Source organism: Anguilla rostrata, chromosome 16 (assembly GCF_018555375.3).
Source record: "Anguilla rostrata isolate EN2019 chromosome 16, ASM1855537v3, whole genome shotgun sequence".
In the NCBI taxonomy this organism is placed as follows: Eukaryota; Metazoa; Chordata; class Actinopteri; order Anguilliformes; family Anguillidae; genus Anguilla; species Anguilla rostrata.
The window spans coordinates 909,785-1,013,019 of NC_057948.1; the positions used below are offsets into that span (position 1 = coordinate 909,785).

At 44.4% G+C, this 103,235-nt stretch overlaps 3 protein-coding genes and 1 long non-coding RNA gene across 9 annotated transcripts; 3 read left to right on the plus strand and 1 right to left on the minus strand.

The window, feature by feature from the left end:
• Positions 1–7,130: 7,130 nt before the first annotated feature.
• Positions 7,131–9,586, plus strand: harbi1 (harbinger transposase derived 1). Its single transcript, XM_064312812.1, has 2 exons — positions 7,131–8,537; positions 8,736–9,586. The coding sequence occupies exons 1-2, from the start codon at positions 7,868–7,870 to the stop codon at positions 9,110–9,112; spliced, it is 1,047 nt and encodes a 348-aa protein (XP_064168882.1). The 5' UTR covers positions 7,131–7,867; the 3' UTR covers positions 9,113–9,586.
• Positions 9,587–9,737: 151 nt separating this feature from the next.
• Positions 9,738–19,113, plus strand: zgc:110699 (uncharacterized protein LOC325371 homolog). Its single transcript, XM_064313756.1, is given in 6 exon segments — positions 9,738–10,759; positions 11,044–11,097; positions 11,258–11,350; positions 12,034–12,162; positions 15,786–15,879; positions 18,858–19,113. Coding segments are annotated over 6 exon segments (708 nt in total). The 5' UTR covers positions 9,738–10,677.
• Positions 19,114–28,379: 9,266 nt separating this feature from the next.
• LOC135241712 (PHD finger protein 21A-like) lies at positions 28,380–88,024 on the minus strand. 6 transcript variants are annotated; one of them, XM_064312319.1, is made up of 19 exons: positions 87,763–88,024; positions 82,429–82,519; positions 79,908–79,951; positions 77,329–77,380; positions 74,239–74,337; positions 71,925–71,957; positions 70,542–70,607; positions 52,743–52,901; positions 51,775–52,029; positions 46,849–47,085; positions 44,354–44,458; positions 43,374–43,425; positions 42,742–42,821; positions 42,305–42,365; positions 36,079–36,245; positions 34,279–34,434; positions 31,240–31,315; positions 30,919–31,022; positions 28,380–29,001 (listed from the first exon to the last, which is right to left on the minus strand). In XM_064312319.1, exons 4-19 carry the CDS (start codon positions 77,356–77,358, stop codon positions 28,642–28,644), a joined length of 2,040 nt encoding a protein of 679 aa, XP_064168389.1. In that variant the 5' UTR covers positions 77,359–77,380; positions 79,908–79,951; positions 82,429–82,519; positions 87,763–88,024; the 3' UTR covers positions 28,380–28,641. The 6 variants fall into 6 exon arrangements, with proteins under 6 accessions (XP_064168389.1, XP_064168388.1, XP_064168386.1 ...); XM_064312318.1 differs by lacking the exon at positions 87,763–88,024 and adding an exon at positions 82,557–85,208; XM_064312316.1 differs by lacking the exon at positions 82,429–82,519.
• Positions 88,025–88,267: 243 nt separating this feature from the next.
• On the plus strand, positions 88,268–93,588 carry LOC135241714 (uncharacterized). The gene is made up of 2 exons (XR_010326093.1): positions 88,268–88,446; positions 91,975–93,588. It is a non-coding gene; the product is annotated as an uncharacterized LOC135241714 (long non-coding RNA).
• Positions 93,589–103,235: the final 9,647 nt, after the last annotated feature.

Below are 103,235 nucleotides of genomic sequence, written 5' to 3' on the forward strand. Positions count from 1 at the left end.
TTCAGCATTGTAAAGAATGATTTGTCAAAGGAGTGTTTAAAATACAGCCAGGTACTGTATAATGAAAAGAATGAGCACGAAAATATCATCAGCAGACATGGTATCAGTAAGCTGTAAACAAAACAAAACATATTTGGCCTGTAACTGTATGATTGTACATTGTATCTGTGTATCTGTGCCCATTATTTGATTGATGTCACAGTCAATAGAGTTACACTTGTGGAACCAGAGCTCAGTGATCAGATTCAATGAGAAAGAATACAAGGAGAAGCCATTTATGGCCCTTAAATCTTCGTGGTATGAGGACTATGCAGTGTAAAAGACACACATTTACAGTGCACAGTGTAAAACATGCATACCTCCATACGGACCATGGGGGTATGCATTTACGGACCACTTTATTTGTCTTGTTATGATTTCTTGTATTCTGAATCTGATCACAGAAATCTAATTTAAATGACAAATATTGTGGTCACTGTGACCGTGTACTCCAGATGAAGAAAGAACTACTATTTCTGCCTACAGATGTTAAAAAGCCAACACTGGGACGGAGACAAGATGGTGGCGCCCTGCTGCTGAACAAAACTACAAACAACAAACTTTCTAAATCTACTCCGATTCCCTGCTGGAATATTACTTTACCTCCACAACGACCTGGAGGATCTGGAAAATTATATACATACGCCGTAATCCAACAAACGCCTCCCAACTCATCGACCGACACCGCGATCTCTCAGTAACAACACAGAGGTTAGTGACTTACTGTGCTCCATAAACTCCCGTCTATCTTCAGTCGATGCAAGATTATCTCTTATTGAAGTGCTCCATAAAGAGTTCCAAGGATTAAAAGAGAGCCTGGAATTCAGCCAGGAGCAAATCGCCTCTCTCACAAAGCAAAATCAGACACTTCAAAAGACTGTTAAAACTCTTGGGACACAAATAACAAAATAAAATAAGATGATGAAAGAAACCATTCTTGACCTCCAGTCTTGCAGCATGCAAGACAACCTTATTTTCTCCGGTTTACCAGAAAAGACTCCAGATGACCCTGAAAAAAATATACAAGATTTCACCCAGCTGAAGCTCGTACCCGAAACCATTCAATCAATCACATTCCACCGAGTTCATCGCCTGGGAGGAAAAAATAATATCTCCAAACGGCCTCGCCCCATTATTGCTCAATTTGAGCATTAAACATAAAGAACTTGTTAAGAGCAGGGGGAGGGAGTTGAAAGGAACACACTTCGGGCTTAATGACCAGTTTCCACCTGAGATACAGGAGAGACGGAAAAAACTGTATCCAGTCTGAAAAGAATTATTGCAAAAAGGAAAACACGCAGTGATAGCGGTAGACAAACTCTGCGTTGACGGAGTTCTATATCGTGACAAAGATATAACAGCCTGGCTTTATTGAATGTGCAACGTTTGGCATTTTAAACCTAGCTATTAATATAGCCTATGTGCCTTGATTTGCTCAGTATACTTTACTGTTATGTTTCCCTATGTGATGTAAATATCACTGTCTCTATGTTTTATTGTGTATGTCCACTTTCTCTGTCTTTGCGTTCTGTGTGTTCATGTTATTGCATTGGCTTGGGGAATGTTTATGTTAACATGGGAAAGACTAAGGTATTTTATTTAAAGAGTAAAATGAAATTATTTGATTGGGATTGTGATGATGAAGCCGCTTTACAATGTCATTGACAATGGATAACCACAGAAATAATGCAGATATGACTAACGTTAACCAACATCTCCCTCTTTCTCTCTTTTTCTCTCTCTCTTTACTTCTCATCATCTCTCCGCCATCACGCACACGCACACACGCACACACACACACACGCACACACACACGCAAGCACACACACGCACACACACGCGAGCACGCACACGCACACACACGCGAGCACACACACACACTATGTCATATTGGATTATATTTTTACCAAATAAAAAAAATGCTCCATGTTAAATTTGTAACATGGAATATCCGGGGGGCTAACTCACAGGCTAAAAAGACTAAAATCATAAATCATTTAATCAAATTACAAGCAGACATATGTCCATTACAAGAGACTCACTTACCTGAATCAGACCATCAGAAATTTAAATCCTCACAATTTAATCAAATATTCTCAGCAATTTACAACTCTAAGCAGAGAGGTGTGTCCATTCTAGTCAATAAGCGATTACCACTAATTCACAAAACCACAATTACCCACCCAGAAGGACGTTATATCATCATCATCTGCTCCATCTATAACTTAAACCTAACCATTGCAAGTATTTACTGACAATCCCTCATTTTGTTACTCTTTTTTTTCATCACTGGCTAATCTATCAAATTCAACAATCATAATTGGAGGTGACTTCAATACTGTTATTAATCCAACTCTGGACAGATCAAGCACCTCAGGCAATTTAAGAAATTGGCACTCCACCGACACACTAAAACAATATATGAGCGATTTTGGCCTTGGCAACAGTTGGCAGCTGAAAAACTGCTCAACAAAGAAATATACTTACTTTTCACAACTTCATAAATCATACTCTCGTATAGACTTTTTCCTCACCAGCAACTCAATCCTATCAGATATCTCTGATTCCAAAATTCACCCTATCATAATCAGTGACCACGCCCCTGTCTCCTTCACCTTAAATAGTAAACAACCCAAACAGTCTGCCCCCGGGTAGCGCTTCAACACATCTCTGCTTAAAGATGTTGATTTTGACTCATTCTTCAAAAGAGAGTGGACATCCTCCATTGGAGATAAACGATCCTCCAGAAATCTCACCCATATTACTATGGAAAACAAGCAAAGCAGTACTGAGGGGCGAAATCATATCCTACTCATCATAGAAGAAAAAAAAAGATAAAAAATTTGAAAACAATCTGGAACAAAAAATCCAAGAATTAAATGATGCATATGCTAATGACCCCAAAGAAGAAACACAGATTGTGCTCCATAAAGAGTCAGGTAGAAGCAAACTGCAAACATAGAATGCATATCAGGCCACTGCTATATGTACCACAATTAAACCATCAATGAAAGCCCAGGATATACTGGTATATTTATAAATCAATGACAATCTATGTTCTACAGCATATCCAACAATTTACCCACTCAGATATAATTTCTGATAAACAATGTTGTACATTTTAAGCTCTCATAAAACGCCAGTAGTACAGATTCTGATGTAGTCAGCTGAAAGGAACTTAGCTTACAAAGGAGATGGTACAGTAGAATGAGCACATCCCATTTGTTCAGGTGCAGGGCATAAACAATATGTAGAGTAAAAAAAAAAGTCTTATGTTTGAACAGACGAGGCAGAATTTGTGTCATTTCAAACAGATTGGAATGGATGTGTGTTATTCAACCAATCATTTAAACATAAACATTCACACTCTAGACATTTGACACGTAAACAGTAAAAATAACATATACAAATGCAACATTACAAACTTGCACCAGCAGGCCTTATCTGATAGAAGAAAAATAATCACATTATCAGAACAGACAGAACAGACATTGCCACAGGAATACCTAACACAAACGCAAGTTTACCCCATGTGGAATAAGCCGGCATTTTGGAAAAACAGAGTTGCGCGGTCTCTAATAAAAATGATTAGCATGGCTTACAGGCTCGTCACGGAACAGAAATAATATAAAATGACAGCAACGCAACAATTCTGTAAAGTAATTACTGTATCACTCTGTTTTGCAGTAAATTATTGACTTATCAATGTTCAGTCCAAAAGCTCTTATTAGATGACACTGCTGACATTTTTAAGTTTGGCCTTACAATCCTTCCAGCTTCTCCCATCGGTATGCCTGGATTTATGACATGGTCAATCACTGTGGCTCTAAATTCATTCAATACAGCAGCATTGCTTCTACCTGCTTGACCACAACCTCAGCCACAACCACGACCCGTCCATCAGTACCAACTGCATTGGGCTGCTCCATGTTGTCAGACACTGCTGAATGTAGTGCTGTAAAACAGCCTTTTATGTTGGGATTACCAATCGTGCTGCAATGCGACTCACCTGGGCAATGTTGCTGGAAGTGACGAGACAGGACTGCAAACATCTTGACTTCATTTCACAATCTGCATGTCTAGCAATAAGCATTAGAACATTGTACTAATATGAGACGACTGTATTGTGAAAACTGAGTGTGATTTAGAGTTGTTCACTTTGTTGGTAGGTACTGCAATTAGTGTTTTAGGGTAAGAATTTTGCCAGTCAGTTTGGCAAATTGAGTTTTCCACATTGAGCCAAAGCAATCATAACATACTGTAATGCATTTGTAATGTGTGACTGCAGATATTAGAAATGCATCTGAAAAAATGAAAAAAACTATAGGGTCTCAGGAACATCTCAGTGGCTGGATGTCATGCAAACCACACTTCTGCCCTGATTTTGGCTTAGTGGTCTAATCCATTCAACTGATGTGCAGCAGATCCAGGTTCAAACCTACAGGAAAACCATTTATTTGAGAGGTAACATAAACATACCAGCTCAGTAGACAAGCAGTGACTTTTTGTAATGTATTGAATTGTGGTTACACTACAGTAACAGAAGCAAGCATTCATCGGACACTACACAACTTTTCTTATAACGTATTTTATTTCCACTACTGTAGATGGATGTCATTGCTTCAACTGCAGATTTTAGACCTATGCTGATCTACTCATATTGAGCCCAAACATAATCCCATACAGAATATGAAATAAGTACTACTGTGTCACAGAAGTTCAGTATATCACACAATAATAAATCACAACAGCGAAACATTATATTTTTATAATTCAGGTTTAATCATTGCATAGTATTGTCTGAAAATACAGAAAATTAAAGCAAAAAAAACAAAAAAATAATCATAACATAATAAGGAAACTCAATCCATCATTGTTTACAGTAATGAAATGAAATAAGTACACTGCAGTGATCATTCTGCATTCTCCCTATCAGCTGCATTTGCCCACAGAAATTTGCACATTGGAACTCTTGTGAAAATGAATGAAAGCAACTGTAAAAACTAGTAAAATGCACATTTAAGTGGAGGAGTTTGCCACCGGCTTCTTTTAACAAAGATGCAGAATTATTACTTCAAAAACATTTTACCCTGCCATCTTTTGCCATTATTACTCTCAATGTTATATTCATGTTTTAATAATCAAAAGTACATAAACACACCATGAACATTCGCAATATAAATGTATTAAAATGTAAAACAAAATTATATCACATTTAGACAGCAAGTGCTTAACCTGAACCTGCTAAAAAATCATACTCTTATGTACAGGGGTTAAGCTGTACTGAGGTTAATATTGGGCACAGCTGAAATTGCACTGGTAAGGCATTGGTCAAGTAAGGAAGGTTGAAATGTGTCGACGTGTGTGTGTGTGTGTGTGAATGTGTGATTGGGTGAGATTGTGTTTGTGTGCGTGAATTTGTGAATGTGTGTGTATGCATGCGTACGTTTGTGGGAGTGACTGTGGATGTGAACATGTGTGTGTATGTGTGTGAGTGCATGAGTATGTGTATGCCCGGGTTGCGTGTGTGTATGAGTAAGAGATTGTGTGTGTGTGTGTGTGCGTGTGCACGCATGTATGAGTGTGTGCATGTGTGAGAGTATGATTGAGTGCATGAGTATGTGTGTGTGTGCACATGGGTGCGTGTGTGTATGGGTAAAATAATGTGTGTGTGTCTGCGTTTGTGTGAATGTGTGTGTGACTGTGTATTGAGTGTGTGCGTGCAAGAGAATGAGTGTATTTATGTGTATGTGTGCGTGTGTGTGAGAGTGCCTTTGTGAATGTGTGTGTGTATGTATATTTATAACCCTATATAAATGAATGGAACTTAACATAAATTTGCTAGCATACTGAATAAGTGTCCTGTCTTGCGTATTTGAGGTTAATATGAGAAAGGGTGGTCCCTAACAGCACGTCTAGGAATCTGTACATATTCACTGTTGTAACTCAAGTCGCAGGATGCACAATAGCCGTTGGGAAAGCAATTTGAAAGTATGAAGCAACATCTGCGCCATTGGCTTTAATGGGTCACGATGAGATAATTACGAGCGTGATGCTTGTCTTAAAGTTGATACAGTAAATAAGCCTGTATTAGTATTACTAAATGTGTATGTATGATGTTGGTTTATTTATTTATACAGTTTATTATGTGTATTTTTACAGGACTTAAATTTTAATAGGTAACGATGTGCAGTTATTTCTCAAAAATACGAAGTAACAATGGGCAAGCACCAGCTATAATAATCGCAGGGATTAACATAAACAACGTTAAATAAATAAATCTCTAGACCACAGATTAGTAAATATGAATAGCTTCTTACATGCTAAGAATTTGCATAAACTGGAAGATTTTCAATTTCATACTCCTACTCCCAGGAACAAAGTGTTTAACTTGATTCATAACACAGTAGACTCTACATTAGGCACCATCCAGATAAAGATTATGTATAACTTTCTTCCTAGAAGGAAAATGCTAAATCAGGGCTACCCAACCCTGTTTCTGGAGGTCTTCCTATAAGTTGTCATGCCAACCCTAACAAAGCATGCCTTCTCATTGAATAACTAGAACTTTGAACATTGCTGTTTGTCTGCTTTTATAGTATGCTGGATGTTGAAATTTTGCTGTGTCTGTAATCAACTGCTGCTTTCTTGGCCAGGTCTCTCTTGAAAAAGAGATCTCTAATCTCAATGAGACTAACCTGGTTAAATAAAGGTTAAATAAACTAGAGAAGTAGTTGAAATGCTAATTAATAGAATCAGGCGAGCCAAATTATGGTAGACATGAAAACATGAGGGTAGATCTCCAGGACAGTGGACAGATTCAAGTTTTTAGTTTTAGTCGGGTGTTAGTCAATTTTAAGTCATTAAATTCTCACAGGCAATACCATTTGACATACTACAAATACATAATGAAATGGTGTAGATGGGTATTAGAGACTTTTGTTGCCCAATAACAACTTGTGTATATTGAAATATATGTATGTTACATCAATCACATCATATTCACGGTTTTTTAACCGTGTTCTTTGGTCTTGAGTCCAATCTGTCAAATTTAGAACGTCTTGCGCTTTTATTTTGAATTTGTTGCTCATGGGTTACACAGGAAGGTGAACCTTTCCGAGCTTCACAGCACTGCGGGTTGCAAAGCTCGCTCGTTAGCATTTATAATTCCAATTTAGACTAAAGAAACTACTAGCTGTCGTTAGCTATCTTGTAAACAGTGGTAACAATAATGATAATAGACCACAAATTGTTAGGCAAATAAGTGTAATTAGAGAATGTATTATTTCATCACAGTGTTTTGATTGCCGTCTTGTTTCAGGGTAACGTTTGGCTAGGTATCTAGTGCTACTTTTTAAATGTCGAACGGACTCATTTATCATGCTCACTAGCTTGCCACCAAAGTAACTTTTCTGTATCGGTTGTTTTATAATCTAGTGCTTTGTTAACCGACAACTGGTTGGCTACATTATAAAGGTGGCTAACTTGTGTATAGTAACGTTAGATAGCAGTAACACACATAGCTAACGTTGGCTAAGCGACGTTATCATAGTCTGTTTTGATTGCAGCGAATTATATACGAATGGTAGTCTAAAGTCGATTTCAAATGAATTATTATTAGCTATCTAGCTTTCTTTCTACATTTTTTTCAGCTAGCGTGCTGATATTCGTAGTATGGCAATTTAGTGATCTCTCGTTGATATATCATAGTATAATGTTAGCTGCAAAAAGCAACAAACGTTGAATGTTTTAATTTATACTTCTCCCTAAATTAGGGTAACCTGCATCTCGTCCGCGTTTCACAGACTGACTTGCAATATTATTTAAAATGGCAATTCCTATAGCTATCCTGGATTGTGACCTCCTGTTGCACGGTCGTGGGCACAAGACCCTGGATAGGTTTGATATAGAAACTGTATCTGATGAGTTTTTATTGACAACATTTGGCTTCCCGCGGGAATTCATATACTACTTGGTGGAGCTGCTGGGTGACACGTTGTCACGGCGTACCCAAAGGTCTCGAGCAATCAGTCCCGACGTACAAATACTCGCTGCCTTAGGTTTTTACACATCGGGGTCTTTCCAGACGCGAATGGGAGATGCCATCGGAATCAGTCAAGCCTCCATGAGTCGCTGCGTTACGAACGTGACAAAAGCGCTGGTCGAAAAGGCTTCCGAGTTTATTGGATTCACACGGGACGATGCCACTAAACAGCAGTCAAAAGAAGAGTTTTACAGGGTAGCCGGAATGCCTAACGTTGTGGGAGTGATAGACTGTGCCCATATCGCGATAAAAGCGCCCAATGCCGAGGACCTCTCTTTCGTGAATAAGAAGGGATTTCACTCCATTAATTGCCAACTCGTGTGCGATTCAAGGGGACTGCTGCTTAGCGCAGAGACGCATTGGCCAGGCAGTTTACAGGATAATGTAATATTCCAGCAATCCTCCGTGAGTAGGTTCTTTGAAGACCAGGATAACCAGGAAGGCTGGCTATTGGGTAAGCACAAGCATCCCGTTTCACCGTCTACTCATGTTGTCCCTACGACTATATGTCCATTTGTCTTGTATTTGTGTTAATCCATTGTCTGCTCTGTGACCTGCCATGATTCTGATACTGTATTTATTATCAGGAAGATAGACTTGCTGTGGGCATGTCTTCAACCTATTTGAGGTGTAATTATGCTGGGTCCTGCAGGTGACAACCAGTACCCTCTGAGGAAGTGGTTGATGACGCCCCTACAGTGCCCAGAAACCCCTGCCGATTACCGCTACAACCTGGCTCACACGGCCACACACGAGATCGTGGACAGAACGTTCCGGGCCATTCAGACGCGCTTCCGGTGCCTGGACGGGTCCAAGGGCTACCTGCAGTACTCGCCGGAGAAGTGCGCGCGCATCATCCTGGCCTGCTGCGTGCTGCACAACGTTTCGCTGCAGTCCGGCCTGGACGCCTGGACCTTCGAGAGGACCGAGACCCCCGACCAGGCCGAGGAAGCCTGCGAGCAGATGGACTCCCTGGACTCTGAGGCCTTCCGCATCCGCCAGGAGCTCATACTCAACCACTTCAGCTAGGCCGGCGGGGCCAGCCCTGTTCCTGCAGATCTGCCGTCCTGTAGGTTTGCACTGTAAGCCCAACCAGGCTCATTCAACAGCAAGGGAGCTTTGATGCGCTGCTAATTAGCAGAGTCAGGTGTGCCAAATCAAGGTTTAAATGAAAACCTACAGGAGGGTAGATCTCCAGGAACAGGGTTTGTTGTCACTGAGCTAGGAATTTCATGCCCCATTCTGGATGGTGGCCAGTCATACTGATGTATTAGTGACTGAAAATGGACACAGGGAACATCCATGTGTATTGAATGCTCTGGGGTCAGCATGTGTGACAAACTTTTTCTCATAATACCTACCACACCCCCCCCCCAAAAAAAAAGAAACCTGGAAATTGTTTGAAATTTTTGTTTTGTTTTGAAGAGCACCATATTAACTAGGCATGCATTTGATTAATTACCTGCGTTTTTATTTTTTTTAATAAAGGTATGTCATTTTCTACGCTGCACAACGATGTAACTTAATTAACTCCGGGCTGAATGTGTAGAGAAGTGTATTGTTGGATGGAAACTTTGACCATCCAGGGGGCACTTAAAGGTCAATTTGTCTGTTGTAGTTCAGTTTCCTGATGAAAAAATATCTCAAACACACTCTGAGTAGGCCTGCCATAAATTAAGAGGGAATTGCTGCCATCTTTGGTTCTTTGATGGAGTAATTGTTTTCCAGTTCACAGCTTTTGAACACTTTTCTCATGACCGTGTTAGTGACCAGAGGACACTCACTGCGACCCAAGGCGAACATAAATGATTATGTTTAGAAATATTTTTCCCAACATGTTATTTATTAATATGTTACCCATTTTCCGACGAAAGCGTTTATGCTACTGTAGTTCAATGCAGACCGGGTTCACCGCACAGCAGAGAGCTGAGTAATGAGACCTGGAAAAAGGGGCTTCTGCAAAAGGAAATCTGAATGGGACCAATGGAAAGTGGCTGGGGAAGAAGTTAAAATAACGGAAATGAGCAAGCGCCGATTATCATTACCACGGCTGCCGTTATGTGTGGGAAATTCGGTACAGATGAATGGAGATGGCGACTTGAAATGTCTTATCGCTCGCGAATTCCACATCGACATTTAAGGATAAGGAACAAAATATAGTATCCGGCTACGAATCAAGTCCAGGATTATGCAGCAATGTTCACGCGATATAGTTTTTTTTTTTTTTTCTAAATTAGATGTGAGCAAATATAACATCCCCAACAACGTAAGAAGTAAATGTATTTGAGATTTTTTATCCAGTTTTTACTGCGAGTCCGTTATTTTTTCTTTATTTAAATCTAGTTAGTGATACTTAAGAAAACAACATGGTAATCCAGTTATGAATCTGTTTTCACATAATTTAACCTTTTATCGTCACCCGTGGATGTGCCACGCGCTTCAAAGAAAATGATACGGAACAAATCAAAATGCTGATGTGCATCTACAAATGTATTTGTGATCATAGCATTTTTTTTCATCCCGCAGAAATGGTGTAAAACATTTGTGTGAGAGAAACTATTTAAAAGCCAACGTTTCCTTAGTACTGCCAAGACATGACCGACTGTGGACCAACGAGGAAACTGGCCCGGGCTAAACTGGTGGTCCTCGGACGAAGGAACTGTGGGAAGACGGGCAGAGGAATGATGATAAATTAGGCGCATTTATTAAAATAAAAATTTGATATTTTCATTGGTACGAGAGAGAACTAGTTGTGCATAATGACACCATGACGGGGAAAATAAAGGGATCATAGTACCTGGGAAAAGAAGTTTGAAACCAAATTCCCGTCCCCAAACACTTTTAACAATTGAAGTAAAAAATATGTTATACCTTTGTTTTCCAAACCATACCTTTTACATTTAAAATGTAATGGGCCTCAATGCACTCCCCAAGACACATTCTGTTCGGTTTCATTCAGCCCTGTGTGTGATTCATCACCCAGCGTTTCATTGGCGAGTGTGACCACAGAAAGGGTAAAGAGAAATTGAACCACATTTTACTGTAGTTATGCCAGCACACAGCTTAGCCTTGTAAAACATATTAAGTGAACACAGTTTAGCTTTATAAGCAGATTGCCAAGACAACACTTAACCTTATAAAGATGGCTGCTATTTCTCTGTCTTTGTTGCATAGAAGTAATCTACAGGTGTCAGAAAATTGTGGACAAAGATGTGATTGATTTGGAGATACTGGACACATCTAACAAGGTAAATATTTTGTGTTTCAGTGGAATTAAATTATTGGTTCACAGTTGGGATTCTGGTTACTCTGTCATTTCTCAAGTTGCATTGGTCTTTCTTGTGGCCTGTTTCTCGTTTCATGCAAACCTTTGTATCGCTTGTTTCCTGTTACTTGAAGATGATACTCCGCGGTAAGAACACAGCTCGAGACCAGGCTGTATTTTACTATGCTTTGACGTCTGTTATGAACTGTGGATAGACTGGAAGCAGATGTAACAGATATGCTGTATGACATCAAAAGCTGGAGAACTTCTCCACTCATCAAAGCTGAGCAGGGCCTGCTCTAAACCCTGCAGTCAGAAAGCCTTTGTAATAGCACATCTCTCTCAGCTGAAATGAGAAACTGATCCTTTCTCACCAAAAGATAAGCCTTGCGTTCTCTGTCTGTCCGTCTGTCTGCCTGTCCGTCCGTCTGTCTGCCTGCCTGTCCGTTCGTCTGTCTGCCCGCCTGTCTGTCCGCCCATCTGTCTGTCTGCCCGTCTGTCTGTCTGTCTGTCTGCCCGTCTGTCTGCCTGTCCGTCCGTCTGTCTGCCTGTCCGTTCGTCTGTCTGCCCATCTGTCTGTCTGTCTGCCCATCTGTCTGTCTGTCTGCCCATCTGTCTGTCTGCCCGTCTGTCTGTCTGTCTGTCCGTCTGTCTGTCTGTGTTTGTTAGTGTGAGGGGCCTGCAGACAGTTCCGTTGAGAGCTCCATTAAATGGGGAGAGGGATTTCTCCTTGTGTACGCCATCACAGACCACTGCAGCTTTGAGTCTGCCTCGCGTCTGAAGAGGCAGTTCGACCTCGTCGAGCAGACTGTGGGTGAGGAGGCCAGTCTTTGCTCGTTCCTCTGCAGTCCTCCCCAGGAGGCCGGCAGCTGTGGTAGTGATGCTGATGGCTGCATTGGCGGCCATTTCATGTGGCCGAGTGCATAGTGGGTCTATGGGTCAAGGCTGGCTCTTGGATATTTGACTGTGTAGTGTCTGAGAGCACAAGGAAGCTCTGTGCCATACTAGACGACACATCCGTACCCTTGTAAGGAATTTTAACTGAAGTGCTTTCCATGCGGTGGTGGAAATGGCTTGGCAAGGTCCAGTAATGGCATTCCCTCACATGTAAATCAGTCCAGTTTTTAGCAGGGCTGCACGATACACCAAATCACATTTTTTTACTCGTCGAAGAACCGCCACATATTGGTGATCTTTCATCTTTTTTTTTTCTTTAATCATACCCAATGCAGTAGTAAAAGTCTGGGGCCATGTGAAATGCTTCTGAGATCAAAAAATAAAAAATAAAAAATCAATGATATCTACTGGGTGTTAAAAAGACAGCCAATCAGCATAAAGTTAGTAGAGCTTCTATGTGATCATGTGATTTGTTTTTGCAATCACAGGGAAGCTGCACAGCCTTGCTGCTGATTGGCTCTTGTCAGCACCCAGTAAATAACAGTGATGTTCTTGTTTTCCCCAGAAGATTTTTACATGGCCCCTGACATTTTGTTGTTTACTACCGCATCAGGTATGATTCAACTGTCAATCTGTAATTTTGTTACGTAAAAAAATAACATATTTGATACCTTCTTGTAATGGAATTTTTGTAGCAATATTGATTCAATGCATTTGCGTACTGCTCCTTCCACTGGTGGTGTCAGGTGCGATACTTCTGCCACGTATTCAGATTTGATGAGGCATGCACGGACCATTGCATGACGAATGCGGAAGAGCATGGGCATTAAAACCAGAAACCCTCCTCCAGATCTCTGCTGACGTCTAAAGAAGGCTGCGGAAGGGAAACACCGATGGTTGAAAGCGCTAGTTTTGGTTGCTTAGGCCTACAAATTTGAAATGGCTGAAAAATCAATGAAAAGAACACCTTCTTCAGATAATAACCCACCAGCTGAAGTGACCAAAAAAAGGAAACCCCGATGATCAGAAGGCACGCTTAGCCTAACAGTCTCGCATCGATACCTAACGTATTCTCTGCCCATTCTTACTTTTACAGAGATGCGGATAAAAATAGTGAAAGGGAGTGTATGTACTTACGTCATCTTGGTACCAAACGTTAGCCTTCCCATTTGTTGCGGTTATGTTTCTAACAGTAGGCCTAAAACTTATGTAAACACGTGTTGACATTTTGACATTAAGTTTGGTACGTTGCTCAATAACAAACTGTTGGGACAACCAGTGCCCCCAGTATGTCGCTAAATCCACCTGAAGTGAAAAATTACAGAGACACTTTAAAAATAAAAATGACAAGAAAATAGCCTATGTGGACCATGGCAACAGTTACTCTAATTACAATTTAAAAAACCATGCTTAAATATATCAGGATTGTCCAATCTTACTTGAAAATGGCCAGTGTGAATGCAAGTTTTTGTTTTAGCCTAGCTGTAAGACACCCAATTCTACTTAAGGTCATGATTGAAGACCATGATTAGTTAAATAGTTTAATCTGGTGTTGTAGTGCTGGCCTAAAACCAAAACCTGCACCCACATCGGCCATTTTTGGATAAGATTGTACACCCTTAAAAAATATGGAGGCAGAATAATGCATGCGGACGAGGATGGGAAAATAGCTGTGAGTGTGTGTGCTCTGTGAGTGTGTGCTGCTCTGTGAGTGTGTGAGCTCTGTGAGTGTGTGCTCTGTGAGTGTGAGCTGCTCTGTGAGTATGTGAGCTGCTCTGTGAGTATGTGAGCTCTGTGAGAGTTTGTGCTCTGTGAGTGTGAGCTGCTCTGTGAGTGTGTGCTGCTCTGTGAGTGTGTGCTGCTCTGTGAGTGTGTGCTCTGTGAGTGTGAGCTGCTCTGTGAGTGTGTGCTCTGTGAGTGTGAGCTGCTCTGTGAGTGTGTGAGCTCTGTGAGTGTGAGCTGCTCTGTGAGTGTGAGCTGCTCTGTGAGTGTGTGCTGCTCTGTGAGTGTGTGCTCTGTGAGTGTGTGAGCTCTGTGAGTGTGTGTGCTCTGTGAGTGTGAGCTGCTCTGTGAGTGTGTGCTCTGTGAGTGTGAGCTGCTCTGTGAGTGTGTGTGCTCTGTGAGTGTGTGCTGCTCTGTGAGTGTGTGAGCTGCTCTGTGAGTGTGTGCTGCTCTGTGAGTGTGTGAGCTTCTCTGTGAGTGTGTGCTCTGTGAGTGTGTGCTGCTCTGTGAGTGTGTGAGCTGCTCTGTGAGTGTGTGCTCTGTGAGTGTGAGCTGCTCTGTGAGTGTGTGAGCTCTGTGAGTGTGAGCTGCTCTGTGAGTGTGTGAGCTGCTCTGTGAATGTGTGCTGCTCTGTGAGTGTGTGCTGCTCTGTGAGTATGTGAGCTCTGTGAGTGTGTGAGCTGCTCTGTGAGTATGTGAGCTCTGTGAGTGTGAGCTGCTCTGTGAGTGTGTGCTCTGTGAGTGTGAGCTGCTCTGTGAGTGTGTGAGCTCTGTGAGTGTGTGCTGCTCTGTGAGTGTGTGAGCTCTGTGAGTGTGAGCTGCTCTGTGAGTGTGTGCTCTGTGAGTGTGTGCTGCTCTGTGAGTGTGAGCTCTGTGAGTGTGTGCTGCTCTGTGAGTGTGATGTCTGTGAGTGTGTGCTCTATGAGTGTGTGTGCTCTGTGAGTGTGTGTGCTCTATGAGTGTGAGCTGCTCTGTGAGTGTGTGAGCTCTGTGAGTGTGAGCTGCTCTGTGAGTGTGTGAGCTCTCTCAGTGTGTGTGCTCTGAGTGTGTGTGAGCTCTGTGAGTGTGTGTGCTCTATGAGTGTGAGCTGCTCTGTGAGTGTGTGAGCTCTGTGAGTGTGTGTGCCATGTGAGTGTGATGTCTGTGAGTGTGTCAGCTCTGTGAGTGTGTGCTGCTCTGTGAGTGTGTGAGCTCTGTGAGTGTGTGATGCTCTGTGAATGTGTGAGCTCTGTGAGTGTGTGCTCTGTGAGTGTGATCTCTGTGAGTGTAGGTGCCCTGTGATTGTGATGTCTGTGAGTGTGTGTGCTCTGTGATTGTGATCTCTGTGAGTGTGATCTCTGTGAGTGTGAGCTGCTCCATGAGTGTGTGTGTTCTGTGAGTGTGATGTCTGTAAGTGTGTGTTCTGTGAGTGTTGGCTGCTCCATGAGTGTGTGTGTGTGTGCTGTGTGAGTGTGTTAGCTCTGTAATTGTGTGCTTTGTAAGTGTGATGTCTGTGAGAGTTTGTGCTCTGTGAGTGTGTGTGCTCTGTGAGTGTGATGTCTGTGAGAGTTTGTGATCTGTGAGTATGTGTGCTCTGTGAGTGTGTGTGCTCTGTGAGTGTGATGTCTGAGTGTGTGTGTAGTCTGTGAGTGTTTGAGCTCTGTGAGTGTGATGTCTGAGTGTGTGTGTAGTCTGTGAGTGTTTGAGCTCTGTGAGTGTGATGTCTGAGTGTGTGTGTAGTCTGTGAGTGTTTAAGTTCTGTGAGTGTGATGTCTGTGAGTGTGTGAGCTCTGAGAGTGTTCTCTGTGGACCCTCAACAGCGCTTCTGCCTTTCACCAGGTGTCCAAACTGTAATCGTGGCCAACAAGAGCGATATCTAGAGCGGACGGGTTGTGGCGATGGAGGAGGGGCAGACTCTCGCCAACAGCCTGAGGTTAACATTTGACCTTTTGCATTACATCCGGAGAGCATTCATGAAAGGGCACCAAAACACTAATATTTTAAAGCAGCTAGCATCACCCAGGGTGGGAGGCGATTGAGCCAAGCATGGAATATGAATGGCCATTCCCAGCTGAGGGGGAAAAAGGCAACAGGACATCCAGCAGGAATGGCGACTGTCTGCGGTCAGTTACTGTTACCTCTGTGGCCAGTTACATACTTTAAATCAGGGCCGCCCAGCCCTATTCCTGGAGATCTGCCATCCTGCAGGTTTTCATTTCAACCCTAATTTGGCGTGCCCAAATCCAGAGGTGAGCAGCTCAAGGAGACCTCTAGCTTCGAATGAGATGTGCTTTGTTGGGCTTGGAGTGAAAACCTACAGGATAGTAGATATCTAGGAAGAGGGTTGGGCATCCTTGCTCTTGTTTCTGAATGAGGCGTTCGCTTTGTTAGAAAAACTACTGCAAGCGACAAAGCAGTTCTCGAGGTTGCACATGATTTTTCTGAGAAAACAAACTTATTAATTTTGGTTGTAACTATTTCCTGTGGGGCATGCAACCTGAACATCTGGCAATATATTAAAAAACTGATATTTATGTTTATAACGGTGACTAAATTCTGTGAAATTTATCTGTTCGTATGTAAAACCAATGAAAATATTACTGTACAAATGCTTTTTGAGCTACTTGGAAGTGAACAGTGAAAACAAATGTTTGTGTCATATTTTTTATGTTTGTTTGAATTAGCAGGTAGGTTGATATTTTTGCATCTATTGTAGACTGGCATCCATGCTGGTTTGTCGAGAATGTAATAAGGTGACATAGGCTTTCTGGTTGTGACAGGCTATGGTTATGATGTACATAGTATGAGATTCTTTGAATGCTTGTGATGTTTATTCTACCACAATATAAGTGTAAGTCCTGGTGTAAAATTTCTCACTATATTTGGAACACATAATTGTATTTGCAGGTCGAACTTATTAGACTTGTGAAAAACGCTGTCAGCTGCCGCCCCTTTTTTGAAGCACAGTCCCCCACTGAATCTCCCACAATGCCCCAGTAAATCTCCCACAGTGCCCCAGTGAATCTCCCACAATGCCCCAGTGAATCTCGTATATCCCACAATGCCCCAGTGAATCTCGCACAGTCCCCCAGTGAATCTCCCACAATGCCCCAGTGAATCTCGTATATCCCACAATGCCCCAGTGAATCTCGGACAATCCCCCAGTGAATCTTACACATTCCCCCAGTGAATCTCCCACAATGCCCCAGCGAATCTCACACAGTCCCCCAGTGAATCTCCAACAGTGCCCCAGTGAATCTCCCACAATGCCCCAGCGAATCTCACACAGTCCCCCAGTGAATCTCGTATATCCCACAATGCCCCAGTGAATCTCGGACAATCCCCCAGTGAATCTTACACATTCCCCCAGTGAATCTCCGACAATGCCCCAGCGAATCTCACACAGTCCCCCAGTGAATCTCACACAGTCCCCCAGTGAATATCCCACAATGCCCCAGTGAATATCCCACAATGCCCCAGCGAATCTCACACAGTCCCCCAGTGAATCTCGTATATCCCACAATGCCCCAGTGAATCTCGGACAATCCCCCAGTGAATCTTACACATTCCCCCAGTGAATCTCCGACAATGCCCCAGCGAATCTCACACAGTCCCCCAGTGAATCTCGTATATCCCACAATGCCCCAGTGAATCTCGGACAATCCCCCAGTGAATCTTACACATTCCCCCAGTGAATCTCCACATGCCCCAGCGAATCTCACAACAGTCCCAATGCCCAGTGAATCTCGCAGTCCCCCAATGAATCTCACACAGTCCCCCAGTGAATTTCCCACAGTGCCCCAGTGAATCTCACACAGTCCCCCAGTGAATCTCACACAGTCCCCCAGTGAATTTCCCACAGTGCCCCAGTGAATCTCACACAGTCCCCAAGTGAATATCCCACAATGCCCCAGTGAATATCCCACAATGCCCCAGTAAGTCTCGCAGTCCCCCAATGAATCTCACACAGTCCCCCAGTGAATTTCCCACAGTGCCCCAGTGAATCTCACAGTCCCCCAGTGAATATCCCACAATGCCCCAGTGAATATCCCACAATGCCCCAGTAAGTCTTGCAGTCCCCCAATGAATCTCACACAGTCCCCCAGTGAATTTCCCACAGTGCCCCAGTGAATCTCACACATTCCCCCAGTGAATCTTCCACAATGCCCCAGTGAATCTCGCACAATTCCCCAGTGAATCTCGCACAGTGCCTCAGTGAATCTCGTACATCCCACAATGCCCCAGTGAATCTCGAACAGTCCCCCAGTGAATCTCCCACAATGCCCCAGTGAATCTCGCACATTCCCCCAGTTAATCTTGCACATTCTCCCAGTGAATCTCCCACAATGCCCCAGTGAATCTCACACAGTCCCCCAGTGAATTTCCCACAATGCCCCAGTGAATCTCCCACAATGCCCCAGTGAATCTCCCACAATGCCCCAGTGAATCTCACACAGTGCCCCAGTGAATCTCGAGCAATGCCCCAGTGAATTTCCCACAATGCCCCAGTGAATCTCGAGCAATGCCCCAGTGAATCTCACACAGTCCCCCAGTGAATCTCCCACAATGCCCCAGTGAATCTCACACAGCGCCCCAGTGAATGTCCCACAATGCCCCAGTGAATCTCACAGTCCCCCAGTAAATCTCCCACAATGCCACATTGAATCTCACAGTCCCCCAGTAAATCTCCCACAATGCCCCAGTGAATCTCGCACAGTGCCCCAGTAAATTTCCCACAGCGCCCCAGTGTATCTCCCACAATGCCCCAGTGAATTTCCCACAGCGCCCCAGTGAATCTCGCAGTTGCGGATGGGACAGGAGGCTTCACGCGCACTTTGTGGGGGGAAAACAGGGGCGTGAGACTGACCCAAGTGTGAGGTTTACTTCTCAAACGGCGCGTTTCCTTGGCAGGTGTGGCCTCTCCGAGCTGTCGGTGGCAGCGGGCTGGGGGGTGGTGGAGACGGCAGTCTCCTTGCTGGTGAGGGAAATGAGGGCGGAGGCCTACAGGCACCTGCTGACCAGGGACAAGTGCTCGCGTGTCCTGCAGGTGAGCCAGACCCTGAGCCAGCTCACACGCATGGGGCCTGGCTGCGGTGGATCTCAAGGGCCCACAAACTCAGCCCTGGGGACTCACAGAGCCAGCTGGTTTCCAATCTACAACCTCTGAATTGTTTATTATTATTAATCAGACACTTTGAATGTTTGCTGTGGGATAGTTTACCTTCTTAAGGCCAAATTGTGTCAGAAATAGCTATGCACACCATGAAGAATCAATGTCCCATATTAGCATCCCAGGACATTTTTTTTCAGTCAGATTATTATTATCAGCAGATATTTCTGTAATGTGCTCAAGGGCAAATGATTCCTTCGGAAAGCAGGTACATTTTTTAATCACTGGGATCCTAAAGTGTGAACAGCTGGTCAGGTAAACTAAACCATTAATAGACAATGAATAGTTTATAGATAAAGAAAATGGCAATTAATCAAACCTGCATTGTATAAGAGCTTTCATCATCCTTCACTAATCCAGAGGACGACCAAAACACAAACCTGCTCACACAGCAGAGGATGACCAAAACACAAACCCACACGCACAGCAGAGGATGACCAAAACACAAACCCACACGCACATCTGAGGATGACCAAAATACAAACCTGCACACACAACAGAGGATGACCAAACCTCAAACCTGCACACAGGTAGAGGAAGACCAAAACATAAACCCACTCGCCCAGCAGAGGATGACCAAAACACAAACCCACAAACACAGCAGAGGGTGACTAAAACACAAACCCACACACACATCAGAGGATGACTAAAACACAAACCCACACACACAGGCAGACCTGGGACCTGCCGTGGGCAGCTGGAAACACAGTGTGCTGATGACCCAGGGGCTGCACTAGACAAACACATTTTCCACACAGCTATGCACACCTATTCTACCCCCTACTCACTCACAAAAATGGGAAGCACAAATCTTTTTCATTCTTACAGTTACAGTGGCATTCTGTGATATATGAAAATAAGTCTCTAAACAGTACCTGTTGCTATTCACTGTTGCTCACTCCCAATCATGCTCACACCCAATCATGCACATACCCAATCATACGTATACCCAATCATGCACATACCCAATCATGCTCACTCCCAATCATGCGCATATCCAATCATGCACATACCCAATCATGCACATACCCAATCATGCTCATACCCAATCATGCTCACACCCATTCATACGCATACCCAATCATGCACATACCCAATCATGCACATACCCAATCATGCACATACCCAATAATGCACACTCCCAATCATGCTCACACTTAATCATGCGCATATCCAATCATGCACATAGCCAATCATGCTCACTCCCAATAATGCTCACACCCAATCATGCACATACCCAATCATGCACATACCCAATCATGCGCATATCCAATCATGCACATACCCAATCATGCTCACACCCATTCATACGCATACCCAATCATGCACATACCCAATCATGCACATACCCAATCATGCACATACCCAATAATGCTCACTCCCAATCATGCTCACACTTAATCATGCGCATATCCAATCATGCACATAGCCAATCATGCTCACTCCCAATAATGCTCACACCCATTCATACGCATATCCAATCATGCACATACCCAATAATGCTCACTCCCAATCATGCTCACACTTAATCATACGCATATCCAATCATGCACATACCCAATCATGCTCACACCCATTCATACGCATATCCAATCATGCACATACCCAATCATACGCATACCCAATCATACGTATACCCAATCATGCACATACCCAATAATGCTCACTCCCAATCATGCTCACACTTAATCATACACATATCCAATCATGCACATACCCAATCATGCACATACCCAATAATGCTCACTCCCAATCATGCTCACACTTAATCATACACATATCCAATCATGCACATATCCAATCATGCACATACCCAATCATGCACATACCCAATCATGCTCACTCCCAATCATGCTCACTCCCAATCATGCTCACACCCAATCATGCGCATATCCAATCATGCACATAGCCAATCATGCTCACTCCCAATAATGCTCACACCCATTCATACGCATATCCAATCATGCACATACCCAATAATGCTCACTCCCAATCATGCTCACACTTAATCATACGCATATCCAATCATGCACATACCCAATCATGCTCACACCCATTCATACGCATATCCAATCATGCACATACCCAATCATACGCATACCCAATCATGCACATACCCAATCATGCTCACACCCAATCATACGCATATCCAACCATGCTCATGGCAAATCATGCTCAGTCAGCAATGCTCATCACAGAAATATTCCTGGCCAAGGTAAGATTTTTGACCATAAAAAAATGGAACCTGAAACTGATCTGAAAAATTCATACTGCAGGAAAAAGATTAATGTCTCAACATTATGACCATTGTGTGAAATGAAGAGGGGAGAGGTCCAAAGTTTTATTTTTTCTTATTTTATTTAGCAAAATGGTAAAATAAATAAATACAAATTGATCAAATGCTCCTAATTTCCACTTCTTTAAATGTTTTCTAAAGTATTTGCTAAACACTGCATACAAATAACTTACAGGAGAGGTAAGGAAACAGCGGTTCATCAACATCAGGCAAAAAATAAACACTCCTTTTTTAAATCATTGTGAAAAATACAATAACCAACTTCAGACAGTGTAATAAACAATTGTACACATATTTCAGCAAACCAGGTGTACCTGTATAGCTACAATGGATCTTTGTTTCGTGTTTAACAAAGTGGAAGATTTTTTTGTACTTTTTTCTTTCTTCTGAGCACACTTAAAAATAAAAGGGCTCATTGGAATTACATTAGATGAGGTAAAAAAAAAAAAAAAAAAGGAGGGGGCGTAACAGTGAGGTCACTAATAATATTGTGATGATGAGGGAACAACAGAAGGCCACAGTAGACTTGATATAATGTGACGTGATGTAGCAACAGCATATGGCGATATGCCAGTGAAATATGCACGAGTTTGGGATGGGAATGGGTGGAACCCCGTGGTGATTCCTCAGTAAAAATGCAGCTCGGTACACAAGCAGGCGTTAAGAGACTGCTGAGCTGAGAAAGCTGCAATTCAGCTGGTAGCACTTAACGCTCCACATGGACTGTTTACCAAACTTCTTTGCCAGTGACTACGGAGTTAAACGGAAAGACCCTTCCAGAACACAGAACATCAACAACATTTGAACCGACGGAAGGTCTTTCTCTGATGGACAAATCCCTGGTGATGCGAAGCAAGAAGCAGAAATGTACAGTCTTATTAACAAATGAACCGATATGTATTCAAAATGCATATAAAAGGCATATAAAAACAGAAAGCACAAACAGACTCTTTGGGTACATCAAAATCATGAATGCTTCAATTTGTACAATATGTGGCTTATATATATACAAAAAAGCGCTCCTGAATACTTAAAATTTGGAGTTGAATCCCTCAAAATGAGTCCCATAGCATTCCTTGTGATACAGTGGGCTCCAGAATTATTGGCACCCTTAATAAAAATTTAGAAAAAAGGCTGCATATAATACATGACAGATAATAATCTATATGTTATGTTCAAACATATGGGAAAACTATATACTTTTATTTCAATACATTTACTGTCATGCTTCAATGTTTTTTTATTAAGTTATCTAATTTTTTCTGAAAACCATAGGTGCCATAATTATTGGCACCCCTAACAATTATTGTGCGTAAAATCAAACAAAATGAAATTGGCAGTACAATTTTACTTAATTTAGTTCATCTCAGTCTAAAGGAACTATATTGTGTCATTCCATCACTTCCAGTTTCACTATAGAATAAAAAGTAGGTAACAAGCATACAAAATCCCTTGGATGGGAAAAGCCAAATAACTGTCAATTCAGAAGAGACCGATGGTAATTTACCGTCACAAGTCTGGTAAAGGTGTAAAACATATGGAATGGTTGCAGATTTGCCAGAAAGAGGAAGCAAGTGCACAGTGTCCCCACGGACGGTGAGAAAGATGGTGAAGGAGGCCATTAATAACCCAAGGATCACTGTTTAAGAATTGCAGAGATCGGTTTGTTTCTTGCAGTCAACAAGTCTAAAAAAAACATAAAATGGCACCTCCATACCAACTAACTCTTTGGAAGGGTGGCACGAAGACAGCCCTTACTGAGCACAATAAACAAAACCAAGAATCTGGAGCTTGCCAAACCTCATTGGAATTATGACTGGAAGAGAGTGCTATCGTCAGATGAGACCAAAATTGAACGTTTTGGCCATACACACCATCGACATGTTTGGTGGCAAAAGAGGAATGCATACAGGAGAAACACCTCAAACCTACTGTCAAATATGGAGGTGGGTCATTGATATTTTGGAGATGTTTTGCTGGCAGTGGTCCCGGGTCACTATTTTAGATCAACGGCACAATGAATTCAACAAAGTCCTAGGAATTTTTGGCAGAAAATTTGGTTGTCTCTGCTATGAAGCTAGGACTTGGTCATAGGTAGATTGTCCAGCAGGACAATGACTCCAAGCATTACAATTTAAACAAAAATGCTTAAGTGAAATCAACATCCATGTTTTCCAATGGCCATCTCAGCCTCCAGACTTAAATTCCATCAAAAACCTGTGGTCTGAACTGAAGGTCCATAAGCGCAATCCCAAAGATATCAATGATTCTGAAACGTTCTATATGGAGCAATGGTCAAAAATCCCTCCAAATGTGTTCTCTAACCTTATCACAAATGATAGAAAAAGATTCATGGCTGTCATCTTTGCCAGGGGTGTTTTCACAAAGTATTAAACCAGGGGTGCCAATAATAGTGGAACCTGTTTTTTGGGGAAATAGACTAAAATAAAAAGACTTTGGTTGATTCCAATGAATCATTAATCAAGCACACTAGTTTACACATGTTGGAAAATAAAGCTTATGTCAATAACTGTATTTTTAGTTCAGCTTTTTTATTTTTAAAGCATTTTTTTGCCTATTTATCAAGTTTATCAATAATTCTGGAGCCCACTGTACATCACCAAAGGCAGGGCTGAATCAGTGTCATTTACTCGTTCCAAAGGAAAGAAATAAGCAAATTCTCATTTTTGTTTGGATCCACTAGAAAGTCTGCACAGGTCACAGAGCAAGACGTGTTCCGGATTCTCCCTCGTATGAGACTCATTTTCGGTCCCTAGATGAGTCCTTTCGGTCCCTAGATGAGTCCTTTCGGTCCCTAGATGAGTCCTTTCGGTCCCTAGATGCGTCCTTTCGGTCCCTAGATGAGTCCTTTCGGTCCCTAGATGAGTCCTTTCGGTCCCTAGATGAGTCCTTTCGGTCCCTAGATGAGTCCTTTCGGTCCCTAGATGAGTCCTTTCGGTCCCTAGATGAGTCCTTTCGGTCCCTAGATGTGTCCTTTCCGTCCCTAGATGTGTTCTTTCATCATTTGTTCATCAGAAATATGGATTACTTTGCGTTAAAAAAAGATGAACTGCAATTTTGTGGAAAAAGTTTAAAAAATTTAAAAAAAACAATGCATATTTACAAAATATTAAACAAGTTGACAAAAATTATAAGGCATACATTTCATTGTACTGGTTGGTCAGCTGCAAGGATGAACTCAGAAGGCTTCCTGGTTCAAACACTCGCAGCACTTTAATCTTCAGGCCTCATTGTCACAGATGTAGTTCATAAATACTATACCAGCCAAATGGCTGAATACAGTGGTGAGTTGGAACATGCTAATAATGTCTGTACCACAAACTGCGGAAAACGATGTAATGGTCACTACTCCCCTGGTTAATCTGCTTACATACAAATCACTCCGACTGATCGTTTTGATAAGGAACCAAAGCTCAGTTCTGGAGTAGAAGATAACACAGAGATTCCCATTTGATTTCCTTTCATAGACATCTGTCCTTCTAATTACAATCTAAAAAAAAATAAAAAATAATACTAAGAACGTGTTAAATCATAAAGTGAATCACAACATCTGGAACTCAAACATTGTTACACGTTTGCAATCACATCTACTTAATTTGCATCTGAAAGTTCTTGTGCATTTCAACTTACAAAACCACGATCCTTTTTTAAAAGACCAAAACATAATTTTAGAACAGGTTCCAGTAAAACAACTTTCTAATGGCGGCAATTAAAATTCTCAGATGTCATATTAACAGTACCCAGAAAAACGTTCCCATCGAATTAGAGATGGATGGCAGGTCTCCCTTTACATTGAATTTCCCCAAATACTTTCAACATACAACTCGTTCATTACGACAATTAATATCTTAAGGCAGGGGTCCTTGATCTTATCCAAAAAGGGCCGGTGTGGGTGCAGGCTTTCATTCCATCCAAGCAATAATACACCTGGCTCTAACAGTCAACCACTAGTGTCTTTGCTAAGGACCCTGATTAGTAGAATCAGGTGTGTTGTAGAATCATCACTGCTTGGTTGGAACAAAAGCCTACACCCACACCGGCCCTTTCTGGATGAGACTGAGGAAGTGAACTTCTGTACAATGCTTTTTTTGACAGTCAACCTCAAAGGGTTGGAGGAAGAAGTGGGATGAATTAAAACTAGTAGCAGGATGGTGGATACACGATAGACTATGGTGTACTTACTGATATGTAAAAACAATGAAAAATTGAATTGAATAAAAAGCACACATCTGTGAAACTGCTTTGTGCTTTTGGTCTTTTTTTGCTTTCATGACTTTGAATTTGGTCAGTCGAGGGGAGCAGCAGAAAGGCTGATGATGTGAGTGCGGTCTGAAGACTCAAATACCCTGGGGCCACAGGCACTCTGCGAAAGGAGGAATGCTTCAGGGCTGAAAGAAGACTTCAGGGAGTCAGCAGTGAAACCGGGATGTGGCCACAGGGAAACAGACACAGAGATCTCTCCCGCGGACACCGCGTCCGAGTTTCCAGAAGATTCCAGGGCCTCGTGCGTTCACATGCGCGGTAGATCCTACGAAGCTGCAATGCCCTTTAAACCATGTCCACAGAAGCTCCATGGACTGCACTCTTAAACTGCCATAGACCTGACCAGACCTTTTCTGTGTATAACAAGCCTGAGAGCCAGTCTGATAGCATGTAAACATAATTCATCCTCTGTTATGAGCACGTTCTTTCACAAGCTTGCACCCTAGAATGGAGGGTGATTAGAAAATAAATACATTAAAAATAACCAATTTTGTGTTTTAATATGGCAGTATCAAGATCAAGCATCTACACATTTTACATCCTGGTCTTGTGGTTGTTATGGCAACAGTAGTACACATTTTACTTCCTGGTCTCGTGTTGCAAAAAATTTCACACGGGTAAGACTTCCTCTGAGACTGAGTGTCTCTTTCAAGCGTCCTCAGGTTGTTTCACAAAACTTGCGGCCTGATCAAGTCATAAAATCAGACGAGCATGAGCATCTTCAGGAGAAATTTTGTTCTGTGTGAAATTCTGAGTTTGAAGAGGAGACATATCTCCTTAAACAGCATATACATTTTTGGAAGCAGTCATTTAAGCTAACCTCCATTTTGATGTGGAGAATGTAGTTTGAGCACTCCCACCCCCCTCCCCCTCACTTACATCCTATCCTGTAAGAACACACATTTTACAAGCCCTACCGCTACATGTGTGAGCTGCCCACTCCAACATACTAGGGAAACCCCACAAATATTCTGCAAAATGTCTCACAAATTGCAAGAGGAAAATGTAAAAATGTAAATAAACTAAGATGATGTCTTTATCCTGGTCCACCCAGTTAACAAATTATGTATGAACAAACAAGCAAAAATCTCTGTTTTTTCCTGATCTTAAAAAAAGTTTTTTTTTTTTTTTAATGTAACAAGCTTGTGCTTTACATTCAAGGTTTGTTTTCACACAGCTGCTGTACTAGCCTTACAAAGCTTCAGATTTGCCCTTCTTAGAATGGAAACTTTTTGTGAAATTTCAGGCCTATTTTAGAGAAATAGTAAGTGTACAAATGGTACCATTTTTCGCCTTTTGTTTCATTCAGTTTTGCTAAAACAAAACATCCCTGCTGGATTTGGCTGCAATAGCATTTGGCAGTTCAGAATTTCACAGATAATTTCACCTGCACAAATCCTCTATAAAAAAAGAAAGATATTTACATAATCTATTCCAGTACTAACACCGTTTAATAGAAATAACTGTTTTGTAAAACAGAAAAGCAGTGGAAAAAGATTTTTCTTATTTTTCTGAAGCTGAGGAAGACCTGAATACCCTTTCCTTTAAAATAAACGCTGCTCAGAAATTATCTTTGTTTTCTGAGATTGTTCTTCACAACTTTGAGATCAGTACCTGGAAAGTTGATGCACTGACCCAAAAAAAAAAGGAATTTCACAAAATTGGTCTGGCACTGCGCCTATGATGCAACCATGCCTGGGGCACCTCTTGCAGTGCTAGACTGTGTAAGGCAGCTGCTACATCTGCGCAGCCAGAGCCTACATCTGCACAGCCAGAGCCTACATCTGCTCAGCCAGAGCCTACATCTGCCAGACTGTCCGAGCGTCTACATTCAGCCTAGCTACACCAAGCAGTACTACATCTGCGCAGCCAGAGTCTACATCTGCGCAGCCAGAGCCTACATCTGCGCAGCCAGAGCCTACATCTGCACAGCCAGAGCCTACATCTGCGCCACCAGAGCCTACATCTGCGCAGCCAGATCCTACATCTGCACAGCCAGTCTACATCTGCACAGCCAGAGCCTACATCTGCACAGCCAGAGTCTACATCTGCGCAGCCAGAGTCTACATCTGCACAGCCAGAGCTACATCTGCAGCCAGAGCCTACATCTGCGCCAGCCAGAGCCTACATCTGCACAGCCAGAGCCTACATCTGCGCGGCCAGAGCCTACATCTGCACAGCCAGAGTCTACATCTGCGCAGCCAGAGTCCACATCTGCACAGCCAGAGTCTACATCTGCTCAGCCAGAGCCTACATCTGCGCGGCCAGAGTCTACATCTGCGCGGCCAGAGTCTACATCTGTGCAGCCAGAGTCTACATCTGCGCAGCCATAGCCTACATCTGCGCAGCCAGAGCATACATCTGCACAGCCAGAACCTACATCTGCACAGCCAGAACCTACATCAGCCCGGGTGACCTCCCGCAATGTGGGCCCACACAGCTGTGGCTGTTGCAGCTGTGGATCTGGCTACTGTGATGATAGTCTGCTCCGATATACAATCAAACATTGTCTAATCCGCCACAATAGGGCGGGGCCGGGTGGGGTGGGGCAGGGCGGGGCTGGGAGGGGGCCCATGGCAAACACTTTTTGGGTGTCAGTTGGACACCGACTCCTCTGTATCTGTAAAAACTAGGACCCCCCAGGGCAAAATCCCCAGAAGAATGCTACAGGCACACATTGGTGTGATGTTTGAAATCATTATTATCATCTGCATTATTATTATTACTGTTATTATTATTATTAGTGAATTGGCATGAGATCAGTACAAAGCCCCACTTTCCCATTTGCCCAGACTGGCACTCTTATCCAGATCCAGCAATACGCACAAAAAGGTATATATATATATGCCATTTATCTATAAATATATGATTGGCGATGTGAAGCACCCCCAGGTGCAGTGCAGTCTCCCTCTCTCTCTGAGGTTGGGGTGGCCGCGGGGCAGGTGTTATTTCGCGCTCTCTGTGCTGCTGACGGGGGCTGGCTCGGTGCGCTGGCTGAGCTCTGAGGTTTTTCCGTTGTTGTCGTTTCCGCCACCCTCCTCTCCGCCTGCGAGCGGCCCTTCCGTGCCGTCCTCGGGCACGATGATTTTGGCGTTGTTCGCGGATTCGCTGTGGTCCCGGTTGCTAGCGTCAGTGCCAGGGTGGCCCATTGTGCCGTTGGCGATACCTGGCGGGGGGGCGGCTGGCTCCTCGGATTGGATGAGCTGGATGCCACGGATGAGGTGCACCAGGTCTTTGGCTTTCTCCAGCGAGGCCCGCATCTCCTCCTGCCGGGCCAGGATGCTGTTCTTCGTCTCCATGCATTTCTGTAACAATGCACCAGACCAGAGCAATCCATCACTCAGCAGACCAGAGCAATCCATCAGGCACCAGATCAGAGCAATACATCACCCACCAGACCACAGCAATCCATCAGGCACCAGACCAGAGCCACCAGACCACAGCAATCCATCAGGCACCAGACCAGAGCACTCCATCAGGCACCAGACCAGAGCAGCACATCACTCCCCAGACCAGAGCAATACATCACTCACCAGACTAGAGCAATCCATCACTCACTCTTACAGCACTTCTCAAGTCCCACAGCCAATGACTCATTCCTAGCCCCCAGCAGCACGCTCCTAGAGCATCATACGCTCTCTACAGGCCTGGCAAAAGCAGTGCAGTTCAGAGCCATAACCCCACCCACTTTTTGGGAGGTAAGCAAAGTACAGTGAGCTCCATAATGTTTGTGACAAAGATAAATCTTTTTTTTTCTTGATTTGGCTCTCTACTCCACAATTTTAGACTTGCAATCAAACAATTCACATGTGGTTAAAGTGCAGATTCTCTGCTTTTATTAAATGCAGCACTTTTGATAGATCTCCCATTTCAGGTCACCATAATGTTTGGGACAAATGGCTTCACAGGTGTTTCTGATCGGTGTGTTCAATTGCTTTTGTAGTGCAGGTATAAGAGAGCCCTCAGTATCTAGTCCAGATTCTAGCCTTTTGTTTGCCTTTGGAGAAGATGAATACTCACCATAATGAATAAAAAACCTTAAACAGCTCTCCTATAGATCAGAAGCACTCTTCATGAGGCAGGCTTGGATGTGTCAAGAGCAAAGTGCAAAGGCCAAAAGGAATCGCCCAAGATCCAAACCCCAAATCTGTGAAACATGGCGGGGGTGTTATGGTTTTGGCGTATATGGCCGCCACAGGTACTGGCCAACTTGTTTTCACTAATGATGTAACTGCTGAAAGTAGCAGCAGCAAAATTATTTCTGAAGTGCACAGAAGCGTCTTTATTTGCTCAAGTTAAATCAACTGTCTCCAAACTCACTGGACAGCGATTCATCCTACAGCAAGACAACAATCCCAAACATGTTGCTTAAGAAACAAAGGAGGTTCTAAAGCTAAAAACGGGAAACTTCTTGACCGGTAAAGTCAGCCACCCAATCCAACGTTTGCGTTTCATATGCTGAAGAGAAAACTTAAGGCAGCTAGCCCCCAAAACAAGCAGGAGCTGTAGATGGCTGCAGTACAGGCCTGGCAGAGCATTGCCAGAGAAGATACTCAGCACCTGGTGATGTCTAAGGGTCACAGACTTCAAGCAGTCATTACACGCAAATGAAATTCAACAAAGTACTGAATACGACTACTTTCATTTACATAACTTTATGTCCAAAACATTATGGTGCCATGAAATAGCACGGCTATGTATAACTTTCTGTAATTTTTACACAGTGCAACCAAAGTGTATGCAAATACCCCTAAATAAAAGCGGAGAACATGCACTTTAATGTGCACATTGGGCATTGGTTACAAATCTAAAATTGTAGAATACAGAGCTAAGTCAAGAAAAAAATATGTCTTTGTCCCAAACATTTAGAAGCTCACTGTACTTTCCAACCAATCAGAAGACGGGTCAGAGGTGAAGGGGATGATCCAAACCTCAGCACACAGAGCAATGGGTGGAACAACGCGAGGAGGGTGTGCATCAAACACGTCACACTTCCCCAAAAAAACCACCCCTCTGACAGCCTGGCCAGCGTCTGAACTGGAAGGTTCCGGGTGTGGCCTATCGTGTGGTGATTGGTGGATACTTTTGGTAGCTACACTTCCTGGTTCTCTTGAGGTGTTAGTCAGGAACTAGCCAGAAAATGTCTGTAACTGGTGGAGTTGCTCTCTGGTGTTTTGTTGCGTCTTCCCAGCAGCTGATTGGCCATGCTCCCTGTCACTCACCGTTATGGCGCCGCTGAGCTGTTTGACCTTCTGCTCCAGCTGCTCTCTCTCCTGCTTCAGCTCCGAGCTCCACTTCAGCAGCCTCTGCTTCTCCTCCACTTTAGCTGCGAGGGAAGAACAGCCGTAGCAGCGCGCCATTCAGATCGGGTTCCATTCGCATATCGCTTTTCACAAAGGACCAGCGACTCAGTGCCCTTTACAGACTGCAGGCCCAAGCCCCCATCGCCAAGCCAGGGGCAACAGTGGCAATGGAAAGCCCCCTGGAGGAACCAGGGAAAGCCCGCGGGACGATCCCACGCAATTCATGCTCGGTCCCCCTACCTGCTTTGTACGCGATGTACGAGTGAACGATAGCCAGAGTACCCGGCCAAGGCACGACCTCCTCTTTCTTCACAATCTGAAAGACGGAAAGACACAAAACAAGCATGCTGTCAGCGTTTGCTGTGTTCTAATGAGCCTCAGAATGAAGTGACGACCGCGGGTCCCAGGCCGAGCGCCAGGATGGACAGCCTAAACGATCAGACACGCGACAGACGCCATCTTACACCCGCAAAATAGCCAGAGAAGCAGAAAACACGTGGACATCTCGAAACCATGTGGAGACATGCAGAGAAACACTAGGGCTAGAGTGGGGGTAGAGGGGTAGCCGTAAACACTAGGGCTAGAGTGGGGGTAGAGGGGTAGCTGTAAAAACTAGGGCTAGAGTGGGGGTGGGGGGTAGCTGTAAACACTAGAGCTAGAGTGGGGGTAGAGGGGTAGCTGTAAACACTAGAGCTAAAGTGGGGTAGGGGGGTAGCTGTAAACACTAGAGCTAGAGTGGGGTAGAGGGGTAGCTGTAAACACTAGAGCTAGAGTGGGGATAGAGGGGTAGAGGGGTAGCTGTAAACACTAGGGCTAGAGTGGGGGTAGAGGGGTAACTGTAAACACTAGGGCTAGAGTGGGGGTAGAGGGGTAGCTGTAAACACTAGGGCTAGGGTGGGGTAGAGGGGTAGCTGTAAACACTAGGGCTAAAGTTGGGGTAGAGGGGTAGCTGTAAACACTAGGGCTAGAGTGGGGGTAGAGGGGTAGCTGTAAACACTAGGACTAGAGTGGGGGTAGAGGGGTAGCTGTAAACACTAGGGCTAGAGTGGGGGTAGAGGGGTAGCTGTAAACACTAGGACTAGAGTGGGGGTAGAGGGGTAGCTGTAAACACTAGGGCTAAAGCTGGGGTAGAGGGGTAGCTGTAAACATTAGGGCTAGAGTGGGGGTAGAGGGGTAACTGTAAACATTAGGGCTAAAGTTGGGGTAGAGGGGTAACTGTAAACACTAGGGCTAGAGTGGGGGTAGAGGGGTAGCTGTAAACACTAGGGCTAGGGTGTGGTAGAGGGGTAGCTGTAAACACTAGGCTAGAGTGGGGTAGAGGGGTAGCTGTAAACACTATGGCTAAAGTTGGGGTGGGGGGTAGCTGTAAACACTAGGACTAGAGTGGGGGTAGAGGAGTAGCTGTAAACACGAGGGCTAAAGCTGGGGTAGAGGGGTAGCTGTAAACACTAGGGCTAAAGTTGGAGTAGAGGGGTAGCTGTAAACACTAGGGCTAGAGTGGGGGTAGATGGGTAGCTGTAAACACTAGGGCTAAAGCTGGGGTAGAGGGGTAGCTGTAAACACTAGGGCTAGAGTGGGGGTAGAGGGGTAGCTGTAAACACTAGGGCTAGAGTGGGGGTAGAGGGGTAGCTGTAAACACTAGGACTAGAGTGGGGGTAGAGGGGTAGCTGTAAACACTAGGACTAGAGTGGGGGTAGAGGGGTAGCTGTAAACACTACGGCTAAAGTTGGGGTAGAGGGGTAGCTGTAAACACTAGGGCTAGAGTGGGGGTAGAGGGGTATCTGTAAACACTAGGGCTAAAGCTGGGGTAGAGGGGTAGCTGTAAACATTAGGGCTAGAGTGGGGTAGAGGGGTAACTGTAAACACTAGGGCTAAAGTGGGGGTAGAGGGGTAGCTGTAAACACTAGGGCTAGGGTGGGGTAGAGGGGTAGCTGTAAACACTAGGGCTAGAGTGGGGGTAGAGGGGTAGCTGTAAACACTAGGGCTAGAGTGGGGGTAGAGGGGTAGCTGTAAACACTAGGGCTAGAGTGGGGGTAGAGGGGTAGCTGTAAACATTAGGGCTAGAGTGGGGTAGAGGGGTAACTGTAAACACTAGGGCTAAAGTGGGGGTAGAGGGGTATCTGTAAACACTAGGGCTAAAGCTGGGGTAGAGGGGTAGCTGTAAACATTAGGGCTAGAGTGGGGTAGAGGGGTAACTGTAAACACTAGGGCTAAAGTGGGGGTAGAGGGGTAGCTGTAAACACTAGGGCTAGGGTGGGGTAGCGGGGTAGCTGTAAACACTAGGGCTAGAGTGGGGTAGAGGGGTAGCTGTAAACACTAGGGCTAGAGTGGGGGTAGAGGGGTAGCTGTAAACACTAGGACTGAGTGGGGGTAGAGGGGTAGCTGTAAACACTAGGGCTAGAGTGGGGGTAGAGGGGTAGCTGTAAACACTAGGACTAGAGTGGGGGTAGAGGGGTAGCTGTAAACACTAGGCTAGAGTGGGGGTAGAGGGGTAGCTGTAAACACTAGGGCTAGAGTGGGGGTAGAGGGTAGCTGTAAACACTAGGACTAGAGTGGGGGTAGAGGGGTAGCTGTAAACACTAGGGCTAGAGTGGGGGTAGAGGGGTAGCTGTAAACACTAGGGCTAGAGTGGGGGTAGAGGGTAGCTGTAAACACTAGGACTAGAGTGGGGGTAGAGGGGTAGTTGTAAACACTAGGGCTAGAGTGGGGGTGGGGTGGGGGGGTAGCTGTGAACACTCGGGCTAGAGTGGGGGTGGGGTGGGGGGGGGTAGCTGTGAACACTCGGGCTAGAGTCAACTGCCATGGAACGGCGGCGAAAGCCTTTGAGAACCAACCATCCTTCACACCAACTCTGCCTCAGCTTCCCAGCAGTGCTACAAATTTATCAATAACCACACACTGCAAAAGCACAGGCCTGGGCTTCTATTGGACGGACTCACACGGTAAGAGCACAGGCCTGGGCTTCTATTGGACGGCCGCACACGGTAAGAGCACAGCGCTGGGCTTCTATTGGACGGATTCACACAGTAAGAGCACAGGCCTGGGTTTCTATTGGACGGTCTCACACAGTAAGAGCACAGGCCTGGGCTTCTATTGGACAGCGTCACACAGTAAGAGCACAGGCCTGGGCTTCTATTGGACAGTGTCACACAGTAAGAGCACAGGCCTGGGCTTCTATTGGACAGTGTCACACAGTAAGAGCACAGGCCTGGGCTTCTATTGGACAGCAGGCTGCATGGCGAGTCTACGGGAGGGGGCAAAGTCCTTTGCATGCGTTACCTGGTCTTGACATTTGGGGCAGATCCACATGCCTTTGGGAATGGCTTTCAGTGGGGGATCCAAGCAGTCCAGGTGGTACACACATGAGCACGTGTCACACATAAGCAACTGTCCACTGCACCTGCACACCGCACAAAAGTCCTCATGGATGTCCCCCTGTCGGGAAGAACGACACTATCAGCACCCACCCTGGGGTGGAATAATGGCACTATCAGCCCCAGCACCCACCCTGGGGCAGTAGAATGGCACTATCAGCCCCAGCACCCACCCTGGGGCAGTAGAATGGCACTATCAGCCCCAGCACCCACTCTGGGGCAGTAGAATGGCACTATCAGCCCCAGCACCCACTCTGGGGCAGTAGAATGGCACTATCAGCCTCAGCACCCACTCTGGGGCAGTAGAATGGCACTATCAGCCCCAGCACCCACCCTGGGGCAGTAGAATGGCACTATCAGCCCCAGCACCCACCCTGGGGCAGTAGAATGGCACTATCAGCCCCAGCACCCACCCTGGGGCAGTAGAATGGCACTATCAGCCCCAGCACCCACCCTGGGCAGTAGAATGGCACTATCGCCCACCCCTGGCAGTAGAATGGTACTATCAGCCCCAGCACCCACCTGGGGCATAGAGCACTATCGCCAGCACACGGGCAGTAGATGCACTATCAGCCCCAGCACCCACTCTGGGGCAAAATAATGGCACTATCAGTTCCGTTACACACAGCAGGGCAGCCCACATGTGCTTGGACTTCTCATTTCAGTCCTGCTGTGGTTAGTGGGGACATTTTAATGACAATCCAGACAGCGTAAGGTTGTAAGAATGGACAGTGACACAGTGATTTTTCCGGGTATGTTTTTCTTTCTCTTGTCTTGCTATGTCAGTGTTATTATTATTATTCTTTTCTTTATTATTGATGAGGGAGAGGTATAAGCCCTTCTGAGTTTCTAGCCCCATCCTACGCTATGGTCATATTTATTTTATTGTAATTATAATTTTTTGCTTTGTGTTATGTCCTGTTTTTTTGTTAGTTGTTTTAACAGTGTTCAAGTAAACAAACAAACAAACAAACAAAAACGGGCCATTCAGCCCTTCTAGGCTCGTCATTACCCAAAAGTCGAGAACAGCCAGAGGGTCTTTACCTCGACTGCACGACCTGGTAACCTGCTCCACACATTCACAACTTTCTGTGTCAAAAAAACCCTGTTCATTAATCACTGGTAATTAATTTGGAAGGTCTGAATAGTTGCTTTCCTACTGATACACTTAATTTATTATTATTTTTTCACACCCAACGTTAAAATAACCAGATCAGATGTTTGCCTCACAATCCACAGCTCAGTTAGTGAAGGCGAGGGTAACACTGTTCACTTTGTAAGACTGTGGGGGAAAATTTTTAAAAGTAAAATAAAAAAGCACAATGGATGTAATGGAACATTAGCCACGGGAATAAACCAACGGCAAGATAGCCCGATGCTCAAGCTGCGTGGTGACCAGTTTCTTCCCCCGATTAATCAGGAAATGCTGATTTTCAGACTCGAAACGTGTTTGGGGCAACGAGCATTTTGGCTTTATGGGTGAAAATTGTGTGTGCGTGTGTAGGACAAAATTGTGCGAGTGTGTGCGTCTGTATGATATGCAGGTCCTGTCTGAGGTTGAGACATGGGTTTGATAATTAGCATTTCCTGAGTAATCAGGCTTCATTAATAATTAACTATCCAGCTGGCAGCAGAAGTAGGAGAACAAGACTGGTAGCCCCCTCCTGGCCTGGCTGACACATTACACCCTCTGGTAGCTACTTACTTCCCCAATGCGGGGGCTGGGTAGAGGGAGGGTGTGGGGGTAGGTGGGGCAGTTAGGGCCCCCACTTTCGAGTGCGGCAGGGGCGGGGGAATCGGGGCGGCTGCCTGTGGGCGGGGTCGGGGTATGGTGACCCAGCTCCGTACTGCTGCTGCATTTGGGAGGGCGACCTAAACAAAATGAGAGATGGAAAAAAAGGAAAAAGAAAAATGTTTTTTTTCTTCTTTTCTCTCACATACCTTGGACAAGGGGTCCTCATTGGCTAGCATGGAGATAGGAGGAGAAAGAGGGAGGGGCACAGAACACAGAATTAGTGCACTCGGGCAGAAAGGCAGCAAGCAAAAGGGAGGAGGAACTCTGCAGAGCTAATAGCCAATTACGGAGCAGGGCGTCTCAGAGACAGAAGCAAACAGCCACTACCAGGCCAGGGCATCTCAGACAGAGAAACAAACAGAGAGAGAAGTCAAAGGAAGAACAGGTTTTTAGTGACACAACCCATTTGGAGTTTTCTCTGAGCTATTCCAGTTTAGTAAAGCATACCTTGTCCTCCCAGGGAGCTCAGTGGACAGCAGTGTCACTTTAATTTCCTTCCTCAGTATTACACATCAATACCACCGCCTGGGTCCCCATTATAACTTTCTTCTCTCTCCAGCACTTCCTCCCTTTTATTCTTTTATTACCCTTTTGTCACAATACCCATCTAGCTGAGGGCACTTGACTCTCATTGAATATTAACTTTGGTACTTGATCCTGATCAGTACAATTGTTTTAATACTATTTTCTACATCTCAATCTAAAACATTCACGGATGGATTATGGGAAATGTAGTTTGATGGCATATTTCTGTTGTGTCCCCACCAGAGCACCCACAGCTTGCACTCTGAAGGCCAGCGCTATTAGAAATGCAAATTACCATGTGACACTTCAGCAGTGCTGCCCCTTTGGGCATTTAGCAGACACGCAACCCACAGCTGAAGCAGCCCAGGGGTACAACCACAGGCCCCATCGGGAAATCGACCAAGTACAGTTCCTGTGCTGACAATCTTTATAGTGCCTAACCTTATCTTCTGTTTCTTTTTCCCTGGGGCTCCTGCCCCTCCCTTGCCCTGAGTCCACGGGACCGCACCAGCCCTGTCCCTCGCTCCAGCCCTGTCCCTCGCTCTATGATCATGGACCGCTCCAGCCCTGTCCCTCGCCGTCTGGACGCCCAGCCTGTCCCTCTATGGCTAGACTACCAGCCGTCCCCTCTAGGCATCTGCTCTGCCCTTCCTCACTCTATGGTCATGGACCACCCCAACCCTGACCCTCACTCTATGGTCATGGACAGCTCCAGCCCTGTCCCTCGCTCTATGGTCATGGACCGCTCCAGCCCTGTCCCTTGCTCTATGGTCATGGACCACCCCAGCCCTGTCCCTCACTCAATGGTCATGGACCACCCCAGCCACCCCCTAGGTCAGACCTCCAGCCTCCGCAATGGTCATGGACCACCCCAGCCCTGTCCCTCGCTCTATGGTCATGGACCGCTCCAGCCCTGTCCCTCCCTCTATGGTCATGGACCGCTCCAGCCCTGTCCCTCACTCTATGGTCATGGACTGCTCAAGCCCTGTCCCTCGCTCTATGGTCATGGACCGCTCCAGCCCTGTCCCTCACTCCATGGTCATGGACTGCTCCAGCCCTGTCCCTCGCTCTATGGCGATGGACTGCCTCAGCCCTGTTCCATCCCTTGATGCAGCCTGGAGCTCCAGATCTATCACCCGGCTCCTCTAAACTGCACTATACTTTACTATGCCATTTGGTCTTCTGTTATTCCTGTTAGCTATTGCTTTGGCTGTTACCTGCTTAACCCATTTTATTTGTTGTGATAGATCCCTTATAGCATTTCATTGCTACTGCTACATTCCATTCTACTGCTATTTTACACCAGGCTGGCCAGTGGAGGATGGGCTCCCCCTCTATAGCAGAGTTCCACCCGAGATTTCTTCCCATCTGGGAGTTTTTTATAACCACCATTTGAGAGTTTTCCCTCTCCACCTGGGATTTTTTTGTTTTTTACTTCATGTGTTGCAAAAAGTTCATAAAATCATAAAAAAGACAGAATTAAGTTTGCAGGTGATCACCAGGACGAAAAAAAAGGACGCCTTTTGGTGGAGTGTTCTCTGGTCAGATGAAACAAAAATTGAACTGTTTGGCCATAATTATCAGCACTATGTATGGAGGAAAAAGGGTAAGGCTTTTCATCCAAAGAACATCATCCCAACTGTGAAGCATGGGGGTGGCAGCATCATGTTGAGGGGGTGTTTTCCTGAAGAAGGGAGTGGTGCACTTCAGAAAATATATGGCATCATGAGGAAGGAGGATTATCTAGAAATTCTGAAGCAACACCTCAAGACATCAGCTGGAAAGTTAAAACTTGGTCGCAACTGGGACTTCCAGCAGGACAATGATCCCAAGCATACCTTCTAAGTTGTAACAAAATGGCTTAAAGACAACAAAGTGAAAGTATTGGAGTGGTCATCACAAAGCCCTGAACTGAATCCCATTGAAAATTTGTGGACTCAACTGAAAAAGCGTGTCGTGCAAGGAGGCCCACAAACCTGACTGAGTTACACCAGTTCTGTCAGGAGGAATGGGCAAAAATTCTGGAAAAGTATTGTGAGAAGCTTGTGGAAGGCTACCCCAAGCGTTTGATTCAAGTCAAGCAATTAAAAGGCAATGCCACCAAATATGAACAAAGTGTATGTAAACCTTTGACCCACTGACAATCTGAAATAGTACATAAAAGCAGAAATAAATCTGTCTCTTAGCTATTATTTTGAAATGACCTCTTATGGAAATAAAGTAGATACCCTAATTGAATAAACACAGGAAATGCATGGTAACATGAAATAAAAAAGTTTGAAAGTCTTTAGCCTAGGTGTATGTAAACTCTTGGCCTCAACTGTAGACATTTTTGTCAACCATATTCTACATAGAGAAACTGTCTCTAAGGCACTGTATAAGAGAAGCCTCACATCTAGAGAAACTGTCCCTAAGTCAATGTTTAAGACAAGCCTCACATCTGGAGAAATTGTCCTTAAGGCACTGTATAAGACAAGCCTCACATCTGGAGAAACTTTTCCTAAGGCACTGTATAAGACAAGCCTCACATCTGGAGAAACTTTTCCTAAGGCACTGTATAAGACAAGCCTCACATTTGGAGAAACTGTCTCTAAGGCACTGTATAAGACAAGCCTCACATCTGGAGAGACTGTCTCTAAGGCACTGTATAAGACAAGCTTCACATCTGGAGAAACGGTCTCTAAGGCACTGTATAAGACAAGCCTGACATCTGGAGAAACTGTCCCTAAGTCAATGTATAAGACAAGGCTCACATCTGGAGAAAATTTCCCCAAGGCACTGTATAAGACAAGCCTCACCTCTGAAGAAACTTTCCCTAAGGCACTGTATAAGACAAGCCTCACATCTGGAGAAACTGACTACAAGGCACTGTATAAGACAAGCTTCAGATCTGGAGAAACTTTCCCTAAGGCAATGCACTTAAACACTCACTTGCCTTTTCTTGCTAGTTCTGTCAGGGAAATGATGCGTTAGTGACACACATAATTGTAACTATACAAGACTGCCAATTGGGAGACAGCTGCACCTCTCACTTACAGCAGCTGGTGGCTAATGGGAGCCAGCCTAGCATGTCAGTGGGAGGAGCTAACGCCATCTAACATAACAGCAACATGCCACGGGCAATGTCAGACACCAAGACATAATATAGCATATGCAAACATTTCATACTTCTTAAAATCAGTATCTATGTAGCTTAAAATTTAATGACTGTTTGGTTTCTAAAGGTCGGTGCTTGATTAGTAAAGGTCCGTGTTTGATTGTTAAAGGTTAGTGTTTGATTGTTAAAGGTCAGTGTTTGATTGTTAAAAGTCCATGTTTGATTGTTAAAAGTCCATGTTTGATTGCTAAGGTCTGTGTTTGATTGCTAAGGTCTGTGTTTGATTGCTAAAGGTCTGTGTTTGATTGTTAAAGGTCAGTGTTTGATTGTTAAAAGTCCATGTATGATTGCTAAGGTCTTTATTTGATTGCTAAAGGTCCGTGTTTCATCGTTAAAAGTCCATGTTTAATTGTTAAAGGTCAGTGTTCGATTGTTAAAGGTCCATGTTTGATTGTTAAAAGTCTGTGTTTGATAAAGATCCGTGTTTGATTGTTAAAGGTCTGTGTTTAATTGTTAAAAGTCTGTGTTTGATTGTTAAAGGTCCGTGTTTGATTGTTAAAGGTCTGTGTTTGATTGTTAAAGGTCTGTGTTTGATAAAGTTCTGTGTTTGATTGTTAAAGGTCCGTGTTTGATAAAGATCTGTGTTTGATTGTTAAAGGTCCGTGTTTGATTCGTAAAGGTCAGTGTTTGATTGTTAACTGTCAGTGTTTGATAAAGTTCTGTGATTGATTGTTAAAGGTCTGTGCTTGATTCGTAAAGGTCTGCGTTTGATGATCAAGTGTAGGACTCTCCTTTTAACAAACAAATGTTGCAATGCATTTGTTAAAAGTAAAAATATGTTCAGGGAGATCCTGTGGAGCAGCTGACCCAAACCGTATAAAAATCCCCCCACGTGGCTTCGGATTCAGTTCATCTCCATCTCTAACCCTCTCTGTACTGTGATCCCATCTCCATCTCTAACCCTCTCTGCACTGTGATCCCACCTCTATCTGTAACCCTCTCAGCACTGTGATCCCACCTGTATCTGTAACCCTTTCTGCACTGTGACCCCACCTCTATCTGTACCACTCTCTGCACTGTGATCCCACCTGTATCTCTAACCCTCTCTATACTGTGATCCCACCTCTATCTGTAACCCTCTCTGCACTGTGATCCCACCTGTATCTGTAACCCTCTCTGCACTGTGACCCCACCTCTATCTGTACCACTCTCTGCACTGTGATCCCATCTCTCTCTGTAACCCTCTCTGTACTGTGATCCCACCTCTATCTGTAACCCTCTCTGTACTGTGATCCCACCTCTATCTGTAACCCTCTCTGTACTGTGATCTCATCTCTATCTGTAACCCTCTCTGCACTGTGATCCCATCTCTATCTGTACCCCTCTCTGTACTGTGATCCCATCTCTATCTGTGACCCTCTCTGTACTGTGATCCCATCTCTATCTGTAACCCTCTCTGTACTGTGATCCCACCTCTAACTGTAACCCTCTCTGCACTGTGATCCCATCTCTATCTGTAACCCTCTCTGTACCGTGATCCCACCTCGATCTGTAACCCTCTCTGCACTGTGATCCCATCTCTATCTGTGACCCTCTCTGCACTGTGATCCCACCTCTATCTGTACCCCTCTCTGCACTGTGATCCCATCTCTATCTTTAACCCTCTCTCTACTGTGATCCCACCTCTATCTCTAACCCTCTCTGCTTTCCTCCAATTCAATTAAAATACATAAGCATGGCAGTATAAATATTTTTCCATGAATCTTAAAAATTATGTTAGAAAAAATTGAACATTAAATGAGATTCAAAAGACCCTGATGAAATCTGGCAGGTTACTCCATAAAATTGGAGCCCTAGCTGCAAATGCCTTGTCTCTCTTGCTGTAAAATCTGTGGCTGGGATAGAGGGGAGCTCTTCTGCTGGTGACCTCAGGGAGTGGGATGGGGTGTGTCCTTATAACAGATCGGCACCCTGGTCACCGTATTTAACAGAAAAATGAAAGCACCCAATAACTCGCCTGATCTATGGTGGGTAAACTGGTTGCTGATTTTAAGGTGAAAACAAAAACCAGCAGACCCTGCGTCTCTCCAGTACCAGGGCTGGGGACCCCAGCGGACCCTGCGTCTCTCCAGGACCAGGGCTGGGGACCCCAGCAGACCCTGCGTCTCTCCAGGACCAGGGCTGGGGACCCCAGCAGACCCTGTGGCTCTCCAGGACCAGGGCTGGGGACCCCAGCAGACCCTGTGGCTCTCCAGGACCAGGGCTGGGGACCCCAGCAGACCCTGTGGCTCTCCAGGACCAGGGCTGGGGACCCCAGCAGACCCTGTGTCTCTCCAGGACCAGGGCTGGGGACTCCAGCAGACCCTGTGGCTCTCCAGGACCAGGGCTGGGGACCCCAGCAGACCCTGTGGCTCTCCAGGACCAGGGCTGGGGACTCGATACGGTTGGTTGGAAGCATTTACAGTGACAAGAGGAGAAGCAGTAGGGTTAAAAAGGGGTTAATCTGGCACTCACCTCTCTTTCGGGGCCCTTGGTGGACAGGAGTGTTCAGATAAGTTACTGCACTCTTCTTGCGCTGTGAAGGGGAAAGTCACATGACTTAAATAAAGGCCATAATTATCTCTGGAGGCTTACAGTTTCACAAAACAGTGTTTTGCTGAGTTTATATTACGAGGCATTGCAATGTCCAAGGCCCATATGGGAACAGGTTTCTGTTTCAGCCCAGCCTATGACAACCAGCTCAACCAATCAACCAACCACCGCCTTCAATAATGCCCCAGATTGGCTGAACCCAGAGTTTTAGTGTCCTGCCCACAATGGCCTTTTCGAATATCAGTGAAAACCACAGCAACCACGTTTTGTGTCGACAGGAAACTGTGTTGTGTTAAGCATGCAGAGTGGTGCTAAGCTTCCAGAACGGTGTTAAGCTTGCAGAGGGGTGTTAAGCGTACCTCCGGCTCCATCGCTGCCCCGCTGTACACCGGATTGGCCGTCGTTCTCCGCTTGCGCTCTTGTCTCCGGCTCTGAATCTCTTCCCCGTCAGAGAATAAGAACACAGGTCAAGAAGCATATTTTTCACAGTGCACTTTGTTCCCCTTTTCTTTTGAAATAAATGTTCTGCTGTCTTTGTGTCCGCTTTGCGTGCGCTTGAATGGATCGCTGTAACCTCCTGCGCCGTTTTGGGAGAGGACACCTGAACGTTCACTCTCTTCTGCGACACGTCATCAGGCCAGTGTTTCTTAACTGATGCTCCGCAGAGCACCAGTTAAGCTCACGCAGATGCTGAGCGTGGGCACCCTCTTAAACAGAGGGGGCGCTGGTGAGACAAAAACCTCACACATACCAGCCCATGGGGCCTATCCACACACTGGAACAGTGCCTTAACAGACACCAGACCATGGGACCAATCCACACACTGGAACAGTGCCTTAACAGATACCAGACCATGGGGCCCATCCACACACTGGAACAGAGCCTTAACAGATACCAGACCATGGGACCCAGCCACACAGTGGAACAGTGATTTAACAGGATCAGCCACCCAGCAACACAGGACAGCTACAGAGGAGGTGGAAACAGTTACCTTGGAGATAGTCATGTGTGACGAGTCCTAGGGACCCCATGAAGACAAGTTTCTAGGAAAGAAGCATAAAACAAAAAGCTGTTGACCACTAAGTACCGATCGGTGCGGTACTAAAGTTATGAAGTTATTCTGGACAGACTGATTAATGTACTGATCAAACTGAGACTTCGCTAGTGAATAACTGTCTGGTTTCATGAAGATTATATTGTAAATCTGAATAATGACATTCAAGAAGATGTTGTGAATGAAAAACTGTATAGTATGTTAAACACACCACTCTCCTAGATCATTATACTTCATTAACACAGACATCGGGCTAGTCAATCTGCCTTGAATTCACCCTAAATTAACCTTACGTCATGAAAATATTTTTACTTTATTCTATTACATATTTAATATAGAACCTGGGACCAGGATATATCACCTGATCTCTGATCCTGAATTAATAAATACTCCCCCTGTCCCTCCCTGTGCCAACACTAATGCCAGTACAGGGTGAGACAGGAGACTACCCAATAACACACTCCCCTTCCCTGTGCCAACACTAATGCCAGTACAGGGTGAGACAGGAGACTACCCAATAACACACTCCCCTTCCCTGTCTCCCGTTGGGTTAATGAAGCTTTACATGTAAACCGCCGTCCCATTTAAGATCCAACATTTAAACCAGTAATAAAGTGAATCCGGGGCAAAGGATTATGTATGTCAAAAACACAAAATCATAAACACACAAGATGAGAACTGGAAGGGAGACTGTCCAAAGAAAAACAAACAAAAATGAGAAAAATAAGGATAAACCTATAAAATAAAATCTTATCAGGCAGCATAAACATGCTCACAGGGTCAAAACCTTTCAAAGATAAATCATAAAGCACAAAAAAATGCATTTACGGAGCGCCCAGGTTCTCTGCATGCCTGCGATTGGTTAGATTTGCTTTGTTCCGATTGGTGATGCCCACCTGCCCCACCCGCTGTCCTACCTGGGGGGTCTCTTCCCGTCTGGGTTTTGGCAGTGGGGGCGAGGTGGGGGAGGAAGGAGGCCTCTCTGATGCCTTCTGCTCTGTCCCACGGCGAGGTTTAACAGCCTAAACCGGACAGCGGGCAGGTCGACCGTTAGCGCCTCGCTAAAGCACGGATCTGCGCACACGCAGTGCGCTCTGATCCAGGGTCACAGTGCAGTGCGCTCTGATCCAGGGTCACAGTGCAGTGCGCTCTGATCCAGGGTCACAGTGCAGTGCGCTCTGATCCAGGGTCACAGTGCAGTGCGCTCTGATCCAGGGTCACAGTGCAGTGCGCTCTGATCCAGGGTCACAGTGCAGTGTCGCTCTGATCCAGGGTCACAGTGCAGTGTCGCTCTGATCCAGGGTCACAGTGCAGTGCGCTCTGATCCAGGGTCACAGTGCAGTGTCGCTCTGATCCAGGGTCACAGCGCAGTGTCGCTCTGATCCAGGGTCACAGCGCAGTGTCGCTCTGATCCAGGGTCACAGCGCAGTGTCGCTCTGATCCAGGGTCACAGTGCAGTGTCGCTCTGATCCAGGGTCACAGTGCAGTGCGCTCTGATCCAGGGTCACAGTGCAGTGTCGCTCTGATCCAGGGTCACAGTGCAGTGTCGCTCTGATCCAGGGTCACAGTGCAGTGTCGCTCTGATCCAGGGTCACAGTGCAGTGTCGCTCTGATCCAGGGTCACAGCGCAGTGTCGCTCTGATCCAGGGTCACAGTGCAGTGCGCTCTGATCCAGGGTCACAGTGCAGTGTCGCTCTGATCCAGGGTCACAGTGCAGTGTCGCTCTGATCCAGGGTCACAGTGCAGTGCGCTCTGATCCAGGGTCACAGTGCAGTGCGCTCTGATCCAGGGTCACAGTGCAGTGTCCCTCTGATCCAGGGTCACAGTGCAGTGTCCCTCTGATCCAGGGTCACAGTGCAGTGCGCTCTGATCCAGGGTCACAGTGCAGTGCGCTCTGATCCAGGGTCACAGTGCAGTGTCGCTCTGATCCAGGGTCACAGTGCAGTGTCGCTCTGATCCAGGGTCACAGTGCAGTGTTGCTCTGACCCAGGGTCACAGTGCAGTGCGCTCTGATCCAGGGTCACAGTGCAGTGCGCTCTGATCCAGGGTCACAGTGCAGTGTCGCTCTGATCCAGGGTCACAGTGCAGTGTCGCTCTGATCCAGGGTCACAGTGCAGTGCGCTCTGATCCAGGGTCACAGTGCAGTGTCGCTCTGATCCAGGGTCACAGTGCAGTGTCGCTCTGATCCAGGGTCACAGTGCAGTGTCGCTCTGATCCAGGGTCACAGTGCAGTGCGCTCTGATCCAGGGTCACAGTGCAGTGCGCTCTGATCCAGGGTCACAGTGCAGTGTCGCTCTGATCCAGGGTCACAGTGCAGTGCGCTCTGATCCAGGGTCACAGTGCAGTGCGCTCTGATCCAGGGTCACAGTGCAGTGCGCTCTGATCCAGGGTCACAGTGCAGTGCGCTCTGATCCAGGGTCACAGTGCAGTGCGCTCTGATCCAGGGTCACAGTGCAGTGCACTCACCTGACTCACAGTGCATGAGCGACAGTGCCAAACCTGCTGAAGAACTTCAGCCCACCAGTGCCTCTTAACTGAACCAATGAAAATTCAAAATATAAATGCTAATTACATACCATACATATTACATCCATGACAAACCACTCAGAATAAAAATCAAAAACTATAAAAACATAATAGTGTAAAATCATAAAAATAGTATTATCTGACTTAATCCAAATGGTGGGAGTGTTTGGGGGGAACAAGATGAACTCTGAAGGGGGGGGGGGGGGCTTAGTCTGCACAGCATGCAAAAGTGCAGATACTTGTATGAACAAAATGTAACAGACCCAATACAGTGTACAGGTCCATACCAGAACTTCTGGTTTTTGAGCTAAGCTAGCAAGTGGAAAAGACGGGTTCCATTACAGCTGCTGGAATTTACAGAAATACCGTCGGGGGAAGATAGCAGTAACACTGGAGTGCAAAAGAGGAAGACAGTAGGGTGACTGCACGTGAGACTCCAGAACCGACATCTTGAAATACTGAAGGTAACAAAGTGCAGTCTGGGAAATGAAGTCCATTTGTATGACATTCTGGGTGGGCTCATTTGAATTCATCTTCATGGACTACAGTGACTGTTGTGGGAATGAGAAAGAAAGCATCTCACTGGCACACAGACGCTGCGTACACAGCCTATGAACAGCAGCGGTAAGCTAGAAAAATTGCCCCTATGGCACACCGGTCCGTTCTGGCCTACTCCGAGCGCTGGTCTTGACCACCATGGGAAGTTTTTTCCACCGCTAGGGAGTGCAAGTACAGACAAGACTGCAAAAGTCTGCACTTTTTTGTACGTCGCATTGGATAAAAGCGTCTGCCAAATGAATGAATGAATGTAACAAGACATCAGTGCAGAGTCGCGGACCCTGCCGAGGACGAGCAGGAGGACCGCAGCTCCCAGAATCCCCCTCACCGTGACCTGCAGTGTCGGGGGGGCGGTCGGCGCGGCGAAGACGATGCTGGCGAGCTGCCCAGCGGGGGCGGGGGCGTGGGGCTGGCCGTTGAGGATGCGGACCTGGTGGATGGGCCCCGAGGCGGCGGTCAGCTGGGTGGCCAGCATCAGCGGCTGCTGGAGCGCCGGGGGGGCGGACACCATGGGCGGGGGCGCCGGGGCGATGGCCACAGTCGGGGTGACGAGTTTGGGCCGGACCTGTGCGGTGCGGATCAAGGGGGATGTCACCAATGATGGCAGTGAGGGAGGTGCAGTAAGCTGTCAATCACCGTCTTTACAACCAATCAAAGAGTTTTTCTCTCAAGAGCTAAACACAAATGATTGGTTCAAATCAGTAAGTGACTGAGGGTATATGTTACTTCGCCCATATTTGGTTTCATGACACCTCCCTTCACTGGGGCCATTACTATGGGCTCTGCACTGTAATGCACAAGATTTACGCTCTTAAAGTAATTCCTGTGGGTCACTGCAGAAAAGACCTGAAAGCTGATCTCAATTTTAGTCCCAAAGCAGCATATTCTCACCAGGTTCTAAGTGTCAGGTTCTCAGTCCCTGCTGGTTCTAAGTGCTGTGTCAGTCCCTGCTGGTTCTAAGTGCTGTGTCAGTACCTGAAGGCCCCAACATGCTCCTGAACTCAACCAAACTTGATGATCTGTTGTTGCAACCCCTCCTGCCTTCTTCAGGAGGAAACAGTAGACACGTCCGATTCCTGCGAGGCCTATTCTTTTTCCACACTGCAGACCACCACCAATCATACACTGCCCGTGTCATCGGAGGACAACGACGTCAGCATGCTCTCGGTTTGTGCATCCGCAGGTACCTGGCCTGACCAGGATTGGCCGCTCGAGAGCAATGAGACCCAGGAAGCAAGCCGGCGTGCCCCGTATCAGTCCCCGGCAAGGCAAGGCGGGGCCCATTGCTGTCTGGCCAATGAGGACCTCCGGCCACAGCCAGCAGGGCTTACGCTAATACCCTCGCTAAATGCCAAAATGTCATTAAAAGGTGCTGTTTAACTACCATTCTCATAAAGCCAGTCGTTTTATAAATACGTAATTAGCTGGAGTCAACAGTAACTTTACCTTTTTGAATATTTTAGCTTTATTCAGACAAGGAGAAAGCAGAAACGGCATCGGATAGAGAAGGGATCACAGCCCAAAGGTGCCACAGTGGCTGCCCCATGGACTGTGCTAAACTACTCGCCTACAGACATCTTTTTGGGAGAGGCTTTTTGTCTTCTGAGAGAGTCCACTCAAGCACAGTTCGCACAGTAAATAAGCTCAAAAACTGATGCCTGATGAAGCGTTCTTTTACACAAAGTTTATCATGAGTAGTTTAACAACATTTGGGGCATAGCTATGTTCTCCTGCCTCATCAAACACTATAGGGGACCCGGTGCTGTTGTCATGGCAAGGGGAAGTACTAAATCCAGAGGTGCCAATGAATTATTTTTTTTCCCTCTGAGCAATGGTATCACAATTATACTTTTCTCATATCGCTGAACATAAACATCATCTAATAAACTATAAAGTTACATTAGGCCAAAGGTTCACATACACTAAGGCAATTTTTCACAACTCCAATTAGGGCATCTACTTTATTTCCAAAAGAGGTCATTTCAAAATAATAGCTAAGAGACAGATTTATTTCAGCTTTTATGTACTATATCAGATTTTCAGTGGGTCAAAAGTTTACATCCACTTTGTTTGTATTTGGTGGCATTGCCTTTTAATCGTTTAACTTGAATCAAACTCTAGGGGTAGCCTTCCGCAAGCTTCTCACGATACTTTTTGCCCATGACAGAACTGGTGTAACTCAGTCAGGTTTGTGGGCCTCCTTGCTCGGACATGCTTTTTCAGTTCAGTCCACAAATTTTCTATAAGATTCAGGTCATGGCTTTGTGATGACCACTCCAATACTTTCACTTTGTTGTCTTCAAGCCATTTTATTACAACTTTGGAGGTATGCCTAGGATCATTTTCCTGCTGGAAGACCCAGTTGCGACCAAGCTGTAACTTTTTAGCTGATGTCCTGAGGCATTGCATCAGTATTTCTAAATAATGATCTTTCCTCAAGGTCCCATCTATTTTCTGAAATGCACCAGTCCCTTCTCCAGCAAAACACACCCACAATATGATGCTGCCACCCCCATGCTTCACAGTTCGGATGGTGTTCTTCGGATTAAAAGCCTCACCATTTTCCCTCCACACACAGCGCTGATCATTATGGCCAAACAGTTTCATTTTTGTTTCATCTGACCAGAGAACACTCCTCCAGAGAACACAATGACTGACTTGACTCCAAAAGGCTAAGTCTTTGTCCTGGTGATCACCTGCAAGCTTCATTCTGTATCCTACCTGCTAACATACAGAGCAAACTACAGTACCCTACCTGCTAACACACTGAGATAATTACAGCACCCTACCTGCTAACACACTGAGCTAATTACAGTACCCTACCTGCTAACACACTGAGCTAATTACAGTACCCTACCTGCTAACACACTGAGCTAATTACAGTACCCTACCTGCTAACACACCGAGCTAATTACAGTATTCTACCTGCTAACACACCGAGCTAATTACAGTACCCTACCTGCTAACACACTGAGCTAATTACAGTACCCTACCTGCTAACACACAGAGCTAATTACAGTACCCTACCTGCTAACACACAGAGCTAATTACAGTACCCTTCCTGCTAATACACTGAGCTAATTACAGTACCCTACCTGCTAACACACTGAGCTAATTACAGTATCCTACCTGCTAATACACTGAGCTAATTACAGTACCCTACCTGCTAACACACTGAGCTAATTACAGTACCCTACCTGCTAACACACTGAGCTAATTACAGTACCCTACCTGCTAACACACTGAGCTAATTACAGTACTCTACCTGCTAACACACTGAGCTAATTACAGCACCCTACCTGCTAACACACTGAGCTAATTACAGTACCCTACCTGCTAATACACTGAGCTAATTACAGTACCCTACCTGCTAATACACTGAGCTAATTACAGTACCCTACCTGCTAATACACTGAGCTAATTACAGTACCCTACCTGCTAACACACTGAGCTAATTACAGTACCCTACCTGCTAACACACAGAGCTAATTACAGTACCCTACCTGCTAACACACAGAGCTAATTACAGTACCCTACCTGCTAATACACTGAGCTAATTACAGTACCCTACCTGCTAACACACAGAGCTAATTACAGTACCCTACCTGCTAACACACAGAGCTAATTACAGTACCCTTCCTGCTAACACACTGAGCTAATTACAGTACCCTACCTGCTAACACACTGAGCTAATTACAGTACCCTACCTGCTAACACTGAGCTAATTACAGTACCCTACCTGCTAACACACTGAGCTAATTACAGTACCCTACCTGCTAACACACTGAGCTAATTACAGCACCCTACCTGCTAATACACTGAGCTAATTACAGCACCCTACCTGCTAATACACTGAGCTAATTACAGTACCCTACCTGCTAACACACTGAGCTAATTACAGTACCCTACCTGCTAGTACACTGAGCTAATTACAGTACCCTACCTGCTAACACACTGAGCTAATTACAGTACCCTACCTGCTAACACACTGAGCTAATTACAGTACCCTACCTGCTAACACACTGAGCTAATTACAGCACCCTACCTGCTAACACACTGAGCTAATTACAGTACCCTACCTGCTAACACACTGAGCTAATTACAGTACCCTACCTGCTAACACACTGAGCTAATTACAGTACCCTACCTGCTAACACACTGAGCTAATTACAGTACCCTACCTGCTAACACACTGAGCTAATTACAGTACCCTACCTGCTAATAAACTGAGCTAATTACAGTACCCTACCTGCTAACACACTGAGCTAATTACAGTACCCTACCTGCTAACACACTGAGCTAATTACAGTATTCTACCTGCTAACACACTGAGCTAATTACAGTACCCTACCTGCTAACACACTGAGCTAATTACAGTACCCTACCTGCTAACACACTGAGCTAATTACAGTACCCTACCTGCTAACACACTGAGCTAATTACAGTATTCTACCTGCTAACACACTGAGCTAATTACAGTACCCTACCTGCTAACACACTGAGCTAATTACAGTACCCTACCTGCTAACACACTGAGCTAATTACAGTACCCTACCTGCTAATACACTGAGCTAATTACAGTACCCTACCTGCTAACACACAGAGCTAATTACAGTACCCTACCTGCTAATACACTGAGCTAATTACAGTACCCTACCTGCTAACACACTGAGCTAATTACAGCACCCTACCTGCTAATACACTGAGCTAATTACAGTACCCTACCTGCTAACACACTGAGCTAATTACAGTACCCTACCTGCTAACACTGAGCTAATTACAGTACCCTACCTGCTAACACAGAGCTAATTACAGTACTCTACCTGCTAACACACTGAGCTAATTACAGTACCCTACCTGCTAACACACAAAGCTAATTACAGTACCCTACCTGCTAACACAGAGCTAATTACAGTATCCTACCTGCTAATACACAGAGCTAATTACAGTACTCTACCTGCTAACACACTGAGCTAATTACAGTACCCTACAACATCCAATATGCTACTACACTTAGGCATCAAAATACAAGTCCTTTATTTACCTTTTCAGAATTAAAAAAACTCAATTTAGTCTTGATAACTGATTCTTCACTGAAAATGTACATATATGGTGTACAATGGGATACACTGTACGCACAAAAATAAGTTTCCAAAGGATGCCATTTAAGTGACTTTTCACTAAATGACATGAGCCAATCTGTAATATCTGAGGGGGGAAGTATGCAAGCTGAAGTATTTCAGGCAGTACTCACCATGACGGCATTCCTAGAGACTACTCGCACAGCTTCTGCTCCCTGATTGGCCAGCTTGCCGGATGTCTGAAGGTTGAGTGGGGCATTCTGTGAGTCAGTGTTCATGATAGTGGGCTTGGGCATGCTGCTGATAGTGGTGACCATGGCGACGGTGGGTCGCTGCGTCACCACAGAGGCAGGTATGGCAGGCGTGGCAGCTTTTAGCAACAGAGGTAGAGTCTTAGTGGTGAGTACTGAGGTGACAGTCACTGTCTTCTGTACAGAGAGAGAGAGAGAGAGAGAGAGAGAGCGTTTGAAACAGAGGGACAGAGAGAGCATGTGTGAGACACAGACAGAGACAGAGAGAGAGAGAGAGAGAGAGAGATAGATTGCAGGCTGGGCTAACTGTAAACAAGCCACAAAACTGATGCTTGATGAAGTTTTGTAATACAAAAAGTTTATTATGAGTAATAAATGTAATAATACACTCGTGGGACTGCTGGACTACAGAGCCAAAACAACAAAAATGTGTCACTGAGCAGCCTGATCTCCTCATTGGGTTTTCATACGTTCACACAGACTGCACTGACTGCACACACTGACTGCGCACACAGACTGCACTGACTGCGCACACAGACTGCGCACACTGACTCTGCAGACTGCACTGACTGCACACACTGACTGCGCACACAGACTGCAATGACTGCACACACTGACTGCGCACACAGACTCTGCAGACTGCACTGACTGCATACACTGACTGCGCACAGACTGCACTGACTGCGCGCACAGACTGTGCACACTGACTCTGCAGACTGCACACACTGACTGCGCACACAGACTGTACTGACTGCACACACTGACTGCACTGACTGCGCATACAGACAGCACTGACTTCACTGATTACACCTATAGATGGCGCACACAGACTGCACTGACTGCGCATACAGACTGCGCGCAGACTAAACTGACTGCAGGCTCGGCCCTACCTGCTGAGTGATCAGGCTCTGTGGCAGGTGAGCGAGCGGGATCTGCGCAGACACCTTTCCGTCCGGCTGCAGCGGCTGCACAGCCGGCACAGGGGGCCGGAGGTCCAGCTGCTCCTGCTTCAACAGCAGATCCTTCCTCAGCTGCTCCACCACCTTCTTCTGTAGGACAAACCGTCACACAGGCCATAAGCTTGTGTTCAGTTAGACACACACAGTCACACAGGCCATAAGCTTGTGTTCAGTTAGACACACACAGTCACACAGGCCATAAGCTTGTGTTCAGTTAGACACACACAGTCACATAGGCCATAAGCTTGTGTTCAGTTAGACACACAAACTGTCACACAGGCCATAAGCTTGTGTTCAGTTAGACACACACAGTCACATAGGCCATAAGCTTGTTCAGTTAGACACACACAGTCACACAGGCCATGAGCTTGTGTTCAGTCTTCTGTAGGACACACAGTCACACACTACATAGCCAAAAGCATGTGGATACGGCATACCATGAATTAGTGGTTTTGGCTACTACAGCCACACCAATTGCTAATGGGTTTATAAAGTCAAGCATAAAGCCATGCAATCTCCATAGACCAACATTGGCAGTAGAATGGGTCGTACTGAAGAGGTCAGAGGTCGCTGTCATAGTTTGCCACCTTTCCAACAAGTTGGTTCCTGAAATTTCTGCCATGCTAGAGCTGCCCCGGTCAGCTGCACGTGCTGTTATTGTGATGTGGAAATGTCTAGGAGCAACAGCAGCTCAGCCGCGAAGCAGCAGCATTTTTACATAGCATTTACATTGAATCTATGTATACAGCTGGATATATACTGAAGCAATGCAGGTTAAGTACCTTGTGTGTCCCACCCAGGAATTGAACCTGTGACCTTCAGGTGTTACACGACCAGTTCCTTACCCATTATACCACACTGCCACCTTGAGTGTCTATTTGAGTAGTCTATTATTATCTGACTGAGTATTTCTCAGGTCCATGCATTTGACAGAGTGCACAGTGCTGTCTGCCAGGGCTAAACCGTGTGGATCTCTGCTGAAGACACGACAAGTGTTTTGGACAATCTGTTCAGGCTTCCTCAGTCGCGCAAACTGCCGTTGGGAGCGACAGAGCAGTTCCACCAGCACCAGTATCGAATGCAGCAACACTAACGGGCTTCCCAGTATAGAGAGGGCAGCATTCAATCACCCCTTAAAAAACGCACAGCTTACATTTAGAAATTAAATTGGTTCCTATAGTAGCTTAAAAAAATCCACTTGCTTGTTGCTGAAAAGAAACGATACAGCACGAGCAGTTCCGGTTAAACATTTGTGGGTCCTCTTTATCCAACAAAAACAAGACTTTTTCTGTATTGAGGGATGTTTCTTTTTTTTTTTTTACACTTTCAGAAAGAAGTGGTATAAACACCAAGCAATCTGTTACAATAATACACAAGCAGATTAGCCAGGCTTAAAACAAAATTAAACAACTAGAAGAACACTGACTGCACAGACTGCACACACTGAGTGCACTGACTGCACACACTGACTGCACAGACTGCACACACTGAGTGCACTGACTGCACACACTGACTGCACAGACTGCACACACTGAGTGCACTGACTGCACATACAGATTGCACTGACTGCACACACAGACTGCACTGACTGCAAATACAGACTGCACTGACTGCACACGCGGACTGCGGACACAGACTGCGCAGACAGACTTAGATTAGTTTATATTCATAATTAATTCATAGTTTATATTCATAATGGCAGCCGTGGAGACCTTCAAGTTCCTGGGAACTACAATCCCCCAGGACCTGAAGTGGGAGACCAACATCATCTCCATCACAAAAAAGGCCCAACAGACAATGTAGGCCTACTTCCTGCGCCAGCTGAGGAAGTTCAACATGCCTCAGGAGCTGTTGGTGCAGTTTTACTCAGCTGTGATTGAGCCTGTCCTCTCCACCGCCATAACAGTGTGGTTTGGCATTGCCACAAAACAGGACACACACCGGCTGCAGCGCACCATCAGGTCTGCAGAAAGGATTATTGGGCTAAACCTGCCCTCACTCCAGGATCTCTGCACCACCAGAGCCAGGAAGCGGGCGGGGAAGGTCATTGCCGACCCCTCGCATCCTGGCCACCACATCTTTGAGCTCCTCCCCTCCGGGGGGCGCTACGGAGCACTGCACACGAGAACCAGCAGACACAGGAACAGCTTCTTCCCAAACACCATCACTCTCATGAACAATTAACCCAGCCATGGACCTGCCACTGCATGTCCTCAGTACAATACCTGCCAATCAAAAATAGTCGTACACACCCACAGCCATGTTCATTGTGCAATAATTTATTCATACACTCCTCATATTTATTACATACTTATTAAATGCATATGCACAACGCACTGTACTGCTGTGCATGATAGCACTACTGCTTACTGTAGGTAAAACCTACTCTTGTTGTTGTTTGTCATTGTTGTTGCTGACATTGTTGAATGTAAGTACAGTGTGAGTTACTGTGAACCAGAGTCAAATTCCTGTAGGTGTAAAAAGCATGTTTGGCCAATAAACCAGATTCTGATTCTGATAATTTAGGAAGAAATAAAGTGCCACAAATGCAACTGTCCAGGCAAAAAAATCAAAAATGATTTTGCTCTTGTTTAGTTTGCAATTAAATACTGAGAGAGTGCAACTATACAGCAGGTTAAACTACACATGTCCTGGATCAAAAACTCCTTGACCACAAGTGTGTCAAATCTAAGGGTGGATACGCAGAAATACTAAAAATATATGAATAAAAAAAGTAAGCAGTGTACCCAGTGTCTCCAAATATATCCAGAATGTCTAAATTATGCATTGCTGTAAATCACAACATAATCACGTGTTTCACTACAAATGGACTGTTTTGACTCAAAAAACTCACTGTTGCATCATTTTCAAGTGGGAATTACAAGTTAGTCCATCGGTAACACAAGGTCATTATTTTCACTGATTCGGTCAAATAACCCCTCAGTGAACAGAGCGGCAATCACTGAACTCCCAGTGGCTGCAGTGCTGCGCACCCGTTCCGTCGAGAGAGACTCGGGGGACCAAGCTCCTCCAACGCCGAAGCCGCTCCACCACTACGGAAACGCTGACAGGCTGAGGCACAGGAAGCAGGACCACAGGAGCACACTTCCACAGCAGAGCAACCCCAGCCTGCCGGCTCCAGCGCACCGGCAGCCACACACTCCCCCCCCCCCCCCGAAGGGCACAGGCGGGGCCCCTCCGCCTAGCTTTCCCACCAGGACTACAGCGGGGCCTGCTGGAGAAGTCTCCAGGTACGGCCTAACACGGGAAAGGAGCGGCGCTGAGCTTCTGCGTACCGCTAAATCCTGTCCTGGACCCAGACGGATCTGAACACGCTCTCCCCCGTACCGTCCGGAAACAGCACTGCTGGGTCTCGCAGATTCTCAGACCGCATGCCTGGAAGTGAGACCTCTCTTACACACCTTCCTGGGTCTCAACGTTCCTGTCCTTTTAACATAGCAGGTCATATACCCCTGCCCTACACAGACCTTTTAACACAGCAGGTCATATACCCGTGCCCTACACAGACCTTTTAACACAGCAGGTCATATACCCCTGCCCTACACAGACCTTTTAACATAGCAGGTCATATACCCTTGCCCTACAGGGGCATTTTAACATAGCAGGTCATATACCCCTGCCCTACAGAGACCTTTTAACATAGCAGGTCATATACCCGTGCCCTACACAGACCTTTTAACATAGCAGGTCATATACCCCTGCCCTACAGAGACCTTTTAACATAGCAGGTCATATACCCCTGCCCTACAGGGACCTTTTAACATAGCAGGTCATATACCCCTGCCCTACAGAGACCTTTTAACATAGCAGGTCATATACCCCTGCCCTACAGGGACCTTTTAACATAGCAGGTCATATACCCCTGCCCTACAGGGACCTTTTAACATAGCAGGTCATATACCCCTGCCCTACAGGGACCTTTTAACATAGCAGGTCATATACCCCTGCCCTACAGAGACCTTTTAACATAGCAGGTCATATACCCCTGCCCTACAGGGACCTTTTAACATAGCAGGTCATATACCCCTGCCCTACAGGGACCTTTTAACATAGCAGGTCATATACCCCTGCCCTACAGAGACCTTTTAACATAGCAGGTCATATACCCCTGCCCTACAGAGACCTTTTAACATAGCAGGTCATATACCCCTGCCCTACAGGGACCTTTTAACATAGCAGGTCATATACCCCTGCCCTACAGGGACCTTTTAACATAGCAGGTCATATACCCCTGCCCTACAGAGACCTTTTAACATAGCAGGTCATATACCCCTGCCCTACAGGGACCTTTTAACATAGCAGGTCATATACCCCTGCCCTACAGAGACCTTTTAACATAGCAGGTCAAATATCCCTGGCAGTGACTGAGTATTAATATATTATCAAAGTATGTGGACTCTGTGTGTGTGTGTGTGTGTGTGTGTGAGAGAGAGAGAGAGAGAGAGAGAGAGAGAGTTACAGATACTACAATTAGATAAAGCTATTGTTTGTTTCAATTCATGTTCATGTTCCAATGTATTTCTCTACTTCTATATGTACGCTTCACTTTAACTCATGTATCTCGAGTCATGCCAATAAAGCTTTGAATTTGAATTTGAGAGGGAGAAAGAGAAAGACAATTACTCTCCCCACTGTGATAGGACTACAATTGATTCCTTCAGCAAGAGCCATCTAGCCATGGCAGGATTCCATTTATCACACATCGTTCTTTTTCTACAAGTGTGGACAAGATGTCATAGAAATGGAGGGAAATCAAATGAAAATCTCATATTCCAGCTGAGCACAGAGGGATGCGCTCAATCAGCTATGCGTGCACAGAGACAACAAGCCAGAACAGGGAAAAACAGATTCACGGAGAGAGCTGTTAGTTGTTGCTGTTACTAGTTAGATATAGCAATTGTTTGGTTCAATTTATGTTTATTATCATACCAATATAACATTCGAAATTGAAGTGAAAATTATTCCAGAGGAACAGTGAGATGGCCATAGAGAAATGGGAAAGTGTCCTCAGATTGAACATGAGACGGGACATTACATGAGTCCACAACACAATCCTCTGTCTGGCCTTAGGATGCTTTCCTTTTGTAGCTCTAAGTGTGCACAGAACAAAAATAAATAAATAAGAAAAATATATTAAAAAATTGCATGCCACACCTCTTACGAACCACTGAAGAAAAGAACAAACACAAAAATCTACAAAGAGAGAGATGGAGAGTGTCAGGGTTCTGTGTCTTCCCCTTGTTATTCCTGGTTGGGCCGCCAGATGGCGGCACCTCTGCTTTGTGTCTTGTTTAATTGTTTTATTGTTTCCAATTATCCCTTTATTAGTTGCTGATTGTCTCGTGTTCCCTTCCCTCTCTGTGGCCTGATTGTTCATTGTGCCCTCCTGTGTCTCGTCTGCGTCAGGTCTATTTAAGTCTCCTTTCTCCCTGACTCAAGTGCTGGATCCTTGCTTGCTTGTTGCCTGTTCCTTGCTTGCCTTATGCTTGTTGCCTGCCTTATGCTTGCCTTATGTTCCTTGCCTGCTCGTTGCTTGTTGCCTGTTCCTTGCCTGTTTTGTTTCTCTACGTTTTTGGGACTTTTGGTTTTTGTTTTCCCGTGTTTTTGAGGTTTTTCTTTGTGTTGTTATAACCGCCCTGCGAGGCTTTCTGTTCCCTTTGTTCCCCATTTTGAAGTAAAGTCTTTGTTTGGCTTATTTTGGAGTTTTGTATTTTTCCCTGCACTCTGCATTTGGGTCCATTCCCGCGCCCCATCCTGACAGAGAGAGGGGAAGAGAAAAAAAAACGAGAGATAGATGGAGAGAGAGCAAGAGAGAGAGGGAGAGATGGAGTTTGAGAGAGAGCGAGAGAGAAAGAGAGTGAGAGTGAGAGACAGATGGAGAGATGCAGTGACAGTAAGGCAAGCATTTAGCTGGGGAGCACTGCTGCAAATGGAGCGTAGGTTTAATGCCGGTAAGATCCTTCTCCAGGTCTACACTCCCAGTCTAATCACATCCACAGGAGAGCCAACCCAAATAATGGCAGAGAGATGAGGGGCATCCCGGCTTTGCTGGGGAGATTCCCCTACGGGACAGTCTAACACACAGACCCTACGGAACAGCCTAACACACAGGCCCTACAGGACAGCCTAACACACAGGCCCTACAGGATAGCCTAACACACAGGCCCTACAGGACAGCCTAACACACAGGCCCTACAGACAGCCTAACACACATGGCCCTATGGGACAGCCTAACACACAGACCCTACAGGACAGCCTAACACACAGGCCCTACGGGACAGCTTAACACACAGGCCCTACAGGACAGCCTAACACATATGGCCCTACGGAACAGCCTAACACATATGGCCCTACGGAACAGCCTAACACACAGGCCCTACGGGACAGTCTAACACACAGACCCTACAGGACAGCCTAACACACAGGCCCTACAGACAGCCTAACACACATGGCCCTATGGGACAGCCTAACACACAGACCCTACAGGACAGCCTAACACACAGGCCCTACGGGACAGCTTAACACACAGGCCCTACAGGACAGCCTAACACATATGGCCCTACGGAACAGCCTAACACACAAGCCCTACGGGACAGCCTAACACACAGGCCCTACAGGACAGCCCAACACACATGGCCCTATGGGAAAGCCCAACACACAGGCCCTACAGGACAGCCTAACACACAGGCCCTACAGACAGCCTAACACACTGTGTGTGTGCCCCTGCCCGCCAGTGTGCAAGATACTCTATACAGAGTAATATTTCTGGAACCTTCTTTTGAATGCTTAATCTAAGGGATGGAGAGAGGTTCTTTCTGCCCCACAACAAATTCATTAGTAATCACAGAGACCACTTTGATCATATATTGATCGCAAACCTGAATGGGAGGGGTGAGTGCCTGAAGACCATTTCAACTTAGCGTGAGGTTAAACTGAAAAATTCATTACCATTTTTAAGCTGTTATTATGAATGCTGCTGTCAGAATTAGGCCTATATTTTGTACAAAAAAAAAAAAGAATTGAAGAATTCACAAAGATAATAGGCACTTGTGCGACTGAACTGAGTGCAAATTTCAAAGCCAGCACTCTGTCATCATGACCCAACAAAGATAAACCAACTGCTTCTGTTTTTGGTAGCCTTGCTGGAAAGTTTCTTTTTTTTTTTTCAATATAGAGCACAATGCTGTTTTAACTGTGCTATTAGACAGTGGGGAAGGTTTAATTAAGTTTCGATATTTCTACTGGCCTTGCTCCGAAAACATTGATGGTGACTGCAGAAGTTATTTTCTAAGTGAGAGGTGGTCTGTGGTAAGAAAACAAACTAGTGATCTATACTCAAAACACAAAGATAAGCATTAGAGGTGGTCTGTACTCAAAACACAAAGATAAGCATTAGAGAAGTCTGTACTCAAAACACAAAGATAAGCATTAGAGATGTTTGTACTCAAAACACAAAGACAAGCATTAGAGGTGTCTGTACTCAAAACACAAAGTTCAGCATTAGAGGTGGTTTGTATTGAGAACAGAAAGGGAGATATTAGAGGTAGTCTGTACTGAACACAAAGGGACGCATTAGAGGTAGTCTGTACTCAGAACACAAAGAGAAGCATTAGAGGTGGTCTGTATTCAGAACCCAAAGAGAAGCATTAGAGGTGGTCTGTACTCAGAACACAAAGAGAAGCATTAGAGGTGGTCTGTACTAAGAGACACAAGGGGAAGCATTATAGCTGGTCTGTAGTGAGAACACAAAGATAAGCATTAGAGGTGGTCTGTACTGAAAACAGAATCGGAACCGTAAGAAGTGGTCTGTATTCAAAACACAATGGGAACCAATATGGTGGTCTGTACTCAAAACACAATGGGAAGCATTAGGCTAGACGTGGTCCAGACTCAATAAAAAGAGAACCATTAGAGGTAGTCTTAAAGAGTTCATACAATATAAAGAATGACACTATATAGATGCTGCAGGGGTCAGTCTGGAAAAGAAAACTAGGGCAGTCTGAGTCCACGCCTACCGGTTAACTGGGCATACGCACTGGGACCGTTACATAGTGGCTCTAGTATTACATGCGTGCTTCTTTTAGGTGTCTGAGACCAGAATTGGAACAGAGAAAGAGAGAGAGAGAAAAAAACTAGACTTAGACAGAGAGAGGGGCAGACTTTAAACAAGCCCCAAAAACTGATGCTTTATAAGTCAAATTTTCCAAAAAAAAGTTTATTATGAGTAAAACATAATAAACTCTCCCTCTCGGACAATTAAAACACCGGTGGAAACTGGAGTCAGCGCATCTCCCAGAGTCCAACCATTCTGTCCCTCCCAGGGGAGTTGCTGCACGTGACAAAACATAATTCTCTTCTGAATTAAAACAGGCTGCAGAAATTCAGCTACATGCTACATGTAAGAACTAACAGATTTATAAGAACCCTTTTATGAAAATACTCAATGCAAAACAACATAGGCTATCTCTTAATCAGTGTTACACCTAAATGATCGTTTTCAAGTCTGCAGGATGCCTTTCTCGTGATACCAGGTGCATGTTAGAAGAGAAAAAAGTTTGAAGTGCAAGGCATGGCCCGGAAATTCAGCAATGCTTGCAGCTCTCTCACTGACCCCTAGAGGACAGCCAGTCCCTCGTTAAAAAAGTTCATTCCCTCAGTCATAAACAGCCTGGCCAGCATTCTGTGAAAATCTCTCACACACACAAATTCACACAAGCTCTCACACACACATTCACACGCACTCTTTCACACACACGCTCACACACTCACACACTCACACACACACAAACACACACACATTTCTTCACACACACGCTCTACCACACACACACACTTTCTCACACACACAATCACACACACATTCACACGCATTCTTTCACACACGCTTTCTCACACACACTCTCGCACACTAACACACACACACAGGTACACGTGCAGTTGCCCGTACATTATGGGGGGACCAAACAAAACATGTTCAGAACCCAGCTCTCACGTGTCAACAGGCTTTCCACGTCTGTCCTATAGCTGAGATCCAGAATGAAGGATAAAATCTTAACAACCTTTTCAAATCTAACTTTCCAATCAAATCCTTTTTCCAGTCAAATCCAAAATCCAACCAATTCCAATTCATGCAGCATGTGGCTACATTTGTAACATAAAAGGTGATAATCAGCAAATGCAAGTCGACATGGCGCAATGAGCTTGCCTGGAAGGAACAGGCCAGGCCATTCATCGAGCCACAGCGCGGTTAGCGAGCATCCAGACCAATGACAGCCAGGAAAATACAGATATTACTGGCATCACGGAAAACATGCCATCTAAGGATGCTACACAAAGCCGGTTTTAGGCATTTCATATTTTAATGCAGAGAATCCAATAAAGCTAGGCTGCGTGGATCAATTCCCACAATGAATCTCTTCAAACATTCATGGGTTGCGTGTACGTTATCTAATAGCGAGGGAGAAAGCCGTTTCATCGAATCGATGCAATGCATTTTTAAAAAAGTGAACCTGTCTTAAAGACCCACGTGTAGCCGCATCTCCGCAGCCTCCGTGGATCCAGGACTCACGCTCCCAGTCTCTCTCCCATCCGGCTGTCTGAACTCCTGCCTCCAGTTTAACACACGCGCCAAGCACGCATCGTATCACCGCCGGCGACAGCTGTCACCATGCAGGGTTCTGAGGACCCAAAGTTACTTAGGTAGGTAGCCCTGCGATAGATTTGCAGCCTGTCCAGGGTGTACTCCTGCCACTAGCCCACTGCACGCTGGGATAGGCTCCAGCACCCCCCGCAACCCTGCCCAGGATAAGCGGATACAGATAATGGATGGATGGATAGATGGACTTAGGTAGATAGCAAGGTAGCTTGCATAGGTGCATCCTTTAAATTGTGTGTGCGTACGTGTGTGTGTGTGTACGTGTATGTCACACAGTTGTACAGCAGATTTAACGGAAGCATTCATTCTTTAAAACCCAACAATGAGAGGGACCAGTTTTATAGACAGATGCCTCTGTTTGCATTAACTTTAACAGAAATTCCCCATGTGCACTAGCCAGCTGCCCCAGGGAGAATGTGCCTGGCTGGGGCTTCTCTGCCTGAAGGCTGCCCTGTGCTGGCACTGTTTAAACATGCTGAAAAAACTTTCATTTAAACTCTCCTCCCACTGCAACCTGCCTCACACACTTCTCCAAGCTGAACGACAGAAACCTAGCAACCACCACAGACCCACAATAACTCATCACATCTACTTATCACAGACATACAATAACTCACCACAGCTACTAATCACAGACCCACATTAACTCATCACATCTACTTATCACAGACTCACATTAACTCATCACATCTACTTATCACAGACTCACATTAACTCATCACATCTACTTATCACAGACATACAATAACTCACCACAGCTACTAATCACAGACCCACATTAACTCATCACATCTACTTATCACAGACCTACATTAACTCTTCACAGCTACTCATCACAGACCTACATTAACTCTTCACAGCTACTTATCACAGACCCACATTAACTCATCACATCTACTTATCACAGACATACAATAACTCACCACAGCTACTCATCACAGACCCACATTAACTCATCACATCTACTTATCACAGACATACAATAACTCACCACAGCTACTCATCACAGACCCACATTAACTCATCACAGCTACTAATCACAGACCCACATTAACTCATCACAGCTACTCATCAGACCCACATTAACTCACCACAGCTACTCATCACAGACCCACATTAACTCATCACATCTACTTATCACAGACATACAATAACTCACCACAGCTACTCATCACAGACCCACATTAACTCATCACATCTACTTATCACTAGAGCCCGACCAATATATCGGTTTGGCCAATATATCGGCCATTATTTGACTTTTTTGACGACATCGGGATCGGCAGTTATGCCGCCGATGTGTCCCAATATTTATAAGTATAATAAACAAAAAAACAATGATTATTTATCTGTACTTGTCTGTTCGAACATTGTAATTGCTATTTACTACAATTATCCAGTAGAGGGAGCACTAATACAAGTGTGAACTGCAGCAGCTGACGCGCTACTTCTCTAATAAGACGTTTGTCACTCGTGCCTCATCCAACATTCTCCACGGCAAGACTTGTCTGCACAGATTTGATTGCCGCAATAAAGGTATGTATATTTAGTGAAAGTTTTTAATTAAATGTGTTTATACGACCACTATGTTTATCGATCCTCATTATCAAGCGAGCGAGCTAGCTAACATATTTGGTTCACTTTAGCAAGCTAGCTGGCTAGCAAGCCTCTATGAAGTGGCAGTGAGCACATAAGCAGTGTAGGATCTACATTTCCAGAGGACATCGCTGTATTCTCAAATAAATAACCAGCCAAAATAAAATGGTGATTGAATGCATCACACATTTGTTTTTTTATCTGAGATAATGATATTAGCTACTATATGATACTGTGTCAATAGCCAACGCGTTACTGCAAGCGAGTGTGTCATCTAGTCACGCGTCATCGTAGCAAGCTAACCAGACAGTAAATACGCAGATAAAACACTTCTAATATGGATCATTTTAAGCCATGTTATCTAGCTTTGTCGTGATAACATGAGAGAAGGATTGCTGTTGGAGAAGTGAATCAACCAACAGTTAGCACGGGTAACCTGCACGAAAGTGCATTGTAGTTTTTGTCACGCATTTAATTCAGTCAATTTAATTTCATCTAACGTTACACTTGATTCACGCTTTAGCTCCGCTAGATAATGTCTTACTCTTTGAGATCATGTGGCAGAAATAAAATAAGAAAATATAATTCATTTAACTTACTAAGAATATATAATAAGAAATAATGAGGCTGTGTCAATAGCTAATGCGTTATTGCGAGCGAGTGTGTCATCTAGTCACGCGTCAGAGCGCATTGTAGTTATTTTCACCACCGAATTCTTATGGACAGGGAAGCTCGCTAGATAGTCTTACTCTTTGAGATCATGTAGTAGGAACAAAATAAAAAAATATAATTAATGTACTGAGAATAGATACTAAGAAATAATAATAATAAATTAATAACAACAACAATAATAATAATATTCATAAAAATACATGTTTGAAACTGGAAAACTGATTTTTTTAAATTAATCTTTTTATAGATGGCTGAATAAGAAAGTAAAAGCAAGGTGTGGAGTTATTTGGTTTTACACACTTAAAGATGGTGTTAATATATATATGTAATTTAAAATCATCTTTAACTTTTTTATCGAAAAAGTTCTTTGTGTTTATTTTTATTTTTATTTGTTTGCTTATAAGTTAAATGTTCTTAAATTTTTTCAAATTGATTTGAAAATGTTGCACTTTTTGACAAAATATCGGTAATCGGTGGGCTAGGACTCTCCAAAATCGGGATCTGCATCGGACCCAAAAATCTGGCATCGGTCGGGCTCTATTTTTTACTATAATGACATAAATGATTGGAGATACAGTTAAAAACTTGTAAAAACGTGTCTGCTATCTGTGGTAAATGTGCTCGTGTCTGTGGTAAATGTGCTAATATCTGTGGTAAATGTGCTTCTGTCTGTTACACACCCTCTCTGTGCCGTTACACACCCTCTCTGGGCCATTACACACCCTCTCTGTGCTGTTACACACCTCTCTGTGCCGTTACACACCCTCTCTGTGCTTTTACACACCCTCTCTGTGCCGTCACACACCCTCTCTGTGCTGTTACACACCCTCTCTGTGCCGTTACACCCTCTCTGTGCCGTTACACACCCTCTCTGTGCCGTTACACACCCTCTCTGTGCCGTTACACACCCTCTCTGTGCCGTTACACACACTCTCTGTGCCGTTACACACCCTCTCTGTGCTTTTACACACCCCTCTGTGCCGTTACACACACTCTCTGAGCCGTTACACCCCTCTCAGTGCCGTTACACACCTCTCTGTGCTGTTACACACCCCCTCTGTGCCGTTACACACACTCTCTGTGCCGTTACACACCCTCTCTGTGCCGTTACACACCCTCTCTGTGCCGTTACACACCCTCTCTGTGCCGTTACACACCTCTCTGTGCCGTTACACACCCTCTCTGTGCCGTTACACACCCTCTCTGTGCTTTTACACACCCTCTCTGTGCCGTCACACACCCTCTCTGTGCTGTTACACACCCTCTCTGTGCCGTTACACCCTCTCTGTGCCGTTACACACCCTCTCTGTGCTGTTACACACCCTCTCTGTGCCGTTACACACCTCTCTGTGCCGTTACACACCCTCTCTGTGCCGTTACACCCTCTTTGTGCCGTTACACACCTCTCTGTGCCGTTACACACACCCTCTGTGCCGTTACACACCCTCTCTGTGCCGTTACACACCCTCTCTGTGCCGTTACACACCCTCTCTGTGCCGTTACACACCCTCTCTGTGCCGTTACACACCCTCTCTGTGCCGTTACACATCCTCTCTGTGCCGTTACACACCCTCTCTCTGCCGTTACACACCCTCTCTGTGTCGTTACACACCTCTCTGTGCCGTTACACCCTCTCTGTGCCGTTACACACCCTCTCTGTGCCGTTACACACACCTCTCTGTGCCGTTACACACCCTCTCTGGGCTGTTACACACCCTCTCTGGGCTGTTACACACCCTCTCTGTGCTTTTACACACCCTCTCTCTGCCGTTACACACACTCTCTGTGCCGTTACACACCCTCTCTGTGCCGTTACACACCCTCTCTGTGCCGTTACACACACCTCTCTGTGCCGTTACACACCTCTCTGTGCCGTTACACACCCTCTCTGTGCCTTTACACACCCTCTCTGTGCCGTCACACACCCTCTCTGTGCCGTTACACACCCTCTCTGTGCCGTTACACCCTCTCTGTGCCGTTGTACACCCTCTCTGTGCTTTTACACACACCTCTCTGTGCCGTTACACACCCTCTCTGTGCCATTACACACCTCTCTGTGCCGTTACACACCCTCTCTGTGCTTTTACACACCCTCTCTGTGCCGTCACACACCCTCTCTGTGCTGTTACACACCCTCTCTGTGCCGTTACACCCTCTCTGTGCCGTTGTACACCCTCTCTGTGCTTTTACACACACCCTCTCTGTGCCGTCACACACCCTCTCTGTGCCGTCACACACCCTCTCTGTGCCGTTACACACCGTCTCTGTGCCGTTACACACCCTCTCTGTGCTGTTACACACCCTCTCTGTGCCGTTACACACCCTCTCTGTGCCGTTACACACCCTCTCTGTGCCGTTACACACCGTCTCTGTGCCGTCACACACCCTCTCTGTGCCGTTACACACCCTCTCTGTGCTTTTACACACCCTCTCTGTGCCGTCACACACCCTCTCTGTGCCGTTACACACACTCTCTGTGCTTTTACACACCGTCTCTGTGCCGTTACACACCCTCTCTGTGCCGTTACACACCCTCTCTGTGCTTTTACACACCCTCTCTGTGCCGTCACACACCCTCTCTGTGCCGTTACACACCCTCTCTGTGCTTTTACACACCCTCTCTGTGCCGTCACACACCCTCTCTGTGCCGTTACACACCCTCTCTGTGCCGTTACACACACCCTCTCTGTGCTGTTACACACCCTCTCTGTGCCGTTTCACACCCTCTCTGTGCCATTACACACCCTTCTCTGTGCCGTTACACACCCCTCTATGGGCCGTTACACACCCTCTCTGTGCCGTTACACACCTCTCTGTGCTGTTACACACCCTCTCTGTGCTGTTACACACCTATCTGTGCTGTTACACACCCTCTCTGGCAACAGCAATGAAACAATAGCAATAAAAAAGTTTCCACTTATGCAACATAAAATGATCTGAGTAACTCAAAGTGCACCCTGTGAGGGATAAACTTTGATGTCATTATAAATTAGAAACACAAAAACTCTTACATGACTCAATGGGGATCTAAGTCCGAACTACATAAAACACAATAAAAAACTGTATTACCGTTAAATCAAGCTTTCCACCTATTTTTACACAGCAAAAAATGTCAAATTTGACAGGTTTCTGAAAAAATGGCACAGAAATGACATCCATGAAAGTGTCCTCCGTCTTCCCCAGCAGATGCAATTCTTCCAAACAATCAGATTTCCCTTACATTTTTAACCCGCTGACAAAACAGTTACTGTATATCGTTTGTCTTTTTATTACTATTTTAATTAAAATGAAGAAGCGAAATGCTGCAGAGACAGAAGCGCAGTCAGCCCGGCCCCCTCCAAAGAGAGAGAAAGAGCAGGCACTAACGGGAGATATCGGACCCTGAGCAGAAACACGGCGTTTAACTTGGGAAGTTATGGGTAGGCCTACAGCAGAAAAAGAGCCATTAGAAATCCACAGCGGAAACACCGCAGCATGTTTAATTTACGCTGCAGCACGTTTGATTTACGCTGCAGCACGTTTGATTTAGCTGCAGCAGCGTTTGCGAACTTATCAGCTGCAGCACTTTTGATTCACGCTGCAGCATGTTTGATTTACGCTGCAGCAGATTTGATTTACGCTGCAGCACGTTGATTCGGTAGCACTTTGATCACGCTGCAGCACGTTTGATTTACGCTGCAGCACGTTTGATTCACGCTGCAGCACGTCTGATTTACGCTGCAGCACGTTTGATTCACGCTGCAGCACTTTTGATTCACGCTGCAGCACGTTTGATTTACGCTGCAGCACGTTTGATTTACGCTGCAGCACGTTTGATTTACGCTGCAGCACGTTTGATTTACGCTGCAGTACGTTTGATTCAGGCTGCAGCACTTTGATTTACTGCTGTTGACAGCGCACGTTTGATTCACCTGCAGCATGTTTGACTTACGCTGCAGCACTTTGATTTACGCTGCAGCACGTCTGATTTACTCTGCAGCACATTTGATTTATGCTGCAGCACGTTTGATTTACGCTGCAGCACGTTTGATTCAAGCTGCAGCATGCTTGATTTACGCTGCAGCACGTTTGATTCACGCTGCAGCATGCTTGATTCACGCTGCAGCACGTTTGATTCACACTGCAGCATGTTTGATTGACGCTGCATCACATTTGATTTACGCTGCAGCATGCTTGATTTACACAGAGCCATTCTGTTTCCATATCCCTGCAGGGCAACATCTCCATGATTAAGTATTTTCCTTAAAGGCTGTGACAGTTTCATTCTTGACTTTGATCTACAGCAGGAACCCCTCTCGTGTGCCAGATGATTATGTCTCACAGACGCATCTTCTCTGCTTCAGACACACACAAAATGCCATTTGTGTTGAGCCTCATTAGTTTGTGCAATTAAAATGCATCTCAGGCCATTATAACTAATTAAAGCTTTGCTTTGTGGAAGTTTTCTCTGTTGTCAGGAAAATAATTTCACATCAGGAGTGCTGATCTGGTGCCCCTTTTTGAAATCTTAACCTTATCAAGATGAGAGAAATGCCAAAACTGACCCCAAGGTCAGCACTGTTTATCCCCCTGCTCGACGGTGCAGGGGAAGCTCGGCTGTGCAGGGAAAGCTCGGCTGTGCAGGGAAAGCTCGGCTGTGCAGGGGAAGCTCGGCTGTGCAGGGAAGTTCGGGATGGTGCAGGAGGACAGGAAGCTCGGCTGCGCAGGGAAAGCTCGGCTGTGCAGGGAAAGCTCAGGCTGTCGCAGGGAAAGCCTGGCTGAGCAGGGGGGCGCTGACCCCCCAGGACCGTAAAACAATTTCTGCTGAGGGAAACACCAGCTTTTGTCCCTGATACTTTTAGTCATTTGTAGGAAAAAAAAACTAAAAATCAGTCAAGACAACCCTTTAATTCAGCATTTTTATACCAGGTGAAAACACAGGTGTTTTTAATCCAAAATAAAGTAGACTGATCTTTAAAACGTGCCTAAATTTCAGGAAACAGGTCACGTCAAATTTCTCCATTGGGAAGGTAAACACAGGTCACAAAATATGAAATACACCAAACAAACTATAAAACAAATTTAAGACATCTGCATAAAACCAAGCTGCGCACGTACTGCACTGAACCTCAGGCACGAACGCCCTGGGGACGGTGGTCACCTGGAACTCCGCAACATTTGTAAAAATGAATTCACTTCAACTTCATTCATTAATTGGAATGGTGACTTGCATTAATCTGGCCCAATTTTACAAAAAGTTCCTAATTTAATGACAAAATGATTTCTAAACCGATAGTAAAACAACAAGAACTGTTGATTAATAAATGCATCAGTAAATGCAGCTGTTAATGTGCAGAGGAATGCCATAGAAGGCATGCTTTATTGCACACAAGGACCCAACACAGAAATACAGAAGAAGAGATGAACTGCCACCTTAACATTGTAAAGTGTGACTCGTTTCCAATTAACTCACTTGTTTGTGTCAGTGATAATAACAAAGAAAACAGATGTATTGTATAACAAGGAGCTTGATTATCTCACATTATCAGTCCATAGCTCCAAGGTACACATCCGTGAGGTTCTACTGCCCATTCAAACTCCGATTCGGCATTTCAAATTTACAAAACACGTGGACAGGGTCCCACACGTCACTCTGGCGGAATTTCATCCCAAACACTCCAGCTGCCACAGGAAGCCCACGACTGTTTGGCTGGGTAACCCCACGCGCACACTAGTGGGTAACCGTGCGCAAGTAGTGCCAGTCAGGCCGACAAACAATCCCAGAAAGCCCTGCTTCAGCACCCTACCTGCTTCTCGCTCAGGGCCGTGATGTTGGCTTGAAGTTCGTGGAGCTGCTTCTTCAGATCAGCGTTCTGCGGAAAGGGGAAAACGGGACGGTCAGAGCAGCGGTCCTCCACTACTCTTTAACGCATTACATCGCAGGCGTTTAGCGGACGCTCGTATCCAGCGCGACTTGCGCAACTTTTCACACAGCATTTACATGGCATCCATTTACAGTACACAGCTGGATAGACACTGAAGCAATGCAGGTTTAGTACCTTCAGCTCAAGGGTACATTGGCAGTGTCCTACCCGGGAATTGAACCAGTGAGACCAGTTCCTTACCCATTTTACTATACTGGTGTTGAGAAATGCCTATGTGGCATAAATGTAGATAGAAGTTAAAAGGATCAGCCATTTAAAAAGTCACAGTATGCTAAAAGTGTATGGAAGAGAAGCATGGACATTACGAAATAATGTCCGCATTTAAGGCAGGCATCTTCCTCCGATATGATGTATAGTTTGATATGAAGGAAGCAGTTCTGAGATGTTTTCACAGTCACACAAAAAAACGCCTTTGATACGCCTACTTCTCATGAGAATGCTTGTGTTTCTGACCAAATTATCAACCAATAGAAACCTGCTTTCGACACGCTCCGTTTTTTGGCACATCTATTTAATTCAGCTGCATTTCACATCCATAATTCAGGGGCACTGCACATCCCTAATTCAGCTGCACAGCACATCCCTAATTCAGCTGCGCTGCACATCCCTAATTCAGCTGCGCTGCACATCCCTAATTCAGCTGCACTGCACATCCCTAATTCAGTTGCACAGCACATCCCTAATTCAGCTGCACTGCACATCCCTAATTCAGCTGTACTGCTGCACATCTATAATTCAATTGCAAAGCCTAATTTGGCAGTTTGAACTGCACATCTTTTATTCAGACACTTATTCATACTTTGAAACAAATGCCACACTGTGACACAGCAGTGAAATAAGGAAGGATACCTGTACTGAACTTTTCAAATTCACATTTCGGTCTTTACACTGCACATCACAACACCACACAGAGGATGAACACAACTGAAAAAGTTTTAATTTGGATTGCACAGCAAGTAGACTTTGCAGGTTTATGTGAAACATCCTGAGTTTAAGTGCAAAAACACAGAGACTTATACACTGGTCTTAAACTACCACAGCTCATAAAGAACAGGATGAGCTCACGTAGTTCCTGTGTACGATCTACAACCATTAATACGCAGTTCCAGTATACAATCTACAACCATTAATATTTATTTTCTGTGTACAATTTACAAACATCAATTAGTTTGACATTGGGCTGCTTTCTTAAAAGTGTCAGAGGAAATTCTATTGAATAAAAGAGAGATGAGAGGTGCTCCTTACCTGAGGATCCTGCTTCATCTGGGCAACCAGTTGCTAAATGGAACGGAAGGAGAAAAGAAAATGTTGGAGCAAACAGCAACGCTAGTAAGAAACTCGCAGGAAGGGAAAAAGCTTTTAACATGCAAGGGCATCAAGGGCAACAGCAACGTGCTTCACTGCTCTTCCTTAAAAGCGTCATCTGCAAGACTCCTGCAGCTCCATCTCCACCTCCAGACATATACGGCCTGTAGGCACAGTGACCCCCAGAAGCATTGCCCGGTACTGCAGCCATTAGGCACATCCTTCCCACACGGCACCCATAGAGGGGTCGATGCCAGACCGCGGTCAATTACAGATGCTAATCAAATCATATTAATTTTAAATATTTATGTTGTGCATTTTATGTTATGCATTTCTGTTATTTTCAAATAAACCAGGGAAGATAATTTCCTTTTATTTGAGGTGTTTTTTAATAATTTGTAAACAGAACAAATACTTTCCTTTGTGGGCGCCACCCCCTGTCAGTATAGGGAATAGCACCCATGGTGTTAAAGCACACCTGAGATTAATCAGGAAATCAGTACAGCTGCATAACAAGTCTGTCTGAGTGTACCAGTGTGGAAGGAGGGCACTATTTGGCAGGTGTGCTTTCTGCTGTGTTTGGATTCTGTCTGAGTGTACCAGTGTGGATGGAGGGCACTATTTGGCAGGTGTGCTTTCTGCTGTGTTTGGATTCTTTCTGAGTGTACCAGTGTGGATGGAGGGGCGCTATTTGGCAGGTTCTGCCTGTCTGAGTGTACCAGCGTGGATGGAGGGGCGCTATTTGGCAGGTGTGCTTTCTGCTGTGTTTGGATTCTGTCTGAGTGTACCAGCGTGGATGGAGGGGCGTTATTTGGCAGGTGGAGCCTGTCTGAGAGCACCAGTGTGGATGGAGGAGCGCTATTTGGCAGGTGGAGCCTGTCTGAGAGCACCAGTGTGGATGGAGGAGCGCTATTTGGCAGGTGGAGCCTGTCTGAGTGCACCAGTGTGGATGGAGGGGGGCTATTTGGCAAGTGAAGCCTGTCTGGGAGCAGCAGTGTGGATGGAGGAGCGCTATTTGGCAGGTGAAGCCTGTCTGGGAGCAGCAGTGTGGATGGAGGAGTGCTATTTGGCAGGTGGAGCCTGTCTGAGTGCACCAGTGTGGATGGAGGAGCGCTATTTGGCAGGTGGAGCCTGTCTGAGTGCACCAGTGTGGATGGAGGGGGGCTATTTGGCAAGTGAAGCCTGTCTGGGAGCAGCAGTGTAGATGGAGGAGCGCTATTTGGCAGGTGAAGCCTGTCTGAGTGCACCAGTGTGGATGGAGAGGCACTATTTGGCAGGTGAAGCCTGTCTGGGAGCCTAAAGAGACAGAGGCAGAGGCAGGACCCCCAGATTCAGTAATAAAGCCCATGATCCCAAAGAAAGGCTTTGGTTTGCCCGCTGACCTCAGCTTTCACTCAGAGATGCTATACTGAACATTTACACTTTCAAACACACATAGAAGGTTCTGTGCATAGGTGATGGGTAAAAACGCCTTTCCACATCCAGGATTTGAACCCACAACCCTCAAGTTCAAATTCCAGTGTTGCTACCTTTCTAAAGTTGCCCAGTACTGATGCGTTCCTGTTAAGTTTAATAATTTTAACAAAAATGCTAAAGTTAAAAACTGCCGGCAAATCTCACCCGATTTAAAAAAAACCCACCAGGCGTGTACTGACCACATAACTACTACTTTAATTCCCGGCTATTAAATATTGAAACTAAGAACAGTAGAGGAGCATAAAGTAAACAGGAAGACCTGGAGCGGCTTGCAGGAAGACCTGGAGCGGATCATGGGATAATTTGGAGCGGTTCGCAGGAAGACCTGGAGCACATCACAGGACAACCTGGAGTGGCTTGCAGGAAAACCTGGAGTAGCTCACAGAAGACCTGGAGTGGCTCACAGGAAGACTGGGAGTGGATCATGGGAAAGTCTAGAGTGGCTTGCAGGAAGACCTGGAGCAGATCACAGGACGACCTGAAGCAGTTACAGGACGACCTGGAGCGGCTCGTATGAAGACCTGGAGCAGATCACAGGAAGACTGGGAGTGGATCATGGGAAAGTCTAGAGTGGCTTGCAGGAAGACCTGGAGCGGCTCACAGGAAGACCTGGAGCGGATCACAGGAAGACCTGGAGCGGATAACAGGAAGACCTGGAGCGGATCACAGGAAGACCTGGAGCAGATCACAGGAAGACCTGGAGCGGGTGCAGGAAGAGCTGGAGTAGATCACAGGAAGACCGGGAACGGGTCCAGGAAATCCTGGGGTGGCTTGGTACCTGATGCACCTGTATCTCCACTTTCAGGGCCTCCTGCAATGTCTGTAGTTCCATCATGGACCCCTTCTGAATGCAGCTCAGACCCCCGACCCATTCAGCCTGTTTAGGAAGGAGAAAAAAACAAAACAAAATAAACACTTTTACCCTTTCATCTGCAGTTGATATTGCCTTCAAACTCACTTTGTGCGAATCTGCATATTTTGTCATGCTGTTTTTAAGGATGTCTGTATTGCAGGGCTGCCAAACCCAGTTCCTGAAGATCTACCATCCTGTAGGCTTTCATTTCAACCCCAACAAAGAACATCTCATGCAGCAGCTAGAAAACTCACTGAGTTGCCTATTAAGCCGCGTTTCCACCGCAGGAACTATACCCCGGAACTAGGAACCTTTTGAGGAACTCAGTGCGTTTCCACCGCAGGAACTAGGGTCTAAATTTAGTTCCGGGGGCTTTGTTTTACCCCCCAAAAGGTTCCTGCTCGGGGGGTAGTACTTTCCGAAAGTACAGGAACCTTTTGGGTGGAGATGCAGCACTGAACATTTCTGATTGGTCGAGTACTCGCAGCATTTTTTTGTGTCTATTTTCAGGCGCCATGTTTGAAAATATGCAGGTGCAAACCGATTTATTTTCATAATAACTTCAAATCAAACTTGTATGTTATGCGGCGCAGTAGCCTACTTTTGGTTATAGCCTGCCAACGTCTTGGAATTATAACGTGTGCTCTTCTGTTCTTTTCTTGCTTTAGTATTCGTTTTATAAAATGCTAAGCATTCGTGCTGGGACAGCATATTACGTACTAAAACATTCAAAAGGATTATTTCGGTTGCTGAATATTTTCTTCCGGATTTTCTTTGTTAGCCCGTTGTAATTGACTCAAAACGTTTGATACAGTTATGTGAGGTATGCGGTAGTTCTGCGTAATTCACATTGGTGATACAGTAAAAGCAAACTGGAAATCACCTTCCGCACTTTTTGTCAGGGTAAAATAACAGGTCAATTCTAGTAATCGTACCTTTAGCTTTTCAGACTGCCGTAATTTCACTCTGCCATTCTTCAATTCCACAAAAAGACCAGGAAGACTATGGACTAATTTATGGTGCATGGTTCGCATCTGGAGGGCACACTTCGCTGCTCGGCTAGCAGTAACTTCGAAGGAAAACAAACGGTGGCTGTACCACTACTAATTTAAATTTTCACGCAAGTCCGAGTTTTCGTTCTATTCTTGTCATTTTGCGATTAGCCTATACAGAACGATGACGATGAGAAAGTAATCAAACAGCAAATTGTTTACAACGTGTGCATGTTTTCTGCTGTTGCCAGTTATATTGGAAATGTGAATGCATTCTGTCGCTTCGGATGTCAAGACATGAAAGCGAATGTTCGCATAAAAACATAATGAATGTGTTTGAGAGGATATATAAAACAGTTACAATCTGACTATTGGTCTGTTATATCCTATTTGTTGCATAACGGTCCAAGTTCAACTACCAACGACAGTTTTGCTTGACAATGGTAAAATATGCCCAAACGGCTGCAGAAGAATATTTCAATTCCATGTGATTAAATCGATAAAAATCAATAAATACAAAAGTAACCATATATAGTCATTGTTGGTAACCCGTTGTATATAAGTGGAATAAACCCCTCCGGGCTGTCCCGGTTATTAGAAAATAATGTAGGCTACTTCGGTGGTAGTATGGGGTTACAGAAGAAATCATATGACAGATGGACCGACGACAACGTCGCTTTTTCATACGTCAGTGGGTTAATTTGCCTAATCTTCGCGGGACTTTAGACCCCGGTGGAAACGCAGACAACCATTGGCTGAAGGAACCTTTTAGTTCCTGGTAAAGTAGTTCCTGGGACTGAAAGTTCCGGGTAATTTTGGTGGAAACGCAGCTTTAGTAGACACACACACTCATATGTTCCTCTATAGACACACACACTCACACGTTCCTCCATAGACACATTCACTCATATGTTCCTCCATAGACACACACACTCATATGTTCCTCCATAGACACACACACTCATATATAGACACACACACTCATATGATCCTCCATAGACACACACACACTCATATGTTCCTCCATAGACACACACACACTCATATGTTCCTCCATAGACACACACACACTCATATGTTCCTCCATAGACACACACACACTCATATGTTCCTCCATAGACACACACACATTCACATGTTCCTCCATAGACACACACACTCATATAGACACACACACTCATATGATCCTCCATAGACACACACACTCATATGATCCTCCATAGACACACACACTCATATATAGACACACACACTCATATGATCCTCCATAGACACATACACTCATATATAGACACACACACTCATATGATCCTCCATAGACACACACACTCACACGTTCCTCCATAGACACACACACTCACATGTTCCTCCATAGACACACACACTCATATGTTCTTCCATAGACACACACACACTCATATGATCCTCCATAGACACACACTCATATATAGACACACACACTCATATGATCCTCCATAGACACACACACTCATATATAGACACACACACTCATATGATCCTCCATAGACACACACACTCACATGTTCCTCCATAAACACACACTCATATGTTCTTCCATAGACACACACACACTCATATGTTCCTCCACAGACACACACACTCATATGATCCTCCATAGACACACACACACTCATATGATCCTCCATAGACACACACACACTCATATGATCCTCCATAGACACACACACACTCATATGATCCTCCATAGACACACACACTCATATATAGACACACACGCACTCATATGATCCTCCATAGACACACACACTCATATATAGACACACACACTCATATGTTCCCATGAACGCTCAGACTTTCTCACGCCCTCTGCTTTGTACATCCTATTCAGATTCAGGAAATTCAGAAGGAGCAAATATGCATGTGCACACCTGGCAACAAGTGCTTTATTGGGGAAATATATATATATCTATATCTTTGTGTCACGTGACTGCTGTAGACGAGACCCATTTCGTAAATTTATCCCGTTGCCTGTTCATCTTACCTTAACGCCATCCACCGCTTTGAACACCATTCAGCTCTCGGGCGGGGCACAGCTGCAACACAAAACAGTGGCGTCAGAACAACGATACAAACGCAGAATGCTGGGGGTGAAAATGCTGAAAGTAGTAACACAGCAGTGCTGGGCGATATGGCCTAAATTTGATATCATGATATTTTTTTGCCGAATGTTGATATTCAATATTTATTGTATTAAAGTTTATAAATAATATTCCTGAATAAAACTGAACCAGACCAAATCGATTTATATTATAAACCAGAATGTTTATTTAGCAATTATAATCATCAAAAAAAATAAAGAACTTTTGCATGCAGGTATTTAAAAATATAATAATCTCAAAATAAAAGAAGCCACTGTAGCAAGCAGGGTATGAGCCTTATTTTTTTAACTCACAATATTTGCACATTTGTGCAAAACAACTCTTGAAGGTGTGCTCTTCAATATTAACCAAAATTGAAAATACAGTGAAATAATCATAATTAAAAAATAAATAAGAAAAATCTCAAATACCAAAGTACAAAAATAAATATAACATTATGAGAAAATTTTAAATTAAATACAAAAATAAGTCAAGAACAGATAATGCTTATGCCACCATATGATATGGCTTGTAAAACATTAGAGCTTGGTTACTCTTGTTTCAATCAATTTTCACAAATTAGTGAAAAATAACAAGATTAATATTTCCTGCTGGGCAACTCGTATCTTGGTTCTAATGTTTTCATTAGCTTTCTGAATCCTTATATAATCCTTATATATGTACAAATGGGAATCATGTCCTTGGCTATATGGAACGAGATTGCTGACATTGTCTCTCTCTATTTGGGGCTCGTCTATGGAGTCAATTTTGTGCCAAAAGTATTGTCCGCGTAGGGAAAAAAAAAAAAAAAAAAAAAAACATAGGCGTAGATGTGGAAATGTATCTTATGATCAAAAAAAAAAAAATCAAACGCATTTTTCTGAATTGTAAACAAAAAAACTTATATTCACAAATGTAAAAATAAAATTGCAATTGTTTTTTTTTTTTGCACTTGTTTTTTCTCACTCATGTTTACGATAAATTTTTTTACGAGTACGATTTCATTTTTTACGATTACGATTCTGTTTTTCTCGCGCTTGGGGTTTTGGCACGATTTTGACGTGGAGGCGGGGTGAAGGGAAGGGGGCGACTTTATTGGTCACTCGGACGAAAGTGTCATTGGAATGCGCCGTGTTTACCTCCCCTGACTGAAGGCAAGGCATGCACATCATCATTTACTTGGGACCATGGCGGAGCAACGACATCCTTCTCAGGTATTTAGCTAGCTATTAAACTTGCTATTGTGGATAATGAAGTACCAAGTGATGAATTGCTGGTTAAGTTACTACTATTTAGCTCAGTCATATCCAGCTGTTCACAATGTCTAGTCAAGCGAATACTGAAGGACTGTGTGTGAAAATACACACAGATTTTGGCAAGTTTAAAATCCTGCTGTTCCAAGCATGTGGTCCTGCAAACACTGCATGTCCTTATACACAACAGAAAACACAATTCAGCCCCATAAAACATACAGCACAGCCCTAACAGAACACACATTGTACAGCCCCTTACAGAACACACTGTATGGCCCCATGCAGAACTGGAATTGAATGAAAATATTCAGTAACTATGCAGCATTTGATACATGTTTTAAATAAAATATCCCAATATATGAAATGAGAATTAATTTCATTTTCCCATGTATTGCCTGTATATTTTCTAAAATACATTCCATTTCCACATGGGACAAGAAAGCAGGTGCTTATGTAGCTAAAACTAAAATCCGCATTCATAGCAGCCAGCATTTTTAACAGAGTGGTCAATGCTTGGAAAACATTACCAGGTTATGTAATAGAGGGCATCATTGTCACTTATTATGTTTTAGGGAGCACTGACACAACTGCATGCCAGGAATCCTGTCTGACGTATGACCCCGGCTTTCCCTGGTGAGGCATTGTGGGATTGCGCCCAGCCACTTCAGTCTCCAAGTCAAAGTCAAAGAGACTTGGGACTCTCAGTTACTATACACACCAGCCTGCTGTCATCTCTAGGACTCGGTTTCCCAGGGATCCCAGACGAGCCACAGTCGCTTCGCTGCATGGGGAGTTCCCACACCAAGCATGCAGGACACTGGACCTCATTCACCAGCTAGAGATCTGGTTGAGCAGCTAATCAGTCAAATTGGGTGTGTCAAATTAGAGCTGGAGTGAAAAATGACAGGATGGTAGATCTCCAAGAACAGCGTTGGGCAGCCCTGGTGTAGAAGCTCTTGATGTGTCTGTTCATGCCATACCCAATTCCTGTCCCTCTAGTTGAGATATTTAGGGCCTGAATGAAAATCGGTATTTTGTGATTCAGGAGGTATAATCAAATCACTGACAGTACAGGAGGACGGGGTCTCCTGTGATGCAGGTAGCCAAACGTTTCCTGCCGTTGCCTGACAGAAGCAGCTAAAGTTGAAAATTCAACCGGGTCTCTGGCAGAAACACACCAGACACAGGAGGGGGAACTACTGCAGGGAATGTGAGTCTTTCACACTCACCAGCAGGACAAGCGGGTCTCCTTGAGTTTCCTTTGTCCAGCTCCCTGCAAGAAAATAATACACCCGTTAAACAGGAATCAGAGCTACACCCATTAAACAATAACCAGAGCTACACCCTTTAAACAAGATCCAGAGCTCCACCCATTAAACAAGAGCCAGAGCTACACCCTTTAAACAAGATCCAGAGCTCCACCCATTAAACAAGAGCCAGAGCTACACCCTTTAAACAAGAGCCAGAGCTACACCCATTAAACAATAACCAGAGCTACACCCATTAAACAAGAGCCAGAGCTACACCCTTTAAACAAGAGCCATAACTACACCCATTAAACAAGATCCAGAACTACACCCATTAAACAAGATCCAGAGCTACATCCATTAAAACAAGAACCAGAGCTACACCCATTAAACAAGAGCCAGAGCTACACCCATTAAACAAGAACCAGAGCTATACCCATTAAACAAGAACCAGAGCTACACCCATTAAACAAGAAACAGAACTACACCCATTAAACAAGGCAGAGCTCCACCCATTAAACAATAACCAGAGCTCCACCCTTTAAACAATAACCAGAGCTACACCCTTTAAACAAGAGCCAGAGCTCCACCCATTAAACAATAACCAGAGCTACACCCTTTAAACAAGAGCCAGAGCTCCACCCATTAAACAATAACCAGACCTACACCCATTAAGCAAGAGCCAGAGCTACACCCATTAAACAAGAACCAGAACTACAGCCATTAAACAAAAAACAGAACTACACCCATTTAGAAAGAACCAGAACTACAGCCATTTAAAAAGAACCAGACCTACACCCATTAAACAAGAGCCAGAGCTACACCCATTAAACAAGAACCAGAGCTATACCCATTAAACAAGAACCAGAACTACACCCATTAAACAAGAAACAGAACTACACCCATTAAACAAGGCAGAGCTCCACCCATTAAACAATAACCAGAGCTCCACCTTTAACAATAACCAGAGCTACACCTTTAAACAAGAGCCAGAGCTCCACCCATTAAACATAACCAGAGCTACACCCTTTAAACAAGAGCCAGAGCTCCACCCATTAAACAATAACCAGACCTACACCCATTAAGCAAGAGCCAGAGCTACACCCATTAAACAAGAACCAGAACTACACCCATTAAACAAGAACCAGAACTACACCCTTTAAACAAGAACCAGAACTAAACCCATTAAACAAGAAACAGAACTACGCCCAATAAATTGGAACCAGCACTGCACCCATTAAACAGGACGCACCAGAATTATTTCCATTCACGGCCTATTTAAGATGATGTGTGTCGTTATCATGCTATGGAGAACTATGTAATGTAGAGCAACAGCATCCAGTATAGATGAACAAGTGCTTCAGTAATGATAAACTGATAAACAAATATTCTTAATCACAAAACTATTTTAGATTAACCGATAAGGACAAGATGGGCTAGAAGACCCATTCTGTGAGGTGATCCTGAAGCGTAATAGAGCAAAAGATTCATTGAGGTTTATGATCTCAGGTAGTAAAACAGTGTGAGGGGGTAGGCTAAAAAGGCAAATTTAAAAAAACACTTCCACATTTCAATACAAAAATAGATAGAAAATTAAGGAAAGTTTGAGATAAAGCAAGGTTTTGTTTTTGTATGCTAAAGCCAAGCACCTCCAAAGACAGTAATGTAGGCTAAATGTATTCAAATGAACTCATGTGGAACTACTATCTCTAGGCTTGCTGATAAAGTTATATTCTGGAGGACTTCTTCAGTAAAAGCGCTAAGGTCACTTCTTTAACCAATCAAGATCGGCGCCAATAAAATCATTAACAGTTTAGTATTTCTTTAGACAGAGCTCAGACTCCAAACTGAAAACTTTCCCCAGACAGTAGCTACAGGTGCACTTTTGCAGTTTATGGCAGTAAGAGTACAGATTATCTCCATCATCTGTGTGATGAAACAGTGGGCTGAGTCCTCAGAGCAGCACAGCAGATGTCCCAGCGACCCTCCTTTTGAAAACACAGCCACACCAAGCCACAGACTTCTTAAATGTTAGAGGACTCTCCTCTACTGGGGTGCAGGCTGCCCCAGAAACGGTCCCGGTAAAGATTCAGTTTAGTTCAGGAGAGTCTCCACCTTCACTGAAAAAGCCCTTTCAGATTCAAAGCTGACATGCACAGCCATGGAACTGCGGGCCATTATTAGCCTTAAAAGGCCAGTAAGTATCACAGGGATCCCCGGGACAGGGACCCCCGGACGAGACCCCCTAAATAATGTAAATCGGGTGAGAAGCACACCTTTCTGTCGGGCGGCAGCTCAGTGGCTAAACAAGTCTTAAGCGAAAGACTAGTTTAGTGTCTTTGGGCAGCTCGGGTAATTTCCAGACACCAGTCCGACAGAACTTCTTATTTAGCCAGACCTGAGGTCTGCATTTCATTAACAACCCCTGGGGAGTGTATCAGGCCTGGAGTAATTCCACTTTAAATAATAATCCCATAATCCCACTGTGCTAACAGAGACTGACCCTAGACCCTTCCGGAGCGGTCCGACCCTGGAGGCGTTCTCCCCTCAGTACCCCTCAGGGTGGCCTGTTCCTCTGGGCTCAGCAGACACCCCTAACGGAAACAGAGCACACTGCCATATGTATGACACCCCTAACGGAAACAGAGCACACTGCCATATATGATACATGTGTGATCTTTATGGAAAACGCTATGGAAAATATACTACACAGCCTAATATTTGCAGTGCCTGTAAGAACAGGTTACTCGTGCATTTGATCATACAATGTAAAGTGCTACAATGTCCTCATCATTTATTTCATTTTATTATATTTGTAGTAGCTATATTACGTAAGGGATTAAAACTTCACAGGATTTGAATGCTAAGGTTTGGAGCAATGTTTCTTATTTATCGATGTTTCTAAAACACCAGTCATTTATCAATTGTTAAAGTGGTAGAGGCTGAATACTTCAGTAAGGCAGTATGCACTCATATCCATGATTATATATTTAAGAATAGTCCAGACTGGGGTGCACGCTGTCATTCCTGAATGCCCAATGTGTGTGCAGCCTTTTTCTCCCCTTAGCACATCCGTCTGGGGTAAGCTTTCAAAATAGTATGCATGTGCAGTCTACAGGTGTAGCTCATAGTTTTATCAAAATTTGGTGGATAATTAAATAATTAAAAGCAGAATTTGGCATGAACCCTGCAAACAGGTCGGCCGTCGTTGCGCACCCCCATATCAGGCCTTTCATTCTCCATCTGAGGAGAACTTGGGCGCGTTCCGTCTTACCCTCAGATTGACTGGCATGACCTGCCGTTCACGGAAGCGGTGATGTCATCCACCTATAACTTCACCTATTTTATCATTTATATGAAAGGAGGTGTCTTTTGAATTGGAGAACACTGTGTAAATAAAGAGACCTATTTATTTTGTATCCACAAATACAATATTTAAAAGTTCAGAGTTTTCTTTTTTTGTTGTTGTGGGTTACAGTATTAGAGTAACAAAATTATTCTTAACCTAAGGCCAACATACATAGCCAACTAGGCTAATTATTTTGCAGGTACAGGCGACAGATCTCTGCATGAACTGCAAGTCAGAACAATTATTTTCAGCATGAAACATATTTTAACAAATTATATTAGTTTTCTTTTTTAAATCACAACTATACTAGCGATAAATTCACATTGGAACAACTTGCCAGCAACAACATGGTGGTTGGCCATACCGCTCGGCCACTGCACTGGATCTAACAGACAATTAACACTCTAAATGCATAGGCCGGAAGACAGATGCATTCTAAATGAATAGGCCGGAAGACAAATGCATTCTAGATGCATAGGCCGGAAGACAAATGCATTCTAAATGCATAGGCCGGAAGATAAATGCATTCTAAATGCATAGGCCGGAACACAAATGCATTCTAAATGCACAGGCCGGAAGACAAATGCATTCTAAATGCATAGGCCGGAACACAAATGCATTCCAAATGCATAGGCCGGAACATAAATGCATTCTAAATGTACAGGCCTGAACAATGTTTCCCTTTTTCACCTCCTTATCATACCTGAGGTACATGAGTGTTTGCTTGATCTACAAAACAATAAAGGTACAGTGGAGGTACAGTTGGAAAACAAAATTATGTAAATGCGTTTTTGTATTTTAAATCAATATTATAGCAGGTCTATAGAACAACGAGGAGAACACAGGCTTCACATAAACCAAAACTAACCATGCAACTCCACTCCCTATAAAGCGTGTGTCTGCTCCTGACAGGCACCTATTAGCCCTCATTAAGAGGAACTGAATTAAAATCAGGCAGCTAAGATGAACACAACAAAGTCGAGGGGAAAAAAGACAAGCAAACTTAAAAACCCATACCATCAAGCATCCTACAATATAGCATGCCCTCGCAAGAGGCAGAAAATCATCAGCTATACAACTTTAAAAGGCCAACTATTTTTGTAAACAAAACAGATTTTTTACTTGGGACTCTTTTACTTAGGCAGCAAGTTAGAATCTGCCCCTTTTTCACTACGCTCGCTGCCCTCCAATGGAAATGCACTTAGAAAAATAACTCCTAGAATAAGGATCGCTAGCTAAATGAGCAAAACGCCTTGCCTCGCCAGCACCAACGTTTCGTTTTCACATTGGCTAATCCACCCCGGACAACGACGGACATTTTCCAATATCTCTAGTGACAAACATAAAGAGCATGTTAACGTACAAGACAACACCATTACAGATCACATTACTGTAGCATTGCCACAATGGACATGAAAAATGTATCTGCATAATTCTAGCTTACCACTGACGGCCTGTTGCAGAGGAAGTAATGTATAAAACTAATTCAGAGTGCACTTCTTTATACAGGGGACCACATTACCACAGTACTACGATCTCTCTTTTTTTAATCGAGCAAAGAACGTTTCAGAGTTTTAATTAGATGGCATGCACAGGGATACCTGTGTTTTACTTCTTCAAATTCAATTTCTCTTTGAATCTCGCAATGCTACCAACGGCTATGTAAATATTATGATCTATGAACAACACAAATGTCAGACACTGAAGACGATTGGCTCAAAGAAACAGGAGTAATTATGTTCTTGTGGTTCAAGTCTGGGTTATTGCTCATTGTAACTTTTAAAAAAAAAATACCTCAGGATACCTGCGTTTATAGAATGCTGTATATATTTTCCTGCATTTTGACTCTCCTTTTCAGCGAAAAAAACTCAATATCCTGTGTTAATGCACCCTCTGCTAGTAGTGAACAAAAATACATTCCAAATGCATAGGCCTAAACACCAACACAGCCTGGCGACTGACCTGACGTGACTGGAGGAGAGTGCCTGTGGAATGCCCTGGAACAGGGCCGGGGCTTCTGCAGGCCTGTCCGGGTGTTACGGCTCGTTTTTACACCACAGCTGTTTCACTCCTGGCCCAGACCCCAGGGAAGCCTGGTCACCTGGGACAGTCTACAGCTGTGGCTCGCGACATCATAAAAAACATCAGATCAGACAAATAATCGGGCTGCTGAAATAATTAAGAGCAGAACTTAGAAAGAAGGCCCCAAACGAGCAAGCCTGCAAATCACACCTGTGAAGAGTCTTCTTCTACATCGCCATAGGTACGTAGCATGCACTGGTCTGAAGTACAACCAAGCTCATTTCCTAACATAACAGGTGCAAAATCACAGTGTAAAGTTGGGCAATATGAACACCAAGATTTTCCCTTAAGATACCAAGCTGTCACTAGGCTCCAAGTGGCCAGTCAGAAAGCGGGTCTCATGAGACTCGTGACACTCAGAAAGCAGCTCCAATGAGGCCTGGGACCCTGTGTGACCAATCGGAAAGCAGCTTTAATGAGGCCTGGGACCCTGAATGGCCAACCAGAAAGCAGCTCTCATGAGGCCCAGGGCCCTGAATGGCTAACCAGAAAGCAGCTCTTGTGAGGCCCGGGACCCAGAGTGGGCAATCAGAAAGCAGCTCTAATGAGGCCCAGGACCGTGAGCGGCCAATTACAAAGAGATTCTCGTGAGCCCCAAGACCCTGAGCAGCCAATCAGAAAGCAGATTTCATGAGGCCTGGGACCCTGCAGGTCTGAGCCCAAGCCCACAAAGGCCCAAGTCCAACTAGGAAGTGGAGGAAAACAAATGGATGCATGTGATCAGACCCTGATCAAAACAAGGCTGGCCATATTCAATAAGCTATGCTGAAGATTTGGCAGGTAAAGTGCAATGTTTAACCCTAGTTCTAGAGAGCTGTAGGTTACAATACTGCACAGGTGAGCTCAAAGTAAATAGCAACTTAACTCTACAGCACCACTGTATGTTATTCAGCTCTACGAATGGCTTTAGTTACAGCTTATTTGTAGTATACGAGGCTTTCCTTTGCTTATCATTACCTGGATAATTTATATCTGTCCAAAATAACAAACTAGCTAGGACCAACACATAAACCAAAAAAAGCACCACGTACTGTAGGTGATTTCTTGTAATGTTTATAGTCTATTTTACTACATACTGCTATCTGATTTGTGGTATTTACAGGATAAACTGATGACATGCAGGGCTAAACTAATTACCTTCTTCTCATGTTCTGTAGTCTTCACTTATATCAAATTTTAAAAACGCTTCTGTGAAGCATTATCATGGGCCTGGTCTTAAAACAACAAAACATGTAATTGTACAATCACTGAAGTGTAATTTTCATCTTGGACCGAATGTACACTAGCAACTATTAATCGCTGGCAATGTTAACCAAAAACTTATAAAGACACAGGTGAAGGCTCTCACAAAGTGTGGGTGTGTGTGTGTATTAGGCAGACACGGGAGGCATGCTAAAGCGACAAACTAGTTAAGCAGACACAACCGCAGCATCATAATCCACCTTCATAAAAAGCAAAAAACAATTACATGGTTTATGGCAACGCAGTTCATTGATGCTTTCAAGTTATTACTTTTTCATTTTCATAGAATGCTATATGAAATATTTCAGTTGGCTAGTTAATTCCTGTATCTCATATTTTCCCTATTTTTCAGTAAAAACAAGGTTACTCTATAGCCTAGGCCCTGTTCTGATTCAAAAACAGAATATGAAAAATCAACCCATTCGCTAGAGACAGAACAAACTATGTGATCACTTGCTATTAAAACTGATGTACACTCTAATGATACTTAATTAACCCAGTCCCCCTTAAAGACCGTTCAATTGCCCCCAGGACCATTAGCTCGCTTGCTAGCTGCCCGCTAGCTTTGCTCCTCACTTGCTTCCACTAAGGATCCGCTCGGTTCCGTGCAGTGCTGCAGCTACAATAAAGCACAGCCACGTAAACTTTGGTGCGCAGCGTTTTCTGCCTGCCTGGCTAATTGTGTTGCTATACAAAAATGAAATAGTGAGCTAGCTAGCTACATACCAACCGTTTACAGTAAATCAACAAACCAGCCAAATATAAAAAGTGAAAGTAAATAGCATTGCTATGGATCAAAAATATCCACATGATGAATGTTCCCGTTACACACCAAACACTCGTTTCTCGGTGCATTTGGTCATTTTCGTTGCAAACATGTCTTTATTTAACAAGAGTAAAAAGCTGGCCGCAAGTTAGAATCTGCCCCTTTTTCACTACGCTCGCTGCCCTCCAATGGAAATGCACTCAGAAAATAACACTCAACTCCTAGAATAAGGATCGCTAGCTAAATTAACAAAACATTTTACCTCGCCAGACACTAACGTTTCGTTTTCACGTTGCCTAAATCCACCCCTGACAACGACGGAAGTTTTCCAATATTAAAAAGTTTTTTTTAAATTTTTTTATTTATAAAAAATAAAAAAGATCCCGAGGTGCACTTACCCTCCTCTCTTATAGTTGAGCAGCAGTCAACCCTCTTCTCCTCTCTCACAAATTATTTAAATAAATATTTACAAACACCCCAGTATCTCCGCGCCGAATCCCTTCTTGAATGTACTTTTATGACATGAATATTCATGTACTCTTCATAGAGACAGATTTCATTTTCCAGATTTATTTCGGGCTTTTTAAATTTAATTGTCTAAAAAGAGAGAAACTGAGATACAAAACAAGAACTCTTCTACAATCACATTCACCCCCAGCCTGAGTACACTAGTTATCATTCCGCGCAGGAAGAGACCGAGAAGAGGACATGAAAACTATGGAGTAAAATTCGCAAAATTGGGCTGCGACGGTTCCAGTAGATTCTGCGGTAATAGTAATAGGACGAAAGTGAGACGGTCCGGTTCAATGACTGCCATACTGTGGAAGGAAATGCATTTTACTACGAGAACTACTTTGTGTGACGGTGCGGCGAATTTATTTCACTTTGCCTAAGGAACGGGGGTACTTCGCCTTCCATTGCCTAGGGAAAAAACCCGGATGTAAACTCTGCGAAACTCGTTCGGAGTGAAGTAACTCCGTGCAACTCAGCATAGCGCAAACAACTATGCCGAACAATCCATCGCGGTGTGTGAACACTTTCGTCGCTACGTGTGTTTTCCTGCCAACGAAGCATAAAGAAAGGTAATTTACGCCCCATCCCAGAACCAAAACAGTCTGCATTTGGGTGTACAGAAATACTTTGGGCGGCAAGCCTACTGTGTTACGTAAGAGTTAACGAGATGGAGAAACCTACTGGCAAAACAGGTTGACTTACATTACTAATATATTTAAAAGATATATTTAATAATTAGCTAACGTTGGTGTGCAATCTCGAACATAATAATAATAAGTATGTTGTTGTTCTTCTTATTATTAGTATTATTATTATTGTTGTTGTTGTTGTTATTCTTAAAGTAGACTAGATAACTTTAATTGACTTAAGTCATTAAATAAATAAACAGTTCTTCATAATTACCCAAAAGGCTGCAAGCCATGTTTTTATTATTTTATTTTTTTTATGGATATGATATTTTATTTTCAGTTTTTACTGAATTTTACTTTCAACAGACAAGTCCCCCTTTGTGACACATAAATTTTATATTTGTGACACAAAAGTAACTTTCACACAAAATGTGTTGAAAGTAGTACAATAGTAACTCATAAGTTTGTTGGATATTAAATCCTTTTTTAAAGTGTATTAGAATTGTTATATAATCATATTACCTGTATATAACATGAAAGACTATGTTATTAATAATAAAATAATAACCCCAAGCATAATTGTTCGTACACAATTTTGAATCTTTGTTCATTCGAACAAGAACACACTACGCTAAGATTTGTGAATGCCATATCGTCAATGTCAATAGGGTTGGTGAACCTCATCTCCAGAACGTGTACCAGAATAACGTATGGTGCAATATGCTTATTTCAGAGAGCAGACGGGAAATTAGAGTCCATAAATTATGTCCCTCATAACGGATACCTTCACTACTATCTCAATTTACATGATAAGTTTGATGTCACGAAGAGCGTTCGGGTTCGTGAATTCCGACATATGGAATACTGTCCTTGCCTGTCAGCCATGACTGCTGCAAGTCGATTAATCTTCGATACATCAGATCAGGTGATGAAATTCAACCCAGTTCGAATGCGCTCTTGCACAACCATTTATGAATATGTATCAATGTTTTAAAACAAGTGAACAATTGAGCCAATTATTAGCATAGTTATTTGAATATGAAATCCTTTTGTGTATTGATCAGTGGTTTAATAAATCATATTCCATTGTTACCTCAATCATATTTGCTCTGTATTTAAATAAATAAATAAATAAATAAACTACCCCAAGCTATATATTTTGTTTCAGTACACAAAATTTATTTTTGGAAAATCCTGTTGGTTTCATTCGAACCCAAAGAACGCACACCTCCTTCAACAGCTAGAGATGTTGTTGAACTGCCAATTAGTCGAGTCAGATGTGCCAAATTAGGGTTGAAGTGAAAACCTACATCTCCAGGAACAGGGTTGGTTACCAGTGGAATAAACAGTATGGTATGCAACATAACTGCTTTAATTTCAGGAAGTAAGCAGCAGAACTGTGGTATAATTTTATGATGTTCCCCATTAAATTATGTGTCCCTCATCAAACAGTGATACACATTCAGCTAACTTATCTCAAATTTTTACAATGATACAGTTTTGCATCGTCACGAGAGAGACCTGTCTCTGTGTCGGGTCTTGCGTTTGAATTCCAGACATACTGGAGAATACTGTCCTTTTGCCTTCTGTGCTTCTCAAAGCCATGTGGACTGGCATCTTCATGCTAACAAGGTCAGATTAATCTTCAGATTTATCAAAGTACAAGACTACACAGATGCTGTACTGAATATTTTCGAAACCCAGTGTTCGAATGCAGCTGCTTGCTGACCAGACCAGACCCCCAGTCTTACTGAGAAGTGATGTTATCAATGTCATTTTTAAAAAATCAATGTGAGAACACAATTGAGGCTTTTAGAGCAACACAGTAATTATCATTTAACTCCTTCTTGAATATAGGCTAGCTGTAGAGGGGAATTTTTACACGAATGACTGCACTGGTGAAACGTGTCTGTGCCTTTCCATGTGAAAGAATCAGTAAGAAACAGTAATCAAAGTTTAGACTGCTTTTAAACATTAGTACACCTCTCATAAATGCTCTCTGCTGCAGCAAAGACATTCAGCTAAAGAAGGCCGAGGTTGAAACCTGCTGTGCTCATACTAGTGGCAGTAGCCCCACAGTCCATATGTGTGTTTTCTTCAGTTTTTTACTGCTTGGCAGGTGATATCTTTTCCTACCTCCAAAAAATATGATAATAACCATACACATTAACTTATTGGCCGAAAAGAGAGAAAGTTGCTCGGTTTTTAGATTTTATGCCTTTGGGGTACCTGTGTTTCCTCTCCTCTAATTTTAATTTTCACCACCTGTAATTTTCTCAACAGAAGAAGAAAAAACTATTTGTACAGGCCTCAGGTCCCAAATAAATGGAGCACCAACATTGTGTTTTTTTTCTCGTTTTTTTTTTTTCGTAAACTCCCATTGGCTGCAGCTAGTAAGACCTGAAATGGCTCAGACACTTGGATCTTGTGATTAACAGGCAAACTGACATTATGAGGCTCTACTGACCAATGCAATATGCGTAGTCACTGTGAACACTAAAGCAGCAAATGCAATATTTCACTCGTGAATAACCTCTGTGAGAACATTTCTGGGTTATAAAGACCAAGCAAGTGCGATCAAATACAAAATCGAGGGCTCAGACTGGGACAATGGACCAGGAGTGTTGTCTGTGAACGAGTGGGCAATCCAAGCCCTGCCAGTTCTTTGTGGAATGAAAGATTTCAGATGTCTGCATAGGGATGGACAGATTCATCCCGCTCCTGAATTATAATTTTTGTGTTGCTGCCTGTCTGCACTGCTCTATTCTATCCATGCTACTCCTATGATAAGTAACTTGAGTACCATCTATACTAGGCCTCCACATATGGCTGCGTATTTGCACAAAACTTGGTACACATAATCTAAAGACCAGACAGCACCAGACTTAATTACCATATATTTTTGAAGAAAAATAATGGCCGCTACAAGGCAAGTGACTTCTAACAAATCTCATGTTATCTAGTCTGTAAATCCCTTGCTTTACCTGAGAAAACAGAAAAGGAAAAGTTCGCCTTAAGTAATCTGTGTGTACATTAGCTGCAACTCAATGCCCTCTAAAATGTTTTCTCAGCTTTCAAGGAAGTTTCTGGATTTAATAGTTTTCTTTCCAAATAAAAAAATAAAATAAAATCTGCATCGTTTTCATCGCTTTTTAAAATTTTAACTGTGCAATAATTCCAAACATAAATATGTATACTTTTAAAAATATATATATAAACAGGAAAATAATCAAGCTTCCCTTTGATGTGATGTATGCCATTTCTAAATAGGAGAGCTAGAGGTTTGACACAGCATGTCTTCACTAATGTTCTCTGTTTTAACTTCTGATTGGAAGTATAGCAATCAGAGACACAGCTGATTGGTTAAAATGCAAATTGCTATGTTATTTATGAAATGTTAGTTATTCATTCCAATGACTTATTTTCTCTCCTTGTATCCTTTCCTCATGTCCTTTCCTTGGTCCTTAGCTCCACCCAACAGAGAACACAACGAAAGGACGCAAGGATGGAAGAATCAAGGAAACGAGTGTCAGTTTGAAGCCCTGTCAATTACAGAAGCAGAAGATTGGGACAGGTGGATCCACAGATTGATCATTTATATGTCATGCATTCAGAAAAAGAAGAAGAAAAGAAGAAGACGTGGAGGGGGGCATGGGAGGTTGGGAGGTTTACAGAGGAGGCAGAAGATGTGATGGTGGGGGGGGGGGGGGCAGGGGCAGTACGGTGGCAGCTATTTTCACATTGCTCATTGTTTGAATAAAACAGAAAGGAGCCAATCAAGCTGCATGCGGTGGAGCAATGCGGACGTACGGCAGCAGGTTTGGCGTAGAAGTGTGGGAAATAGGCCAAGGAGAGACAGCCAGCAATCAGTACCTGTACTGATACAAATACAGGCCATGTCCTCTCCATGGGCCCTCCGCCTCTGTGTCAGTCAGCTGGCAGCCATGCCACCTCTATTTCCATCCTGCAGAAAAGCAACACACAATCAGTGCCATCACGCTGTCGTCAGAAGCGCAGCTTTGTCAGGCCATTATTGTTTCCCCAATGAATCAATCTCATTTTGTCTTTGTTATTGCCATAATGTAGCACTCTGGTGACAGCATTTTGTGGTGTTATGTACTGTTCTTGTTCTGTTTTTGAGGGATCTGCAATTTCTGCTGTTGATTACCCTGCCACAACCGTTTGCTGTGTTGTGCTGTTCATAAAACTGTGGCAACACTTCCATGCTAAAACAGAATGAGATACACAGAAACCTGAAAATAAGTTTTCAAATAGGCTTCAATTAGATCTTATTTTCCTTTGGGGAAAATGGCATCCCTACACAATCAAACCATGGAATAATATGTAATGCATTTTTTTTCCATCATAGATAAAACAATAAATATGTGAATACCTCAGACCTGTTGCCGAGCCAAGAGATTATCCCTTTGTTCCATCCTTGACAGTTATCCCTTTGTTTTCACTCTTGACAGTTATCCCTTTGTTTTCACCCTTGACAGTTATCCTTTTGTTTTCACTATTGACAGTTATGCCTTTGTTTTCACCCTTGACAGTTATCCCTTTGTTTTCACCCTTAGCAGTTATCCTTTTGTTTTCACCCATGACAATTATCCCTTTGTTTTCACTCTTGACAGTTATCCCTTTGTTTTCACCCTTGACAGTTATCCTTTTGTTTTCACCCTTGACAGTTATCCCTTTGTTTTTGCCCTTAGCAGTTATCCCTTTATTTCACCCATGACAGTTATCCCTTTGTTTTCACCCTTGACAGTTATCCTTTTGTTTTTACCCTTGACAGTTATCCCTTTGTTTTTGCCCTTAGCAGTTATCCCTTTATTTCACCCATGACAGTTATCCCTTTGTTTTCACCCTTGACAGTTATCCTTTTGTTTCCACACTTGGCAGTTGTTTCTTTATTCTCACAGTTGGCAGTTATCCCTTTGTTTTGTTTTTCTGAGGAAAAGGCATAGCACTGGATTGCACTTTCCTTAATGTCAAAAGAGAGCTGCTTCTGTCCTCACGGATGAAAATTGATGCTTATTTTTATTGTTGAGCAGCAAAATAAAAATGAGCAACAGCTGAGAAGTTTTCTGAAAAGTTATTTTATTTCTAAAAATATGTTTCTTTTTTTTTCCTTGCAACATTTGGAACCCAGTGTGGGATGTCCAGTGATCGCAATCGCAGCCATGTTCAGGCGCAAAGCCCACTGCCAAATCGAGTGTACACATCCTCCGAAACGCACAGCCACCCAACTGCTGCTTTTCACACCACAGCTAAACTTGCATAGAGTGGTTTTGGAGGAAGACATATCACATGCAACTTTGACCTGTAGCCCATGGGTGCCCAGTGGACCAGCAGTTGGCACTGGCACGGTCTGGCTTTGATCTGAGGCCATGGGGCTCGTCCATGCACCACAGTTTGGTGCCTTATAGGAGCGTGCCACCCAGCAGCCCCCATTTCTTTTTTTTCTAATTACTTTCACCCTTTACTCTAAAATTAGGAAAAACACTAACGTTTTATCAGTGCTGATTGCCGGAAGCTCCCTCGTCAAGTTTGAAGAGCGCAGACAAGCATGTGCCCTCCTCATGATGTCACCACTTCTTATCACACCGCAGCTTGCAAGTCCAGCTCACACTGACATGAGTCAGTGGACGGCAGTTCAGGCGCCGCCTAACAGGTGGACCTGCCATTACTTCTCAAGCCCACCCTGCTCCCTGTTTGCACTGGGGAAGCTGCCTTGTCCATGTTTTCTTTTAGGTCATGTTCACAGAATGCAGCTAAAAGTGGCCCTTATCCTATTTATTCCCATTCCCATTGTGGCACAGTGTGGGTGTTTTTACAACAGTGTTTCGATAGACAGATAGACCAAGAATCAGGAAATTGTGGATAGCTTGACTCCAATCACGGGAAGCACTAATAAACAGTATTACCATCATCATGTTGGAAAACCGACGTGATAGTCGCTAGATGAAAGAAGGGGGGCATGGCCTCGGTTTAAGAAAAGGCCGATTAGGCAGCCATGTCCATCCATTATGCTTGGCAATGAGTAAAGTATTCGCAATAAATAATTATATTGCGTGTTTCTCTGACTTTCCCCAATCCTGTGTGATTTGCCTGTCGGAAACTTGGCTGGCTGCACTGAGAGAGAGCCCAATTGCGGGTGTTCTGAAGGGCTTCGCTCTAATGAGGCTGGAACGCAAAATTATCTTCTTTAAGAGCAAAGGAGGAGGTGTATGCGTTTTTATAAACGACAAGTACTGTAATGTGACCCTCATCACAGTGAAGCTGAGACTCGGCACAAGACATTGAACTCTTAGCACTCAACCTCAGGTATCCCAACCCAACTATCTGCCCTGTGAGATTCATCAGATCTGCCTCTTTTTGTTTACAGTATATCAGTCCATCAATGGACACTCAGGTGTCTGCCAGCAACATATATATGATTTGATAGTCCAGGCTGAAGCAGATGCAAAGCTTGTTTTGAAACTGGACTATTTTGTATTACTGGGAAATTTTAGAATCTTGCTTGTTTGCTATTATTTCTTACATTTTTCTAAATTCTTTTTGTTAGCCAATGAGGGTCCCGCCATCAGTGTTTCACCAAGAACTTATGGCATCTCACCACCGGTATGTAACATGCCCCTGCTCAGAATAGTGCTTGTCTTCACCTTTGCTGTGGGAATACTGAGAGGGCTAAATACTCCAAAGCTCTGTCAGAAATTCTGGCCATATTATGATTCCGCTCTTGCCTGCATCGCGAGAAGGCATGGGAAGTGTACGTAAAGAGCGGGACTATGGAGATGACCACTGCCTTGTGTGAATGTTTAGAGCGAACTGACTGGAACATTACTCTGGATTTCACTGGAAATATCAATAACAAAGAATTTTCCGTCTCAGGATATATTCCTTTTTGCAAGGATTTAATCATCCCCGAAAAGACAGTGAAACTTCATCCAAGCAATAAACCTTGGGTTTCAAAGAAACTTCTGAATCAAAAAAGCAAAGAGCAAAGGAAAGCTGTACAAAGTAGAATTAAGAGGGAAATAAAGTAATCCAAAATTTATGAAGATAATTGATAATATCTTCAAAATTTATGAAGATAAAATGGAGTCTTTTATGGAGGCATTAGCACAGGCAAATGTCAGGGCCCTGATGGGTTATGTGCCGATTCACTTGCCTTACCTTGCCAAAGAATGTTTCAGTTTTCACGTGATGTAGGGACATCCATCCATCCATTATCCATACCCGCTTGTCCTGATCAGGGTTGCAGGGGGTGCTGGAGCCTATCCCAGCATGCATTGGGTGAGCAGCAGGGATACACCCTCGACAGGCCACCAATCTATCGCAGGGCACACACACCATTCATGACACAGGAACAAGTCCTGACATATGAAAGCGATCTCTAATTGTACCTGTGCCCAAGAGCAATCAGGCAAAGGAAATGAATGACCTGCATCCAGTTGCCTTGGCCTCAGTACCCATGAAGTGCTTCGTTTTCCTCAGGGAGGTTTCACCAACCCTCAATCCTTATCAGTCTGCATTCCTGTCAGAGAAGGGGGGGTGGGGGTGAGGATTGTGTTTATAGATTTCTGAAGTGCTTTCAATCCCATCCAACCTCATTTGATGGTGGGCAAGCTGACAGATCTGGGAGTTAACTCACGACTCATTATGTGGTTCCTTTTGAATGGTGGCTGGGTTTAATGCAGCCACCTCTTCCTGACAGTCTGTTAACACACTGCGTTGTGTCCTCTCTCCCAGTCTGTGCATACTGTACACTAACGAGTGCATATCCTCAGTCTCCACTCACACTTTCTATAAGTATGCAGATCACACGACCCTCCTAATTTGAGAAGCAGGCAGGAAAACTTGTCAAATGGAATTCGGTTAACAGTCTCCAGGTCAACATAAGCAAGGCAAAAAGCAATTCATTTTAGGAAAAATTAAGTCCCTTTTATGAAAATCAGCAATGTACCCATCAAAGAGTTGAAATGTACAAATATTTTGGGACAGAAATGGACAATCAGCTCAGGTATAAAGAGTGTGCCACAGTAAAGGTCAAGACACTGCAACAGCATGTTTTTTAAGGAAACTACACAACTTTAATGTTGATTGTCATGTTGCAGAATTATCAGGCTGTTATACCGAGCATCATGTTCTTTGGCCTGGGCTGTGAGTTTGGTAACATGTGCACCCACAACCAAGCTAGGCTGCAGTGCATGATGGGGATGAGGTGCAAGGTCATTGGGTGTGATCAGCACTCGGCTGTTCAGCTGAAAAGGGCTGATCACATTCTCAGGGATACTGTTCACCCCCTGCAATACAGGATCCAAACTGGCAAACAGAAAAAAGGCATGATTCTGCAACAAAAAAATAAGAGTAACAAAATTCAGTAAGCCAATTTGATTATTAAATGAGAAAAAAGTGCTTAAACTAATGGATACAGTCAGTTTCTTTGGGTTTTGCACAGTATATTTACTGGGTGCAATATTCGGTGTCACACAGTTTACTGTTGTACTATAGGATGATGACAATGATGGAGGACAACTTTATAAGGTTCATGTAGCCAGTTTTAAGGTAGTCATTTCCCCTGCTATTACACTGAGTGTATTCATGTATATATGTATGCATGTATGTATGCATATATGTATGTATTGGTAGTAGTGTGTGTAGAAGGGGATTGGGAGGGAAAATTTATTTATTTAGGCTGTATGATATCTTGTCTGTCTTTTATTCTTTTAAATGCACTATGAACTTCCTTTATTTAAATAAAATCCAACAAAATTAAGTGGCAGTAACCAGGTACATTTAAAGTTCCTCTCTGTTTTTTGGAAGATGGTCTACTGTGGTCTAATGTGGTTACGAAAATGGAACGTACTGCAATATACTGTAAATATATGACCTGTATTAATAAATACACTCACCGGCCACTTCATTAGGTGACAGGAGTGACACCCGATGTGGTCTTCTGCTGCTGTAGCCCATCTGCTTCAAGGTTTGACGTGGTGTGCATTCAGAGATGCTCTTCTGCATACCTCGGTTGTAACGAGTGGTTATTTGAGTTACTGTTGCCTTTCTATCAGCTCGAACCAGTCTGGCCATTCTCCTCTGACCTCTGCCATTAACAAGGCATTTTCGCCCAGAGAACTGCCGCTCGTTGGATATTTTCTCTTTTTCGGACCATTCTCTGTAAACCCTAGAGATGGGTGTGCGTGAAAATCCCAGTAGATCAGCAGTTTCTGAAATAGTCAAACCAGCCCGTCTGGCACCAACAACCATGCCACGTTCAAAGTCACTTAAATCACCTTTATTCCCCATAGCGTTAATGGGTGCAGTTTGCAATTGAACAAGTGTACCTAGTGAAGTGGCCGGTGAGTGTATATTTCAGAGTGTATTTAAAGACAAAACATACAGCAATCAAAAGCAGCATTAATGTATGTATGTGCCCATATATAGTGTAGTTTTGTTATCTTGAGAAAGCTTTATACTGAAATTTTCATTATCCAGATCCATAATGGACTCTAGCGCATCCTCTAAAAAATGTTCAGCCAGCAAATGGTGTATGGGCCCCATGGTCTGGTATCTGTTAGGGCTCTGTTTCAGTGTGTGGATGGGCCCCATGGTCTGGCATCTATTAGGGCTCTGTTTCAGTGTGTGGATGGGCCCCATGGTCTGGTATCTGTTAAGGCTCTGTTTCAGTGTGTGGATGGGCCCCATGGTCTGGTATCTGTTAGGGCTCTGTTTCAATGTGTGTATGGGCCCCATGGTCTGGTATCTGTTAGTGCTCTGTTCCAGTGTGTGGATGTGCCCCATGGTATGGTATCTGTTAGGGCTCTGTTTCAGTGTGTGGATGGGCCCCATGGTCTGGTATCTGTTAGGGCTCTGTTTCAGCGTGTGGATGGGCCCCATGGTCTGGTATCTGTTAGGGCTCTGTTTCAGTGTGTGGATGGGCTCCATGGTCTGGTATCTGTTAAGGATCTGTTCCAGTGTGTGGATGTGCCCCATGGTCTGGGTTCTGTTAAGGCTCTGTTCCAGTGTGTGGATGGGTCCCATGGTCTGGTATCTGTTAAGGCTTTGTTCCAGTGTGTGGATGGGCCCCATGGTCTGGTATCTGTTAGGCTCTGTTTCAGTGTGTGGATGGGCCCATGGTCTGGTATCTGTTAAGGCTCTTTTCCCATGTGTGGATGGGCCCCATGGTCTGGTATCTGTTAAGGCTCTGTTCCATTGTGTGGATGGGCCCATGGTCTGGTATCTGTTAGGCTCTGTTCCAGTGTGTGGATGGGCCCCATGGTCTGGTATCTGTTAGGGCTCTGTTCCAGTGTGTGGATGGGCCATGGTCTGGTATCTGTGGCTCTGTCCATGTGTGATGGGCCATGGTCTGTATCTTAAGACTTGTTCCAGTGTGTGGATGGCCCATGGTCTGTACTGTTAAGACTCTGTTCCAGTGTGTGGATGGCCCCATGGTTGTATCTGTTAAGGCTCTGTTCCAGGTGTGGATGTGCCCATGGTTGGTATTGTTAAGCCTGTTCCAGTGGTGCGTCTGGGTTCTGTTAAGGCTCTGTTCCAGTGTGTGGATGGGTCCCATGGTCTGGTATCTGTTAAGGCTTTGTTCCAGTGTGTGGATGGGCCCCATGGTCTAATATCTGTTAGGGCTCTGTTTCAGTGTGTGGATGGGCCCCATGGTCTGGTATCTGTTGAGGCTCTGTTCCAATGTGTGGATGGGCCCCATGGTCTGGTATCTGTTAAGACTATATTCCATTGTGTGGATGGGCCCCATGGTCTGGAATCTATTACGGCTCTGTTCCAGTGTGTGGATGGGCCCCATGGTTTGATATCTGTTAGGGCTCTGTTCCAGTGTGTGGATGTGCCCCATGGTATGGTATCTATTAAGACTCTGTTCCAGTGTGTTGACGTCTGGTGCCTGTTAAGACTCTGTTCCAGTGTGTTGATGTCTGGTGCCTGTTAAGACTCTGTTCCAGTGTGTGGACGTCTGGTGCCTGTTAAGACTCTGTTCCAGTGTGTTGACGTCTGGTGTCTGTTAAGACTCTGTTCCAGTGTGTTGATGTCTGGTGCCTGTTAAGACTCTGTTCCAGTGTGTGGATGTCTGGTGTCTGTCAAGACTCTGTTCCAGTGTGTGGGCGTCTGGTGCCTGTTAAGACTCTGTTCCAGTAGTGTTGGTGGTCTGGTATTTATTTAGAGTCTCTTACAAAATGCAGATCCATCAAAGCAAGCAGAACCAACAGAAAGAGGCAGCAGCTCAGAGTGTATTTATGAAAAACAATTAAGAGACCTATGAAAGGATACGGAAGGATATCTCTCAGTTCTGTTCCAATCCGAAGCTGAAGGTCGATGATCTCAGCTCCCCTGAGGACCGATGCCAGGCCCTGGAGTGGATGGCTCGTGCAAAGCAGACTTGAAGGTGCAGAGCTAAAGCAGTCGGATGCAGTGAAAAAAGGCCAAGGCACAAAGGCTGAGCATTACCTTCGCCGCCATTCCCCCCTGATTATGTGGCCCCAATCTACAGTAAATCTTTTATTTCTCATATTACACAATTCTATTTTTTCATTAAAGAATGTGAATTCACAGCTGAGATGATTCAGAACTTTCTCTCCCATATAAAAAAATAAGAAATTAAAAATAATTAAATCTTAGATAAGGACTATGATAAATTATGTACATTTAGATAAAATAAACTGAAAATTGTATAATTTGTGACAAATATGTTTTAAAATATATGGTTTGTATTATATTAACTTTAAGTCCATGATATTATGATATCCATGTTTGTTGCACCTTCATTTCAATAAGAAATTACAAATATATTTATGAGATATATTTTCAGAAATTTACCAAAGTGAAAGTGCATTTTCTTTTCAACAAGTTAATTTTTGGAGGCATGATTCGATTTGATATGGGGTACTTTTCAGTCGTAGTACAGTGGGACACTAATAGCTTCATTTGGACACATGACATGTACTTAAACTCTTTGACCTGCAGGGGGAGACAAACTCCTTTACGCACTGCTTCAGGGGCAGCACGTGGCCGGTCCCAGCACGCCACTGTCTTCTTCTGGATGCTGCCGCCTCCCAGGCAGCGGTGGCAGTTGGTTTTGGCCCCTTCTTTCTGAACACAGCATGGTAGTAAAACTGCAGTTTTTCGCGATGAGGCAGGGATGTCAAGCGTTGATCTCCATATCTTGTGATAAGACTTCAATGGCAAACCAGAGATGATTCGTCTCGTCCGACCAAGACTGTGCTTTCCTCCTGCCAGCAGTAACTCCAATAAAGCCCAGATCCCTTCAGCTCTGAAGGAAGACCAGTGACACATGCATTTCTTTTGAATAAACAGAATTAGACCTCAACCTCAAAAGTGAGGGTTGCTGTGCTCTTATACTGTAGTTTTAAAGAGAGATTCAGCATCTTTTATAAAGAGCTTACCTCAGCTTGTGAAAATGTGTTTCACATATATCACGCAAACGCGAATCAGGTTCATTTTCAGTGCACTGATGGTGAGCATCTGTTTCACAAAACAGCACAAAGATTACTCATATTTTCAAGATGATTTGAAAGCAAAATTTTGCCTGTATTTTATGGAATTTATAAATTGCTGTTAAAATCAGTGATCAAATATTCTGACCAGCTGAACATTGCTTTGAGAAACTGCCTTTCATCACATTTCTTAAAGACGTTTTACTGAATACATTGTGTTTAATATGTTAAATACATTTTATTAAATAATTGCACAAGGCGAAAACACGCAAAGAACAGGGCTTTCGATGCAATGGGAACTATCCAGCAAACGAAACTCATAGCGGCTGGTAATCCATGTGACCCCTTTTTTTTTAAAGAGGTTTACAAGACATGGAAAATAGGCATTCACAACATTTTATGGAATATGACATTACCATTGCTTCACTGAAATTAATAGCTTTGACCCTGTAAAACTGTGTAACATTTCAAAGAAGAAATTACTGGAAATGACTGAAAATTATGGCAGCTAAGCAAGACTTTACTAGCAGGGAGAAGCCTGAGCAGCCATTCTAGAGGTTGAGCAGCCATTCTAGAGTTTGCCAAGTATATAGGTAACAACCACATGCTTCTTTTCACTGAATTACTGTGGAAAGACACTTCACTAAAACAGGAAAAACAGGCAAAAAGGAGCAGAAACACCTGAACCCCCCAAAAAACAGCCCGGTGGGGAGAAATCCTGGGTGGAACCAGGATACAGTGGGGCAGCCCATCCTCCACTGGCTGGCCTGGTGTCAATACTTAAAGACAGATGGTAATTCCCGGGTAATGAGGAATCTATCAGAGCAAACATCCAGCCTGAAGTATTAAACTAGCAAGTCCAAGCAAAGAAAGGAATATTAATATTATCCAGAGATGCTGCAGAAAAAAAAGTTTTATTGATTTTATTTTTTTGACAGATGTCTTGGATGGAAAAGGACATTTCAGTGAAAAATATCTTGAAAAATGTTATTTATTTTATTTTTATTGAATGTCTCTGGTAATGTACGCTTCAGCATAACAGAATATAGTTCTTAACATTAAGACGGCAGACCCATGTCCCCTACAGGGGACAAAAATGAATTGACGGGTGTTAGGAGGATATGCAGATCAGGAGGGGAGTGGCAGCGCATCTGGATCTGCAGGCTGCATCACGGCACAGGCTGTAACCAGGAGAGGGTCATGGAGCCATCTGAACTCAGGCTGTAACCAGGAGAGGGTCATGGAGCCGTTTGAACTCAGGCTGTAACCAGGAGAGGGTCATGGAGCCGTCTGAACTCAGGCTGTAACCAGGAGAGGGTCATGGAGCCGTCTGAACTCAGGCTGTAACCAGGAGAGGGTCATGGAGCCGTCTGAACTCAGGCTGTAACCAGGAGAGGGTCATGGAGCCGTCTGAACACAGGCTGTAACCAGGAGAGGGTCATGGAGCCGTCTGAAACTAGGCTGTAACCAGGAGAGGGTCATGGAGCCGTCTGAACCAGGCTGTAACCAGGAGAGGGTCATGGAGCCGTCTGAACACAGGCTGTAACCAGGAGAGGGTCATGGAGCCGTCTGAACTCAGGCTGTAACCAGGAGAGGGTCATGGAGCCGTCTGAACCAGCTGTAACCAGGAGAGGGTCATGGAGCCGTCTGAACTCAGGCTGTAACCAGGAGAGGGTCATGGAGCCGTCTGAACACAGGCTGTAACCAGGAGAGGGTCATGGAGCCGTCTGAACACAGGCTGTAACCAGGAGAGGGTCATGGAGCCGTCTGAACACAGGCTGTAACCAGGAGAGGGTCATGGAGCCGTCTGAACTCAGGCTGTAACCAGGAGAGGGTCATGGAGCCGTCTGAACACAGGCTGTAACCAGGAGAGGGTCATGGAGCCGTCTGAACTCAGGCTGTAACCAGGAGAGGGTCATGGAGCCATCTGGATTCTGGGTGGGAGAAAGGGGCCGATGCCCCAGGGGAGACTAGATAATTGGGAGCTGGGTAATATTGATGATAAGCGCTGCACAAGCAGAGGCCTGAGTGCAGGGGCGTGGTAAGGGGGGTGCTGAGGGCGCTGCGGCACCCCCTAGCTGCAGGCAGGATGTACTCCACCTGCCTGCAAAAAAAGTGTTAGTCATTTTTTTAAGTATATATATATATATATATATATATATATATATATATATATATAAAAACAATATAACAATTTTGCTTTGGGGAAGAAAATAGATGTTGAAAAAAATGTGTTTGTTAGTTTTT

Bases quoted from the DNA above. Each gene is read 5' to 3' on its own strand.
- harbi1 (XM_064312812.1), top strand. From the start codon at position 7,868: ATGGCAATTCCTATAGCTATCCTGGATTGTGACCTCCTGTTGCACGGT. The intron at 8,538-8,735 runs GTAAGCACAAGC...TGGGTCCTGCAG, and splicing joins CCAGGAAGGCTGGCTATTGG to GTGACAACCAGTACCCTCTG.
- LOC135241712 (XM_064312316.1), bottom strand. From the start codon at position 77,358: ATGGTGTTCAAAGCGGTGGATGGCGTTAAG. The intron at 47,086-51,774 runs GTGAGTACTGCC...CGCACCGCACAG, and splicing joins TCTCTAGGAATGCCGTCATG to GTCCGGCCCAAACTCGTCAC. The intron at 44,459-46,848 runs GTGAGGGGGATT...TGTCCGGTTTAG, and splicing joins CCCCGACACTGCAGGTCACG to GCTGTTAAACCTCGCCGTGG.